This window comes from Lipophrys pholis, assembly GCF_963383615.2.
Source record: "Lipophrys pholis genome assembly, chromosome: 4".
Lineage (NCBI taxonomy): Eukaryota > Metazoa > Chordata > Actinopteri > Blenniiformes > Blenniidae > Lipophrys > Lipophrys pholis.
Genome location: NC_137637.1, coordinates 33,265,454 through 33,409,632, shown reverse-complemented (window position 1 = coordinate 33,409,632; position 144,179 = coordinate 33,265,454). Strand labels below are relative to the sequence as shown.

The window sequence follows — 144,179 nt, the reverse complement described above, 5'->3', positions numbered from 1 at the left end:
TTTAGAGAGAAATGTGCAGCCATTTAAACCTCACATCCTTCTCTGAATACATTTACTTGGCTGCCGAATGAAGAAACTTTCTCAGAAAAGTGTTTCCAGGAAGTTTTCTTGCAGCGGCAACGTGACACGACAACAAAAGGAGATTTACTTCACATCATCTACCGGATCAAGTCAAGATGTCACCTCCAAATGAAACCGACTAAAGCTGATTTATGGAGTGTAACAGTCTGATGTGTGTGCTGCATATACACACACACACACACACACACACACACACACACACACACACACACACACACACACACACACACACACACACACACACACACACACACACACCCATAAAGAGGCTCACGAACATCGTCTGCCCTCTGTTGGTATGAAATGCCCCGGAACAAATTGTAGATCACAGATAGAAAAAAAAAAAAGGAGCAGATGTTTGGTGATGTATTCATTTCCCGTCTTTTTTTTTCCTGATAATAAGGTTGACCCTGCTCTCCTGAAGGTGGTAAAGTTTTTCAAGCCCCTCTAGTGGAAGATGAGTGTAGAGAGCTGTTTATACTCCTGAAGTTCAAGATGAACTAATCGGCCACAATGATCACAGAACATCCACTGTTTTTCATTAAAAGTCCAGTTTGTCAAACATAATAATAATAATAATAATGAGGGGTTTATGGAAAAGCAAGTCTGAACAGGTGAATTTTGAGGAGTGTTTTATAATGAGTCTGTGTTCCTGACAGGTGGAGGAGGGGGGGAGGGGGGGGGTTCCAGAGGGTTGGGGCGGCAAAGGTTCGGTCCCTCGAGGTGCGGAGCTTCGTGCGGGTGGTGGGTGTGAGGAGAGGTTGATGTCGGCAGAGCGAAGATGGCAGGTGGGACGGTGTTGTTGCAGGAGGTTGGAAAGGTAGGGAGAGACTTGTAGGTGAGGAAGAGGAGGAGGAGGAGGAGGAGGAGGAGGAGCTTGTCCTGAATGCACAGCGAGCCAGTGGAGCTGTTGGAGGGTGGGGGTGAGGTGTTCTCTGGACCGGGTGTGAGTGAGGAGGCAGGCAGCGGAGTTCTGAAGGTGATGAAGGCATGGATGATCATTTCAGCCGTGGAAGTGATTGTCCATCCATGTTTTCATGTCTGATAGCATAAAGCCTGTGGACCAAAACCACCTCACGGTAGTAATTGTTTGTTATTTAGAATAGAACGGAATACTAATAAATATAGACATTTCCATCCAGTTTACCCTGCGCCACAGCAAAGATAAAGTTGAATGTTTTAATTTAAAGGTTATTATAGGACTATTTGTGCCCTCTGAACTAAAATGTGTTTGACACCGCTGCTCTAGAGTCTCCTGCTTTCAGAAAACTGTCTGTATTTGTTCTTTAGGAGAATATAAACATCCCATATTGAAATCTTAGAATGTGTGTAAAACTATTGTCACACTCAAAACACTGGACAGTCATTGGAGGGTTTTAAAGGGGCCTCTTCCTTCATTACACATCACCCCTATTTGTGATCCTCATGCATCAAACGCAATGGAGGAAGTCACCTAAAAAGCAATAAAAAATAATAGTTAATCCAATAGACACGAGGCAAAAACTAACGAAAAGGTATTTCCTTAAAATACCAAAATCTTATCATTACTAACAGTGAACGTTCACATCTTCAACGTTAGATCATTTTAATGATTTTTATAGTATTTATATTGGTTACCTCTTAGCTTGCTTATTGATTTTTAAATAATTTTCCTAGTTTGTGAAGCATTACATGGTCTGGGACCAGACTACCGGACTGTGATATTCAGAGTTTATGAACCTGGTTAATTCATTTTAAATTCAGTTTCATTCAGTAACTTTGAAGTTTATTCTAATCTCACATTTTCATCAACATTTTAGTAGTTTATTTTGATCAGGTCGTATATAGAGAGAGATATTTCATACTACTTTTTTTATCCCTTTATTTTCCATTTTACCTCAATCTACTGGACGTTATTGTCTGAAAAATGCTGTAAGATTTATTAGTTTGATTGATTGATCATGTTTTCAGGCATCTCAAAAAAGAAGAAAATGGAGTTCTACAACAGCAAAACACTTTTCTTCATCATATTTATTCTTAAAAATGAGTAAGCAGACAGTTCATGTGTCCTGTGAATACCAAAATGTGTGTGGGACAGTACAGCACAGTGAAACACCTTTTCATTATATTTCTATAACAAGATCTTTTGAGCATATCAAAAGTCAAAACAAAGACGTATTTCTTTTTATTACAACAAACATTTTTTTTTTTTTAAACATTTTCATCTCAAGAAACAGACCACCGATTTCTAAAACGAGATGTAAAAATATACACTGACATGAACGTTGTTAAACAGCAGGCTAACAATCCTCCGATGCACACAACTATCAACTTGCAACGAACATCAGTGGGGAGGTGATAATGTCGTAATGCGACCACACCGGAGGGACCAATCACATGTTTGAGAGAACACCACAGCTTAGACAGGAGGAGCCCCGGTCTCTGAAAACTTCCTCGATTTCCCTCGATTACTGACTCAACCGCACACTTCCTCAGCTCATCAATTCCTTATTTCTTCCCCTGCTTTCTTTGCCTCCTCCTGAAAAGCTGTAAGAGAGTTTTTCATTCCCTCAGATGCTCTCCTCCGATTGCATTTTCATCAGGAAACAAGGACCATGAGAAAGAAAGGAAGGGAAGTGAAAGACTTGGGGAAAGCGAGGGACGAGTGGACAGTGATGATCTTAACAATGAGACCAGCTCATCGTCGTCCCAACACAGAACCGGACTGCTTTCACCCCTGCAGGAGCTCAGACTGTAAAATGAATTACGAAGTTTTCAGAAGGAGATGAAAGGTCGCAGAAAGGTTGTAAATATGGGGGGGGGGGGCTTTTTGCTGCTGCATCTCTGTGTGACGAAATCCAAAACCTCACAGCTTCATGCAATGCCTGCGTCATCGCTCGAGCCCTCCGTGTGATGAAAGGAATCACCAAATATGGCGGGGAAAACACTGAAAGAGGTGGACAACCGGCGGTTGAAGACGAGGGGAAAGGACAGCTGGAGGGGAGGAAAAAAAGAAGGGGAGAAGACAAGGCAGGAGAATAAAATACGAAAGAGGATAAGGAAGCAGATGAGGTTTGAAATGCTCATCTGATGGACGTCCGTCTTCTCCTTTACAAGCGGAGCAGGAAATAAAACTGCAGGGTTGGAAGCACATCTATCTGTCACTCTGTGTTAGGCTCAGGATAATTACTGTGAAATGACAGATATCCATGACTTATAGGAGGGCTGCTGGAGGAGAGAGAGAGAGGTGTGTTTTCAGACCCGGCCTGCGAGTCACACACTGCTGTTTGCAGCCGAGTGAAGATTAGGTCGGTATTAAAGTCTTTTGACCTTGGACATTTCTTATTTTATTATTTTTTTAAATTGCCCTATATTTTCTCTGTCAACCCCCAACACGTGCGATTAGAAAAATTTGTGCCATAGAATTCTGCAAAATTTGGGAAAAATGTAACATCGCCCAACATCCTAATCAAAACGACGTCGCCTTCTGTTTTAGCAATAACGTAAGCCACTATATGGCGGCTCCCTTTTACCGGGGTCACCGTCAAGTCATTGCACCTCAGTACATGCAATTGCTGCCACAAACAGTCAAGTTCAGGACTTTTACCAACGCACCACCGGAACAGTACAGTTTGGAAAAACTCAATTCTGTTCCGCAAGTATTCAATATTTCATTCGCCAAACTCTTTGTACAGGATTTTGGGGTTTCGGGCTGCCCTCCTTCAGCCTCACTACTTAGACACGCTGCAGTCTCCTTTTCTTTAAAAACTATGTAGAATGGTCCCCAAGCTGCTACGTCTTAGATAGTCTCATTTGGGTACCTAGTACCTAATATAGAGGCACAACACTTTGCCAATAAATGTACAGTGGAAGCCTTACTACAACACGACACACTGGTCTTGTTTTAAAGGCAAAGACACAAGTGTGACCAGTACTGACAAAGGTCCCAGGACAGATTTCAACCATACATACTGTGTCATCAAACAGGTGTTTTCTTTTTTTTTCTTTTTTTTTAAACATTAATGATAATAAAAAGAGATAAATTTAGAGATTTAGTCACAATGTTAATCGAAACAACAAACGTGTTATTTAAAGTTTGTGCAAAACAAGCAGACTACATAACCATGTGATAACATTTCCACATGTTTTTTTTCTCCATTTTTTTTGTACAAAACAAAAATAACACTCCGAGTCATTTGTCTTCTGTTTCGTGTGGCGGCGGACGATGTTGTCGTGGTGGTCTTCTCTCGTCGGGCGGCAGGCAGCTTGGTGGGCCATCCGGGTGATCGGTTAGAAATGCGTCTCCTTCTCTGAGATGGTGGATATTTTCCCATCAACCTTGAGTTTGGCATCATTGGCAGCGTATGGACTGAGGGCGGCGTGTTTCCCTCTCATCTTTAGGTCTGGGCTGGGAGTGGTCAACTTTTTCATTCTCTGCAGAGAGGAGAACGACAGATGAGAACCATGCAATAGAAGAAGCCTTGTAGTTTAACCAATCAGCATAGACTCCTCCCACTATTACGCATTTCCTGGGAGACGCAGTCGATTTGCTATATTCACGAAGGCGAAACAGACCCTGTTTGTTTCTCACTTATCTGTCAGACGCATTATTCAGTACGCCACGTTAGGAAATCAGCTTCCATGTGTGAATGTCATGTGATAACATGCACTGCTTTATATGTGCGCAAAGATTTAACAGATCTTTGTAATAAAAAAATTTGTGATATATCAAATAAATGAGACTTTATTTGATATATAAAAGTAAAAAAAAAAAAAAAAAGTCAAAGTATAAAGTTTCTTTCACTCAGGCAATCAACATACAACCTTTCATTATATCTTCTATGTTCCAAAAACATAATATAAGAAAATCAATCTGTATTCCTAAAGCTGCTTTAATCCATTATTTGGATAGGAAGTCGTTCCTTTTGTCAGTTATACTAGATTTTCTTTTACCAGGAAAATGGCTCATGTGTCACGTTGATTCTATTCTGTTTGTCTACTCTTCATCATGTTGGAGGTCTGCCAGAGGAGACTACTGTTCCTCTCATGTCAAAAAAAACAAAACTGCAATATGTTTATGTGATCCGTCCTCAGGCAATGACGGCAGATCATCCGACTGTCACAATCCATGTGAGAAAGTCCAACGAGAGAGAAAGAACTGCAGCTCACTGAAGCTTATTCAAAGCAATACTTTTAACAACTGTGCCCTTTCCAACATTCCCATTAAGGTTAATTCTTATCAATGAAAGTCTTACTGTCCAATATCTGCAAAGCAATTCTTTTATCAGAATAACGTAAACTGATGTTTTTAGTTGAGATGCCTGATATTTAGTGAGCTATAGGAAATTATTCGTAAATCCGATAAACCGATATTCAATTCACAATAGAAAACAGACAACATGCTTAACCTCATGAATGTATCAAAAACAAATGTCCATTGTCTATTTGATTCCAATATTTGTTTTAAGCAAAATATAAATAAAAAATAGGGACAAAGGTAACAAAACAAATTGGGGATGTGAGTGAGGCTAATATAAAAAAATATTTATTGAACCAGTTGAAGGAATTGTAAACAAGTTATTCACACGACGGCATAGAAAAGAAGCATTTTATAAAAGTAAAAGTTCGACTGAATGCAATTTAAACAAAGCCACTGTTTAAAATTGACTAAGCAAGAAAGCGTCATATATACCAGTCGGACAAAGCTACGCCACAAACTGCATCTAAATGTAGTTTGGTGAGATTTGCGACTTCCTGCATGCTGTTTTATGCAGATGTTTGTGAAGAGATGTTACCTCAGAAAAGGTTCCGGGGGTCTGCCAAATCTTCCAGATCATCCCCAGAGGGATGCAGACCATGGAGGACATGGCCATGAACCAGCCGATGCCGTAGCCCCAGTCCGGGTAGGTGTACGCGTTGTTGTACTTCAGCGGTTTGTATTTAATCAAGAAGAACAAGAAAATCCCCTGCAGCAGAAACGCAGAGTTAATTTGTGAACGCGGTTCAGATTGAGAAGCTGATCATTAAAGAAGACTGCAGCTCATTTCATTTTCTCTTATTGCCATGCTAATAATATCCCTTCAATTCGAGACTCAATTAAATGTTTCTGCTTTTACCAACAACACTGAAAACCTAAACTGCAGGATGGTGAAAGAAAAATCTGTTCAGCTGCACATCACAAACCATGGTAACACATGAAGATCTATTAAATAATGCATTCATTGGGAATTACAATCCATTCATAAGGTTATGTTCTAGAAATTGGTGCATAGAATGTGTTTAAAGTTTATCCGTCATAATGTTTTACAGCTTTATGCACTGAATTTAACTGAATTCACTGACAGCAAAGGAACTCAGTTCATAGCTTCTTGTAATTGTTTTAGAGCGTCGCACTATGTACCTTCTGAAAATATCAATATTTATCGAAATATGTTGACAAACTCTGAACAAGTTGAGTTTTCAAAGAAATACGTTATTAGCACCTTGTAGCAACCAATAATGTCATAATGCCCCAAAACATAATACCTGATAATGACGTAATGAAATAGTGAAAAACAAAGTGCAGCCATAATGAAGAGAGGGTGATCTATTGTGTTTTCCATGATTGAATATGACCACTATGAACCCATTATACCTATTGTTGATAAGAAAACTGCAAAACATCAAAGAAAGAGTCTTAATAATCTATAATTACATTTGAGGCTGTGAGTTTGTCTGTTGATAATGATAATATGATAAGCTTACGACACATCCACTACCTATAACCCATGATGAACCTCGTTATAGCTTATTTTACCTTGTCATATACTATTATGAGCATTTACAGCTTTTTTTTATTAAAATGTTTTTCTAAAACAAATTTAGCAAAATTATCCTAATTCATCTGTCGGTTACACAAACCATCAAATCTCCTTAGAATGACCCCACAAAGAAAGCCAGTTTGACTTGTGATCATTTCATAAGCCACTAATTCACAAAATTAGAATTGCACTCAGCGTAAGACATAAATGCAGATGTTTGTCTGACATGACATTCAGACTCGTGCACACGTGTTCCTCGGGTTGAAGGTTCTGCTGCTTTGGATTCGTGTGGAACTGAGACTCACAGCGCAGATGCCCGGGGTCAGGATCATCCAGCACCACTTGATGAAGAAGACGGGCTTGTAGCCAATCATGTCCTCAATATTCATATAGAATCTGTCACTACCTGAAACACACACGAGAGTCACTCTTGAGCTTTTGCTTGCATGGACAAAATAATGATGTGATTGATGCCCGCTGACAGTTTGTGGAAGTCTAAAGAAAAACTGTTGACTGACGTGGACGAAATGTGTTCTGATGGTTTGGACCACGATGGATGAGGCCTTTCTGTAGTAGTCCAAGTCGCAGTCATTGTGGGTATATTTTGGGATATTTATGTATATTTTGGTTGTATTATCTATTGGAAGTAAATGGTATTTAATGACCTGAATCCCACAATGAAACAAAACTCATTATGTTTGTCCAACAGTCACGTTCCACATCAAAAGAGCTGATATAAAAAATAAAAAAAAACAGCTGTTTTGTAAAGAAGACAGCTTTTGTGTGACAGTTGTGTTCAATAACACTTCGATAACTGTATTTTAAATCTTATAGGGTACTAAGAGACTGCTGCATGCATGTGGGACCATTCTCCAGCAGAGGGCAGAGAAGAAATGTCGTTCCACAAAGGAGGGTGACTCCAAGAACACAAGGCGCTGCTTCGATGAATAAAGTGATATCGTTCAGAAACCATTGACGAGGCTTTAATGCAGTTTAAGTGGAAACCAGTGTCTAATCTTACCGTACACCCAGCCGATGCATATGGACTCAAAAATGGCCACAAACAGCAAACACATCCCGCTGGCAGCGTAGGCGTCAAACAGCTGGAAGACGTACATCCCTCCCTGACGGGACCAAAGCAGACTGGAGTCACTGATTCTGTTACACATCAACTTCAAACACAGAGCGGATAGGGGTGTACTTAATATGACCTGATGAGGATTTATTGCAATTATACACCGCAACCGTTCAATGCTGGTGTTTAGTGACTAAAACTTGGTGAACTTCCAAAGATCAGCACTTAATATGTACGGTACAAGAGCGTCTAAAAATGTAGTGGAAGATCAAAACTCATAGCATGTCAACTGAAAACGTCAAACATTCATAAATCGAAGTGAATACATCGTGAATCTAGCTTTTTTTTTTCTTATAAACTTATGAACAAGTGTCGTTATGATGTTTCAACTTCATGTTAAATGGAACACAAGTGGGTTTCGCACTGCAAAAACAGGATTTTTAAGTAAAAACAAAAGGCTGATTTTAAGATGTAAACATTTATAGACATGGTTTTATTTATGAGAAGAGATATTTAAGCTTGAATTGAGGTAAAATTGCCACTTAAAAGTCGCAAAAAATTAATCGACAAACGGTTTCTCAGTCTCCCATTATTGAAAAGTATTTCTTTAATTGTTTATTGATCTAATTGCGTCACTCAGAAAACATTTTAAAGGGATAAATGACACGTTTGTGAGTAAAGCTGTGAGATGTAAAAAGCCCACATTCAGCACTCAAAAGATAGAGAATTTGCATCTATTTCTTGTCAAGGATCTGTATCTATTGAACACCTAATTGCTTTATTAATGACTAAATATGCTCTCATTTATTGTAGAACAAGTATCTCATGTTATTTCATTGCTTATTCCTGATGCAAGTGGTAATACAGACAAATTTCACAATATGACAACACTTCAATGTGCATAATGGATGACTTGCAGATGGCGTTATGCTTAATTCTTTAAAGGTTTATTGTTTGAGAAAGATGAATTCAATTTTGATGATGATCCTTAATGTGGTTATATACACGGGTGAAAACACCCTAATCTATCTGAGTACAGCTCCTTTTGATTAGACTTTAAGAAAGAAAATCTCCAATACTAACATTCTCCTAGAGAGGATTGATTGATTATCTTTTAGTATCAGTTGTAATCTTGCATATTACCGCCTCCTCCCTCTGGTTTACCTCCACTCAGGATGCCTCATCTGTTCTTTCTTCCTCCACTAAAAGGGTCAGCATGAATAAAACCTCACATGAATCTGAGAGCGGGGTTGGTTACGTCACAGCTGAGGGTTTCAATAAACTGTCTTCAGATGAGTATTGAACCACGCTCTCAGGAGACATTTGATTGGAAATGGAGAGTGGGCCGGGTGGTGAGGGATGGGAAGACGATGACAAACAGAGGCAAAGCCACCGAACAGCCAAATGTATTTTACTGTACATGAGAATCTAATTAAATCCTTCTCTGCTTATTAAGGGGCAATTATGGCTCAGCAGATACAGTATGATGCATTTACAAAACTCTATACAAAAGATGCAAAGAAGCATGAAATGAGATTTACCTTGAAAAAAAAGATCCACACCAGAAATCAAAAGAAGTATGTTATTATTTACATTTTAGATCAGTTTATTGTGTGACAACCATCACAGCCACAATAATGGTGATAGATTTAGCCAAAGAGAAGCAATTCTACCTGAGCCAGTTGGAGCAGTCATTAAGCTTTATTCCATGGATATTTTATCTCAAATGTATATTTTAGATTCACATGTTATTCTTAGTTTTACATATATGTATATATTTCACATTTGAGACACACTGTTGCACAATATTTCACTCCATTCCTCCTCCACTGTTTAGTCGAATGTATTTGTCAAGTTGATGGATACGTATTTCGAGCTCATGCATATTTTTAATTTACTGTTTTGGGTTAGTGGAAGCGGATTAATTTCCATGACGACATCTAATGCCGCCTCATATGATGACAATAAAGGCCTTTATCATTCATCCATTCATCCATCAGATAAAACGTGCCTGGATTTTATTGCAAACTGATGATGACGCCAACGGTGACGATGAAGACAGTGAAATGATGGTGACAGTGATGATGAGGACGATGATCGCAGCAATGGTCATGAAGATGCAATTCGAAATATGTCATAGTGAATAACTGATTTCTCTCAAAAGTGTTATATTTTCTCTACTAAAGCTGATCCACAATGTAAGGCCACTTAAGACAAATGGAGGTATAAATATTCCAACATAACAGATTATGTATTTTCATTTAAATAGTAGAAAAAACTCTCGACACATCACGTTGAGGTGATTATCTGAGACTTACCTCCATACACATGATGAGTCCTATGAAGAAGGACACTATAGACATGCCCAGAATCAGATACTCTCTGCGGTAGCCCCTCCGGAATGTCTCGGGGTACATGTCCACCACAGCCGTCACTAAACTCTCCACACACACAAACTAGTAAAAGATAAAAAAAAACAAACAAAGTCATTTTCTTGTACAGGAAGCATTAATCCATCCACCTTCGTCTCTGCTCGGTCCAGCTGGAGTCACACAGACAACATGGAGGACAAAGAATCCCGGGCATTTTAATGACATGCACAGATGAGCTCAACAGGCTGCTCTCATACAGACTGATTTATAATATATTGTCATATCAGATCATCTTCTTTCAATCCTCTTTTCAATTTTGCACACAACTGCGTCTCTCATGTAATCTGTTGCACGATCTCAAAACTGCCCTCCATCTTGAATGTGAAAAAACTAAAATACCTGTGCTCCTGTCAATGTAAGTGGTATCTCACCTGACTGTCCAGGCCGAGGAAGATGAGCATCATGAAGAAGAGACAAGCCCAGAGTGGAGACAGAGGCATCATAGTGACGGCCTTGGGGTATGCAATGAATGCAAGACCAGGGCCTGCGGGACGAGAACAATACAAATATAGGTTTGCTATTAACCTTTTACTAATAATTGGGCATAAATCTAAAAGGGCATTAAACTGTGTACTAATGATATAAAAGTGTAGTGATGTTACGCAGAAAATTCAACAGGGGAAACTCAACTACAAGATTAAATGACTCATTTATACATGCTCCAAATGCACATCTAACACCAGTTACTAAATACCAAAACCCATGTGGCATCATTTCATCAACCTACATTTTGGACAAAACACAAAAGTCTTTCATTCATTTTCACAACAAAATTATTCAAATTGACCTTGTGGCTATAGAATTACAGTATACTCTTTATTTTGGCGGGTGCGTTGTTCTTTAATAGAATCCGAGGGAATAGGATCAGTCTTCTTGATCACGATGAGGGTTTAACACTTTATCGTTATCTTTACTCGTTAGGCCCGCTCAAGTTTAAATGGTTCTTGTATGTGGCCCCTGAAATAAATGTTTGACACCCTTGATCTAAACAAATGTGTAAAAAGTGAAGAGTCAGAGTGTTTCTCAATCTACTGTAGGTATGACTAATTAGCAGCGATCGCATTATTTACTACCCCAACGTGGTGATAGTCCCCTAGAAATGCATTACTGAAAGCATTAAGCTGTGTCCTCACTCTGCTCCAAGACAAACATTTCAAATCTCTCACTCTGTCGAGTTCACTGAATCATTCATGCGAAGTTGAATTAATCATAATGCAGCGCTCTAAGAGTGTGGAGTTATATAACTATACATGTTTATCCATTTTTGGGGCGATGTGACGGGTGAGTGCATGAAGACTTAGAGACGCTGCTTCTATCTGCTATTTGGATTTTTCTGATTCTGGTTCAGAGAAGATACGTGTCCACCAGTCTCTCACCAGATTCCGCCACAGCCTCGATGGGAACGTTTTGCTCATAGGCCATGAAGCCCAACACGGAGAAGATGGCGAAACCAGCCACGAAACTGGTGCCGCTGTTCAAACAACACAGCATGAGGCAGTCCCTAACAAGACAGGAGACGGATTATATTAACCATAAGAGCGAGAGCAACATGGAGTGACCAGAAATCACTAAGAGAAACAAAAAACACACTTTGGGGACAAATCTATTCATTCTAACACGTTTTACCTGCAGGGATTTACCATGGATCTTTTACAACGTATGTAAATATGTACGTTTTTAAGATTTTTAGACAGATTTTAATGTTGTTGTTTTTTTTTTTGCATCCGCATCTGTACCTGTAGCAATTGTTGTCGTAAGCATTGTAACTTCCGAGCGCGGTGAGACAACCCAGGCAGATGGCATAAGAGAAGAAAATCTGTGTTCCTGCGTCCACCCATACCTAATATGAACATGGGAACAAAATTAATGTGCATACAGAGAAACAGACAAATACACCCTTAAATCAAAACAAGAATTTAGAATCGAATAGAATAGAATCATTATATCAGCAATAATGATATTGCAGGTGGTGCACCCTTTGGCATCAAATACATACAAGTGTGCAAAATACATTTAAAATTGATATATACTGTATATTACAGGGAAAAAAAAAAAGCACTCATAATATAGATTAGAAAATATAAAGTCTAAAAATGATTAAACACATAAACACTTTTTCAAAGCCTCTCACGAGCAAGAAAACGCCAGTGTCCAGGTCAACTGTTATTAAGGCTCTGATGGCCAAAGGATAAAAACTAAAAAAATAAGTCATTTATTTTTCTACAAGATGCTCACACACAGCAAAAAAACCAACAACTGTCCACTGGATATGCTTAATGTATACTCCATACCTGTTTGCCTTCTCCTGCCTACTTATTTGCAGAGGTGGAAAAGAGTACTAAAACATTCTGCTCAAGTAAAAGTACCAGGCGAAGGTCTTCCCAGTTGCTTGATAAATAACTATACAGAGAGCAAATCTCTTAATTCATTAATTTATTGATTACATTTGTCCTCAGAGACGGTTGAAACTGTACCGCAGTACACAAAGAAAATACTCAATTACAGTCATGTCAGTAAATGTACTTCATTACTTTCCACCTCTGCTTATTTGCATTATTAACTTAAAGTTTTGACTTTCACAAAATAAATAAATGTTTGTATTTGCAACAGAAGTCTCCTGTGAGAGAGTGGGAAGCAATATTAGCGATATTACAACCCCAACATTAAAATTTGGTCTCAAGTCCAGTTTAGGCATTTCTGTACCATTTTCTCTAGATGGACTTTCTGCAGGTTTTCCTCCCATATTTACAAAAACACGTGTTTGAGGGTAACAAGCAAGTCCACATTTCCAGTCTCTGTGTGTATTTGGACGGATGGAAAAGTGTAATTCTCAATGACATTGGGTTGAAGGTGGTTGCGTCTTCACAGGAAGTCTAATAGCAATAGGTCTATAGATGCACAACAATAACAAAAAGGCCCAATTTAGACTCTTAAAACATTGCTTGACGAATTATTTGATCCATCTCACTTTAATAAACAAGCCATTTTGTGGTATTTTTAATTTAACAAATTGAAAAGCCTTTATCTTTTCCAGTGAAACTCCTCTACTTCTTTCTTTTTTTTTAGCCTTCGTCCATTTTTTTTTTTTCATCCTCTCATGTGAGTTCATAATGAAATTATGGCTCAGCTCCGCTGTCCTTTCTCCCCTCTGAGAGCCACACAGTGAAGCAGCATGAATCATGGATTAAAATCCTAAAAGTAGCTGCAAAGTCTTCCACTGGCTAAATATTCACATTATGCTTCACTAACCCCCCACTGAAACTGCTTTGTGGGATTAAAGTGGAGCACAACATTGTAATAAAAGGTTTAAATAAATGCTTTTTTTTTTATGTGTATTTTTAATCTTTCTAACATACAGCAGAGTGTCAAAGCCAATGGAACGGTGAATGGCCAGATTGTGTTGAAGGTGGGAGCCACCTTGAGTCAGGGTCATTAAGTCATTACCCCCGTTGCACATTAGGTGGCAGTGTTGATTTGGTTTGGTGCCAGTCTTCCCTGACTTTCAGAGTTTTGGCTTTACTTATTTTAAGTTATGAGTTTTGGTCGTGTACCTTCCTGTCACGCTAATGTCGGCAAGCGTTTGTGGCGTTGTTTACGAGTGAAAAGGGAAAAGTCTTGTTGCATGTTTGGCGTCCATTTCACACGGCAACAGTGCTTGGAGCCGCAGAAAACTTTTTTAAGACGGATCTCAAGGGGAAACTTTTCAAAAAAGCTTCCTAATCCGTGGAAACGGGGAGAAAATTCAACTTCTTGGACTTAATCCGACTCCGTCTCTAAGGAAACGGAAGAAAACACAACTTTTCTGAAATGCTGCTTCTGTGCATGGGTACCCTGTCCACAGTAAATTGTTCTTCTGTACATGCACGAGGACAAAACCAGTCGTAACTTCGTCATCTGTCCATATGAATGTCTGTGTACTCACCATTGCTAATGTTAACTGCAAAAACGATGCGTTTTCACATGAAACATTGTGTAAATGGGTAATTCGACACTACTTTCGGCTGAATCAGGACACCACCTTGTGGTGCGAACTTGTACTCCAAGACTGCACAGGCTGAAGCAAGAAGCAAAACTAGTTTTGGAAAGTACACCAGCAGCGCGTGATAAAACCTAAACTATTTGTAAGACAGTAGGACACCAGGGTAAAATGTTCAAGCCAATCCAAAGCTGTGACTCTAATGATGACTGGCGCAGTCAATCCGATGTTCTGTCCACCACTTTAGTCCGGATAAAACATGCGTTACCACTGGCCGCACCAAAGATGTTCATTTCCAGTTCACACTGAGTAAATCTCATCTAAATCTGATCTATTGACTTTTTCCTACTGACAGTTCTAATTTCCTGAGCAAAAATGAATGAACACTAACTTTAAGCTGACACAAACTTTGCGCAGAAATCCACAGTCATACATGTTCATAGATACCAGACATCAAAACACAACATTGTTCAGGATTAATCAAACACAGACTGGATTACAATGATACAATATTTATAATATTTATAGCTTTTGGATAAAAGGACAGTTCTGTCTTTATGTGATTACTTTAAACTTTGACTTTTCATTTGGCACTTTCATCATACATGTTAAAAAAATACTAGAGCAAAAATGTGGGGAAAAAAAAAAGTAAGGTTAGCATTGGTATGTTGAACATGCACGCATCTGTATAAAGTAGTTATCCATATAGTTTCCTTTCATATTTGGGGATTATTTAGACTTTGTGAGACTCTTTCAAATCCTATTTGTCATTTATATGTAAAGTGTTGTTTGTGTGTATTCAAGTAAAAATTGGATGGTTTTGTTTGTTCCATTGTTGAGATTTCTTCCATAACTGATGTCAGAAAATACTTGTCCCTCACATTTTCACCCAATATTCAGTTTTTTAGTTACACACTGAATTTAGGTGCAATATTCTGGAAATCCTTTCAGTGGTTATAATGATAGGTATATGTAAAGCACAGCTCTTTATGTCCCACTAAATAGTTTTATTACATAACTATTAGGTTGGTGGACGACATGGGGATTTACACATGTTGGATTCTTCACCAGGAAAGCTTTGAAATGTGCATTATGAAACCAGTTTGTAGTGCAACAACGGCCTCCAGAGCCCACAGGATAGCATGGGGTGCTCGCGGATTCAAACTTAATGCAGCATGGCTCTTTGAAAACTCTCTCACATCACCATTCAGCCACTAATCTCATTTCCCCACCGAAAAACAATTAACAAACGCAAGGTCTTCGCTCCCTCCTGGGAGTAACCACGGTAACTTCTGTGACCTCACAAACGCAGGACTGTTCCTGGGGAAGAACAGGCCTTTCTCTCCTAATGTTCATTAATGTTCCCTTTAGTTCCCTCTCGGCTGATGGCCGCACAGCTCGGGGAAACCTTAAAGGCCCAGGCTCGGAGAGAATCACTTGTTGATGTTGTGCCTAATTTGGCCGGCTTGTGTTTGGTTATGTTGGGACTGTGGCTCCAGGAAACTTTTCTACTGTGTGAAAGCTGGATGACATTGGCTGTAAGATAGTGTTCTTGTAATGTAAATGTACAACTGTCGCTACTCCTCACGTCCCCGACCCCCACCCCCACTCTTTTTTTTTCAAATGGAAACGATCCCTAATTTTTGTATTTGAAGTTATGACTCGCAGCATTATAACACTAAGCTGATATGAGTCAAGTCATTTGGGTTTTTGCTTTTGAGCCACACATAACTTGATGTATTCTTGTCTTATCTACAGTTGCAAGCATGCATATGACTGCTATCAACCACACGTTCTTATTAAATAACTCCATGTGAAGAGTTAAACTTGTAGGGCCTGAGCTACTGAAGCTTTGTGCATCTAAAAATGGGACAGATGTGATATTGCATGCACACACATGTTGACTTACTAACAAGATGCAGTGACGGTGACCTCTCACAGGAGAGTAAAATAACCCACACTATCCAGATTGTCCAAAATACCACAATAACTTCAAGCTACCAGAATAATTGTACAACACTTGAGATATCTTGCATTAGTTTTAATGCATTTGAAATGGTAGGACAAACGAGCTCAGCCTTCAGCAGAGAGCCTGCCGTTACTGAAGTGAGAGACATTTCCTCAGCCCTCTCCCCACTACTCCTATTTGTGGACTTTATATTTTAAATATATAAGAAGTGGTGCACATCACACATTGCATTTTTCTGTCTTTCAGAAAACCTAATTTGAATATTCCTGTTTGTGCATGGGTTTCCTCCAGGTACTCCGGTTTCTTCCCACAGTCTAAAAACATTGGTGAATTGGTGACGCTAAATTGATCCGAGGTGTGAATGTGAGTGTGTGTGTGTGTGTGTGTGTGTGTGTGTGTGTGTGTGTGTGTGTGTGTGTGTGTGTGTGTGTGTGTGTGTGTGTGTGTGTGTGTGTGTGTGTGTGTGTGTGTGTGTGTGTGTGTGTGTGTGTGTGTGTGTGTGTGTGTGTGTTTGTCTGTGTGTGCCCAGTGATCGGCTATAAAACCCACACTGACCCACACACTCCATTGGTGTGAGCATGCAAGTTAACATGCTTCATGCAGATCTTCCTAAATCAGACCCTTACATGTGGTTCCTGAAACGTGGATGACAGGAATTTGTCCTTCTAATATCGTTTGTAAAAAATGATTAAACGCAAAATACATCTGTCATGGTTTATGTTTTCTTTTGATTATTATTATATCAGCTGGTTAAGAGGTGTGATGGACGGCTGGATGGATAGATGGATGGCTGGATGGCTGGGTGGCTGGATGGCTGGATGGCTGGATGGATGGATGGATGGCTGGATGGCTGGATGGCTGGATGGGTGGATGAGGTCCAGTATTTGACCTCCTTGGGAATCAGTCACCCAATCTTTTGTTGTTGCGTTTCAACACTTTCTGCTTTATTTCTTTTGGTTGTATGCCGCCACAGCGTGTAAAAGAAGTCATGTACGGTGCAATGTTGTGAGATAGCAGCCGTTATAGTTCTGACCTTGCCAGAACATTATCCCAGGTAATCTTTAGTCACGAAACCAGACAACGTCCACTCATTAACTACTCTGACCCTTTTCAATGCACGACATAAGACTACTGTTTGTCTGCCACGACAAAAGACATCATGATTGGTCATGAGTCACCTGAGGCTGAATCCCAAATCCAGGTGTGACGGAGCAATGCAGGAGAAGAATCCTCCACAACTCTGTTTTATATGGTTATTATTGTAATTATCAGGAAGGCAGGACATAAGGAAGAATTTTGGAAGATCAGTATAAGTATAAGAGAGTAGGCCTTTTTTTGTGAGGAGTTAAAATGTTCTTTCATTGCATTTCTCAGGCGCTTCTAAATTGCGCATTAATGTGAATGTGTCATGCAGTCATAAAAAATCAGCTGGAATCACTGATTGTGACAATGGGAGTCAGAATTAAGACTTAATTTATGTCATTTCACCATATGAAATACATGTGATATAGCTGGCACCGTGTGCACAACATAATTGAACTAAATCAATCCAAGCTGTGACTTTTTCACAACCTCCACCATAAATTTACAATTGTTGCTGTCCAGAAACTTTATAGAATCATTTATCTCTCCCAATGCAACATGTATTGAAGCTTAAATACAACAGAAGCAAAGATCTATTGTGATTGATTAACCTGTTGCTGAAAAACAGCGACTTATAAATGACCTCAGTTTGCTTGTGGGAACTTTTTGATCTGGTGCAGTGGAGGTGTTGGATGCTGGTCCGAGGCCACATTCCTGTACTATTAGTCTCTGAGCAGCTTGTCAACGGGTTTTCTATACAGGGGGGCATGTGATGTACCTTGAAGTACATGTACATACATGTACAAATGTGTTAAAATATTCCCCCTCTGGCTTGACCAATTGCAAAATCTACACCGCCAGTATCACCAAGTAAATATATTTCAGAGTGAGAGTGTCTCTTCTCTCGCACTGAGAAAGAAACTCAGAATGAACTCTTAACCCGCACATCAATTCTGTCTGATGTGCCTCATTGCATTTATTGTTCCTGCTCTGTTTGGTGCTATTATCAGAAACAGCACCCTGCATATAACATGACATTCTCAGAACCAGTATTAATTGCCTGACGGACTTGAATGCCTGACGTGAACATCCACACACACACACACACACACACACACACACACACACACACACACACACACACACACACACACACACACACACGTTCAGCTGTACTGCAAAGAGAAAACTGTGTGTGAGAAGTGTAAAGAGACGGTGGGCAGGGAGACGGCCCGGAGGAGAAAAGAAGAGGGAAAGAAAAGAATAGTGAAGGCATGATAAAGTTCAGTGGTGTAAAAAGAGAGGCCAACACCCTGCCACACACGCTCGGCGCAGCCCGGCAGAACCGAACAGAGCCCCGATTGTCCCCGAGGGAAGCCAATTTAACATCGGTGTCAGAAGTAATGTCCTCTGCCAAGCAGCGGCGCTTCTTTATCGCCCTCCTCCACAGAGCCCCTATGCCACTGTTTGTGTCTTTGTCAGACCCCGTTTCCCACTCTGTCACCGTTTATCTGCATCACCATTCCTCTCTTTTCCGGAGGAACTGCAGATGCCTCTGTCACCTTTACTGTAAAACACCCGTCGAGCCTCAATGATACAGATAATCTGTCCATTCAAATACTGTTATACACGGCGAATCTAATGAATGAGACGAAGTCCAACCAAACAAATTCGGCATTTGTAAAGTCAAATTATAATCATGTATTGTAATATCTCTTATCTTTCCACAAGAAAGTTGTGAGAAACAGCCGGTCCGCACTGTATTTCTATTCAGTTCGGCCACAAGCTTTCAATCACGCTCGTCGAATCTCACTCCTGTAATACAGTCTGGAAAAGAATAAGATGATAAATTACAGCCTGTACGGAAAATGCTTGTGAATTGTTGACAAATATGGAAGAAAGAGATGTAACACTGAGACGTAATGTATTCATATTCTGAAAGGAGATTTTCTTTGCTGTGAAGCTTTTTCTATTTCCGAGCAGAATTAGAGCAGTTTGAAAAAAAAAAGATAGAATTTTAAGACAAAAAGCAGACAATGACGTTAATTGAATTTGTAATGTGAAATAAAAAGAACTCAAAAGCCACATGCAGACACACACTCTGAATCAGCAATACTTTTAATACAGTATGTAAATGTCTAGTTACCACTCACTCACTCACTCACTCACTCACTCACTCACTCACTCACTCACTCACTCACTCACTCACTCACTCACTCACTCACTCACACACTCACTCACTCACTCACTCACTCGTCATGACATCTCATCCGCTGACATTTTCAGCGGCTGCTGTTGCCTAGCGACCTGAGCTGTCTGCCTTTTCCAGACGAGGTCAAGGAGTCTCGGTGTGTGTGTGTGTGTGTGTGTGTGTGTGTGTGTGTGTGTGTGTGTGTGTGTGTGTGTGTGTGTGTGTGTGTGTGTGTGTGTGTGTGTGTGTGTGTGTGTGTGTGTGTGTGTGTGTGTACGCATGCATTACTACAGCACCTCTCTCGGCTTTAAATGATCTGTCATCTCCTCTGATTCACAAAAATATACGTGTGTTTGACTAAAAGAAGAACTTATTTACTATCAGGTAAGCACTTCTTGACAAGGGTGAAAATACACAACCATGTTTTTGGTGCACAATAATATATGAATGGCATTGGATGTAAATAGAAAGCCCGATGGCCTTCACACATACTCACAGCGCCACCTGTCCATCTGGACACCACCCAGCTTTAAACAGGTGGGTGTGATGGGGAGGAATAAATGCAACCTCATGAGTCTACGCTCTTTAGCTGTCAGGCTTAACCTGGGTCAAGCTTTCATCAAAACACACACACAAAAAACACACTAAACACAAATCCAATCACTCTAATCCCCATTAAACATTGAGTCAAACACAGAAAATATGATACAAGTATATTTAAATGACAATTAAGTCGATATTTATAGCTGTAGTTCACTGATAGAACCCAGACTGATGACGTTGTCCATTGTTCGTAGTACTTTTTAAAAGCAGATGTGATTTGAGTCATTCATGCAGGTCAAACTTACTGAATCGTCTCTAAATCTCATAAATATGAGATACATAGCAGAGGCTGTTACTTTACTGATAAGATTCAGAGAAAAAGTAGGAGGATTTTTTTTCCTGGTGAACAAGCATGAGGTCGTAGGCCTACCTGAGGGTCGGAGAGACGGGAAATGTCTGGGTAGAGGTAGAACTTGATGCCGTCGTACGCTCCGGGCAGCGTCACTCCTCTGACCAGCAGGACCAACAACATGACATAAGGAAAGGTAGCTGTCACGTACACAACCTGCAGACACAACAATGCACACGTGTTAATATATACACATGGATTATCAAATAATATTATTGAAAACTTCTTTTCCCATAACCTCACAGAAAACTTGAACCTTGACCTGACGCTGTGCAGTACTGCACGATAATGTTACTACGTGGTTGTTTGTGTTGATTTATGGTTTATAAAGTAACACAAATATGAAAGAACTTTAAGATTTGAGGACAAGACAAGAAATCAAGCTGCACGTGTCTACTCCACACAGATCAGGAGGACAGGGTGACACAGTAAGTGGAAGACAGATCAGTTAGAGTGGAGTTAATAGTACTATACAAAGTAATTGTGAATAATGACCAAAGCAGCTCGTGGTGAAAGTTTTTCCCACTGAAGCTGCAAAAGTTGGAAGAATTGAAAGGAAAACTTTTGGATTTAGAGTTTCATATTCATCCAAGTTAAATAATGATTTGTGTCATTAGTAATGATTAAACAAACTTTACAATAACAATAGTTATAATGTATATCTCTGTTCGCATGTACATATACGCATACACATATGATCTAAGGAAAAATACCAAATGCACTCAGAAAAGGTTGTAAAGTTACAAATCATTTTTACATTTGAACTTTTACTATATGTCCCTTTACATTTTTACTTTAACTGAGTTGAAAAAGTAGAATTGGTGCTTTTCCTTCTTTTTTTAAACAAGTACCTGAACTTGTACAGAAACTGGTTTTAACATATTGTTTCTAACTGATATCCTAAAATCGTTCTGTCGTCAACAAAGTTGAGCAAAAAAATGCTTGTACCAGGAATGAATGAGTCATGATATAAGTAATCTTTTATCATTTTCATTTTCTGGTGAAAATATGAAATAAAATAATAGAAAAATATATCTATAATTATCACTCTGTAACTGTTAGCATGCATTAAGTTTACCCCTGCTTGTCTAATGTATGACTTTCAGGTTGATTAACAACGGAAAGCATTCAAACTAATTTCACCACATCAAAAATAATCAGATCAGCTTCTCTCATAAAATGCATTTTCACACTTTTCAAGCAGTATTAAAACACTTAATAGTGTGAACCATACCCATCCATTAACATACAGGCGTTCATGAGGACTCGAACCAACAACCTGCTGCATGACCTCAACCCGCCTCAGCTCATTAATGGCGACTTCTGTCAATACATCTGGCTTTATAATGTGAACTTTGTTTTTGCAATTGAAGCCAACTCAAACTCAAAACATCCTGCATAAAAGTCAAATGAAAATGGAAACAGTTTGGTCGGATCGCATACAAGGCAGATAATCACTTCCTGTATTCGATAGTGTTATTAGGAATCAATGGCTCAATCACGTTTGCAATAAGTAACAGTAAAACAAATTAATTATAATAATTTAGTGAATAAATGCTATTTATTTTTGCATTTTTTCATATAAAAGAGCATTAAATGAATTCAGATTGTATGAGAATAATTCATCCTAATTAAGATTAGAGATTCTAATACTGTTGCATGTGAATACATTAAAAAGTGGAGCTAAAAATAAGTCATAATATTGAATTCAACTTTAGGAGGATTATGGGGATTTTTACATTTGACTGTACAATAATTTTTAATAATATGATTTTGCTATTTACATTTAGAAAACCTGTTTTTGTGGTTTTAAAAAAAACCTGTTACCATAAATTTCTTTTTGAAAACTGTATAAGCATCATCTACATCGCCTCTGTTATGCTTTATAATATCTGTTATATAACATGAAAAGTAGCACCATATTCCAAGCTAACAAGTACTGCTGTCACTACCAAAGCTACCTTTCAATATGTGTTCATTGCATGTCTTTGTTTTCCTTTCTTTCTTTGTGATTATATTGGGAATACTTAAAATTTTTTGATGGGATGTCTTTATCTTTGGAACATCAGTGGCACCTAGTGGCCAAAGCTTGTATTATTTTTCTCACATGGTTGATTGCCAATATTAGTGACAAAGCTTTTTCTTACTGGAAGTAATTCACACGCACAAGACTTCTGACACTGAGGAGCATTGACGACTCATAAAAACTCCTGAATGTCTGGAAAGCACAGACATTATGTTTTAACAGCAGAGCATGTCTTTTCGTTTCTTTAGGAGTGGCTGCACTACGTTTTGTAATGATATAAGTTACAGGGATCCATACATTCAGTTGCTCCTTCTATACAGTATCTCTCTCCTGCCCACCGTCCAACCAACACCGTTTTTTATTGAACTATTCAGGTTTTGCAGCATCGCGGTCGACATCTCAAGACTCTTAGAAACCCGCTGAACAAAGACTCTAGGCCTCTTGGAAGGCAGAGGCGGGCAACATACATCCCCTGCCTTTCTGGCACACAGTCAAAGTCCAATTGAGGACAGAGCAGGACAGAACAGAGCCGGGCCAGGAGAGAGAGAAAAGAAAAGAAGGCTCCTCTGGCCCCGTCTCCTAAACAGGAGAAGCCCAGAGGAGTGATGCTGGCAGTGTGGGAAAATGTGCTTCTCTTTGAAGCACGCACAAGAGTGCATGAGTACACACACACACACACATAAACACACAACTTCATTCACAACATAGAAATGGGTGTGCACGTACTACTGTCGCAAGTACACACACGTACGAACCAATTACACTACAACCCGCTCACATTACTTTACTGCTGCAAGCCGCATCTTCGTCAATGAAATGAATGGATGCTTCTTATTTGCGGGCATATATGTGTGTGTGTGTGTGTGAGTGTGTCCGTGTGTACTCTTGCACTTTTGGGAAATCTTAATCAAACTACATCCGAGTTCGGATCACTGGTGAGGTAAGACAGTGTGACACTGACTGATTTGCCAACCAGACACTTTAAACCTTGAAAACATTAATTCCAGCTTTATAAATAGATCAAATCCAAGCTAAAGTGCAGTTTAAAGTATCTGTGACGCTGAGCGAATCTGTTAATCCTAACACAGCTTACATGGGAAAGTGTGGGCACATCCCTTCCTTAATTTGTCAAATAAAAACGATTACAAATCCTAAACCTTCCCGCTCTCTTTCTTCCCATCTCTCTGGAGATGAAAAGGACAATATTCGATCTCGCCGTGAACTTTGTGACGCTCCGCAGGCTCGTTCCCGCTCGCCACGGGTAAACATTCAAGTCACCACAAATCTGCTGGTCAAACTTGCCCCTGCCTCGCCGTAAATCTAACAGGAGGGCTTAAATGTGGGACAAACACCGTCGACAAAAGCAAACAGCTTCGCAGAGTCGGGAACTGAATGGGCTCTCCAGTCTGTGGAAAAGAAAGCGCCTCTCTCTCTCTCTCTCTCTCTCTCTCTCTCTCTCTCTCTCTCTCTCTCTCTCTCTCTCTCTCTCTCTCGCAGCGAGCAAGTTGTGGTTAATTTCTCAAAGAGAGGGAGAGCGAGAGAGGGAGAGCGAGAGAGGCAGGAGAGGCGGAGGCCGAGGATATACTCTGCATGCTCCTCATGAACGCTCTCCTTTCCTCCAGTGAATACAGGAATCAATCTTGGACCGGCTGCTAAAGCTCAGCCATGAAGAAGCATTCTCCCCTCTTACTTCACAGACAAACAAAAGACACTTCATGGAGATATAGGCATTGCTGCCTGGTTTGGGTTGGTTGTTCCCCCCCCCCCCCCCGTCATGTAGAATGTGGGCCCATTAATTTTTCCTCACACACCTCTCCTCTTTTCTTCTTTACTCTCTTTCTTTCCTCACTCCATCTCTATCGCTCCACTCATTCTGGCTCATTGAATCTGTGAGGAGGTTTTTTTCAGGGGCTGGCCGAGCTCCCAAAGCAAGGTGCAGATCCTAACTGTCCTTCTCAAGGCGGCTCCAAGAGGTCCGGGAGAACAATTTAAATGGAGCGAGGAACTGGAGGAAAGGTAGAAGTAGGCGGCGCCCACAGCTTTTCTCTTGAGTTTGTGGGTCTTTTCTGCGAGAGAGTTGCTTTGAGGACAAGGGTGGAGAGTGCTTCACCTTGTGTGCTTTGAAATAAAACATAATCCTGGCATGCAAACACGAGTCCTACGTTAATTACATGAACCTGTACAATTCAAAAAGATGTCGTTTTAACAGTGCCGACATCCAAACAACGGTAAACATGCACTGCGCAGCCTCACCTTGCCAGTTGACTTGGGTCCCTTCCAGATGCAGAAGTAGCAGATGAACCAGGCCAGGGCCAGACACAAGGCCAGCTCCCAGCGCATCCCCCCCATGTGCTCAATACCATCTGATATCTTCAGCACTCTCCGTCTGATTTGGCCCACAGAACACAAACAAGTACACACTTCGGTTTGTCATCTCGTATTCACACGCAAGGTAAAGCAGCAACGGAGATAAATGCACAAGTCTTTGGAATCAGACATTGAGCTGTGGCTCTCAACCTAAGTGAACGGTACTAAATAAGTTAAAACGTGGTGTGAGAACGATAAGAGGTCCTTGAGTATAAATAGTAACGTCGTATCCGCTGTTGGTTTCACGATATTAGCGAGGAGAGTCGGTGAATGCATCCTCTTTCAATGCCAAGCTCACGCTCAGGTTCACTAACTCATGGTTAAAAGCTTAGAAAGCAACTTCATCGATATGTCTACAAAATAAAATGGGAAAAGAAGCAATTATGTCAAACACTAGTAATTTACTGAAGAAAAGCACAGATATTATCAATTCATTATATAACCTCAAAACATCCATTTATCATAATAGAAGATTTCTCTTGTACAAAGTTAATCAGTATATTAAAACTGATTATATCACAGCCACTCCTTTTCTTAAGTCATACAAAGTCTGAAATACAGAGGAAACAAGTAGGACATATACCTGTGAAGACCTCATCATCAATCCACTGAAGATACTGACCACCAGGACTCATAAATATATATTAATTAAAGTACTGGCTACTATTTTAAACCTTTATAGGTCACTCATTGAAATATTTGGAAATAGAAAGCTTCACTACTCTGGTTTTGTTAATGATTACTTTGATGGCCAGTTTGTTTTTGTTTGTTTTAACATTTGTCTTAAAAATACAACTTATTTGTAATAAAAATCTGTTGGAAAGTTTAAAACTGATCAAAATGTCACCATAATAAACAATTTATCATTAAAACTAAATCCACAAATAAATAATCTCTGAAATTCTCGCTGGATAACTTCAAAAAGCTTTAACAAACCTATCGTCTCGTCCTAATTACCACATATTACCAGTGTCCTGCAAAAACATTAGTTTATTTAAAAGACACTTCATTAAAATAAAAAAGTTCAAACCTGGAAGTGATGGTACACAGCTACTTCATCACATGTTAAAACTAGAACAGTGTGACTCGGGTAATAAATATACCACTGAGTATTTCCTGTCACCTTCCATCTAAATGATTAAAAAAAAAAAAACACCTGGGAGTGAAGTATCCTTCAACCTGAGACCTCGTTCCTCCGGTTTTCTCTACTCGGCTCGTCAGAGTTCCCATTATGATCATTAAAACCTGTAGCGGATCAGAAACGCCTCGTCCTGGGGTGAACCTGGTGATGGCGCTACTGAGTCATGTGAGGTAAAGCGAAGGAGGACATGTTGAATGAGATGTCGCCTCGACGGATGTCCTCTGATGTAAGCAGTACGTAGACTGTGGGGTATATGTATATGTTGGATTAGCCGGATGTGCTGGTGGGGATGAAGTCAATGCAGGCCACAAGAACAGATGAGAAGAAATCTTCATCCCATAGTGACCAACACTGCATGGAATCCAGCTGCTGGGTGAATTTAGTGACTGAATGATTGGAGTCTTTGCTAATGATTAACTTTGCTGACAAACATAGTATATTCAGTATAATCACTTGGTTTTAAAGAGTAACGGTAACAGTGAAATATTTTGGTATTTTAGCACCTTGGGGTCGCTCTCTGGAGAAATGCACTGTGGTAATAAAGGTGACCGTCATTATCGGCGATGATGACATCACGGCTTGACGCGATTGGTGAATGAACAGTGCACTTCCTGTTGTGTAAAGCACAGCCAGGAAACGGCATTGAGGGAGGATGAGAAGCGGGAGTCGGACCCATTGAGCCACACGGCGCTGCCAAATCTTTGCCACCGAGTTCACCCCCGGGGCTCCTGACCAGCCATTGATCATACTGACATGTTCTTGGTGGTCAGCCACAGGCGAGGTCCAAACCCCCCCCCCCCCCCCCCCACACACTTCCCTGGTCAGCTGCAAGGCCACGATGTGAACACTAATGTGTGTAAATATACTTGTAGGACTTTTAAATTGAAGATGAACATGTTAATAATGGGTTCTTAGTGGGGGAAATGTAACTTGTGTGCATATTACATAGTTTTAATTAAGCATATACAAAGTTGATGTATGACCATTGGCCTCACTGCCACTCCATTTGGCCTTCATGAAGACCCCCAACTGCTGAAACTCCCTCCCACACAACATCTGACATAGTCAATCCCCGGAAAATCCCTCAAAACCTTTTTTAACAAGCCTACTGATGTTGCAAACTCCTGAATGTTAAATTGGATATAATCTTGCTTTGTTTTAACCCATCTTTTCTCATTTCAATGTAAATGAAATGTTTTAGTATTACTATTAAAGAGGTAGGACTAAATAAGTTTAACTTCTTCCTACTCCCTTTCAATCATGTAGATGTTGTTTCTGCTACATTTCTCTTATTTAATATTCATTTAAATGTTATTTTTCTATATGTTCGAAAAAATAATCAATGATTAAAAGAAATTATCATTATTCTGATCCTTATTCTCATTGGAGACAAAAACTGTTTGAACGTATCTGTTCTAGTTTTGTACATGTCATTAATCTTGCAATATGATAATCTGTTTAATGTTGTCACATCTATAAAACAAACTTTTAATTAATGATCTTCTTAAAATCTTTTTCCAGATCTGAAAAAAGGAAAATACACAACCAGATTTAATATTTCTAAAAACACAAGTTGAATTTGAAAACTTTCCTTGTATTATTTGTAGTATAAAAAAAGAATCGGATCATAAAATGCCCTGTCCTGGAGCTCTGATGTTTGTTTATCCTGTACATACAGTACCGTCCTCTCTACCTTGGCTTGGACTGACCGGAGCGTGCTTAGTTTCTATTTTTGCCAACAACATGGTGGTTGGCTCTCTCGCCATGTCTTTCCCCGGGGTCGGCTTTTTCTTTGCGGTTTCCGATCTGTCGATGCAACGTCAGTCCAAATTAAAACCCCCCAAAAAAAAAGAAAAGAGAAACACCTAATAGTTTAATATTCAGCTCCTGGCATTTAAGCGTGTCGGGTTTTTTTTTTTTCTCCAAAGATTCATATGTTGGTAGCGAGTGAGATTGAGCCCAGCAGTGTAAACACAGCTCCTGGCAGCGGGACAGAAGTGTGGTCAGCATTACACACTGACAAGCCCTGATCCGCTGCCACACACATGGCTCTAGCTGGGAGGCAGCCGGCCTACCAGGGCCTGCTGACACACAAATATGAAAAGAGCTGACTAATTATTGGGGGTTCAGGTTAGCGGGGGTCAAGGAAGCAGTCTGGAGCCGTCAATAGCTCAGCTTCGCACAATATGGCAGATTAGGACCTTTGATGAAGAGGTGACGTGTGGAAGGCTGCCGCGAACGCAACACAAATCTCTTAGGATTTTACAGCTCACAGTCCAAGACTGAACACACGGAAGATGTGACACGGACAGAAGTAAAACGGATACTCACTCCCAGAACTCAATGACTGGTGAGGATGCATTGGGGTTTGTGATGTTGGTGGCATTTTCTCCATAATAGTCGACACAATATTCTGTGAAGACACAACAACAGGTCAGTCTGCCAGTTGGTTCCTGCAAGATACGACGTTGCGCATCGAAATCTTTCCTGTCTTCTCTTATCCATTCCCCCCTCCTACCTGTGTTCCAGTAGTGTCCGCAGCCGGCCCATGGCAGCTCAGTCGTGAAGCAGTTAAAGAGGTAGAAAATGGCCCAGGCGAGGATGACTACATAGTACACGTTTAGATGAGCTTCGATCACCTGTGTCGCATAGCCAATACCTAAAAAGACAAGAGAGTTAATGATAAACAAAAGAAAACTGTAAAAAAGGAAATGGTTATAATACTATTGTAGGATCCATCACAGTTAAATAAACAACATCAGTTATACTGCAGGATCTCATCAGCCCTCTGACGTTGACGATTTCCACTTCAATTATTCAAGTCCTGAGCAACATCTAAAAGAAGACGAGAGCGAAAGTTTCCTCACCCTCGAACAGCGGGCAGATTTTCCTCCAGCAGGTGATGCCTCCCTCGCTGGTGAACTGACCCAGGGCAGTCTCCAGGAAAAACACCGGAATGCCGCAGCACACGAAGAAGATGACGTACGGAACGAAGAACGCACCTGCAGGGAGAGAAATTCAGGCCGTGACACACGGGAAGCGAAACAGGGTACAAGTGTGACAGTAGCTCAAAAGTTAACATCTGCTCATGCTCTCACGCAATCAGTAAAGTAAAGAAAGCATTCATTCTGAGGCCGTGGCGCTCACACTGCAGGATGACCTTTTCAGATGGGAAGACGGATCCATACTGTGCCGTCTGACGGAGCGTAATGAGCTAACCTGCCTTTTACTGACTTCAATATGCATAATGGATGAAGAACTGAAGGACAGCCTTTTGAAACTTGCTGTGTCATTTTGAAATAGTGAATCTTCTCCTTTAACACCGGGAAAATAAATTGGACAGGTGTCTTTTTGCTCGTGAGCATGTCTGTTTGGGAGATGACGGTGGCGAGGTTAGTAGAGCGGGTCGTCTCCAGTGGAACTGGAAGTTTGTAGCCCGAGCCTCCGGCCCCCGGCCGTCTACAGCGAGAGGATTTATGTCTGTTTGCCTGTTGCTCTCTGTCTTATCCCTCTTTTCTCTCCTTCCCTCCCCTCACCCCGAGCGGGGCAGGAAAGCCTCCAGCTCTGAGCCTGGTTCTGCAGGTTTCTCCTTTCCACCGACTCTTCTTGCTCATGTGGAATTGTTTTGGTTTTTCTCTGAAAAAAGCGCCTTGAAATAACTGTGTTCTATTTGACGCTATAGAAATAAACCTCGATTGGTGGTTCGATTCCCCGATTTCACCCTGTTGATGTGTTATTGAGCAAGACACTGTCGGTTGTAGTGCGAGCACCTGGCAGGGCACCTGTCCAAAATAATGTGTATGACTGGATAAATGTGCCTCATCGTGAGCAGTGAAAGTCCATGTTCACCTCCACTTCTAACCAAGATGCTTCTGTTCCTGCAGGGGAACTGGGTCAACAGGTAACCTTCGGGATCATCGCCGACTTCCCTAAAAATCACTTTCTAAAGGAAAACTTTCTTGCCTCCTCCATTCTTGTAGCAGAGGTAAGGAAACCTCCAGACGTTTCCCAGCCCGATGATCTCTCCGGCCACAGACAGGACGAACTCGATCTTGTTGTTCCAGTGCCCCCTCTCATTGTACACCCTGTTTTCAAGGCTGGAGCTGGACCCCTCCGGGTCCTTGCCATCCTCCGGTTTGCCGTTTATAACGGGGCCACTCTTCTCAGCTGTCATGGCGCTCCAGCAGCCCGCTGAGAGGGGAGAAAGGAAAACAAAACAAAACAAGAGAAACACAGAGAAAAGGTTGACTTCATAAACTCAACTTCAGTCAGTTCACTTTTCTTCCTGTTTTTTTTTTTTCTTTCTTTCTTTCTATAGGAGACATCTGAATGCCGGGCCAATTAATGCAAAACCACGCCCATCAAACAGCTCACACTAAAAGTCAAGTGAAAGCAGTCTAATTAATTTTTCAATTACCCAGCTATGTTTCCGTTTAATTCTTAAGAAGATCACTTTTAATGAACATTTTCTTTTATAAAATAGAAAGAAAAATGAATGGACTGTAATTTTAATAAGCAAAACCAACTGTAACGTCACTGTAAGACAATCATAAACTATTTAAATTGCGCAAACACAAGCATAAAAATAGATTACACTGTCTACGTGTAACTCCAAATGCAAGTTCTGTACTCACCAGTGTCCTATGAAACAGTGGCGAACCTCCTTTTGGCTCCCGAGACGCTGCGCACTAACAATTACCTTTACAATCGCGCAGGGTGGTTAAGCCTGATCAAGGGGGTGACAAGAGGAGAGAGGGGGCAAAAAAACGTGGAATGAAGAAAAAAAAAAACCCCAATGTGGATCCGCGCTGAGTGAACTGAGTTCGTTTGAGTCTGTCGTCTATATAAAGGAAGATCCCAGTCGTGGCGGAGTGACGGTAGATCTTGCACCAGGCGTTGGATAACCTGCGACTGCGCTCCCACTCTCCAAGCGGTCCACTCTCAAGCGCCTCTACACTTGGATAGAAGCCATGTGGTAACCAATCTAGCGCGCGCAGCGGCGTTACCACGGCGCAGGGCGCGCAGGATGGCACGGAGAGGCGCGCAAAACACCACCAGCAGCAAAGATGGACAGAACCAATGTCAACTAGACCAGGATTAGAACTGTAACGATTAAAAACAACACTTGAACAAGTTATATTTTTTTAATCCACAGGTGATATTTGGAGCATCAGTTTATTTTTGTGGTACCATGTTGCTGTTCTTTGACTCAGAGTTCCAACTTGCTGCAAACAAGTTGTGAAATTCTATATAATCACTGTTATTAATTGAAGTTTTAATGCAAGAAAAAGTAGCAGGAATAGTGATCAAATGCATCTTTCACTAGAATTTTGAAATTTTGGCCGAGAATTTTCATCAAATGTATGTTCTTTTGGGTCAACATGAATATATTGGACATTTCCCAGTTTGAAATGAACTCCTTCATACAGAAATGTACTTGAATTTATGAACTGACGCCTGGTCCATATGCAGAGCCGGTTCTACCAGATTGTGGTGCCCTGGGTGAGATTTTATATGGTTCCCCCCTCCATCACTGATTCACACATACTTACAAAAGAAGTCGAGCAGCAGTGTTTATAACATTGTATTTCAATCAGATAACGTGTCACTCATATCACATGCTTATATAAAATAAAAACATCAACATAAAAATTGGGATTCCAAAAAACAAACAAACAAAAAAAAGATAGATGCCTGGTGTCTATTATATCTATATATATAATACACAATGGGATTTTTTTCTGATATACATATTAGATACAACTTTCCTGCTTCTTTGCATCTGCTCATCCACATTTCAATGTAATGACAATAAACTGCAGTTTAACATAGCACGTAGGGATACGAAGTATTAATAATAATGTGTACATTAACACTGATATAAAGGTCAACAAAACTTAACATGTTCAAACAATATGAACTGTGACACAACGAACGAATTGGACTTTACATTGGAATCAATGAGAGCTTTTATGAGTTAATAGTAGAAAATAGTTTTAATATAACTATAAAGGAAGTGATTCTTTCTCCCAATTTAGTAGAGCCCCCTGCGGCCACTGCCCCATTAGCATTTGCCTTTATTGCCCAATTGGCCAACTGGCTATGTTTGTGTTCAAAATGACCCCCTTTTTCTGACATTTCCTGTGAAACCAATAATTCAAAAATTTGGGGAAATTGGCTTGTGGGCTGCAACATCTGTTGTTGTGGGGATTGTATAGACAAGTTCCCTTGGTCTTTAAGTGAAAGTGAGACTTGATTGAGACAACTGAGTTGGTCTTTAAAGTAAGTTGTCTCATATCAACAACAGAGCAACTACAGAAAGTTTTCTTTCAATGGATTTCTTCGTGTCAGTATAACAAAATCAACCAGTAAAAGATTTCAGAGGCTGTAGCTTGCTGAATAATGGACAAATAATTCTAATTAAATTTTTGGTGGACCTTATCACACACGCACGCACGCACGCACGCACGCACACACACACACACGCGCGCACACACAAACACACAAAATGGATTCACATGTTGTTTAGTGTTAGTTGTTGCGGTTATTTTGGTGTTTTTTTTTAGGAATCGGACTCCAGTTAGTAGGAACATCGACATAATCACATGAATACTGAAATTGTATGTGTTGTTTCTGTACATTGCAAAATGGCTAAACACTGTCTTTTACCAGGGGGGGGGTTGTTGGTTCAAGTCTTGTGGGAAGTCGAGTCCTAATCTTCAAAGAGGCAGTGACCCCATTTGATTTATGAATTGATGTCAACAGTCTGGTTCCCTTTGTCAGTGTAGTTGCTCCTGAGGCTTTGCACCCGGAATACCAACTCACACATCTTTGTGTCCTCAGAAAGTCATTCTGCGCCCCAGCATACAATACCAATGGACTTCCCCAGTCAAAAACACACTCAAAAAACACTAGATTTTTGCTGTCAGCTGCTCGTGATGAATGATCAGTCCATCATAAATGTGTTAATAACCCATGCTGCGTCAGAAACAATTGTTTCCTTCTGGGCCTGGAAAAAGGGGAAGATTGTAAGATTTGTTCATACACAAGTTGACTGCCTGGTTTCCAGGCGTGATCGACTCAGTGCACTAGGAACTCCCCTGACTCTAAAAGCCTGACCTAGTATCTAAGAGTCCCTTCACGCAAGGGTCACTCGTCATTAGAAGCTTAAAGGAAGTGCCCTGCATAAAAAGTATGACCACCCAAAGCGGCTGGCAAACACTGGCTGAGCTTTTCAGGCAGAGTCAAGTCTTTTATTTATGTTGCCCGGCACAACATTATCAGAAGTTGAATTCTCAGTAGTACATCAAAAATGTTTGCAGGCTGCGGAGTTTTTGATTTGCGTTGTTTCTTGCAGGTTAAAGGCTGCAGTCGGATAACTGTAATGATAATAAACTTGGAAAAAAAATATTTTGGACCCTTGAAATACAGAGCAAGCCGTGTTTGTGATCGATTTCTGCTCAGATCAGTTGAAAAGATGACTACAGGTCGTACTACTCAACCATACTCCTTCTGGCCTACTGACTCGAACACAAGTGAGATGCTGCGGATTCATTGGTCGTCTCACTCCAAAAGAAACACAAAGTTTTTTTCATTGGTTGTTGAAGTCGGGCAGGACAGAGTCACTCTGCTGTCTGGTTGGGACAGCGGGACAAAAGCTTGCTGCTAGGAAACCCATCAGCCTTTTACAAGGTGAAAGAAGGGAAAAAATAAGCACAGAAAGTAGATTGAGCAGATGACCATATATTAGCAAATGGAGTACTTAAAAGGAGATTAAAAAGGAATGGAAAGGTAAAGGAAGTCAAATTAAGAATTGAAAAATGAGAGAAGAGGAGTGGATGAAGCTGTCCTTCTCTTATCTCTCTCACTTCTCTCACGTGACGTTACGCAACACCACTTTTTACTTCTTTTGTGACCAGCGTCACGGTTGTACTGGGAGTTTTTGTCCCTAATTTCACAACAAATTTAGCTGTGTATATTTTTGTAACGATGACTTATTGGAGCTGCTGATCAGTGCTCAGTCCATAATAGCAAAGATGCATAGAGGAAAAAAAAAGTTGCATGCAGCCACAATGACTTTTTTAACAAATAGTGAAAATAGATATAGTTCTGCAAACTTTAAAGTGTCGGCTGAAGACCGAACAGGGGCATACATTAAAATCAATGTGTTGGTGGAGTTGACGTTCAACATGTCAGGAATTGGACCATCAACCTTTGGACTGAAAGACACTGTGCTGTGTCAGCAGTCCACACTCACCTCAGTATGAACTATTTTAATTACATTTACAAGAGCAAGACGTTTTTTTTTTTTTTTTTAATTTAATTTTATAATATTTTAAATTTTATTTTATTTTATTTTGTTTTGTTTTGTTTTGTTTTGTTTTGTTTCGTTTTGTTTTATTTTTATTTTATTCTTATTTTTATTTTTATTTTTATCTATTTTTTTTTTTTTTTTTTTTTTTTTTTTTTTTTTTTTTTTTTATTTTACCAGAAAAAACCTTGTTGAGATTAAAAATCGCTTTTTAAAGAGTGTCCTGGCCAAGACAGTTTCAGACAGAACAGGCACACATAAAACATCTGAGAAAAATGTCATTACATTAAAAGACATGTCTCAAACAAAAGACAGATGCATCCATCTCTTGGTCACTAAACAACCTTTTAAAAGAGTTCAGTGAAGCCACGTTTTTGACTTACAGGTTTTTTTCAGGTTTTGAATTAACTTTATGGACAATATGGCTACACAACTAATAAAGAATGGCTTTGAAGGAAGATTATAACTAAAATGTGCTTTATATTGATTATAAAGGTTTGATAGATATTAGGAGTCTTTTGTTGGATAGTCTCCTTGTGGATGCAGGGGTTTTCTCCAGGTATTAAATTTAACTGTCTGTTTATCTGGGTTCTGTCCTCTGATGGACTGGTGAATGATCCTATGGGTTGTACCTTTGCTACAATATGGAAATGAATTTAACACGTGCTGCTTTAGTGTTTTGATTAAATATCCAGAATCAGATGTAAAAGTTACCAGTGAAATCATTGATATAGTTTTTCTGATTTAAACTTGTTTTATATGAGACTGTAGATTACATTGTTGTATGTTTGATATGTTTAGATGCGAGCTCAAAGGTTGAACCAAAGCTGACCGACAGAAGGCGAGGTCATAACTGCAGCCAGATCGACCATTCAGCGCGCTGAAATACTGACGGGCTCGCCAAGTGTATAAGCCTCCACCTCAATAGAGACACCACCCCACATCTTCATATCAACAGCAATTTGTTTGAGACGCCCCCAGAACATTTAAACACGGGTCACTTCACTGAGAAAGCTTCAGACCGCATTCATGCACAATTTTCACCAACAAAGAGAATCTGCAAGGGAAAGTGAAGAGAAAAGGAGCGAGGGGAAATGCAAGACAAAGAGCCCAGTGCAACAGATCCCAAACTCAGGTTCAACAAACTGGCTGCAGCCAATCCGCTGCACGCATTCAGTCCACGTTCCTCTCATCCCCGTCGAACAATTAGTCTGGTCCCGACAAAAGGTGATATTTACACTCAACAACCAGGTGGGCGACGTCGGCAGCAGCGCGACAGACAGACAGTGTAACGACGTAGCCAGTGCCACTGACATACTGTATGTGTGGAGGACACACACACACACACACACACACCAGCGCATTCAATCTGACCCCATCCTAACGCTTTCTTTGGGGAGACCAATCATTTTTATGCATGGCAAGAGGGCAGTGTTGAGTAGCGACCAACCAGGCCACCCAGTAGTGAGCAAAACCTGCCAACGGCAGCTCCGAGCACATGCCAACAGAGCTGAGAGAACTGTTATACGTATGCACACGTCACACCAAACACCAGACTCTACAAGTCCAAGCCGTCCAAGAATATGTTCACATGGAGAGAGTCTTTTATCAATGAAAAAACAAAATAAAAATCAGTGCAGAAACAAGTTGGACTGTGTGGTGTGTGTGTGAGCCTTCGATGTCTTCTCATTGTGACTGAGGGACAACCAACTGTCCTCCCTGGGTCCAAGTCACCCCAGGTTCTATTTTGTCTCCCAGTGTGTGTGTGTGGGTTTTCTCCTAATACCCCAGCTTCTTCCTAAAGCCCGGTGTTGAGGCTCAGTGTGAATGTGTGTGTTACTGTGTGTCTCTCTGTGCTCTGTGATGGACTGGTGACCCAGGCGGAGGTGAATCCTGCCTTCACACTGCTGGATAACACTCAACACAGAGGAAAGTCTCTGGTAAAAGCAGGATAATGTCTCTCAGGCGAGGATAACACATGGTCCACAAGCCAATGTGCAGATGTTCAAACATTATTGGCTTCACGGGTAATTGTAGGATGATGGGCGTTTATGCAGGTTTGCAGCAGGTGTCTATATACATTTCTCCAGTGTATTTCAGATCTTCTGTGGGTGTTAAATTGAAATGGAGGGAAACAGTAACTAATTTTCCTTAAATTACCTTCAATGATTTACATAAGTTCTCGTGCTGCAACAAAACCACTGAGAAAAACTCTCAACATGCAGATCGCTGCAAACAGGTCCTTTACTGGTCACCGAATGCTGAGTGAGTCTGTGCACGCCACGATCATAGATACACACTGACTTTATCACACTTATAGTTGGACATCCATCATGTCAGGAAAACTCCGTTAGTTTAGGATTTAAAAGTTGTTCCTCCTCCAGTAAACAAGAGTGGCGACAACACTGCGAGAGTTTTGTTTTGGGGGGGTGGGCTTCAGTAATCAGTTACTTTCTAATGAGTAAACAACACATCTGTTCACTCAGAAAAATAGCTTTAGCAGTGGTTTTCAATTGAAGTAGCTTCTTATAAACACATTACTTTCTTATTAAAAAAACAAAAAAACTAACCGATGTGATTACTGGCTGTACGATTCCGGTCCTCTGTGATGATTCAAGGTCAAATAAAACCATCTGGTAAAAATTGCAATAAAACAAACACAGAGTGAAGATAATTTCAGTCCATTACTGCCTTAACAAACCTTCACTCCCTTGAGAAAAGGTCTTATCACAGAAGGTAATTGAAATGGTATTTGAAATGGAAATCTATTTACCTACACTGATTTAAAAGAAATTCTACTTGATCAACATAAAAAAGCCAATTTTTTACACAATTTATATACGTTGATGTAGAAAGATTAATTTTTTTTTTTGCTGACTTCATGAATTCAAAGTTACTTGTCTGATCATTTATTCTATTGTATTTCTTCCCAGGCTATCTATCTATCTATCTATCTATCTATCTATAAGGCCTCCAAGCCTGGGCTCAAACCAGGGATGATTCCACTGTGAGGCGAGAACACTAACCACTGAACCGTGATGTGAAGTCTTGTATCTTGAGTCTTTTTTACACAATTATTACAAAAATCTCAAATGTGGACCAAAAGTGTCATTGTTGATGACGTCAATCTTCACCGAGTTTCTCTGGTTTTATTAAAACCAGCGTGAAAGTTAGAGTGAATCCTTCCACCCTGCAGAGTTCTCGTGGGGGACGGACGATATTAAACCTGATGTGCAATTATACATCCCGCTCTTCCTGGTGCCATCTGTCTCCACGCTCACCTGCCAGACAAGCTCTTGATGCATGAGCTGTTGCCACATCCCACAATGCACTGGACCATAGGTAATGAAGACAAACTGGTAATATCATACAGATGATGGCTGCCGGTGGTCTCTTTCTCTCAATTCTCTCTTTCACGTCCATCCATCACCCCTCTCCAGCTCACACTCATATCAAGATGAAATGTTGATCAGTTGGGGAAATATGACACTCCCGGATCCTCCTCTGAATTTGTCATTTCACTTATCGCCGCCTGACATCTCGGTATCGACACAATGAACGTGGGAATGATGCAATTATACCGGTGAGGTTTAGAGGTGGAGCGGTAATCACAGGCCCGTCTATCTGATGTCATCGGAGAATTGAGTGTCATTGTGTCTCGGTGAGAGACGCCAGGAGAGTGTGTTGTTCCAGAAGCAGGTTAGGGTAAGGACTCTCTCTGGAGTCCTGAAGCTTCACCAAAGAGTGCATAGAAAAACCTTTTTTTTTTTTGTATAATTTTCCAAGATACAATTCACAAATCCATCAAGAGGTTTTCATTCAATCGTTTCAGCTCTTCTCCTATAATGAAGTCCTCCTCTCTCTGACTGCGCACTCTCCTGCTCTCTGAGCTGTTTTCTTCACATGATGGATACAGAGACAATGAACATTGAGTTTTTCAAGTAGATAATAGCGCCCGAGCAGACTATTGATAAACTGGGAGAAAAATAAATCTTACACATCATGTTTGATTTATTTTTTTTTTTTCAAACAAGCAAAATATCCCTTCAAGTCATTTCTACCCGTTTCTGATATTGACTATCTTGTGTTTTATATTATATCTTCTTTGTAAAGTTTGAGTGAGGCACAAACATCACACACCCCCTTGAAACAGTATATATATAAAATATAGAAAACAAATCATTTCAAAAAGTCATTATACAGAGTTCCATTGAATGTTCTCCCTGAACATGTGAGTTTTAGTTTTTTCCTGGGCCTCTCCTTTTCCTACTCAATCCCCCCCAGAGAACATGCGTTTGCGTTTGCACGCAGGTGTGGATATGAGTGTGTGTGTGTGTGTGTGTGTGTGTGTGTGTGTGTGTGTGTGTGTGTGTGTGTGTGTGTGTGTGTGTGCGATTGTCCTCTGAGGAATGGCGACTCGTTTTGGCGCACCGAAACCCCAAGTTGGATAAGGCAGTAAAGGAGATTGATATTACTGAAACACAACTTCCTACATCCACAAGTGTTACACTGGCTCATAAATCTTGTGCATCACAAGTTGTTATGTGTTTTTTTTTTTTTCTATTATAACACATTTTTATTATAACGCATTAGTTAAGAGTAGTGGACACGACACAACTCTGAGACTGGAGCTGAGATAACCGTGACGCTCCAATGAAAGATAGCAAACTAGCGTTAGCCTCAAAGCCATGCTGTCAGATTGTATAAACACACGTAGAATTAAATAGTTCAACAAGTTTTGGGAAAATTTCACTGTATTTTTTGTCACCAGAACGTTTCATTGAAATGATCATTTTCAGTAGAAATTGTTTGATTTTGTGAAATATAATCACTCTTTGCCGCAAGAAAGAAACATTTTAAAATGAAATGTAAAAGTTATTATGGCAGCATTTAACCAGTCCAACCCACTCAAGATGAAATTGGGATGTATGTGTATGTGGCCCCTGAACTAAAATGTGTTTGACACCCCTGGTCTAGAGCGCAGATTTAACGTTATGCCACAGATGACCCCTACTGGTCACAATACGCCATCGCAACCCGCTCGGTAACTGCAGCCATGGGTAGTGCCACTACTCTCATTGGATTAAAGTCACCTTCAGGTTTGCAGAGTGTGAAATATCACCTTCAACAAGGTGATCCAACACTTCCAGACAGCAATGCACTCAAACACCGACACATGAGTCATTGCAGTGTTGGATTATTTTTGTTTGGCAAAAGAAGATAGAGGTTTCTACTTCCTGTCAAAAGATGTGTCATATAATTTTTTTGGGGAGCCAGCGTGCAGACTACTTACCTCCCTGAGGTGTGTTTGGGAGATAATGAGCTGCAACAGATCACCTTTGCTTTGAATCAACCGACAACATCGCTGTTAGTGCAATGAATGCAACGTGTGTGTTTTCCCATGTCATTCCCACAGTCCCATCCCCCCCCAACAGGAACCATAGTCTCCCCTTATCCCATTAAGACAATTGCCAAGACTGGCATTCAAGCATGTGTGCACACGTGTTTGTGTGTGTGTGTGTGTGTGTGTGTGTGTGTGTGTGCGCGTGTGTGTGTGCGTGTGTGTGTGTGTTCATGCACGGAAGCACACTCACAAACACACATATACGGACCAATGCACACAAATATACCGGCCCATACACAAACTGGGCAGAGAAAGAGTAATTTCAAAATCAATCCTTTTGGAGAAAAAGAGTGGAAAAAAAAAAAAAAAGAAGAATGAGAGCCCCCAAACCTCCACCAGTGTTGGCTGATTGTAAAGGACTGTCAGTTACTGCAGCCTTCTATTGGGCCAAAGGGAAGCAGCAGGATTCAACTTGGGGCCCAATAAAGGGCTATTCTTCCTGGAAATCGGCCCTTGCACATGGACTTGAATGCACTCCGACGCTAATCTTCTGAGCTGTGGGAGCCCACTCTATATTCACGGGCTGTGCCACCCCAGCAGGCACAGCCGCGCAAGCTGATGCTACTACGCGCTCCACTAGGCTATTGGGCAAACACCGGGTTAATGCTAATGTACCGAAGTACTTAGGTTTGTCTGTCTGTGACACATGTTCTATAATTAGTTAAAATGGAGACAAATCCACCTCAAATGAATGCATTTCCAACCGTTTGATGCTCAAAAACCTCAAACACACACAGGGGTCAGGTTCATTGTTACTGACGTTTGAAGGGGGGTTAATCCTGTGAAGGCTGACCACCATCTATTGACCTGCAGAAAGCAGCATTCATCATCGTTACAAACCGACGCCACTATTATGGCCCGGTTATTAATGTTTTCAGTCTGCATCAGACTAACAGTGTGATTAAGCAGCAAAGTAATAATCCACATAATATTTTTGCACTGATGGCTGAGCTGAGCCAATTGCGTTCTTGTTAAAGATGACCTTTGCTTCTGAAGCGTCCACACTTTTCACACGAAATCTTATTACGATTAGTGGTTAAAGTGACCCTGAACTGGATGAGCGGGATAGAAGACGGGATGGATGCTTACATGTGTTATTATATTATTGACCTTAGTTTCTTGTTTTGTGCGATGTGACAGTGTTTTAGTGGTTAGCGCTCTCAAATCATAGCGATTCGAGTTTGCATGTTTTTTCTTTCCTCTTCTAATTTTACGGTTTGAGTTCACACTTCAACACTCCGACCGGCCAGATCTTCACAAACAGCAGCAGCTGTGTTGACGGGAAAAAAAAAAGGGTTTTGGCAAACTTTATGACCCTCATGTGTCCAGCAGAAAGTAAGAAGTTACCGAGAAGATCAGCTAATGAGCCGCATGTTTTCTTCAGGAGTTGGTGAGGAGCCCAGAAGAGAAATTACAGTTGTAATTTGCATGGATGCGTCTCTAAATACTGATGCTGCTCTGCGAATGCGTTCTGTCTGAATAAGCTAATATGGACGTATTTCTGAAAGCATTGTTTTGCTGAAAGTGCCCCCAAAAGTTTACTCATGCGTGGTTTATCATTCTAAATAGTCTATATTTGTTCACAATGACAGAATAATGAAGGGAAAATATCCTATTTTGCATTTTGAATGCAGTTTTCCAACTTGCCAAACAATAATCTCAGAAAGACATCGATGCAATGATTCCAATAGGGAGGGTTTCCTATTTATCGCCACGTGCAGATAAACAACTGTCAGATACATTAAATCCTTCAGAAAGAGACACATTCACAGCATTCACAATGTTTTATAAGCACAATTAGACCACTCAGAAGAATCTCAATATTATCCATCACTTTTTAACCTGAAAAATAACACTGATGTTTAACTAACAGTTCGGATGAATGGCTCTATGTAAGGAATCATTTGCTGAGATTTTCCCACAATATCATGGATGTTCAAACCAGGGAGGCCCAGGTGAGCTGCATGAGCTGACGACACATCAGTTCCTCCCATTCACCTCGTACCTGAGGTCACAGGAGGTTGTTGCAGGTTACACCATGGGCAGGTCCCTGATCCATCACAGCAAACACACACTCACCCACACCTTAACATGAACAACCAAACCTGTGTTTCCAACCACAAGAAGAAACCAGAGGAGGGGAAAAACCCTGCATTTGTGCACAGAGAACTTGCAAACTCCACAAATGCTTTGACTTGAAGTGAAAGCATTGTTCATGAGGAGAGTGGTAACCACTGTGTGATCCCATGTTGGCTACCCCCCCCCCCCCAGGGTAAAACTGTCTTAAAGACAGTAAGAGCGGGACTCTCTGGTGAATACTGCCCTCCAGTGGCTGCAGCTCAGCATCATCCTTGACCTTCCTATAACACAGCAGATAACCAGCAGTCATGTTCACTGACTGTTCACTGCTGGTGCGGCTGATTAATTAAAAATCAAACTGTGCTGCTGTTGAACGCCAGCGTGCCTCTTTGAACGCCTCTCCCGCCCTCTTCTGGAAACCGTTTGGGTCTGTCATTCATGCTTACATTTCAAATTAAACGGGGGGAAAAAAAAGATTAAGTCAAAGCTGTGATGTTCTTCAAACACACCATCAACCCCCTCCCATCAACACTCTGCTGCACGAAGCCACTTCCACATGCTGCAGGCGGCGTTTGAGGTTTGTCACTCTCCCATGGCTCTGATCAATAAAATGAGCAGGCTGAAGTATAAAAGAACTTTGCATGTGAAATGAGTGAATCGTTCCAACATAGTTTAGACAGACTGTGTGTTTTCAGTTCATCTTTCTCTCTTAACACCTGCAGAAGTGCCCTTGAGCAATGCATCGACGATCTCAAGAAAAAGGAGCAGACTGTGATCATAATGCTCATCTTGTTACACATTAATCTGGATTGTATAGCGGTTTGCACTCCTGCCTCACAGCAAAAATGTCCCTGGTTCGATTCTGATTGGGGCCATTTCTGTTTGCTTGTTTTCCAGTTTCCTAACCAAAGATTGCATGAACTACATCTGCTGACGCGTCAGTGTCACTGGAGTCTGCAGTTATTTTAGACTTTAATTAGACTCCATCAAGTGGATAGGACTCTTTGGTCATAATGTTATTCTCATGCTTTAATTGTGTACAAAAGTAGAGTTTAGTGAAGATGTGCAAACATGAAGATTCAGTTCTGAGCTCTGATTAGAAAACATTGATCGTCTTTGGCTTCAGGCAGCACACACTCTGGACAGGTCAGCAGGACACCGCCGGGTTGAAATGCAGGTTTCTGGACAGTGGGACAAAACCTAGAACCGCACAGGGAGAACATGGAAACCTCAGAGAGCGCCGACCACCCGACTAGTTATCTCAATGTTAATCACAGTTTTTCAACCTGGGTCTCTGGAACTCTTCACAGTACATCCGTGGGAGGCTGGTGGCAAAAACAAATCACATAACTGCACGGTACAGCAGACAGAAAGCCAAAGAATTTTGTGTCGGTACTTTCTCTCTGTGACACCAAGATAGTCGGAATAATCCCGCTGACATGCTCTCCACATGCGTCTGTGACTGAGCAGAGCTGCTGTGGTGGCGAGGATCTGCTCCCGTCACTGCTGGCAGCTGCCAATCACCGTCAACTAAACTGACCCAACAAATGAAACCTCGCTCAATCGTCTCTATCTGGAATATACTCGCAGTGTGTGCAAGTCAGTCAGACTCTGTTTTGGGGAAATTAAATGAATCAGATATTTGTTATATTGACAAAATAGTACAAACCCTAGAATAGACATGCAGATAACATCAGATTCATACTTGAAATAAGTATTATCTTCTTGGCCTCAGTGCCAGCATGGTGATCCCACTGAGACATGATTGGTTGAAGTTGCATAGTGTTACTGTGGCCGGCAACAATTGGTGATAAATAATAGTAAATGATCTATTGATAATCGGATGGTCTATGTTTGAGAATGTAATGTGGAAGTGGAGACCACCTTTGTTTTAAAAGAGAAATACTTGAGAGTTTTTGTTTGGATCAGGGGCGGCCGGGGTTTCTAATCATTCGGAGGAGCTGTTTCTTCAAGCCATTTTCTGATCCAGTTTGTGAGCGTTGACCGTGTGAACACAGACATACGTTTTAGGAACACCTGAAAGAAATTCTCCCATCCCATCAAACAACGTGAGGTTCTGCTCAACAAATCCCTCCAACCTACAGAGTAAACATGACGAGTACTTCTGCTGGATACTCTTCCTGCTGCGTCTTGATTTGCTCCAACGTCCCCCACACTCAAGGTTAAGAGTTAACCTGTTTCTGTACCAAAGGAGGGACTTCTACTTTGTCATAAAATGTCCACAAAAACCAAAAGGAAATATGAGTCGGAGTGCAGTAACTCTAATGACACAGTCTATTATTTAGGTTTTTAAAAATGGAGTACGAGTCTTGGAAGAAAGGGTGTGCCACTTTAACTGTGTTAAGACCTGAAGCGTTTTCAAACACTGACAAAGTTTACGTGGAACAATTTCTGTTTTGGACACAACTGGTTTTCCATTTTGTTACCTGATGAAAAACTACCGAGTCCCTGACGGCAGTGGTCCCCAATCTTTTTTTTGACGGACACAAATATTTCCTATCGTAAACTTAGACGACCCCTCCCTCACCACAGCCTGTACAAGTACATACAAAGTTGAAGGAACTTCATAACTATGATTTTTTATTTTTTTTTTGCTATATTCTGACACGGTGATGAACTCTTTGGATTCACACTTCGTCTCAGGGTGTTGGGTAGTCTGGTGCTGCTTCAGCTTGCAGTTTCAAACTTTCATTCTTTAGTTTTTCACCACAAACGATGCACTCAGCTCTCGTTCTCTCCATTACTGCAACAAAGTCGTAGTCTACGTAACTATCTTAGCACACTGGTTTTATTCTTTTTGACCAAGTCATGTTTCTATTGAACCCGACACGCCGTCATTTTTTTCTCCCATTGCTTACAATTTTAATGTAAACATTTAAACTTAGTAGTTTTGTGACATAAATGACTTAAATGCTGACTCATGTATTTCTAAAACAGGAAAAAAAAAGTGACACACCTTCAAATTAAAAGGGCTCCGTAACTTCTTATGAATCTCTGGCATAGAACTATCTAACAAAAACAATTTTTAAAAAGAATATGCTGAATACAGAACAGAGTAAAGTGTGTTTTTTTTTTTTTTTAAGTTCTCTTTGTACATGTAAAATGTATTTATCGCTGTGAATAAGCTTAAGTTGACATATTTTACAGTGTTATCAGCAGAAGAGAAGGAGAAACAACCCCCCCCCCCCCCCCCCCAGATATTTTCCATGGTCAGAAGAATCTCATGAGGCAAATCAACAGAAAACACAACAGAACAAACACTGACAGTCATGGAGGACATGAAACAACAACGAATCAGAACAGGACATGTCACACGGGGCCAGGACACACCATGCTGGGTCATGCTGCTCTGGGAGATTTATTTAGTGATTTTCCTTTTTTTTTTTTTTTCCTTCGTTTTTTTTTTTTTTTTTGTCTTGTTTTTATTACGTTATTCACTTGCGCTCCTGTCAGGAGAATGGTAAATGGGACAGTCAAGCAGCAAGAGTCACAGTTCATCAAAAACATCATCATCATCATCATCATCATCATCATCACCACCGTCACCACCATTGTTATCATCATCTTCCTCTTCATGGTATCATAATAATAGTAATAATAATTTTCATTATCATTTAACTTTTTTTCCTCAAGCTAGAAAATAATTTACATCACATTGTTTTTACTGACTTTTGGGACCACAAACATTCCAGCAACACACTCTAGGATTAAGGGTGGGTAACAATCGGAAAAGCATGACTTTTTGCATAGTATTAAATGAACAAAGACATTGAGTTCTTTATTTACAGTTATTGTATAGATAAAAAAAATATCATAAAAACAAGATGAACACTTAAATCACTTACCCATAAATGGCTAAGTATGCCAGAAAGTTATCTGTTGGCATTTCTCTTTTTCTTTGTTCCACAAACTGCATGCTGCTAAATACAGTACATCGAGGCAGGTGAGATTATATTGCAAGAAGTATCATTGATATCATCATCATCATCATTGTCATCATCATCGTCATCATCATCATCATCATCGTCGTCGTCGTCATCAACATAATTATTAGTTGTTACAGCACGAGTTATGATTTGGATGTTTTTGGACAGGAGCAGTGATTGGCTGCGTCGGCAGTATGACTGGTAGTGTTGCATGATGGGACACGTATTCAGGTCCAGTCCACATTGGGAGTCTCTATCGTCCTCGCTGGACTCATTGCTGTTTTATTTACAGGAATCGGTTGTTTCTTTGCATCCTCTTTAAAGCTGAATGTCCTCCCGGATGTAAAAGTGTTGTGTTGAATGTTGGCTTAAGTCTTTTCTTGTATTGAAAATGCTGTTGTGTTTTTTTTTTTTGTTTTTGTGTATTTTTTTGTGTTTATTATAATTTATATATTTTTTTAATACAGACGGATAAACAAACTGTCAGGTTTAAAACATCAGAAAAGAAACAAACTAAATCAACAACTTCTAAGCAGAATATCAGAATCCAGACTTTTTGTTTTTCAAATTAAATGAGACAGCTTTTTATTTCAAATGGTCCATGTTACTTTTTCAACACGCCTGAGCTGACTGGTAAAGCTTGTGCACCCTCTCCAGATGGACAGATAGGCTGGGAAATGACAGAGGAGGAGAAGATTAAAACCAAAAGAAAGGGGGGAAAAAATAATAAAACTGCTCTAATAAATGAGTGTATATACAGTAGTAGTGTATAAGTTACTTTTAAGTAGAAAGAAATTGTGTTTTCTTTTAACTTCAAGTTGCATAATGAGCCTATAACATCATGCGTCCCAATGACTTCGGTTAGTAATAGAAATAAGAATAATACGGGCTTCGTTAGGTGGCCTCGTCCTTCTGAGTGCAATAACAGTGGGTAAATGTGCCTTCTGTAGGTAACTTCTCTCCGGTAATGTCTGATTGGTCGAAGCACAATAAATAGTTTACAACTAGTGAGTACGGTTGAGATGCTAGAGTACTGTATATCCTGTGACGGCAGGAAGACAAGCTTGGTTAAAACACACAAAAGCACATCTAGAATTACACCACAGAAGTTTTCATTCATAACCAGATAGTGCAGAGAATCTTTTTTGTTGTTTTTATATATATATATATGTATATAGAAAAAGAGTCAGAGCAACATTCCATTTTTGTTGTAATTTGGTATTTTTTTTTGTTAGTTTTTCCTTTTTTTGGATGTTAAAAATGCTTGGCGAGGCTGTGCATGTGTCCCTCTAACGGGAGGAAAATAATCTGACAAAAACAAATGAAAACGGAAAGAAAACACAATATCCCAACAAAAATAAGGTCTGATTTCTCGTGCATTAAAGATAGGCCAAATATAACTTCGCAGATTGCTAATTATGACTCAGTTGCAGCCTTATGATGGTCAAACTTTTTTTTTTTAAACACAATTCCTTTGAAGAAGCAGGTTTTTTTGAAGATAGATCACTATAAAGGTCCTGATATCAGCCTTTGACTCGAGCCCTGACCCCAGGCCAGCGCTGAAGCACAGAAAAGAACAGAAAACATAAATTCAAGGGAGAAAAAAAAAAGAAGTCATGGAAAAAAAGGAATTAAATATCCCCCTCTGTCACAAAAAGGAGGCCTTCATTTAAAAAAAGGCAAGCCACTCCAACTTGATTCCAACAATCATACAGAGTAATACTAAGATTCCACATTTACTATGTATCCCGTTATATTTTGGTTTCTTTTCGTTTGTTAATCCTCTAAAAGTATCTACATTATTTGACAAGATAGCAGGCAAATTCCAGCACATGGTTTTTCAGTAATAACACACCAACGCAGCTCTGGTCCGTCTTGAGCTTCAACTTCAACGCCTCCCCTCCGTCTAGACCCCAGGAAGTTTATCTCTACAAGGTTGTAAACAAATTACATTCTCTTTAAGACATAAATAAGTCAAAGTAATTTGAGCCATTGAAGCAGGAACAAGGCAACATGCCAACAAACAAAGATAAACTCTCTCTAAATATATTTATATGTATTTATATTTATAGAATATATCCCATAAATGCTATCATCATTATTATTTTGCGTTCCTCTTTTTCTGACAGGTGCAAAACTACTGTGCAAGTTGAGCCCTACCACTTCAGTACACGCTTCTGTTTATGGATGAAATAAATCTTTACAGGTTGGGTATATGTTCATGCCACACAGAAGAGGGAACATTGCAGGCCAGGAACTCCGTGACGCTGTCTTTAAAACATCAGTCCGCTGCAAGGCCCAGCCCATCAGAACCAAAGAACTCCAATAAAATTAAAAACCCTTTTAAATAAAACTTGGGAAATGTACATTCATGCAGGAGCAATAATAATAATAATAATAATAATAATAATAATAATAATAATGATAATAATAATAATAATAATTAGAATCAGAATTAGAATAATAACAATGTTTTTCGATTTAATTTAAACTATCATCAGTATTAACAATGTTATTGTCAAGGAGAAGGGAGTGTAAGGGGATATTAGAGTCTGTTCCGGTGTGTGATTTTCACTCCTCAGCAGGATCTCCCTCCTCATCGTCCTCCTCCCGGTGCCACTGAAGACACAGTTCATACAGATGTGCAGTCAGCCGCACGCTTATACAGTACATGCTAACCAGTACAAGCATATAGTCATACACACCACCACGGCTGCCACCATACACATACAACCACAAAAGCAGGATGGCTGTGCAGGTTTTGTGGCTTTGTTGCGCTTTTTTGATTGTATGTTAAGTTTGTACTTCTTTTCACGTTGCCATATTACTTAGATTTTCTCCACTGTGAACGGAGCACAGCACTATGAGGGGCGGGTGGAGATGGGTGTTTCCCCCACAGGACCTGCCCTGTGTTGGCGGTGGAGGTTTGGTTATTTGGGGAAGGCGGGGGTTACTTGGGTGGAAAAGGTAGGGAGAGTTACGGGGTTGTCAAGGTGCATGGCTGCAGTTAAAGGTCTGGAGGAATCGGGGAGGAGGCGCTCCTCGGGACATTAAAGAGGGCTAGAGCTGAGTTCGGGATCAGGGTTAGAGGCTGGTCTCCAGGCTGTGCAGGGGGCTGGCGGGGCTGGAGGAAGCGGCGGATTTACTGGTGTCGATGGTGAGGTTGATGCCACTGTCGATGGCGTTGTTGTTCTTGTTGGGGGACGACGGCTGGCTGGAGTACTTCCTCCTCTTCCGGGCGGAGTCATCGTCCATGTTGTCGATGAGGGGGATGTTGGGCGTGGAGTCTTCTATCCTAAACTCGGGGTGTGTCATGAAGTTGTGGATGGATGATCTGGAGTCTGGTTTTTCCAGGCCTTCATAGAGGGAGCTACGGAATGCATTGACAACTCGGATCTGTCGTGAAAAAGGAGGGGAAGACAAGAAAAAAAAAAAGCATGAGAGGCGACATGGGAGAGGAAATGGACGGGTTGGAGGGACCCCCGGGATGAGAGAAAAGTTGGAAGTCGGAGAGAGAAGGGACATAGAGGAGGGAGGGATCCTCTAGTTTGAGGAGGAGGAGGAGTTGAAGAAGGAGAAAAAGGATGAAGGGAGCAGCAAGAGGCAACTGCAGCCTGTGTTCTGCTTTCACAAGATGACTACTGTTCACAAGTCACTCAACTTTTTTGGCGTGCACTAAGGAAAACTGTGAGGAACACAATCGTAAAAAAAAACCAAAAACACAACAAAATCATACATTTCCAGAAAAAACAAAGCAACACAAACGCTCGTTGTAAGTATACGCTTTAGTCCAATGTGCTGTATACCTAGAAACAAGCCACGTTAATAAATGGAATGCTCAAAGGAAAAATTTAAAGGAGAATATCACATGCAAGTTTGAAGAAATCTGGTGGACGAGGTCAGTAAAAAAAGGAAGGAGGTTAGATCTCAGAGATCCAATCAGGTGGTTTAAAAAACCTCTGGAGGTACCAGAACACTGTCTGGGACAATATCCACACAGACTCTGAATGGGACACGTAAACACACAGATATAGCACAGGGTGGGTAAAGCGTGGGTCCAAACGGGGCGATGGAGAGAGTCAAGTCTGCATGAGGGTGGCTCAACACAAGCATTACATTGTGAAGAAAGTCACAACAAAAACACATCCAGAAAAAAATTAAATAAATCATAAAAATCGAAATCAAAACCCGGTGGCATTTAAGACAACAGGCAAACACGGCAAGTTAAGATATTATGAACACGGGTAGACACAAACTACATGCAACAAGACAACGGGACAGTGAGGACTGGACACCGAACGCTGACACAGAACTTGTGGAGGTGAAGAATAAAATTGAATTTCATTGTCAGGTGTCTGACGGTCGAAGTTCTCAACTCCATGCATGTCTGAGTAAACACTCAAGTATAAGCCCCAAACAGGAAAACTAACTGTGAACTTACTAGACGGTTTCCTTTCAGTCTCAGTGAGTGTTGTTCTTGTAGAATCTTCAGATTTTTGACACTTTCTTTGTGAGTGAGTGAATCATGTCAGGACTAAAGGGAAGGTGAACAAAATTCTAAATGCCATGTGTTTGTACCTAAATCACAATCGGGACGTTACCTACTGCTGTTCTTTGTTTTTATGAAGTGAAAGACCTCATGAAACTGCACGACTACCTATCAACCTCAGTGTCTGTTACTGTACATGTCACTGACTAAAGAATTTCATATGCAGTACATTACAGCTGTGGAATACCATGTGATCTAATCTGAATAATTTACCTTTTCAAAAAGTGGAAAGAGGGAAAGCTCTATAAAATGTCCTTATTGTAACCTCAGTGTGCCTTTTCACTTGAGTTGGGCCATTTTAAGATAATGTGCTTCTACTTTTTACACTTAGGTCACCGTTTGTCTTGGTCATATATGATAATTATATATATATTTATTTATATATTTATTTATATTATATTTATATAATTTATTTATATAGGTTATTTAGAAACAGTTTGTATATTATATTTGTGTCTGTATTTAGTTTTTTTTGTCTGGAATTTATTAATAATAATAATAATAAAAAAAAGAAATAAGCGAATAATTCATTGTTTCACCTCGTGTTTAAGAATTTGATGTTGCAGGTTTGTGAAGCTTAAAATACTTAAAAACAACAAATCTTAACCGTACAGTAAAATTGTTAAAGACGTCAGGAATCAAGGCGTGTAACAGTGTTTTATATGTGCGTATAAAACATATTTCAACTGCAGTAAGTGTGGTAGAGCAGATATAAGAAGATATAAGAAGACAAGACAGATAGAAAAATAATAATAAGAGGAGCCTGTCTAGATGAGTGCATGTGACAGGATGTCTGACAAGTAACACTGATGGGGTGTCAGAAACGGGTGGAAGAGGGGGTTGATTTTTACGTCGTTGCTGCTGCAGAGGTTCGGTGCCTGTAACTATGGCAACATGACAGTCGACTACACCATACCAACAGTATGAAGCGACAAGATGGGATGAATTATTGGTACAGCACTGTCCTGCATCCTCCCCCCCTTTCTCTCCATCCCACTCCACACATCCAGAGCACGGCGTTTAGTTTGGCTTTCGTCAAGTGGTTGAGATTAAATCCAGACAGTGAAACAGTGGAAGTATCTGCACGCACGTATATGCGTGATATACCAAAAAGATATACAAAAGATAGAGGCCGACAATATATAAAAGTACTGTAGTTGATGATACTAAAATTGTCCTTGTGAGTTGTTTTGTCTTCTTTTAGTTTCACCTTCTGGGGTATGGGTGGACTGAAAGTTTCAAAAGCAGCAAAACCTTTGTAAGTTGTCCTTATCAAAATTCTTCAGATAAAGTACCACTCGGAAAATACATAAAATAGCAGGTAAAGTCTGAACTCAAGTCATCGTTAAACAGAGAAACAAATAAAAACAAAAAAACATTGTAACTTATACTTGAATGTTCACTCAGTCTGTTGTTGAGTTGATTGGGATTAGTTTGACGATAATGTCCGCCAGGGTGTAAAAATGAAATGGATCGAAGGGTGGGATGACGGGTGGGGGATGGTGGATGAGCAGAGGGAGACAAACTCACAACCTGAAATGTCACGCCGTGGGTATCACCCTTAGTCCTGCGCTCCTAGCACTCTGGGGAAACAAACACACATTGACCAATGAGAGGACAGTTACACCCAACCATGGGAGGAGATATCAAGATGAATTTGAAATCCAGTATGAACAGCAAAAAGACAGAAAGAAGAGAGAAAATGAAACAAAATAAAAAGTAGAGAGCAAGAAAGAAAAAAAAAAGACAAATCTTCAGAGGTGCCAGCCTCAAATTTCTAATTTGTTTCTAAAATGGTCGTTGGGACAAAAATCAATGTTTGTTTTTTGTGATAGCAGGATGGCGCCCCTGAAGCAGAGAGAGCAGAGAAGCAGACTGACAGAGTTCTGACTCACGGCCAGTAGTGGGAGGAGCAGTAGCAGCAGTAGTGCTTGTAGGAGAGGAAAGGGCATTGGACAAGGACACGTGACTAGGACTAGAAACATTGGTTACATCCTGGGTCTGGCTGGTGGTGGATGATTGGCGTCTCAGAGCCCCCGCCCCCTGAAAGGACGTGCCGCTCTTGAAGGTGTTGACTACTTCAATCTGCGGGAGGAGAGAGCGGGACAGGAGAGGACAAATGGCTGCTCAGAGTGACAAAGACCAAATGGTAACACAACTGGCCGGGTGACCTCGGTGGCAAACGGAGTACAGTGTCTCAGTCATGGTACGATGGACGGGTGACAACTCGAGGCCAGGGTGGAGTGTCCCAACAGCGCCCCAACAAAACGAGGACTGAGACTTGAAGGGCTGGTTCATCCAAATTAAAGAGAAGCACTGACGTGGAGCAGGACTTCTGTTGCACATCATCAGTAGATCAAAACTAACCTGCCTCAAAACGGTGTACGCCCAGCATACGTTCCCTATTAGTTAGTGATTTCTGCTTCACAGTGACAGGAAGAGCCGACATCGAATGATCAAAGAGCGACGTTGCTATGACCGCCACAAGCCAGTTCTCCCTGCGGTAAAGCTGCTGCCCATCTGCTCTACTGGTAACCATGTGCATAGGTTGTAGTTTGAGGGCAGAGGTAACGTAGAGTTACCAAAGGGGTCAGGGTTAGGGTTTTCATAGTCCTACCTTCACACATGTGAGCATTGGTTTGGAGCACAACATGTCTATGAAAACGTTTTGGGGAGCGGGAATAAACAATTTAGCTAAAAAAAACCAAAATCATATCTGATGTTTTATCTCTGTTTAGAGTGACAGTAAAAACCATTAGGAATATAATGATAGGTATTTACTGCACACTTGCCTTTTATACAGCATTTAATATCTAACCGGGCAACGGTTGAGTTACAGTAAAGGTGTCTCTTTAGGCACCGAAGAAATCTAATAAGTCCATCCATCTTGTGCACTATCCACTTAAGCTTGGCCCCAAGCCAAGCTGATGATGGGCAAAGGCTGAGGACAGATGACCAGACAACCATCCACACTCAGATTTACACCTACAGGCAATTTTGAGCCACCAAATAATCTCAAATGGGGGAATATGCAAACTTGGAAACATAAGGTCTATAGTATGTTGTTGGAATGAAGCACACAATTGCAGCTGTCAACATTTTCCTCAAATGCAATATTTCCCTTTGGATCAACAGATTTTCATTGCAAGTAATTGAAAGCGGATTAACCTGCTCTAATCATCCTCGAGTACGGTGAGAACTGAGGTGTCAGAAATCATGAGAAAATCTACATGGCTGAATGCTGTCAAGGATAATCAGGTTTTTCCTTTGGCCATTTGAATGGTCCAACCCTCGAAAACCTGAAAGTAGCTGAGCGTACACACAAATGTTTTTGGACTGACTGCATCTGTCCATGAGAGCACGCGGTGGGATAACTCCACCCAGTACCATGAGTGACACGTAAATGAGATGAAACCAAAAAAAACAAAACAGGCAAGACTAACAGGAATATCACAGTGATACCGGTCTGCTGAGGTCATCACAGCAACAATAATTCACAGACTATTTCCTTTTGTATTTGACTCTGGAGTGTGACTGCCGATCTTCTGCAGATCCAGACTGATGATGATTACCACGGTCCAGTGAGGGAGGGCGTCCTCTTCGTGCTCCTAAATGAGTCGTCTTGAGATGAAATGATTTAAAAGCTCCAACAAGCAACACATGATATTATCTCAGAGTAACAAAAGCACATGCCAAGTTTGAATCTTAAACACTCCACGCGCGTGTTATTTCTTTGAGGATAAACCAAACTGTGCACATCCTCACCTGAGTCTGAATGCGATTGAGCCCTCTGAACCAGAGAATCTGTCCTCTTCTGAGCTCCCTCTCCGCGTGGTCGATCTCCTCATTATCCTCATTAACGTCCTCCTCTGGCAGCTCATCTTTCCGCGTTAACTGGCCCGCCCGCCGCAGGAAACGCAACCTGCTGTTGGGAATGCTGGCTATCACCTAACCCGGGGAAGAGACGGAGCACCGAGTCACGCATAAAAGTGACACTTGTGAAAGTGGTGAGCTTAAACTTAAGCCACAAAAAAAAAACCAAACACAAGAAGAGGGGTAGAATGAGCAAAGCACTAAGAAAATAAGAGGTGTTGGGTGTTGTTACCTGTCCCCAAACGAGTTCTCCGAGCCCCAGGAAAACACACCACATCCACTTTTCCAGGTCCAGGGGTTGACAGCTGAACGGTTTTCCTCCAAACTGCACAATCACAATCTGTAGCAGACAAAACACGACACAAGAAAGCACAAAGTCGATTTCACTTTTGAAATTTCTACGTGGACATTTTCACCCAGTTCATAACATCATCGCATAATTCTCATCTGTTTACCTGTACAGCAAAAGTGCCGAAAACAATGGAGCAGAAGATGGGATTCTTGAAGATCCCATCAAAGACATTCCTCTCTCCGTGGATTTTGCGGGCATTTATCTCATTAAACAGCTGCATCATGACGAAGGTGTTGAAGATGATGGTGTAGTGCTCAGAAGGAGGAGAGTGCAGGGGAGCGTTGCGCCCGCTGTCAATGTCAAAGATTTTTTCACCTAGAAGAGGAAGAACAAAAAGAGGCAGTCAGCGTGTTTCTGTTCAGTCTGAACCCGGTTCCGGTCGGCTCGTAACTACACGTACCAACAAAGAGCAGAGTGAAGATGATAATGAGCTGATAGACTCCGTGTCCGAGGATGTTCTTTGTCATGGTGCTGGAGATAAGAGGCTTATTGCGACCGTATGGCTTCCTTTTTAGCAGAGACTCTGTGGGAGGCTCAGTCGCCAGAGCCAGGGATGCAAACGTATCCATGATGAGGTTCACCCACAGCATCTGCACGGCTTTCAGGGGAGAGTCCTGGAGAAAATGAGCACAAAGAACAATTAGGAACTAATAACCTACATCTTGTAATGAATCATTCGGCTTTTAAATCACAAAATAGACATGACGTTTGGTGTAAAACCATATTTCTTGGGTGTCAATGAATTCCATAGGAAGCAATGACTGTAAAACCATTTCTTTTGAACGCCTCGGACCTGTGTGATGCAGGCGCCAGTGAAAGCCACGATGACAGCCACGACGTTGACGGTGAGCTGGAACTGAAGGAACTTGGAGATGCTGTCGTAGACGTTTCGGCCCCACATGACTGCCTTCACGATGCTGCTGAAGTTGTCATCGGTCAGAATGATGTCTGACGCCTCCTTGGCCACATCTGTACCGGCAATACCCTGTAGATCAGGCGAGAGAGACGCCATCAGACACCGACTGACACGCAGCCACTGTGTTTCCAATTTATTTTCTTACTAATGTCGTTTTCTTCCGCTTGCTGTGTCAAAATAAAAAAACTGAATGTGTGTCAACTCGATTGACAATGATGAAGACAAATGACGGGTCAGTGTGTGTGTTATTGGCTTGATGACAGCAGGCTTCTTTACTGGGGGAGGAGGAATCTGCACACATAGTTCATGAGACGTCGGCTAGTTTACAGGTGAAATCCTGAGAAGAACAACTCTGTGAGTTTTCCATTTATTTGAAATATCATTATGAGGCGAGGTCTTCTCAAGTGGGTCTACGTTTTGCAGAAAATATTCTTTAAAGAGTACAATTTATTTAAATATGGTCACCATGGCGGTTCACACTGTGGGATTTTTCTCAGACAGAAAATGAGAAACGTCCGTTTTCAGCATCGTGCCACCACAGACAGCCAGAGATAATCTTCTGATGGTGTTGGAAATGTCACAACCTCCATCTCAAAATATTGCACAGTGTCACTGCTGCTATGGGCTACAGCTCCATGAAAGACACGGTGATGAAAGCGACACAGATGCTGTACAAAAACTATAGTTTGCACATTTCAGGAAAGAGTAACATGTTAGACTATGTGTGTATTCCCTTTTTACCAAGCTTTTTCTGTGTACATAGATTCTACAACAATTGATTTTTGTTTGATTTTGGCATCAGAGTTAGATGAAATAATGTCCTCACTCGAGCATTAACATATTTTCACTGTAGATGTAGAAGTTGGAATAAAATGATCCTTTTTTTTGTCCCACGATGGGGGGATTTGCATTGTTGCAGCAGCAAGTGGACAGTAATAGGAGTAGCAAATGAATATGAACAATAATAATTAGTATTGAAAACTATAACGACAGTAACAAGAAATACAAGATATTAACTGTGACACTGTTTTACATCCTCGCAGAAAATGTTGGTAGTGATTGGAAATAAATCAGAGATTATATTATCATTGCACAGAATATAAGGTTCCTGCATAATGAATTATGTTGTAACAGTTGTCAGTCAAACTCCTGACTTGAATTGAAAATCAGTGCAGCAGGTAATAAACGTATAATAAAAACAGTAGCACCATCTTAAAAGCCTACAAGAAGTAATATTTGAAAAAGGTTCACAAAACTAAATCAGTAGTAAAAACACACACTGTGACTGAGAGTGTGAGAAAAACAGTTTTGCATGAGTGCAGAGGCCAAGATACAGAGTAATGGAAGAGAAAGTTTGGGTTGAACCATATTATTAAAATACAAAGTAAAAATGTAAAAAGCGAAGTGTGATTAATAAATAGAGCAGGCAGTACTTTGCTTGGTTTTGTTCACTTTTTTTTTTTTTAATAACCCACAGACTGATTTGTCATACGACAGCATAACTGCGTGACTACAGAAACCCACTAGGGGGAGCCCCTTATCAGCACAGCCAGAGGCAGAGTGCCTGAGATAAAACCCTAAATACTGCGGAGGTAAAGAAGACATCTGCAGATGTTGACAGAGACGTCTCACCAGGAGGCCGAAGAGCAAGAGAAAGACATGAACAAATGAGGAGAGACGGCAGGGCAGCTTACCATGGCAAACCCGACATCAGCTTTCTTTAGAGCAGGTCCGTCATTGGTCCCGTCTCCCGTCACAGCAACCACCTGCCTCTGATCGGCCATAGTGCTGTCAATAATACCTGTCAGAGACACAGACACACATGAGCACAGCAGTGCATGCACAGGTGAACGGCATAACGAAATGAGGAGACTGTGTGATCACTGTGTGGATGACAGTAATTATAAAATGTTATTTTTAGCAAACCTCATATAGGAAATACCTTTGACAAGTGTGTGTTTGTCGGTGGGGGACGATCTGGCCAAGACTCGAAGTTTGGGCCAAACCTTGTCAATACGCTCCTGTTCCACCTGGACACACAGACACAGACAGAGAGACAGACAGAGGGACAAGTGGTTGCAGTTCGGGTGTTTTTCTTTCTGATTTGGAGTAACAGCTCTCTTTCCCCGCTCAGTCTCGGTGTCACAGTGGTTCCTGTACCTCTCCTTTCTCGTTGCGGATCCGCCTGTTGAACTCCTTCCCGTCAATGCAGAGGAAGTCCTCACCGGGGTGGATGATACCACACTTGATGGCTATGGCCCTGGCTGTGTTTATGTTGTCTCCTGTCACCATGCGCACTGTGATGCCGGCACGCTGGCACCTCTGAATGGCATCTGGCACCTGAACAACACACAAGAACACGTACAGTATGAATACGCAAAAAGAAAGCTCTTTTCAAAGTAATTAATAATCCTCTTCTGGCATTAGACATAAGAACTTCTTTTATATTGTTGTCCTGTTAAATCTCAGTGCTGCGTTTGATACCATTGAACGTTGATTTCAATTATATTTGGAATCCAGAGAATTTCCACTTTGTTTGTATAATTGAGAACCATGGAGTTCCACAGGGCTCTCTGTTAAGACCCTTACTTTTCACATTGCACATGCTTCTCTTTTAGAAATGTCAGGAAATACTCGATTGACTTCGATTGTTATACAAATGATACACAAAGACAAAAGACAAAAAGGCTGAAAATGTCTGCTTTTATTTCACTCCTAAAAAAATAGAAACAAATTATTTGAAGATGTAGTAAAGCTCGGCAGTATTACTTTGACCTCCAGTACCACTGTGAGGTATTTGGGAGTTATCCATGACCAGGACTGATACTTTCACTCTGACATTTAACAGGCCTGCAGGATTCCCTTCTCTCACCTGTGTATGTAATATAAGTAAAATCAGGACTGATTTCCTTTTTGTAAATCCAACTAGTTAATATATTACTAAGTAATTAGTAGAACACACAAAGCAGGCACACAATACACCAGTGATACTCCACATGCTCAACCTGTGGACCACATTGGCTAAATGTAAAGACGCGAGGGCCCACATATAAAGCTTCAAAACTATTAGCTCTAATAAAAGTAAGTGTTTTTCTTGCTTTAGATTTTTACTTTATTGTCACAACAAATGGGAAAGTTGCAAGTGCTAAATATCACCATCTTATCAACCTTTGCAGCCACTTTAACATTTGTTGGTATATATTCTACAGCACTTGTTGTAAAATGACAGCGGGGCCTTTATTCCTTTTGATTTTTGCACATTAATTAAAATATTGACTCGTGGAAGCTCTTGATTCTGTAACTTGATTTTTTACAGTAACTGGCAGTTTTAGATGCTCATTGTACATTTGCAGCTTGGTAATCCAAAACAAGTTACATACACAATACAAGCACCTCTAGAAATACTTTATTTCCTATTACAAGTAGTATATGATACTTTTTTGAGTATATAACGAAAATAAAGAAATTCATGCACAAAAAGCATCCTGTAATACCTTAACTGAGAACAATACTATGCCGCTGTAGTGTTTTTGTATTAAGAAGTGTTGCTATGAAAGTTCTTTTCCCACAGGTGTTAATCAAGTGGATTAGCTGAGAGATATTAGCATAAGAAAATTGATCCGAGGAAGAAACAGAATCTCAAAGAAGAGCATTAATTCAGGAACGTGTCTTGTTCCTGGTAAAGGTCAGCGTGGGCGAGAGCTGCTCTTCAAGCCCACACGTAAACAAATGGGCTCACATGCCATAAGTGCACCTCCATGTCGATATACTCATACTGTATATTGCAAGCCTGCAACTCTTCCTGTGCCGTACTCTTTCACATTACACTTTCACTTCCCGCGCGGAGAGCCTCAGGCTTGGACTCACAAACACACATAAAATGGAAAACCAAATAAATCCATCACTGCGACGTGCAAATGAGCTGTACCTTAAATGGGGCTGTGCATGCAAACAGGAATTAGATTATTACTTAATTTAACAAACACATATTACAAGGAAAAATCTATATTGTGAAGGAGTGGAGCCCTTTAATGAGCTGGAGGTCAAACAGAAATGCACATATATTCTCATGTATTATGTAACATTGCCCTCAATACTAACACCTACCAAACTTATCTCATTCAGTGGATTAGATGAAGACCACCGAACAGCAGCAATCATTCAAATAAACACTAAATAATAGAATAATAAATAATAAAAACTAACACTGGTACTATTTATTAACCGACTAATGCTGAGAGTTTGGTTGAATATTAAAAGTGTTGATACACTGGATGCTGGTGGGAATGGAAAAGGCGACCCTACTTATGGTTTACACATACATCCCACCTTCTAATTCTAATTCTCACTTCAGCTCACCTGAATGATGATAAAAGCTAATTCAGCACTGGATCGGACAAAACAAATCAAGTAAATTAAAAGTAAACCAGATCTGTCTGAAACTCTCAGGATTAACTTTAAACTCATGCAGTTTTTCTCAAAACGTGTTAAAGCTTTACACAAACTGCTGAGTGATACATGATACATGTATTTTTTTTTTTAACCCAGTAATTCTCACACTTTTACCCATTAAGTCGTTCAGCTGGAGTTTCTTCTTGTTCACTCTGTTTTTAACCCGCAGCAAACTGAACCAGACAACTTTCTGCTCGTACCTTTATCATTATTATTATAAAGACTTTGTATGAAATTACTATCTCTTTTTTAATTTTAGATTCTGTCTTGTTTAGTTGGCTGGTCATCTGAAAGAGGAGGTGAAGGGAAGAGTGGAGGCTTATTAAAAATACAATCTGGCCCGACCGAGTGAGACTGAAAAACAAGCCTCTCGGGTCTCTCCTATGGATCTGGTTACACTCTCGTTTTCCTCCATTTCTCTCCTTACCCGTCTTCCTCCTTCTGCATTTTCTCCCCCTCTCACATGAATCAGATTTTGAAGCTGTTTATCTTTCTCAGTGTCGGTCACCCTTTTATTCCTCTCCTCTCCCGACCCCTCCTCTCTTCTCTCTTTCCTCTCTGGAGGGGGGGGGGGGGGCGACCCTACAGTGCACCCAGTTATTAAAAGAACATTGTTTTCTCGGGGAAGAAATTATAGATGGATAAACAAACTAAAAACATGTTTACCGCACTGTGTGACCTTTTTAGTCGAGGGGAAAGTCATCTAATTTCCAACATTAGCCATTCTGAGCAGGACTGGAAAGATGCTGGAGTGCAGCGGCGTTATGTGCACAGTGTTCCTGCATTAGTTTTGAACTAAGAAAGAATTCTTAAATGCTGAGTGGTTTCTGGGGTGGAATAAAAATATGTTTCTATAAAGTTTCAGCATTTATAACATCTGCTTCTGCAGAAATACAATGGCTGGTCTAATGAATGTTAAACATGCTGTAGTTGGCTCTCTAATTTTCTCAAAATATCAAAACATGGTGAATATCATCTTCAAAAGCCTGACTTTTCCCTGTTAGGCCTTCCCATGGTTCTATAGTTGTACTTGAGATAGAGGAGAGAAAGAAGCACCGTAAGAAATAGAAGAAAAAAAAGAGAGAGCAGCCACTGAGAGGTGGATGTGAACCTTTGCAACATCGAGAGGGGTGAAAGCAGAAAACATGTTGGGAAATGGTTGAATGAGGAGGGGGATGGAGGGGGACAAGGGATAAAAGGAAGAATCTGAATAATGCAGCAGTCCGTCAGTTTCCTGCTTCTCCCCACCTGCACCAGAGCTGTCATGTAAGGTCAGCTTCCTTACTGTATGGAGAAATCGCTTTCTTCCAATGATACCTTTCTCCATGTCTCCATGTGAAATTCAACAGAAAAGATCCTTCATCACTTCATCACATTACCAGTTTTCTTGGATTGGTTCTTTCCCCTTCTTTACAAAGATAAATAAAAAACAAAGGCGCTAAAATTAAATACTGAAACAACTGAAACAATTATTTTTAAATATACTAATTTGAAATTGGTGGAATATTTTCTATCCTTCTGGACAATAAAATACAAACCATTGGAAACCCTACATTTATATCTCGCATTTGTGGGATGAGGAGGAGAGTAAGTAGCTTGTCCCCATGAAAAAGTGGACTTCTTATTGAATTCTGACGAAACAAGGCATTTGGGCAATTTATCACTTCATTCATATAACAAACAATATGAAAATGTGCTATTTCTTATTGAAATAAACAGGCTTTCCAATAGTATTAATGCTTGCTGAGTTATTTTTTGAATGCAGGAATGCAGGAGTGAGCTGAGCATGGTGGAGGAGTCGCCTGACGTGCTGCTGGAGAAAGAAGCCAAAGCGTGTTTGCTTCAGTGCGTGGAAGCTTTCAGAAGAGCCATCGGTGTGAGATTTATTTGGTGATTCCATTTATAAGCTTAAGTTTGGCTTAAGCAACACGCTTAATGCTCTGAACTGACTCGTTCTTTGATTTAATATGATTTCCTCACATTTTGGAGTTTGAAATTGACATTCAAATGTGTTTTGTATGTTTTCATATGAGGTTTACAAGTAATGGAACGCTAATTATTCAACAACAAATTAAAAAACAACAAAACAAAACTACAAAAGGAGTGAAGTTGTCCAACGTCCTCTGTTGTCATATTAAGCAAAAACACAAGTAAGAACTCGACAATGCAAAAAATACAACAAATAAAAAAAACAAAATAAACCACCTTACATTTTTATTTTGTTCCATTTACAGTAATATCAAGTTTTCACTATTTCCGTGCTTTTGAAACTTAAATAATGTGAAATGTTTTTTTCTGATCTGGTGATCTGTAGGATTTTAAGACTTTCCGAAGATGGCTCGAATTTACACTTTATTAATCGACCCAGTACCATAAAAAAGAAGAGGCCAATATCACCAGTGGAGTTACATAACACTATGTTAACTCAACAACTGTACAGTAAAGCACCAACAAATTTACTAATGTTGTAGTAATAGAGTGTAATGGAAAGACCTAGAGGTTAGAGGTTAAAGAAGCGAGTTTGTGCTTGAAGGATTTGAATCCCCCTGCTGAGAGGTTACAACTGCCTCCCGGAACCCGACCTTCCTCCCCCGGGTGCTGAACTAGCGCAACCCACCGCTCCGAGTATGTGTAGTTAAGGTTAACTATGAATAGGACGGGTTGAATGCAGGGAGGTGATCGATAAAATATGCTTTCCGCTTCCCTCCCTCCTTCCCAATGCACTGCATATTCTCATTCACATGTTTCCCATTTCAGAGAAACAATTGCAACTGAATATAAATCTGCAGAGTGATTCTCTGACACTGATTCAAGATATTGCTTAAAATCGAAATGTCATCAATACAACACAGTGGTGCAGAAAAGCATCGCTGCATGGTAACAGCGATACAGCACGCGGAGGTCAGAAAGACAAGCCAGCTGATTGGTGAACTGTGCATTTTATATAAATCAATAAGCATTTAGTGAATCTATCAGCAAAGCAACCAGTCACATGCACGCTCGAACGTCAAGTCCTTGGAATGACAGCCGATCCATTTCTGTCGGCAGAACCGCTCAGCCTTGTTTTGGGTCACATTCTTACTACTTTGCAGACTTTGTGTACCTCGGCTCTGTTTACCACAGATGTGCCGGTGTCACGTTCAAGGCAGGTTAAGTAAGAAGCCACACCGAGACAGAAGGCGCATGTCTCGATGAGAAAATTCATGTTTAAAATTATCTACCACCCCCCCCCCCCCCCCCCCCCCCCCCCCCAAAAAAATGCACTTTTGAGGGAAAATATTGCTCGATTTAGTTTATGTAAAGATGCTTCTTAATAATTCCTCTTTCAGAAAATAGCAGGCGTTAAGAAAATTGCAAAACAGAAGTAGATTAATTGAAAAACTTCAAGAAAAACACAACAACCTTCAGTGATCAAGCTAACAAATCCATTTTTTATTATTGGCAAACCTCCACTTAAAGCCGGATGTGGGATTTTGTGCACATGTCACTAACAGCCAAAGTTGCAGCAAAAAGCATTTTGGGATTGAGCCACCGCATCAGATGATGTTCTTGGTTCAGTCAATCTGATTACTATAACCAGGGTCCATGTAAATGAGACAATCTGATTTGTCATTCAGAAGAAAAAGACAGTGATCATCCAATGAAGGCATTTTGAATTTTGAACATTGTGCACAGTGGTGAATTGAAGAGCGAGTGAAGACTCTGAACTGAGACACGTGTGTGAATCACATCTCTGCAGTCGACAACAGGTAAAAACGTCGACTGCAAAACTGAAATTAAATTGCAGCACGACAAGATTTCACGTGTGCTTTTTAAAAGAAAATTTGTAAGGAGACGACAGCTCAATTTATTGTCCATTGTCCACAGAGTAGAACTTCCTGTTTCTGATGTGGTGAAAAACTACAAAAGTGTAAAAAAAATGTTTTTTGTTTTTGTTTTTTTTGGATTAACGGAGAGTTCTAGTGGACAAAGTTGAATTGTACTCACTTGAAAGCATGTTCAAGACACTAACGAAGCCTTTTTGGTTGCAAAACTTTGGATGCTGGTGTCATCTGTGTAGAGTGAAACTTTTTTCTAATATTATAAAATAGGAGAAGTGGCCAAGTGTGTCTGTGACAAGAGGGTCCAGATTGTATCCGGGGCACCAGTGCAGGTCAGTGAACACGGTCTCTCACTGTAAAATGCAGTGTCCTCTGCGTTAAAGCCAGAAGACAAATTATACTGTGACAAATAAAGGAATCTACTAACATCTTGGATATCTGGAACGTCCTGGTCAAAACAAAGTGTTAAATGAATTCAAGGAAAATACCTCTTTTCCTCAACTTCATAAATAGCTTGAATATTTCAGGACAGAGATTCTGCTTCACAGTTACAGCGAGGGCAAGCAGAGGACACGGGTGCTGACAGCTGCTGATATCCCAAACATTTTTCCCCCATCATGTCCTCATCTCAGTAAATGACCAAAATGTCCTACCTCTGGTCTGACCGGGTCCTCTATCCCGACGACGCAGATGGCTGTGAGGTCAGTGAGGATGTTGTTCTCATCATCCCAGTTGGGCTCGGGATCGCCGAGAAAGTCACGGTACGCCACGCAGATGGTCCTCAGGCCGTCGCACGCCATGGGCTCTATCACCTTTTTCACCATCTCATCCTTGTCTCGAGGACGGAAAACCCTGGACTCGCCCACTTCGCTCAGGACGTGGTTGCATCTGCAAAAGAGACGTGTGATATTACGACACACCAATAAATACACGATCTCTAGTCAAGCCCTTTAGCCACGCATCGTTTTTATGTTAAATCACTATTTCAAGATATTTTCCACTTAATCTGACTGCTTGTTAATATATTGGAATAGTAAGACGAAGAGGATAGATAGAGCTAAAAAAGGAAGATAAAACTTGAAGTGCATTGGTCTAAAAGCATCACATGTACAGACTGGATGACCCGAGGCTCCAATGAGCACGAGGTACGGTGGCTTCATCTTTCAGGAAAAAGCTTCAACAAGTTCGCTGCAAATGTTTACAGACACTGTGATTCATTTACATTTCAGTCGAAGGTCGTACGGTGGAAAGATGCAGCACGCCCACGAAAACCGACCTTAATGAGCGTTTCTTCGCTCAGCTGCTTCTTTGAAGGTTGAGAATGAACTTTGTATACCCACATGTGTTGGGGGGGGGGGGGGGGGGGGGGGGGTCAGACCTACAGAGTGTGAAGCTGCGATATCTTATCTACTGATCACACCACAGCGAATGCAACCGAATAACTAATAGTCGCTGCATTTTGACCAGAATACCTAGAACCATTAGTTGCTACTTCTCCTCAAGAAACTAAAACAGTTCCTTTACTTATTAATGCCGGCATTTTCACCACGGCCTGAAGTCCAGTGGGTATTATGCAAATCAGGCTAATGATGGATTTAAAAGCAATAAATGTAAATACTCCACATCTCCAAGAAGACCAACGTCGAATAATGCCAATGCCATGAAAAACAAGAAAAGCTGTAAACATGGAGGATGTTCAAGCTGCGCTGTCTTTGTTTTGGGTTTATTGAAAGTGTAGTCGCAAGGCAGATCTGAAGGTCCAGAAATGCTTTAGTCATTTGATCACAGCACAATGGCAATAAATGAAGAGAAGCAGCTGGCAGGCAGCATATAGCAAGTCGTCGTCCAATCCGATCCTGTACATTCAGCAAAGCAGAGCCCAACCGCTGCGTTTCTTAACCTTTCAACAGGAAGATTTTTTGGGAAACAAAAAATATTAATACAAACTAAATTGACATCCTTGGTCGAGCAGTCAGAACACACAAAGTTCCTGTGATGGTTCCCAGAACTTTGCAATTCATAGTCAACAAAAAACTTCAAATGTACGTTTTTGGACAGTGGGAGATAAATCACAGAAAACCCACGTGCACATAAATTAAGAACACGCAAACTCCCCAAAGCCCGTATGGAACCAGGAAAATTCTCGCTCAGAGACAAGTGTGCCAAACACAACCACACCTCGTGGTCCATAACAGAAACTTTTAAGTGAATTCTGTTAGATAATATTTGTTATCACACGAGCATTAAAAGCCGTGTTTATGACATGTTTTTTTTATGACACCACAGTGACTGTTGCACCACAGAGATAGGTCAGGCGGTCCCCAGGGGCACTAATGCAACAGGCTCACAGTGTGTGTGAGAAACAAGTTATCAATAACTCATTTGAACTTTGCTGTTTACACTCAACCTGTGATATTTAAACTGAATAATAATGCTACGACACAATAAAACCCAAAAGGCCATTCACCTCGTGGCTTTATATCAATCCACAAAGAGACAGGCTCATTTCTACTTGTGTTTCTTTGTGCATGTTTACGTGCTGGAGTTGTCGTTATTGCATGACTCAATACTATTACATATCATACTGTATGTAAACCTATGGGGTGTCTTTACTTCAGGGGGTTTACTTCTCTCTCACCTTCATTGTGTTGACTTCAACACTCATTTCATTTGGTTGCACCTGAATGAATATATTTATGAAGGCCTCCCTAATGATCTGTACTTACTGAAGTATTGTTGATGGATTTTTGGAATGGTTCATGCGGAAATTTCGACATAAATACAGGTTGACAAATTAGGATTTGTTGAATGTGTAGTGCAGCAATCACCAGGCGACTCTTTTCGCATGAGGTTTTGCGACGAGAATCTGACCTCTTTGTCCTTGGGTGAACAGCTGTCAAATTCCCGCAGATTCTGCATTCATAAAAACCAGCAGGTCACAGGGACCTTCGCCTTCAGCCACGAAAAATCAAATCACCCTCAAGTGAGAGCGATCGTGTGGCAAACCTGAAGAAAATCCTCAAGGCATCCCCGAAGACTCACGCTAATGAGAAGGGGATGGACAACCCGAAAACATTATGCCTCTGCCCTTCGGCGGTCGCCGAGGTGAAAGCATAACAACACAACCGGCACCTGCCTGAAAAGCCTCACTGAAGGACTCAGAATCTTTTAGTTTTAAAAGCAGAAAACACTGACTTTTTCAGGACGATCTCGGAGGCTCCCTTGCTGTACATGCGGAAGCTGCCGTCGGGAAGTTTGATGACGGTGCTCATGGACTTCCTGACGGAGTTGAAGGTGTAGACTTTGTAAAGCTTCTCCTCGGGAATCTGGTTTCTAATTGGCTGGTAATCCCGCTTCAGGTCCAGCACCAATCCCAGCAGGCCGCATTCCGTCTTGTTGCCCACTTGCTTCGGCAGACCTCCTTCCTTATCCGGTGGCTGAAAGGAGGCAGAAGATTTTTGTCACGATCAAACATTTCGAGCAAACGAGTAGAAATCGTAAACAGAAACAGTCCGGTCGTCCCGTAATCTCTTGGATAAACGACAACTCTCTTTCCTTCCGGACAATACGACCACCAGTGCATGAAATAGCAGTCCGTGATAATTAACCCACGAGCAGGTGAAGGGGTCACCCTGTGTGGTAGGACAGCAGCTGGAATCAGATGTGGTTGTTCTTATTTCAGACGTGCGCCTCGACCATCTACAGTCTGTAACTGTACGTTTAGAAAATAGGGATTCCTCTGGGTCAATTAAACGTCGCTGGATGAGAAGAGACAGAAACGGCAAGTGATTTTGGATTTAGTTACATGACACACAAACATGTTTCAGCTAGGGTTTATCCTTTATAGGTCACTCACTGAAACATGGGTCCATTTTTTAAACCTATAAGGTGTCAGATCCATTGACATTTTAACATTTTGGAGTCAAAATAAAGATACACCATTGAAATTACACATTACATTTCTTGCAGAATGGGACCAAATTGGGATTAAACAGCCATTTTTTTGTTTTCTCTAAATGGGCTTTAACCCACCTTGAACATTTCCTACATGTTATCTGGGAGGATTGCGGATGTTTAGAGAAATATAGTGTCTCTTGTAGTAGTTTTCTGTGTACGATGCAAATGCTGTGAGAAGGAGATGCTTCAATAAAGACATGGAATCTTTCTTACTTAACACTGTGTTTGTGTCTTTATAAGAGCAACTACAAAAATAACACTTTCTAGACCCCAGGAAGAATAGTTGTCAAAACTGTGGCAACTAACGGGGATCTTGAAATAACAAACAATATACACATATAAATAATTAGCTGAACAGTTTATTCATATGTTGTAGTATTTACTTCAATTTGCCGTTGTGGGTTTGGAATAAAACACACACAAGACACACATACAACTGAAGATTGCAATCGCACTGCATTTCCATTCTGAGAAAACTGTAAAACAATAATGGCTGCGACAGTTTCCAAGTGTTCAAATCGACATGATTGAATTACTTCTTTTCACAAAATACCAATTCAAACTGTAATAACATCACAGAGAATTGCGGCAGGCATTTAATTCTTGCTTCTGCAAATGGTAAATTACCGATCACCTAAAAACAATCACTTATTAAAATTGTTTTAATTATGTTTGCTTCCAAGAGGCAGAAATTGTCATACAGCAACACACAACAACACCAAGGGAACAATTTCTCTGCATCTCAGAGCAGAAATGTGATTATTATCAGGCAACAGGAGAGACTTCTTTTAACATGGGGTGTGTGTGTGTGTGTGTGTGTGTGTGTGTGTGTGTGTGTGTGTGTGTGTGTGTGTGTGTGTGTGTGTGTGTGTGTGTGTGTAGCTGGACAGGTGCTACAGTACATGTGCGCTGTGTACACACTTACTGTACATGCAAGTATGTGTGTGTGTGTGTGTGCACACACAAAGTGGTCAGCTTGTCAAAGACACAGTTACCATGGTAACACTGGGCAAAGCACACTTGGATGAGAAGACTTGGGAGAAGACGGTGCATGCTCCACCACTCTGGGATTTTTACTCTCTGGCTCCGATTCTCTTACAGAATTCGCACTCGTCCCACTTCACACAACACGTCCTCCAAGCTTTTTGTGTTTCCCCTCTTCAGCCTGCGCTCTGGTCTTATTAATTCATATTGGCTGAGCCTGACTTCATTTGTGAACTCTGCTTTAAGGACCACCACACAGATGATACAAGCAACGCAGCGCACAGAGAGAAAAATCTCGTTATTGTTTCACACACACACACGCGCACGCACACACACACACACACACACACACACACACACACACACACACACACACACACACACACACACACACACACGGACACACACACTCAAAAAATGAGGACCAACATCAAGAAACTCTTGAGTGTTTTGTTTCAAGTAGAGACGTAGTCAGTGCTTGCCACACATGTTTTTATGTCTCCAGGAGACATTGCATTAAATTTCATACATACTACAGACTTACACTCACCTTCATTTTCAACTATTCTCAATATTTACATGTTTGTGCAAACATGAAGATGTGTGGGTTTGAGTCACGTAATATCATCTGAAATGTGCTGTGAAAATGCGGACAGATCGACTGTTTTAACACGAGGATTTAATCATTATCATTAATATAATTAGTTTTTTGGCTTAAAAGAAATGACAAGTCTCCAGATTAAATAGATCCCAGCTCCCACAACAGTGATAAATAAAACACACACACACACACACACACAGACGCACGCACACACACACGCACACACACGCTCGGATACGAACACACACTGACCACTGTACTGACACTGACGCTCATATGTGCAGACACATCGAAAGAGTGTGGAGTCCTCACTGTCATTTCTCATAACCTACCTCTTCACACAATCACACTTCTCAAGCTGATTTTACTTTTAGCCCAATCAAAGACACAGGGTTAATACATAAATAATATCCTTCTGATAAATTGTTTACACAGAAAATATAACAATAAATAAAGCATGACTCCTTCTGATTTTGTCTTAAGAATTTTAACAAACAATGACTGTCAGTGATGAGAAAAGTAGCCAAATCACTTCCTACAGTTTGACTAATTACTGTATTTGACTCTGAAAAGACATAATCTCAATTTGGGCGATACAAATTACCCATAAAACGCTGAACAATTGCTGGTAAGAGCTGATTAATGTTGTTGTTAATGAATAATATGAAACATAACAGTGTTTGATTGTACAGCATGTTACATTTGCTTCATTTGGATCCCCATTAGCCGGCACTGAGGTGACAGGCAGGCTCCCTGAGGGCTCTGCTGCATAGTACCTACAGTACACCCGACACCTACACTCACATCTGCACAACAGTTTGTCAGGTACACTCTCTCTCTCTCTCCCTCCCTCTTTCTCTCTCTCTCTCTCGCACTCTTCCACACATACACCGAACATAATTCTTCCACCTTGCTGCTCAGCAGACACCTTCAGTCTGCGCTATTTACCCCAAAATAGACTCACTGTTCTGCAAGTACACGGGCCTGCGAGCAGGGATGGATTTAAAAAGGAGAGCTGGACATTTTGACGTTTGGTATTGTACTTTATTGCTGTTCTCTTCCTTCTACACTCGTCACGGTGTGTTGAGAAAGGTTCTGTCGGCGGTATTGTTAATCGCATTGATGTCCTGTCGGAACTGATGCAGTCGCATTTTCCTTATGAAGCCGCCTTTTATCCACCTGCTGACAAGACTTTAATCGTGCTAATTTGCATTAATAAGGTGGCTGAGATATCAGAATAAATGTTTCCATGCGGTGGATAAAAGAATATCCACCGCAATAATAGGACTTTAGATTTGGTCAGTGTGAAGTGTGTTTCTATTGAGCGTGTGAAATACTTATAGCAGACCTGGGCATTGTAAAGCTATAGACAGACCTTTAGATTTTCTTAAATTAGTGCTGTTAAGACAGATTAAATCATGAAACAGACATGTTTGACTTGTTTTGGCTGACGCCAAGGGGGTCCAGCTGACAAAGACACGTCTACATTCACATTCATCCTTAAAACCAAATCAGAGCATTGGCCCATCTTCACCTAGTAATTGGGCATCTCTGGTTATTGTCCAGCCGTGTGTCTCGCAGACAGGAGTATAAATACTTTACAAGGAGCACGCAGAGAAGAGTTTGCAGTAAATAACAGAATTAATGCCTTTTCCTAATGACCAATGATTGCATCAGGAGGACACTGCCTGTCATTGGCTAATGAGGGGACGAAACAAATCGTCTCATCTGTGGGGTTGGGGGTTGGGGGTTGGGGGTGGTGGGGGTGAGCTACTGGCAAGAGCACAACATCAAGTTAAACCATCTATTCATCCATCTTCTGTTGATCTTCATCCAACTTAGGGTGGCAAAAGCTGTGGATTTGATCCCAGCTGACTGCGGGGGTGGGCGGTATAAGCATTTCTGCCGTCCACATGGAGCGTTTTCAAAAAGTTGCGTTTTCAGTGACTCCGAGCACCAACGTGGTGCAAACGGAGGCTCATAATGCAACTAAAGTTTGTCGGAGAAAATTGGAGCACCCACAGAAAACGTTCAAATTCTGCAGAGGAAGGCCAGGAATCCCAACCTGTAGAGTTTGACAGGGGTTTGTACACCTGTCAACTTGTAAAGCAGGCGTCCTAATGTGTTCTCAGGGAGGAAAGAAGCTTCACATAGACCGGAAGGGAAAAGGCTCACTTGATCTTGAGTTTCAGAACAAATCCACAAAGCTGGACCTCACAATCCTTCTGATATTTTTGGGGGTTAAGCAGGAGGTGTCAGAAAAGTTACTGCAGGGATAACTGGCTTTTAGCAACTACGTGTTGATAGAACACTACTAATCTGCTCACCACTGTGAGGCCACACCACTGAAGCATGTGGTGTAGGAATACTGGTATCAGGAAATGTGATGGTGGATTGTTTTATATATGAATCTATAAACGGACAGAACGATACTAAGATGGAGTTTAAAATGTTTGTTGTTTAAAAGAAATGTCTATGAATAAATCCTGCAGTGCATCAAAGTTCCTAAACTGCTCTGTGAGCAAAGACAAAATGAGGCAATTCACAGATACTAGAAAAGGGGGAAATGCAAACAACACTGCCTTTTATTTTCAGAGATTCCGCAGAGGTTTCGCTTGACGTGAGTTTCTACGCACAAAGAGAGTTGCTGGCATGGGACACCCAGTGTTGGCATGACCAGACGACTGTTGGCATGTCCTGTCCTGGACGTGGCCTCGGACCAGCTGCCCTCTCCCTGGTTTTTGGGTGTTCCTGCAGGCAAGGACATATGCCAGAGGGAGAGCTGGCAACTTCACTTCCTATTCCACCTGGGGCTCTCCTTAATCCAGCCCTCCTGTTCCTTCCTTCTCCCTTTTTTTCATGATTTATTCCCCCCTCGTCACATCCCCCTCCTCGCTGTCTTATTCTGCTCTGACTTTGATGTTTGCATATTTTTTGTCTTCCTTCCATTGCCTTCAGTTTCTATTCGTCTTCCTTGCTTCGGATGACTTTCTCTCCTGCATTTCATCACAGTCTCTCACAAGGTCCTCCACCTTCCCTGCCTCCGCCTTCCCTCTCGTTCTCTCTTCGCATGTAGGAGTAGATGATATACAGTAGCTCTCCACATGACTACAACAGCCAACTGGGCTGAGGCCTGGAGGCGTGCTGCAGGGCAGTAATACAGTCCGTGAGGAGGACACTTGTCACGCAAGTGTGCTTTCACTCGCATATTCTCTTCTTCTCTATTCTTCAATCACATATCCTATTAGTGACTCTGCTACATCTTAATCACATATTTCGCCTCTTCTTTCTGGTTCCTATAGTCATTTGTTTCGATATCACATTATGATATATTTAAATTTGTTCAAAGGTTTAATCGAATACTAAATCAAACATTCGACCATCCCTTGGTAATGCTGCTTGGTTTAATCTAAAGTTGAATGGGGGGGTGTTAAGGCTGGGTGCATCATGGACATTTTGGCAGTCCATCACAGCGCAAACATGAACACGCACACACACGGCCGCACACCTACAGTCCACTTTACACGACGACGACAGAGTAAAAAATGCATAGTTTCCACGTTTTTATTTTAGAAAAGAATTTGTGTTTAAATGGCAGAAATCTTTATCGTCTTCTTGAAGCACTTTGTGACCATTGTCTGCGAAAAGTGCTATATAAATAAAGTTTACTTACTTGTTAAAGAAGAAAACGTTTTTTTTGAAAAATTGAAAAATTCAAATAAATAAATGAATAGAAAATAAACGGCAGAAACGCTGAAAAGGATGTCGGTTTCAGCATTTCTGGGCCACTCTATAAACATTAACAATGGTGAGATGGACCAGGAGTCATGACACTCATACCACAACTATTTATTATGACCATGATGGCACAGTAACGGCATTTCAAACAATTTGCATTTTCCACCGTTTCCATGGAGACGGAGTCGGTGTGTTTTCGTTAGAGAGCCGTTTTCAGAAAGTTGAATTTCCAGTGGCTCCGAGCACCATTGTCGTGTAAACAGACACCCAAAACGCAACGAGATCAAGTTTTGCGTTTTTATTCGAAAACGTTGTGTGAATCAGCGTCGTCCATTTATCTAATATGCATGTCTTTGGACTTGCAGAAGACCAAAACACGCACAGCAGAACATTTTAAGTTCATACAGAAAGGCCCCCAACACACCTTTGAATGACTGTTTGTATGGACATGTATTTTCCCTCTAGCTGTACTTGAAAAAATGTTAATTCAATACTTGAGTTCATCCATTTTAGCTGTGTTGAAACTCCTTTCATCATTTCTGCTCTTCCCTCTTTCCCACTACTTACGGCTCAAAGTCTATTGTCCTGGATGTTAGTTTTGATGCCTGACTGACAGGGTAGTAATTAACTTGTTTGAATTGATAATTTTTTTGTCAAGATCCAGTGGCAAATGCTAATTACTGCTCTGAATAGAATGAGATGTGTGCCTTAACATGCTGGCTTTTGGAAAACAAACTACAGTCATCCGCTAAACAGTCTGCAAAAAATCCCTGCATACATGCAGCAGTGTCACGGTTAGGTTACTTATCTCACCAATTATCAGTTTTATTACTACTTATGTAGCAATCAGCTCATTTATTAATTTTTTTTTTTTTATACTAGATCCCCTAATCAGCTAAAACAGGGTCAATGAAAGCATGAAATTGCATCAAATGAGATGGAAATGCAGAGAAACCATTAAGCTTTGTACCTCCGGAAGATCAAAGCCCCGGGATGACAACTTTTCTCAGCACTCAGTCAAGAAGAAGAGAAGAGAAGAGAAGAGAAGAGAAGAGAAGAGAAGAGAAGAGAAGAGAAGAGAAGAGAAGAGAAGAGAAGAGAAGAGAAGAGAAGAGAAGAGAAGTGAAGAGAAGAGAGCCGTCTTTTGGACATGCTTCTGTATATCTGTCTTCTCAGTCTCCAAAAATATCCCGAAATATGGGGACACTGGGTGCTTCAAGCTAAAAACATCCAAGAGACTCTCATCTCGCCTCCATGTTAAGCAAACAAGCACGCCGTGTCCAGATGACACAATCACTGTAAGCAAGGAACTAATTATTATCAAGGCCTCGCTCCTTATGACTGAACAAAGTAAATTTTTTCAGGCAGTTCATTTTATTTATTTACTATAATTTGCTCGCTGGAGACTGATGAGTGGTGTTTCTTTTCTGTTTGTTTTTTTTTCTCTCTCTCCAGTATAACATGAACTGAATGGTTTTTTTTTTTTCTGCTCTCTGGGATCCAACAGCCCCACTTTTTCACCCACATCATGAGCTCCTCCGCGTTGACTACTTTCCAAAAACCACATACAGCACATTTCAGAACTCATGCCATGTATTTGTGTGTGCAGCAGTGTTCTCCACCTCTCTCATCCCTGACCGGAATAATGACCCGAGCAGGTGGTGGAAACTACATGAAACTGAGCTTCCAGGACACTGACACAGCCCTGCTGAACACACACACACACACACACACACACACACACACACACACACACACACACACACACGGTCCGAACACGTCCTAAAGTGTCAGGATGCCCCCAAAAGCAGATGTACAAATGAGCAATGCGTGCATAGACACACACACACGGGTCTCAAAAGAAAGTGTGTATCTGTGCTGGTGATGTTTTATCTGAATGACGTCAGTATATAGTAACGTCACTAAAGCCCTGTACAGAAATCGCCCCGTGTTATGCTTGAATTGTCTGCTGACAAGCGTGCCAAGCAACTACTCGTATTCCCGTTTGTATGTATGCATGCATGCACGCATCCTTTTCAGAATGCGAGAATAGGAGTGCACGTGCGCCCGGGTACAGCATCAATGAGCCCCTTGCATGTACAGTATGTGTGCGTGGATTCATTGTGTAAATATGTGTGTGAATTCCTCCCTGGAGGATGAGGCTCCTCCACTTTGTACTGTAGTCTGTATGCGCTGACAGAGGAAGCAGAGCTGCACCACTGAGTGTATTATGAAGCCAGAGAGGCAGTGGGGGGACTGATATGGGTATCAAAGCCTGCTTCTTTGCCTTTGTGCCTTTGTGTGGTGGCCATCAAAGACTTCCATAGCCATCCTGGCATCCCACAGGACCGGCCTCTTATATAAGAACAAACCATCCAGCATACTGCGGGGCTGGAGTGACGCTGAGGGAATGGGGGAGGCGGGGGACAGAATAGAGGCAGGCACTAAATATTTCTCAGGAATTTCCCTCCTGCAAAAGTGCTTGCTGAATTCTCTTCATGCCTTAATTTCATCCGTCCATCTCCATCAGACTTTGTAATTGCGCTTCTCATCCATTCTCCATAATTAGAGCTCTGGGTAGTTTAGCACACACACCGTACGATATGCTATTTATGCACCTCCATCCCCAAGGTCAGCTGGGCTAATCTTCATTAATATAATATTGTCCATTGTTAGCAGATGGTCTTGTCCGACTAGGAGCAGTGATATAATGAGATAATTCTGACATGGGTCATGGGGCGGTCGAAGCTCTCGCCTCAAAGCGAGAGGATTCCCAGCTCGAGTTCACTCGAGAGACTTTCTAAGTTACTTAGTTCCCCGTGCAAAATATAGGCAGCACTTTTATCTTCATTCACCAAGAGACTTCATCTTTTTTCATTTCCATTTTACTGAGATTTGTCGATTCTTGCAAGAACTAAATAAAAGAAAGAAGTCTATGCTCTGATTTATTTGGAACTATGTGGTTACGTGCAGCAGTCGGAAACTGGGAGTCCTGGAAGTTCTGGGAAATTTCCAATCATCGTTCTCTCAAAGCAGCTGAATCGCCCGACTTGATCTAATTGCCTCGAGATGCCTCCGTCCTACCTGGACATTTGAGAATATGCACAAGTTGTGATTGTAATTACTTTTACCACACATACAAGGAGAACACAGAGAATCCTAATAGCAAGCCAACTAACCACTAGAATAAATCTTTATATTGTATTTGTTTCAATAGAAAGTTATATCAACATGGGTGATCTGAGCAGGATGTAACCTGCCTTCACCCACAGTCAGCTAAGATCTGCCACCCCGTATTGGATAAAGCAGTTTGAAGGTGTTTCACTTGGCTGGCCTTACTGGTACAGTTATTGCAGGATGAATCCCCCGAGTTATATCAGCTGGATTTATTTCGATTTTCTGACAGAATTGTCATAAAGAATTTGTCCCTTTCTCATGATGAATTCAACTTTCAATACCTGGCAGTTCTTCAATATTGCTGAACGTTTTGAGACTGAAGGGATGGATGTACATTTTAATTACATTCATTAGCAAACCATATATTTAAAAAGCAGGAAAGCATGAAGAATGTAAAGCTTTAGTTCACTGAAGCGCACTCCTGCGCTGCACTCAGCTCCTTTTAAATCATAGAGGAAAAAGTTCACACCTATCATTACATTGCACTCTGAAGCTCTTCATATAAAATTGATGGTGCAAGTTTTGTAGTAAATAAGAGGTATACGCTGTGCATGCTGCAGGTAATTATTGCAGATGCAGGTTTGCAAACAGTGAAGACATGAGCGGTGACAATTCACATTTAATCTTTACTTAACTTGCACTTCGATACATATACATGAATTAAACTCCTTTAGGAATGGAGCGCTGAGTTGTGCCCTGATGCTGCTCCGTTCCAATGAGATAAGAGAATACTAATGTACCGATGTAATACTGAAAATTATATTTCATCAATGTAGAAATACCATAAATGTTGACTTTAGAAAATTGCCTGCAGATTGATGGATATATAGTAATGAAGTAATGATTTAAAAGCAATGTCATTACTGTAATTAAGTAGTATTTTGATGTCCCAGATATTTTGTGAATACTTAAGTACAATTTACACAATGTAAACTATATTGCTACTTCTCCACTGTCTCTACTGAGTACGTCTCAGTAGTTTAATCTTTAATCTTGTTTAACTGTAGAGTCGCGTATAAATATTAGTAGTCATTGTTTGCAGTTTTATGAAATATGTTTGATTATTTGGGCTTGTCATCATCTCCACAATTTGTCAGATATTTTAAATAGATTTCTGAATCTTCCACATCCTCCCTGTTCCTTGTGTACACATAGAACAAGCAAGCCAGAGGCTGAGTATTACCCAAAAAAATAAAAGATTTTTTAGACGATTGCACTTGGGACCTTTTGTCATTTGTTTGTAGCAGGAGTCACTCCTGATGCCGCAGACTAAGATTATCTGTCATTATTCCTGTTTTAAGTTTCCTCTAATTATATTCACATATTATGGCCATTGTGCTTTTTTTCATTTCATTTTATATGTGTATTGATTTATTTAACTTTGAGATAAATGTACTTGCTTTATGAAGTGTGGTTGCGTGTTTCTCTGGTGAGATCTGTCCACGCTGCTACATGTGAGTATACGTATACTTTGTCAATGTTGACTGACTACGTCCTGATTAGTGTAGTATAACCTTTTTCAATACTTCTCCAAGTGATTTATGACGGAAATATTGTCTCAGATGAGTGCCCTAAACAGATTTCCATGCAAACAGGTCTGAGATTGTGTGATTAAACGTCTGCTGTGTGCATGTCCAAAGATCAATCTATCTCTTCCTTACTTCTCGCAGGTCTAATTGGCTTAGAGAATCTCTCTCTCCGCCACATTCACTGTAAACGAGAGAGCATCTCCAGCACTTAGACGGATTGGATTCAATTACAGTCGGCTACGCTCTGAATATCAGATAAGACAAAATTACACAACCATTCTCAAGGTGGCAAGTTGAGTGAAAGCCTGATGAATGTAAAGCAGCAGCCAAGGACACCGACTAAACAAAGTACTGCAGAGACCTGTCTCACTCTTTTCTGGACTGCTGGACTTACAGGTCACATAGAACCTTCAGCGAAGTCAAGACATTCAGGCGTTATGACAGTAGAAAATATCTTACATACTGTGATATATATATATATATATATATATATATATCGGTGTCATATATATATATATATATATATATATATATATATATATATATATATATATATATATATATATATATATATATATAAGTAGTATATATACTACATATATATATGTAGTATATATATATATATATATATATATATATATATATATATATATATATATATACCGATATATATATCGGTGTCATATATATATATCGGTGTCATATATATATATATGTAATAAAGAACACGAGAAAATGTTATATCACATTTAAACAATATAAAAACTATTGGTAAAGTAACAACCGCGGGACAGACTGATGGACCCTAAACAGCTGAACTGTATTTCCGTGTAGAGAAACAAAATTGTATTATTTCGAGCAATTAGCGTCATGTCTAATTCACATCAAATAAGTGTGCACACTTCATCCAAAATGTGTGAAAAGGCTCATATTGCTGGACAAGAATAGAAGAAATTCATAAGTCATTATTCTCTTGTGACTATGTGGTGGCAAATGGTCACGTATTATTTGTACTAATTATGGATAAATAAGACATTTTGCAGATAATTGGGTCCTGGTGCCGAAGTCTGGTGATGCATTAGAAAAGAGCATGCATTTGTGGCACGAGTATATTTCCTGTTTCAGTGGCAAACATGCTTCTCTTTGCTGTTGTATCTGACTCACCAGTATCTTGGTGGTGTAGGCGCTGTTGATCGAGATGGCGTTGACCAATATGTCCAGTGATTTGGGCGGCAAAGCTCCGGGATCTGGGATCTCCTTGTAGTGCATATCCCCGATGTAACACTGCACGGCCGTCATGCGGTTGGTGGTGAGCGTGCCTGTCTTGTCGGAGCAGATGGCAGTAGCGTTGCCCATGGTTTCACAGGCGTCCAGGTGACGCACCAGGTTGTTGTCTTTCATCATTTTCTGGAGGAGACAAAGCATGACCGCTCAGAACACTTTAAAGCAGCTGGACGGACGAGTTAACTCCTCAACAAACAATGATGAGTTGATGACCGTTACAGACGAGGTGAAAAAATATGTGTGCGGCACAATGACATGACAGGTATACTTTATACTTCTTGTATTATTTCACAAACATTGATGTGTTTTCATTCCGAGCTTTGAAAAAAAAAAAAAAGCTCTAAAAATGTAAAACTTAGTGTGCAAGGTCACCTGATTGATGCTTTTACTTTTAAAGTGTAATAGAGAATAGAACATTATGAGTGACAATAAAAATATTGTATGAAGTAAGAAAAAACTATTTTATAACTGATTACAGAAATCCAGTGAGGAATAGATGTGATTTAAACATATCTTTAAGATAAAAATCTGAAATAGAATTGATTTTGGTCAGTTTTCCCACCGATGTTATTATGGATAAATGGCACATAATGGAATCAGTGATTAACGTTTGTGCCTTTAAACAGTCTCAGGTCCTAATTGATCATTAAAATACCATTCAGAAGGGGTTTATTAGCCTCTAATGTGCTTGGTTCTCCTAAATTTTACAGTGACAAAAGTTCCTGAGACAAGCACGCGTGTAATACATGTAATACTCTAACCCTGCGGTGTCAAACGTAAAGGCCCACAGGCCAGAACCGGCTCCAATCCGCCCCGAATAACCACCGAGCGTTTCGAAGTTTCAAAATGCCAAAGAGCACATCTTTTCATTTTGCACCAGAAGGTTTAATTAAAATAGGTTTTACAGTGAGATTGTTGAAATTTCTGGTAGTAATTGTTTGGATATCAACATTTTCATCACGTATACTCTGCACTACAACAGAGAAAAAAAATAGAAGTTTAAATTTAAAGGTTATTATGTTACTACTTTATCGGTCTGGTCCACTCAGGATGAAACTGGGCTTCATGTGCTCCCCTGAAGTAACGTGTGTTTTCCCCCTCTGCTCCAAGCTAAAATGTTTACAGTTTTTTATTATTCAACCAATAAATTCAACCAGATAAATGTATTTGTACGAGACAGCATAACTGAAGTCAATTAAAAATATATATTAGTAATCTAAATAAAGAATTGGACTACTTCTCCTCTTTTAAAAACTCAATAGATTTGTGTATTTTAAGTTTACCGAGTACAAGATCAAAACCTGGTTTATCTAACTCTGACTGTAACTCCAATCTCTCTACAGCTGTTTCAAGGCGTGCGCCGTACGTGTCTCTTCTTACCTTGACAGAATACGCCAGGGAGATGGTGACGGCCAGCGGCAGCCCCTCGGGGACCGCCACCACCAGCACAGTCACACCGATGATGAAGAACTTGACAAAGTACTGGACGTAAATGGGAGTGCACTCTGTCATCCAAGGGCGCTTCTGCATCACAAAGTTGTCGATGGCGAAGTAGAGGACGAGGATGATGACTGTGACGGCCGACATGAGCAAACCTGGAAGAGGCACAGAGGGCATCAAGTCAGGAGGGGGACGACGCCAACGATTGGTGAAACAAGGAGGGAAACAAAGCTACGAAGATACGCAAGATAAGCAGATAATTGTACTTAACGTTGTAGTGAAAACGGGGGAAAATGTGACAAGTAACTCAAGGACTTCTCCAGTTTCTATCAGACATAATATGTATATATTCTCCAGTTTCTGTATTTACAAAACTGAAGATTAGAAGTCTTCAATAACACATTTCAATATCTCCTATTTGTTCTGTTATGTTTTAATCAAGAAAAATGTATTATTTGGATTGAGGCAGAAGTTCAATACAATACTTATAATTCAATACTTTAAAAATGTTTTAAATCTCCAGTGTACTTATATAAAGTTAAATTTTTCTCCTGCTAATCAGTTTTCACTGACATTGTCTAGTTTAATACATCCCCACAATAGAAGTAAATGAGTTTCACTTCTCATTGGTTCTCAGCATCAAATCGATTAACGCTGGCGTCTGTGGCTGTTTAACAAAGGACACAATTAATTTTCATTGTTGCTTCTCATCAAACTGCAGGTTATATTTTCGAACGAAACACCGTCACAGGCTGTACTTTCTGTTTCTGCTTTGACGTTAAATAACACAAGTCTCACACAAGACTCATCACACAAGTCTCCCTTTAATGCAAAGGTGTCAAACACATTTGAGTCCCGCCTAATTTTAATGAGAACTTTTAAAATGTTGATAGTTTCACAAATATCAAAGAATTACGAGCGGAAATTACTACAATCTCAACATGAAGTCAATTTTAATGAAATCTTCTGGCGCTAAATACAGTGAAATGTCCCATAAACTTCTCCTCTACCCGTTGCATGCGAGAACTTGTCAACTTTTTCATTTTAATCTATGTTTTCTTGACACTTTTACCATTTGCTTGCTGGTTTGTCAGGCCCAACTGGAGCATCTTGTGGACTGGATTTGGCCCACGGGCCTTATGTTTTACACCCCTACTTTAATGAGTACTGGATGAGACAGACCCAGAGCAAGGCCACTCAGCCACTCGTGCATAAACTCCAGCAAGTTTGGTGAAAAAAAAAGAAGCAGAGCTGGCAAAATAAATCAGAAAGTGTCTGAAGAGTGTTATGTCCAAACTCATGATCTTTTGCTGCTGCTTGTCTACTAATACATCCACACTCTTTTATTCTTCTGATGTCCTGTCCTCATTCCATCCCTCAGACCAACAGGTTCTCTCTTCTTCCAAAATCAATTACGGAGACTTATCGACGCTCCTCGAAGAAGGAACACATGAGGAATACATTTCTGCAGTCCAGTTGGGTTTTTCTGTTATTTTTCACGAGGCTGCTGGGAGGACTCCCACAGTGTGGAATAACAGTGTCCTTTTCAAAGACACGATTGCAAGTGCCTTCAAGTTAAAGTGATCTCAACAACAACTTGTCAGCGCTGTAATTTCATTCAGATTAAATTACAAACTGTGCAGTTACAACACTCGCTGCAATATTGCCAAAAGTGAACGTGCTGCGTAACACAAGCCCACTAAAATGATTCAAAAAGTTAAATCATCCAGATATATGAGCTTTCGTCTGAACTGCTTTGAGGTGGGTCTGATCAGTGTAACAACTTTCCTGGATGGACAGGATGATGGTTCAGTAGCTTCTGATTTCCCTCATTTCTCCGTGTGACTGAGTGATGGACCTGTAATTCACTGTACCTGCTTTGCCGATCTGGACGGCCAGTTTGGTCAGCTTCCCCTGCAGGACGGACTTCTCTTTCTTGGAAACGGACACCTTCTTTTTCTCCTTTTCGTCAGATTCTCCGCCTTCAGCGCTCTTTAGAGGCTGCATCTCCATGGCGGCTGCACCATCCTGCTTCTTCACTGTAAACACCACAATAAAAAAAAAAAAAAAAAACATACAGTGCCACTGTTAGAAAAGAAGATCAGGCGCAGGAAAATAGGAGGAAGAGGGACACCCTTCAACACCCAGGTATGCTCAGCATTGGCATACGGTTCAGATTTACAACCAAAGGAGAGACGACTGTGATGTCCCACCAAACTAAACGGTGTGTATTGAGCTTTCTCACACCCAGATAACAACTGATTGTCGGTCCCTTCGTTGTCTTCTCGGTAAGATCAATCAGGATTTGAACCTCCTGTGAGAACTACAGCAGTGTGCACATCTATTGCAGTTGTAAAGGGAAACGCCTCAGATTCCATCACTGCCATTATCTTTCCTTACAAACAGTTAATCGTTCGTAACTCAGTAGCCTTAAGTCTAATAGAAAGATCATGTTCACATAGTATTTCTAGGTCTGCTGCACATTCGCAAAACTAAAGAAAGTAACTCATATATGGTCAAAAAAACTGAATCGAAATGAAAAGAATATAAAAGATTGAAGATGGAAAATGCTGCAAATATAAAAGCCTCAAGGCTTCTGCAGGTTCACTTCAAAGAGTAAATATGATAAATAATCATTGTTTCTCATTGCAAAGCTTCTGTGTTATGCAGGAAACGCTGCTGAGCAATGAGGTAAAAGCCAAAACATGCTCCCCCAATTCCAAACGTTTTGGGAAACCACAAGAAATCCAAAGAAAAACAGAATGTGGTGACTTGAAAATCTTCAAAACCCAGATTTTATTACCATTAACTTATTTCAGCAAAAAATCTAAGCTCATTTTGAATTTGATGAAGCGGGAAGAAGAACAACAAAAAGCTTTAAAAGTGATTATAACAAATCAAAAACTACTGATTAGGTTAACCAGGTAAGTTACATGATTTTGTACAAAAGGAATATTTTAGAGAGGAACAACCTCTAATGTAAAGATGGGCAGAGGTTCACTAAACTGTCTAAATAAAGAGAAGAAATGCTTTTAAAGACTTTGCAGATCATATAATCCATACTTCATGATATCATCCAAAGATTTGGACAATCGGGAGAAATCTCTGCACACAACGCACACGGCTGACAGTCAAGCTCAAACGCCTCAGGCATGGATACCACTGCATGGGCTCAGGAGTCACTGTCTGGGAACACGCATCAATGTGCAACCCACAAATGCAGTTTAAAGCTCTGTCATCAGAAGAAGAAGAAGCTAAATGTGGTCATAGTCCAGAAACACAGGGACCTTCTCTGGGCCAAAGCTCATCTGAAATGTTTTCAGGATAAATGAAAAACTGTACTGAGCTCAGGTGATGTTGGATGCTGTGTCCTGCAGACTAATAAGTACTAACTAGAAAATCTCACATGATATTTTGAGCGTGCCCGCCGGTCGCTGCCAACATAAAGTAACAGTAAAAGTTATTTTTATTTTCACCCAAAACCCATCGGCTTTGAATGGGAAATTTTATGCTGTTTTATTTTTGCCATTTTCTTCAGAAACGGTTTTCTGAATCATTAAAAAAAAAAAAAAAAAAAAAGTCATAGCACACTATTCCCAAATATACATATATTTTCATGTTCTTTTTGTGTATGTACTCACAACTGGGTACACCGAAAAGATTAATAAGATTCAATATAAACCGGCACCTGGGAAAGTAATCTTTCAACCTCTCCTCTTAAAGAGACAGGCACATAGAATAAGTACTTGTATCGGTACTTGGTAACTGGCAAGTCGCTCTTTAAAAAAATACACTTTAAAAAAATCTATACAGATCTAAAGCTGGCTGCAGTGATTAAACCAAGCATACACATATCTCAGCAGAAAACTGTCCAGTTTACATTCTGATGAACCATCAGCTAACTTGATGAGAAATTTTCAACAATTTAATGGAGGCTCCACATTGATTAACTCCTATGTCTTATAATCAGATAACATACTGAATTAAATCACACATTTCACTGAAATCATCATATTTGGACGTAGATTGGCACAAAAAGCAGCGGATAAAAATGAAAAGAAAAATCCACATCAAAGCCATTTCCAATACCATTTACGGACGCATATTTCAATTCGTGTACATTACATATACACAATAACTAATACCACTTAAAGTGTGATTGTAATTCTGTCTGCTCAACGCCGTGGGGACGGTTTTATGACGTGACATAAACCGAGGTCTTACTGTTCAGGCAGTAACACCAGATCTTCAATTACCTCAGCCTCCCTCCATCTCGTCCACCTCCGATACGCACTCACACATCCAGTGCTGCTCTGGTAATGTAACCCATTACCAAGAATCACTTCAGCCCCGTCCCCCAATCACAGCCAGACAGTCAGGAAAAACCTTTTAATGCCGAACATTTGTCATCCTCTTCTGCATGTGGGTATTGTTTTTTTTCCCCCCATGTGATGTGCATTCAGCTGTACGTAGCAATACTTCAGGTTGTATGCAGTAAATCGAGGAAGGCTGATCTTGATTGTAATTACCGTGCTGAACACTGTAGTTTTCGAAATGTTAAATCTGGTTCAGAGCCTTATATAATGACAAAGAAGGTGTAGAGAGGCTTATTTGATGATGAATGCTTCAACTAAAACTTTCTTTTGCATGCACACGCAGTAAAAGAGAAACGTAGGACATAGCAGTACATAGTAGTACATAGTACATGGTCAGTTGTAGTTGAATAGTGTATTTCAAATACCGTCCTAAATGTGTATTCTGGGTGAGCTGGTATTTGTGAATAGATTTTTGGCATGATGTTGGTGTTATTGTTTTGTACTTGGTCTTGTCTTATGTCTTCCACGTTATTTTAACAGCAAGTTTCCCTTTTGTTTTATCCCCCTCGTGGTTTCATGTTCATGTTTTAGCTATTTCTTCCATGGACATTTAATGTTGTTGCAATGCCCATGTGCCTTTTGCAATTCAAGCCGTCTCAGACGACAGATGAGCAATCATGATATCTCAGATTAAAATCTTTGGCTTTATGTCATGCGACCACAGGTTATTTCCTGGCGGTCACACTCCACCACATGGTGTGAGTCCTGCTGCAACCTACAATAGAAATGCAGCAGAAGACGGCATGAGGATCAAAGTCAGTGAAGCATGGCAACTCATCGATAGATTATAGATTCCCAAGGAGTTGCTGGACCGTATCCACATCTTCAATTAATTTAATAACAAAACTATTTCCCCAGTGGAGCATGTTGGAGATGTCGGCGCTCTCTGCTTGTAGCAAGAAGGTTGTGGGTTCAAATCTGGGTGGAGTTTAGTGTGTTGTTGATCCATCATTCATATTCCTCACCATAATTACCTTGTTTGTTTCCCCACTCCGTGTGTCCGTGTGTGTGTGTGTGTGTGTGTGTGTGTGTGTGTGTGTGTGTGTGTGTGTTCATTGTAAAGCCTCTTGCGTGTAACATTGTCTGTTTTTATGTGCTTCCGTTTTTTTTCCTTGCTATTCATGTTTTCTTTATATCTATTCTCTATTCTTTCTATACTTCTGTACCTGTTTGAGCTGACGGTTATTTACTCTGCCTATCTGACTACGTCTGCAAATAAAACTGCCACAACCAAGTCGGCAATCTTCTGCTTCTTCAGTTTCTACCTGTATTCCCGACACGTTGAATGTAAAACATCTCGTAGATAACCTGGATTCAGTTGTTGTTTTTCTTTCAAATATATAAAAGAACAATATGGGGAAACAATTTTACACACACCTTGCAGAAAACCAAAAGAAATACGCCATGGTATCCTTTAAATCCCTTTAAATTGTGTAAAGAAAAGTTCATGAGACAGTGGGAAGCGTGTACATAACTGGAGGAGAGAATCGAGAGGACACGTCCGGGTGGTTCTGAAGAAAATGCCAACACAGGCTAGCCAAGGGACGGACTGCTATTCTATCCAAAACAATAAGACAACGAAACAAGAACAACAACAGAACAACAGACCAGGGACGACACGTCAGTGACAGACAGTGAGGAGGTGAAAAAGAGAGGGGGGGGGGTACTAACCTAATGTGACTGTGGGTAAAACCTGGGTCAGAAACAGTTCAAACATACATTAAATCTGGAGCTGACTGAGTCACAGGCAGTTTTGTATTATTGCACAATCCTGTTGAGGATCAGGTGTGGTATTGGGAATAAATGCTGCAGGATTTTCCACTTGCACATGACCCAGAGCTTACGCCGCATGCCTTAAAAGGGAGGAAGAGGAAGGAGGAGGAGGAGGAGGAGGAGGAGGAGGAGGGAAAGAGTGAAATACATGGTTTGGTTACCTTTAATCTGGTTGCTCTCCATATTGCCATCTTGCATTTTACCTATGATGGAAGACATACAAGACAGTAACAACAAAAATAACCAAGGCAGACAAGTCAACAGATTATCAGCACACAGACGACACAAACAGCGAGAACCAAAAAACCACAAACAGGGAGACAGGAAAATGACTTTTAATACAACATCTCTGACAGTCACATAGAAAGGATTCTAAGCGATGCTATGTGACCAAAAGCTGCGTCCACTGTCAAAGTGTTCAAAAAAAAAAAAAAAAAAAGAACTAAAATGAATATTACACTAAGAGTAACTATACTTCTAGTGTGGCGTGCAGATTTCCTTATGATGGAGAATAAAATGGGCCTTTGTGAAATAAAATATTTTGACAGGGAATACACTGAATAAGACATCAAATCATGGCTAATGTTAAAAAAAAATAATAATAAATGCACACGTTGTGCTGACTTCCATTAGCTCGGGTGACATACTGGCACCATGAACACGGGCAATTCCACACGCATCATCAACAACGAGAGTCAAATCGTCAGCTCATAAAATGAGGAACAAGACAAACAGCAGATAGAGCATTAGACCCAACAAACAGTGTACGCAGAGGGAAATCACACCAGCAACACACGCACACGCACACACACACACACACACACACACAACAGCATGCAGAAGAGGGGAGTTCAGAGAGCGCATGCAAGATCACACACTTTTAAGAGGGAGGCAGACTGGAAATATGAACAAGGGAGACAGAGAGGGGAGCGGGTGAGCAAGAGAGAGAGAGAGAGACAGAGAGAGAGAGAGACAGAGAGAGACAGAGAGAGAGACAGAGAGAGAGAGACAGAGAGAGACAGAGAGAGAGAGAGAGAGAGAGCCTGAAGGAAAAGCCTCCTACATGTAGTTACATAAGAACAATTGAAGGGAAAATCGAAACCTAAGTTCAGGGACAATGAATTTATGATGCTGCTGGATTCCGCTCGGAGGTAGTGAACTCATTTCAAATGTACATTTAAGTCACACGGCACTGTTTGTTTAAAATGATACTCTCAACTTTTGGGAAGTCCAGAGGAGCTGCTGAATAACTTTGGAAGAAGCATGAAATACCGGTCAATCTGCAAACTGATAAAATGTCCAATGAACCAAATGTACCCACAGTGATTCCAAAGATATGAACTAAACTGCAGCAACACGGCGAGCGCCAGCATCTCAAAGTTACTATTCTATTGTGTCTAACATTTGCATAGGGCAGAGTGTAGATAGACGTTACGCACTGTTCTGTGCTGTAGACGCAGCAATATACTGGAGTGTTCAAAGCTGTTGGACGTACACGAAGCATCGAAGCATGTGCACATGGAGAATTAATTAGGCGTATTGGCATTTAATAAATAAATACTTATATCGGTACTTTGTTATATTCGGCAAGCAGCTAAAGGTTAGTACTCGTACTTGTCCTTTATAAAAGTGGTATCATTGCATCCCTACTTCTTAACGATAACCAGGCTCCCCAAAGGTACAACACAAATGTACTTACTTTTTGTGTATGGTTTATTAGGAACGTGTGCTTACATTGTGATGATCCCATTATTTGATCTCACTATAATTAGAGTTGCACTTCACCGTTTCAGTGGAAGGCAGTCTAAAGAAACTCTCTCATTGCTTTCTTCCGTAGAAAAATAATCATTGGGGAGATTATTCAGATGGAGCTGGAAGACCAGCGGGTCCAGAGCTGGCTCATTCCACCTCCACTTCCACGCCGCCGAGAGTCACAATAAATGCCGAAGATGACAAATCGCTGCGTTCCAGCGCGGGGCGGCACAAGGTCACCATTACAGCGCAAATCAAGCCCCCCCCCACCCTGAATGCAAACACATCGGGGCTGCTCTCCAAGGAGCCGGAGATAAGAGAGAATCCAGTGCAACAAAGGCTGGAGTTAATCTTTTTACATCTTGTCCAGCTCCTGCAGAAATACAAGATTTGCGGTAAAGTGATCTCAGAGGTCACCTAAATGAAACGACAGAAGGATTTTACTTGCAGTCATCATGAATCTTAGTTGATGACGACAATGAGGTTTGTTAATCATAGCTACTTTAATCTCAACATTTAATTAACTCAATAGCACTATTTGAAGTAAAATCTTGTGTCAGTAAACGCTGAGGGAAGAGCAGGTGAATAATCCAATAGTCACAATATTAATCATCCCAATTTAGCAGATCAAATGCTTCATTCAAAGTAGAATAGAATACACGAGTGGTGTACATATCAAGTATATCTTATTCTATACTACGTTTTGTCTGCATATATTCGAAAAGAAATGGATCAAATGGCACGTCTATTTTTTTTAAGACTATCGTGACTTTGAGCAAAATACAGACTATAATTTGGACGAATTCACAGATGAGAGGCCCTATCGAATTAAAAACATTTTCAATTCATTAATGTTGAGTTTCATTGTTTTGACAGTCTCAAGTCTCTGCATTAAAGGCACGACAAGACAGACAGCAGCCGGCAGCATCAGGAGAAAACACAGGAAACACAAGACCAATTTCTACAACTGAAGATGGCATGCACTGACAGCACGAGAGGTACGAAACAACTGAGAGAGAGAGAGAGAGAGAGAGGAGGTGGAACACAGCACCCACGGTCGGAGGCAGTGAGAGAATGGAGAAGATAGGAGGAGTCAAAGGTCACAACAAGAGAGAGGTCAGAGATCAGAGGTTTTGGTAACCTACCATTAATTAGGCTGGCACTGCCAGGGGCATTAATGCCTGCAGCCCCATCCGTGGCTATTGTTGCGATGGGGTGGATAGGGGGATGGGAGCAGTCTAGCCAGTAAAAAATGAGGGCCGAACATGAATGAAAAAAAACACACATCCGCCCACACACACACACACACACACATACACACACGCAAGTGCACACACAGGACAGTGAACAGAAATAACATGGTTATAGCACGGATAAAGAAATTCAGCATATGCAGACTGCATGTGTGTGTTAATCAAGAGTGTGTATGTCAATTAGTTACAATATTTTGTTCTACTCGATGTACGTAAGTTTAAACAAACAAGTGGACAGACGCGAAACATGAAATCTGAACAGAACATGTAAACAAAGAATATAATAATGAGTGAAACAGAGCTACAATCAAATATTAACCAACTGTATTTTTACTGAAGCGATATTGTTTTTACCATCAGATCACAGTTTGGCCTCATTTTCTTTGTATGCAGTGAATTTAAACCATGTTATTCATGTAATACTTTGAGCATCACAAAATCATAATTTAAGCCAAGAATCAGAAACAAATCAGCTAAAAGATGGAACACAACCAATCTCAAAAGAACCCCCCCCCCTTGTGCAAAACAGATCAAACATACGAGGAAACCATTTATTAGCGAAGGAGAGAATACATATGTACAAACCAGTTAAATGAGATGAAAAATTATTACATTTTAGTCCTTCTTGAAGCAAAAGTTATTGTTTTAAAATCTCAAAAACATTTCCTTTAATCCTTTAATAGCAGTGACATAAACGTTGCTTAGTGGGAAAGTGAAGTTCAGTGGGAATCATTCGGTATTTTTTAGCGTGTGAAAGTTAACATGGGCACTCTGAGCGGAAAATATGTGGAAGATTTAAAATTTCATTTGAAATAACCCTGTTTTATTTAATGACGAGTTTTAACAAACCAGATTCAAAAGGCATATAAAAACTCCTATTTCAGCTTTAGAAAAGTAGTGTACCATTGTAACAACCAATAATATAATAATGTGGGGATTTTACATGTAATAAAGCACAAAACCTAATAACTTGCTAATAGTGTAATACAATATTTGATCCAGTATTGTAATAACTTTTTTTCTAATAATGTAATAAGACATTAAACTGCAGCCAATAATGTAATAATAAAACAAGGATGCATTTCTTGGGAATTAAAAACAGTTTTATTGTGGGTTTTGTGCAGTTTGTGTCTCAAAAATAGGTCTAGTGTCATATTAATATATTGAAAATACAAACTCTTCAACACTTTTTGTCAATCACGGTTTTATTATTAAGTGATTGAAAAAATATTGAGTTAAACTCTTCTGGATTCTGATAATGGGTTTTGTTTTCTCCCGAAACGTTTCCTGAGATATGAACTAAGTAGCCTGTCTCTTTAAAAAAGACCCTGTTGGTATATTACTTCAGTTGTCTCTGTACTGTCTTGGTAGTACATGTCGACACTTTCCTGCAAGCAAAACTTAAACTCGACCTCAGAACTTGTTTCTGTTCATCAGTCTTAAGTGAAAATTCTTCTGAAAGCAACTTAATACATTATCAGCTTTATTACATTCAGAATGGCCAAATATATCACGTTATTATGTTATTGGTGTTTCCATACGTACAACTGTAGGTGATTTAAATCAGCCTCAGTTAAAGTTCTTGCAGTTTGTAACAATTAAACGCTGAACAAATCATCCATCATCAACAGCTAACACTTTGTTCATTTGAATCTGGATACATCCTATAATGTACAGTTTGTCGTTTAAATGATTAAACACTGAGAATAATGCAATTTGCCACCGGGGTACCGCTGAGAAACATTGCACTCATGGTGCAGGTAACCCCAAGGAGACATACAGTATCTGGAAGATGACATGTTTTACTGTTACCTTGTGCAATGTGACGAGTCTGACGCGGCATTGAATAAGAAGCTTCAAAAACATACAGTGTGTTTTTCCATGCAAGCTACTGAGTCATGTGCTTACTGATCCTACAAAACCAAAACATTGCTAAAGGTGAAATATGTAGGCGGGAAAAAAAAATAATACATATGTAAGATGTAAACATCTTAAAAAGGCTTGCACTGTGTGCTCTCTACATGCGCTGTACACCCGCAGACTGTCGCGCTCATGTCATTGTTCTGCACTGCAGCAATAACATGAGTCGGAGAGCCTATTTCCTCTTAAGGCGTTCAGCAGGTATATGAAAAGAGTAGTGATGCCGAGTGCCAGCGAGTTAGTTTGATGAGTGCAGTGCCTGTTAAAGGGGGAGAAGATTATGCGCCGTGAAATGTGTCATCTGTCAACACTTAAAAAGATGCAGTGTCGTGATCATGAGGCTTCTCTTTTTAAGTGTAACTGGAGCAAAGATGCTGGGCTACGGGGAGGGGAAAGAAGGGGGTCTACTGGGAATCGCTATGGGGTTGAAAGGTCAAGAGGATCAAATACCACTCCCAGGGGTCAGAGAAAGGTGATACTCTACCTGTATTCTGGTGTCCGTCTTCCACTGCCCCTCCTTCGAGGCGAATTTGGAACGATAAGAGAGTAAGGACAATGATGCACCCGAACCCACAGAATCTGCATACTGCAGCTCACAACTGTACCACCAATACTCATCTCACACAGTAAATACACACAGGCTCTGTTACACAAATACCTACAAAGGGTTCATACAGATGAACCCATTTTATTTTACTATTCAGAACCCTTCTCATAACGGTTAAAAACCAACAAAAAAATAAAAACATTACGCAGGCTTTCAGCACATAAAGGAAACAGGCTTGTTTTAAAAGGTACGTTGCTGGGCAACACTGACAAAAACAAAAACAAAACAAAAAAGCAAAAAAATTACCTCAATACTTCTGAAACGACGATTGTTTGTGTAAATAATGATGGTTACCTTTCTTTTCTTTCTTCTCCTCCTCCTCCACACTGGCCCCCAGCAGGGTGAAGATGATTCCAGTCTGAGAGTTGACACCGACAGCCGTCACCACCATGCGCCCTGACCCCTCCATTACGTGGGTCCCTGAGGAGAGCGTGTCACATTGAAATAGTCTCCCTCTAGATTTCACCCGAGAGTGGCTTTCAAGCATGTTTTAGGACATTGTTTTCACTTTTAAGATTTAAATTAGTAATGGTCGCTCCCTGTCATTTGTATGCACAAAAATATGTTGGAAAATGTGAAATTTACCAAAATCACACAGAATTCTGCATTTTTAGCCAAAAGGTGGGATATCTAAACAGGATCAACAGGTCACTGGTTTTCTGTACGGGAAAAAAAAAACTGACAATACAGGAGCTCCTTTTAATTCTTCGTAAAGCAAAGTGAATTGCCCGGTGTTTGAATGGTGCTTGCCTTGCCTTGCCTTGCCATATGATTTACTGTAAAGTACATTACATTTGGAAAGATAACTTGCACTAGACAGAACAAAATGTGTCTAGAAGTTAACAAATGTGGTAATTTGTCCTATAATTCAAAGAAATTCCCTCTGAGATTCTTAAAGATTTTGCATTCTATTCTATTGTATTCTATTGTATTCTAGACAGTCCATGAAATCCGACCTGAACAGTGATATTAACCCTAATTTGCCACCACCATCTCAATAGGCTTCAATTTGACAAGGAAAACAGCATCCAGTTATATACATAATACCAAGGAAGAAATAAAGCCGAACAGTTATCTGATTTATTACAACATGAGCATGTTGACAGCAGAACTCAATCTACAGCACGACACAGAGGCGGCGTCCATTTAAACGTGGACATGCATTAGACGCATGCAGCTCATTTCTAATGCAGCCACGCCTGCGATCTGGTCCGGGGACCTACTTTCTCTTTAATTTGTTCTGTCACATGCAGAACCACATATCATGTTGGATCAAATGTGGCCAACAATGAGGTCAGGTTGCATGTTTAATTAACTCCTTCTGAAGGAGAAAGCTTCAGCTTTAATATGTTTTAAATGCTCCACGAGGACTTAGTTTGCACAGGCTGATGTCAGCGGGTTACAGACAGATGAACATGCGGCGATAATAAGCAAGATGCGAAATTACTAGATATCGATGTTCATCACAGATAAATTGTTTTTTTTTAAATACATTATTAATGAATAGGCTGCAAAGATACTTGTGAATCATGAAACCCTCTTTAATAACACAATCTTATTTATTTATTTTTTTACAAATGTGAAAATGTTCAGGTTTCCTTAATCTTGCCTGAAAGTATTTTCTTCAACTGTTAATCTGCTAATTTATGAGATTGTAGCTTGCAGTTGTTCGACTGATAATTGTTCCAAAGATTCACAACTCTGTAACCACCTCTTAAACAAATAAATGTATAGTTTGATGAAAAACTCTGAACATCTTTACTTTTAAAAGAACAGAGCAATTGATAATGTTAAACTGTAGTAGTTTACTTAAAGCTGTTGACTATACTGATAACCAATCGGAGGGTAGAAGCACGCATTAGAAGTGATATGATTTGAAATCAGTGAAGCGAAAACCTCAAACATTAAAGTTACAAGTCTAAATTTAATTGAATATAACCTCTCTTTGAATCTGATGTCCAAATAGGGAAGTAAAAAATGTGTCACTGTACAAATTAGAAGAAGACTGCTTTCGACTAGTGCATTTCTATATGCACACCCACACACACACACACACACACACGCACACACACGGAAAATCATTAACCTTTGCGAGAGTAAGTCAATGCGGGTGAATATGAAGCTAATTAAGAAAGGCAAGAAAAAGGCACCCAGCTAATTATCCAGAGGAAAAAAACATTAAGATGTGGGATGAGATTAACCCACATTTCTGTTATCACTGATATTCTGCATTTCTAAGAATCCCACAGATTCTGGCAATCTCTGCAGGAACAAACGCAGAAACCAGTGAAGGGGAACACAAGATGTAAAAACGTGTTTTAAACTGTCAAGAAGGTTTATTGTCACAGATTTTACTATTTCATAAAATACTCTCTGGTAAATGATGGAAATGCTTCATCAAATGTAAGAGCTTCGATATTTCTCTGAAGCGTTCAAGTTAACATTAGCATTACTTTACATCAGGCGGGTCAAACATAAATATAAAACCCATCCCAAACAAACTGTAGAAAAAATCAGAGAGGACATTGATTTTTGGACGTTGGATTGTGTTTTTTAAACATTTCACTGTATTTTGCAATAGAAGGTTTCATTAAATCTGGCTTCATGTTCAGATTGTTGTATAGTTTAGAAGTAATTGTTAGTTTTTTTTGTGAAAATCTAGATATTTTCAACACCTATAGCTGGCTCCACAACAAAACAAGCTTCAAATTATAGATTACTATTGCACTATTTTAACTGTCCAATGCAATTGAGCTGTGTGTGACCTCTGAACTAAAATGTGTTTTGACAACCTGCTTTAAACTATAACACAAAGTCATCATCAATAACAGTTTTAGAGGAAGTAGCGTTGTTTTGCTCCCTAAATATACAAATTAGCATTTGTATATATTCATTTGAAGGGTTCACAATTAATTTAGCGCAAAGTACTGGTGCAGGATGAAAAGTCTGCCTCAGCTGGTTGTAAATTAAGGAAATCAGAAAATCGTAAAAATACACTAAGCACGTGCAGGGAGCATGGACGTACCGGACAACAGCATGGGGTCTTTGTCTGCAGCCTTCTTGACGTGGTCGGACTCTCCAGTCAGTGAGGACTCATCAATCTTCAGGTCGTTACCCTGAATCAACACGCCGTCAGCGGGAAGCAGATCACCTGAAACAGTACAGACGGATGATGAGCTGCAGGGCTAAAGAAGAAAACTGGTACGATGGCTCCAGATGTGTTCGACAGCTGTCCAGTAATCTTGGTAAGGGCATGTATATACAGTATATCTGAAAATTACTTTTATTATTATAGGCTTTATTACATCTGAAATGTTCAATTTCTTCTCGTTATTGGTCATTGTTACATTATTGGTTGGGTTTATCAATTGTTACCTCACAAAACGTAGTGTTTCACAGTGGGGGGAAAAAAGTGGTTGAAGAGAAAATATAGTCTTTATTTACTTATTCACTGAACTCAGACTTTAGAGAAACCTAATCAGATTTAATCACGACTGAGAAAAACTCAGAGGAACAGTAGCTCATAAAGATCACGTTAAAAATGGCTTTTTTATCATGAGATAATTCTTATTAAGCAAAATTCAAGTCAACTTCAATCTCATTCCTCGATAGTAGTGTTATATTTTTATGGTACCCTTTGGGAAAACTTGTTTTCCACCTCTGGCTTAAGTTGTTTAAGGTGGGCTTTATAACTTCAGTCTTCTGAAAATGAGAGGAGTTTTCCAATTGCACCTTAGGAACCATGAATATAGTGTACATCCAACAAAATCAATAACAATAAATCATAACTCTATTTATAGGGCAAATTTCTTTACATAAAATGCAGCTCAATGTTATTAAAAAAAGAGATGAAGAATTAAAAGAGATAAACGTTAAAAGTAGACTAAAACACATGTCATTATGAAAGAAGACAATCACATGCAGAAAGGAAGATCCCAATTTAAAATCAAGTTCAAAATATAAACAATAAAACTAAATATGGGGGAATATAAAAAGACAAGTTAACGGTTCAAATAGAAAAGGTTTTAAACTGCTTCTTAAAGCTTCATAACAGATAGCAAATATAAAATGGTGGATAAAACAGATTCATCTTTCTTTATGTGTTTCATGATGGAAACTTTGAAAGTAGTTTGTAGAATGTTTTTGTCTGGTAGTCAGAAATGTATGACTGTGCTTTATAAACAAAATAGTAAAACAGGTGATATATGTATGTGAGATGCAAAATTGTAGTTTCCACAGTGGCTTTAGGTAATCCATTGAACTAACCAAGGTTGGGAGATCTTATCGATCTTCCTGCACCCACCATATTTGATCTGTGCGATGTCCCCCACCAGTATGTCGGACACGGGAAGCTGTATGACCTGGCTGCCGCGCACCACCTGGAACTTCTGCTCCTGCTCAATGCGGCTCTGCAGCCCACGGAACTGCTTCTCCTTGGACCAGTCGTTGAAGGCCGTCACCAGCACCACGCAGACTACAGACAACAAGATGGCGGCGCCCTCAATCCAGCCGGCGTCGGCCTCGCCTTCGTCCTCCACTCCGCCCGCCGCCGAGCCACAAGCTGCAGGAAGGAGAGACAAGATTAGAATATGTGCTCTGTACTCTGTTTCCTCGAACTGTACATGAAGACAGACACTTTTACACCGAGTGGAAATGTCATCATAAATCTGGTACAAAGAGATGCCATCGAGGCTCACGCTCACACTGAAAAGCTGAAGACAGCTGTGACCGTGATTTTACTCGATGTAAATAAACCACAGCCGATATGAGAAAGTTCAAGCTGCTGACTCTACTTATCGCCTTAATAATATAAAATATGAACCATTTGTATCGTATTTTGAAATACAGGTACTTCAAAAGCTCTGCTTCAGCATTCGCTCAAAGAAAAAAGCAATGAAAAATGTATTAATCAGAAGCCAGAGCGAAACGCTTTGAAGCAGGCGGCTGTTTGGACGAGACACTGAATACTTTCACAAAACTAGAGCTACACTCGGTAGAGCAAACCTTTGCCAACGCCACATTTCTTTGTGGAACCAAGTTAGCATTACATACATACACACACACACATACAAACCAAAAGCAGGGCGACATGGCTTGGTTTTTAGCGCAGTTGTCTCCCATTCAGAAGGTTGCAGGTTCGATTCCCATCTCTGCCTGCCTACATGCCAAAGTGTCCTTGGGCAAGACACTGAACCCCAAACTGCCTGGGTGAATGCAGTATGGGACTGAGTGGTTGGAGGTGGACGGAGGGGCCGATGGCACTGATTGGCAGCCTCACTTCCGTGAGTCTGCCCCAGGGCAGCTGTGGCTACATACGTAGTTTACCACCACCAAATATGGAGTGAATGAATAAAGTAATGTAAAGCGCTTTGAGTCTCCTAGTAAAAATAAAGAAACAGGCTGGACTGACCAGCTCACCTGCATTTTACTGACTGTGCACCGTCAGACCAGAGTACATTTAGGAATAAAACGAGGTCTACTCTCAGTCTTGCATGTGCTGCCTCATGTAATACTCTGGGAGCCATTTTGCTCCTCCTACACTCCCACACTCTTGGCCAGCTACCTTCGAAAGCCCACTGAGGAGTGATTTGCTCTCAGCTGAGGAGCTTTTGCAGCTCACGCAGGAACCAGCACACAAAGCGTAACATGAGGTGTTTTTGGGGACGGACAGTTTGAGGTATTTTCAAAAGAGCAGGTTTCCTCTCCTCCTCAGAGAGTGTTGCTCCTTTTATGTGTTTGCATCATCAAAGGGAAATTTAAAATGACGTAACACAACACAAGCAGAGCTTAAAATTATTCACAGGCTTGTATGTTGCTTTCTGATGATCTGAAGTCAATTGACTTGGATGTGTAAAGGCAAATCAAAGATTAGAGTTTGATTTGATTATAGTAGTTTTAGTATTTAGTGCAAGCATTAGTGCTTTTCACAATGGTGCTTTTCAGATTAAAGACATGGGCATATTAGCAGGCCTTTTTATGTGAAGACTGCAGAAAAATACAACAGAAACCTTATAAATACAAATGAGAAGTTAATGTCTCAGTGTTCAAAAAGATCCTGAATATAGTGATACAGCATCCACAATCTACATTTTAAGGCATGCAAGAGGGACAGTAAAAAAAAAAAAGGGACTTAAAAAGATAAATGGCCAATTGTATAACATAGACCCACTTCAAAAGTTTTTAGAATTACATAAATGTCCACTTTTATGATCTAATTAAACTAAGAGCTACAGTTTAATGAGATTGACTGGAACATGAATAAGTGTTTCAATTATGGATCATTGCAATTTTTATTATATAAATCCAGAAAAGAAACATACCAACCCAAGTCTACAAAAAATTGCGCACATCCAGTGTAAACTGCATTTACCAAATCGAATATGACCAAAATAAGAATATATCTTTTGAACATTCAGAAATCGAAATCAAATTTTTCAGAGGACATGAGTTTTCAGTCTTCTGTGTGTCATACTCAGTGTCATGCAAAATGCAACTGAGAAGTAGGATTTTAAACCTTTGAGAAGCTTGTAATACAGTCGAAATTCATGGTGCCCACCCGATATATTGGATTACTGAGGTTGGAGGATTTGATTGGAGGAGGACTGCTGATTGGCTTAGCTCCGCCCACAATCTGAGGCCATTTAAACAGCTCCAGCAGACTCCTCATGGCAGCTAAGGTGGAAGGTGTCTGCTCAGTCTGCCTTGAGAACCTTGGTGTGGGTTTGGACTTGTTAAAGTGATCTTTTGAACTTGGCTCCACTAGTATCTTTGAGAGTGTGAATTTTAGTTAAACGTTAGTCCAACAGTTTGGTGAAGGTACCAGCTGTTTCGTTCTGAGTTAATTAGGTATTTTGTTTGTTTCCATTTTGCCACGTGTGTGTATAGCAAATTTGTGTTGTTTGAACCTTTAGTTAACGGCCTTCTGGTGAAGAAACTGCCTTTTTGTTATACTGTATGAAATCAATCCTTCTACAGTTAGTATTGGGCATTACCTGTCCTTGGTTATGTTATTGTGTCTTGGGTCACTGTTTGATTATTTTAAACCTGAGAACTACTAATAAAGCCCTCACTTCACCCAAACTCACCAGGTGAATGTTACTTCCCACACCTACACCTTCTCCTAGCAGAGCCGGGTCGTAGCATGCTTAAAGAATTTGCAACCGTATACACAGGCTGGCATGACTGTCAGATCCTGCCGAATACAGTAAGCTTCTCAACTTCAAAAAAGCACTTTTTTCCCTCTAAAGCAGGGGTGGGCACTCCTGGTCCTCGAGGGCCGCAGTCCTGCATGTTTTCCATGTCTCCCTGCTCAAACCAACTGAGTTGTCATGATGAGGCTCTGCAGAAAGCTTGATAACGAGCCAATAATTGCTATCAGCTGTCTAGATGTGAGGACACATAGAAACCGTGCAGGACTGCGGCCCTCGAGGACCAGGAATGCCCACCCCTGCTCTAAAGTCTAACCTGATGAGTTCAGTCTGTTCCACTTTGCTGCTGCAGCATCAGAAGTAACAGAGTGTGGTAGCTGTCCGTGGTGCTGAATGCACTGCTCTGTATTCAGACATGACCTTTTTTTTTTCTCTCCATGTGCACGAGTGTGTGTTTTCCTCTCCTCCTCAGAGATGCACACGCCATCATGAGGCACATCTGGAACTGTCCGTGGTGCTGAAAAGCCCTCGGAACCGGCTGAGTACATCAGAAACAAAACTTTCACAACCAGATAACATTAAATTGGAAAGATGAACATCGAAAACTCTGTGTGTGTGTGTGTGTGTGTGTGTGTGTGTGTGTGTGTGTGTGTGTGTGTGTGTGTGTGTGTGTGTGTGTGTGTGTGTGTGTGTGTGTGTGTGAATAGCGTCCTCATTCAACTGCAGTCAGGCCGTTTCATATGTAAATGAGAATTAAGTCGCCCCACCAGCTTCTATTTATGGACCACTGAGCTTTTTTTGACCTACTACAATGAACAAAACCAACAATGAGAGATGTGTGCTTGTCTATGCATTGGGTGTTTGTTTGTGTGCATGGGGGGGGGGGGGGGGGGGTTCATTGGTTCCGTGTGTTGTCTGTTTTTGGCACTCTGGGAAAATGCTGGACCACAACATCAAAAAACAGGATTTTAAACCAATATGTTTTTATATGCCAATATCAGCTCCTCACAGATATTTAAGTTGTGTTTCAGTGTGTTTTTTATTTCTCTTGCATGGAGTTTGAAAACATTTTGCTTATCAAAGATGTCATTTATGAAGCAATAAGCTTTGAATTCACTGTTATTTTATATGCAGAATTCCTGTTTTGAGATAGAAAACTGAATATATTGTGTATATAATATATGCAGTGCTTATAAAGTAAACTTGAGACAGTAAATTCAGTTGTATATATTTTTGTAAGAAATCTCACATGTTCAAGTTGCCAGATATTCAGATCATTTAGTGTCAGCTAATGTGTTCTCTTATATGCAGTACAATTAGACAGCGTTCATTGATCTGAGTATTTTGACTACACCACATTCATATCTGTCTAATTCACTCCAGTAGCCATATGCATTCATATCTGTACGAGCTGATATTCTGATTTGCATTCAAATGTATTCATATCATTCAAATGTGAGGAGGAATCTCGCATACTGGCACTCTTCTTGTGCCTGAAGTTCGGAGGAAGCTTTATTATGTATCTGCAGATGGACACACTTATTAGCTTCATGATGCCTCTGGCGTCTCTCGGCTTTATTCGGATTTGGTGATGCGGAGAGCTCATTCATAAAGCCGAGCAGATCAAACAACTCGGGGGGGCGTAGGTAGGAATGCTTCTGCGATCAACAAATCTGAATTAACCGGAAACTTTACAAAGGAACCATTTGGCTGATTGAGTGAATCGCACATTTAGTCCTCCATGGCATCTAGTCCACGTTAATCAACAAAAGAAAATATATTACTTTACATATTTATTGAATCTAGAATGCAAATATGAAAACTGTGGGTATGTCTCGCTTCAGTTTTTCACTCTTATATTGATAATCGGTGGCGCTTGCAGGAAAAGTGAATTCCATCACCGTGATAGCACTGGGAGCAATGACTGATGTTGCTGACTCAGCACCTCGTTATGATCTCTGTCTTCATTTCCTGTTTCACAGCTCACAGAGCTGATGTATGGGCCCTTGGAGCTCAAGGTTATTTCTCTGCTCAACACCTCATTAACCTTCTCGGTACCTTTCATGCACACATTTGACACGCTCAAAACGGGCACACTGTTGCGTGAACGCACACACAGGAATTTGCCCATGCGCTCATTATAAGTCACTTGGCTTCTTGAGGCGGGTCGTAAACAAAAGCGCGACCTGCCTCACCAATTTAAAAAGTGTGCATGCACGCAGGTGTGCAATGTCAGAGGAAGTGCAATTGTGAAGCTCAGACGTCTCATGTGTTTGTGCAAGTGTGTGTGTGTGAGTCGTTATCGCAAATGACGGTGAGTAAATTTTACAAGATGTCCCGTCACCGGAGCTGCTTTACTCACACTCTCCGTTGCTCTGTCCAGGCGGGTGATAGAAAGAGAGGCCAAGGGAGATCAGGGCAGCGATCTCCAGGATGATGAGGGTGACATCCTGCAGGGCCTCCCATACCAGCTGCAGAAAGGTTTTTGGCTTTTTTGGAGGTATGAGGTTTCTACCATACAGTTCTTTTCTCTTGTCAAGGTCTGGTTGGGCGCCTGCGAGACCTGAGGAGGAAGGAGGGAGAAAACGTGAGTGCGGCAAGCCAAGGGCATCGCCATGAAATGATCATACGCATCCACCTAGCTGTATCATTTTCTCTATCAGACTTACGGCTGCACAGAGCTCGAGTCAATTCCAGGTAGCAATGAGTAAAGGCAGGGTGCAGCCCGGCCAGAGAGACAGACACACACACTCACATTCATAGATATGAACACTTTTAGAGTCATAAATTTACTTCAAATGCATGTTTTTGGACTGTGGGAGGAAAAAGGAGTATCAGAAAACAAACCCTGCACATATGCTAATGACAAACAGAAGAATTTAATATGATTATCTACACTGATAGTCTGCAACCTGCAGTAGAAATCAAATAGAAAAGCAAATTGTATATATACGTATATTTTTATTATTTCTTGCAGAGCAGCCAGTTTTCCTTATCTTGACACACATAAGAATGGTTTGGTATTTTGTCACTTAATAAATAAAATATGTGTCACATCCTTTTAAATAACCTGCCTTGTTTCCAGAAGTATTTTTTTTATTGGAATAAAAAATAATCGACTGTATGTGGGCATGTTCATTTTCTTTTACTTCCAAAAACACTGGCATGTTGGAAAGAAATTCCAAATAGCTAAAACTGTGGTGACAGCTGGAAACATCCATTCGTCCATACTCTATACAGCTTTAACCAATTAAGGGTTGCACAACACACCCTGGTGGGGTCGCTAATCCACCGCAGGGCAAAAACAGAGAGACCGACTGTCACTTACAGTGGCGTTTATGGGCATCAGTTAACCTCACACGCATGTTTTTGAGTACCCTGAGAAAACCCAATATTCACTTTTTTGGCTGTGTAGTTTGCAGAAAACTTATGCTTGCAGCCTGTTTTCATACTATCAGCTGTAATATACCCTAGAACTAAGTCACTTTCACTCAGAGCAACGTGGTATAGATATTTTGAAATGAGGTTGTAGGGATGTAACCCCAATCTTGCAAGTCATTTGTCAATATCCATCTGCATCATCTTTCCATCTTTACTGCGAGTGGCCCAGTTGTTCCATTGGGTCATATTCCAAACCCAAGGTTGGTGGTTCAATCCCTCATTGATCCATTGTTGGTTCTTCCTATCACTGTGAATCATAATCTACTAAACGTTGAATTGTTCACCCACTAACACAGAGCGTGAGCTGGGTTTAGACCAGGGGGCTGTAATCTGTGGCTCTGGACCCACATGGAGCCCTTCGGCATGTAGTAGCTCAATAAACAATTTACCTTAATTTTTTATTGTTTTGACACAACAAAGTCACTCTTGCCTAACAAGGGCTCTCGAAAAATGGCACAATAACTAAAAAAACAACAACAACAAAATGCTAAACCCACAAGAGATGTAAAAACTCAGTTTGAAATTACTTGAATTTCTAAAACAAAAAAAACTAAGAAATTGGAGAAAAAAATTCTAAACTGTTTTAAAAAAGAGCCAAAATGGTTTAAATACCTAAAATGTAAAAATAAATTGTCACAAAAATGCAGAAAAACGTGGGTGAAACCACTAAAATCCATTACAAAACAGCTGAAATGTACTTAAATGTTTACCATCATGTTTACATAATTAAAAAGTTCAAATGCAATATAAGATACAGTTTTTGTATGTAAATCAATGTATGAAATGTTATAAGCAGCTCCTAAATTTAAAGGTTGGACAAGTTTTGTGACACTTAAATTTGATTTGGTGGCAAAAAAACGGTTCTATTGGTCACAAAGGTTGTAGACCTCTGATTTAGACTGTCATGAGACCTTATGAGCAAAACGTCGAACCCTAAGTTGCTCCCAATCGGGGTTGAGCATGTTGCATGGTGTTTGCGTATGAGCATGAGCGAATGTGACCAACACTTTGAGGAGCATTGGGAAGTGAGAACACATTTAACATAACAGTTAAGTCTATGTAAGAGCCTGTGGGTAGTCATCATCCCAACAAATAAGAGGCACTAAACGCTCTGCAGAACAAACAAAGTGAAACTGAAATGTTTTCACAGCTTCTCAGACACTTATTGTTCACAGCACGTATCTTTATAATCAATCCTTTTCTCGAATTCCTCTTCTGGTGCAGTGTCTTTTTCCTCACTCTCAAACCAGATATAAACCGACTCTAATTACCAGTTGGAGCCCTGGTGGGCCACAGCTCTGTGTTCCTTATATAACTCTGAAAAGAGAAACGAGTGCCCAATGCTTTGACCTCATCCACCTCCTCATACACAATGAACCGTTGTACATAAATATCTTTGGCTCTTTTATGTGAAGAACTTTTTTCTGGCTCGAGGCTCCACTTAATTTTAGAATACTGTTCAGAAAATTATTTTCGTACAGGAGGTCAGATTCCATGCAAAGAAAGTGGAGGATTTAGAATAACCTAACAGCCTATATATAGAGGGTCATGTTCAACAGTACATTGAGTATAGATTCAGATGAGATCCCTCGATACGGTGGTGGTTCTCTATTTTCTGTAACAGTACATGCTTTATTTAAACATGATTTTATTTGTGACTGAAAGAGTTCCAGATAGTACAAGTACATGAGCGGGACTGCTTATAAGAGACAGTTTGGTAGAGAAGTGAAAGAGATGAAGTTGAGATCATTTAGTAAGTGGAAGACTGTAGATATGTGGTGAGAATGAAGCTGCCAGACAAGAGGAGAAGAGGAAGGCCAGTGAGGAGGTTGATGGAGGCAGTGAAGGAGGAATCAGGAGACAAACAGCCTGTTAAACAACTGACTGAATTATGCGTTTCTAATATATTTTAAAAATATAAAGACAAGTGTGAACAGGCACCAAAAGGCTTTCACTCAAACCAGTTCGTGAAGTGGTTACGGTTGCATCTGATCACATCGGATTCATAATGTGAACAGCAGGCGTTGCAAATGTGCTCCGGGATAGTGGCATTGATTGAAAGTATGTCACACATAAACGTCAACAGTGCACATAGTGTTTTCGTTTAAGACAATGAGCCGGTCTGCTTTATACAATCTTTCCAACTCTCCAAAGAAACTATGGAAAAGAGCATTGATGTCCAGACTAGGGGTCTGCAGAGACACAATGCCTTATAGCGACCTGGGCAGAGGGAACCGTCCAGGCCCAGCTGGATGGCTCATATCGCAACTGGGCCGAAGTGACGTAGACGTAATGATACAATCCAAACTCAATTATAGACGGTCTCACCACATGTGATCAGATCACCCAAATCGCATGTTACTGCCAGGTGTGAACAGGACTAATAGGGGTTGGAAGATGTTGATGGTTTTGGAGATGTAGTGATTAGTACTCTTGGCTCATAGTGCGATTCCTCCAGAATGAGCTAAAAACTCTCTCATTCTCATGACCTGCCATTGTCATAGCTCATCAGTGACTGCAGAGCCATCAACCCACAACCCTGAGTTGGATTAAGTGGTGTAGAAGATGGATGGATAACTGGGTTTGAGTTTCTATTAAATGGGATTAATCTTAAACCGAACCCTCCGATGTCAGCTTGTTTAATGTGGTTTATTCATGGTGACTTTCAAGATAATAAAATGCCTGTTTTGGTTATAAACCGTTGGTAGGAATCGGAGTGCAACTGTCTGTTGAATTGTTTTTATGTCTTGGACAGATGAATGTATTGTCCCCTTATTATGAATAAAGCAACTTCACCAGCAGACTGGACAAGTATTATGCATCTCGAGTAAAATATATGCAAATGTGTGAGTTCACTCTCAAGTATGAATGGAACAACACAAAAACAATCCTTTCAAAACAAGAGCAACATTTTCATGAAGGACCGAGATCAACTAATAAAGCTATGTGGTTGTGTTCATCCTGAAATCACTTCCAACCACTTTTCTCTTTTTTTGTATTTCAGTGAACAAAGCGAGCTGAGGGCCTCCATGCAGTGTAACCTCCACACGGCGGTTATTCAAAAGACACGTGCGGTGTGAACAGACCCGCAGCAGGCTCGGTCTGAATGAGGTGTGAGTTTTGCACGTGTTGTGGTCATAATAAAGTTCTCCCGGTGTCAGCCTGCCTTTCAAAAGCGAACTCTAATGAAATGCAAAAGCTGACAGACGACGACTGGTGCGCTGCCAACGTGGTCCAGGTGGAGCTCACTCCCCACAATTTACAGTCGGGGAGTGTGAGTACGGAGACACAAATAGCTTCTCAGTGTCACTGCGTGGATCAAAGTCTCACGCTGCACCAAATGTTGTGTACTGAGCAGTTAAGGACAAATATGTCGACTGTTACATGCAGTCAGTGGCTTGTTTCTGCACCGCAGTCAGACTTGACTTGACAGGTGTTTGGATTTGACTCTGTTTTTGTAAAGCCACTGATGAATTAATGAGTGACTAAGCTGCAAAACTGCATTGACTTGATTTCACTGAATAGATTCAGTCAGTATCTGTTGGTTTTATCGTCCACCACAGCGATGAGTGATCTTCAGGTACATAAATTAATTTAAAACATAAACTTCTTGGAGAAAGGATATAGTATGCGTGATCAAACCAGTAAAAAAATAAGTGAATGTGACTTTTGAGCAAAGAGAATTCATAATTTTATTTTTTTTTCCAAGTGTTTTGACCAATATTTGTTTTTGTGACTTAAAAAAGTGCAGTGGGGTTGGGATGTAGTTATTTATATATGTCATATTTCCTGTAGGTTTTCACAAGAAATATTTCTAATAGAAGGATGAATTAAGAATAAAACTAAGTTATGCGATTGTATATGATAGAAATAATATAATCATGAATAAAATAACACATTTTTAGAACTAAAGGTCTTGAAAACATCATGAAAACAAAGTAAAATGAAAAGAAATGGGGAATAACCATAAACATGGAAGGTATGACAATTTCAGGCATATTTAAGAAAATATTTAACTCACTCTTCTTATAATGCTTTTGAATCCCTATAGCCTTTAATGGGAAATTGCACTGGAGGTCAAACCTGAACTAAACTTTGCTGCGTAGCATGTTTTGGTTAAAGTCGCTCAAATGGCAGTGAGAGGGACATTATATCTCCAAGTGATGAAAACCTTTCAGCAGATCAGTGGATACTGACCAGAGGCAATGGATCCTTCTGAAAAGTCATGACCTGCTTACTGCTCCCGTGTTTGGAGTTTTATTGCGTCTTCCACGCTCCTTTTTATTAATCAGGAATGCTAAATGTTATTTCATTGCTGCCATAATTGAAACTCAGTTGAGACAATTGGGCAATTCTGAGGTTTAGAAAAACGGAATGAATTTTGAAACACAAATCTTTCAAACCACAGTCTGAATTTTGAGAGTAGTCATTCTTGCCGGAACGATGCTCTGACAATAGGTGACCAATTATGAAGTCAGGGTAACATAACTAAACATTTAAGATTCATTTTATTTATTAATGCTAAGCACAGCATATTAATGGAAGTAATGGAGACAAAACGGCTTGTTGTATGTTTACCGCGTTGCTTATCTTACATAAGAAACACTGAATTTCAATATAAAACACCAAGTGAGTAAATCAAATCAAGCTTGCTGTGGTTGCATTGTGAAGTCTGCATCACTGATGTGTCTGACTCTGCTGCGGTCTGATCTATATTTACATCAAAAACCAGGAGGTGACTTTAACTTCTATGCAAATTTATGCTCCCGATGTGCAGTGGGAAGATAAAGATAAAAAAAGCCTGAGCTTCATTATTCTATCAGGCTGCTTTTTAGTGCAGTACCATTTTGTGTTTGCTGAAAGAACAGTGTGTGTGTGTGTGTGTGTGTGTGTGTGTGTGTGTGTGTGTGTGTGTGTGTGTGTGTGTGTGTGTGTGTGTGTGTGTGTGTGTGTGTGTGTGTGTGTGTGTGTGTGTGTGTGTGTGTGTGTGTGTGTGTGTGTGTGTCTTTCTCTCTTCCTCACAACCACAGACATTACCACAGCATTATGTCATGCATGGTGCGTCACTGGGTCTCCCAGGAGTGTCCCTGGATTTCACCTGATAACGCTGCTGCAGCATGACAATGCTGCGTTTCCCAAAGTGTACCGCGCTCAGATCAATTATTAATGTTGGCAGGAAAATATCTAATGATCCATCAAAACAGAAGAAAGACGAATAATAAGACGGCAGCCATTGCGTGAAGGGCTGTTTAGGACGGCATCATGAAATAAATATGAAAGCTGAAATATTGAGAGAGAGAGAGAGAGAGAGAGAGAGAGAAAGAGAGAGAGAAGGGGATGGTAAGGACAAAAAGAGGGCAGGCAGAAAAGAGAACAATTCCCAGCTCATACGATGGAGAATGCCCTGGTTACAAATAGATCAGGCTATAAATAGCCTCATTATCCATTCTCTTTTAATTGTCTCAGCGAGAAGAAGAAGCAGGCTCGCCCATTGATCGGCACGGCACCCTGCCTTACATCACACACCACCGTGTGTGTGTGTGTGTGTGTGTGTACGTGTGTGAACACATGCTCACCGGTTTCTGCGTCGTGACTGTCTAGTGTGTGTGTGTGTGTGTGTGTGTGTGTGTGTGTGTGTGTGTGTGTGATGATTGGTTGCACTATCACCTATCACAAAATAAAGCAAAGCTCATAAAAACAGGTTTTAGCCCGTTCTTGCACGTTTTGCTGCTGTTCTAATCGATAGGTGATCGGTATGTTGGTTTTTTCACATTTTCAGCTGCTCTCCCCCAAAATACCGTTGACACGTGCTCTGGTGCAGTCTTTGATCTTCCTCATCATTAAATAACCTTCATCTCCTGATTTCTGGATGATGTGAAGAAGAAAAGACTCTGCCGTGTTTCTTCCTGGTTCACTGCTCGTGATTAATGCTCACTGAAAAAGATCAATTTTCCAGATTATGAAATATTGTAGTCTAAATACTGTCAGCCCACCTAACTGCTCTGGCAGTGGATTTAGAGGAGGCAGTGAGAGGGCAGAAAAGCCGTGGAGATACACAGATGAGTCACAACATGCTCAGTGAGGATTAAACTGATCGCAAATAAGACTGTTTGAGAGCTCACAGCCAGGTAGTGATGCCTGGATTCACTAAATGACTTCAGTCAAGATGTAAAAGCCTTGTGAGTACAAACTTTCACTTCTATCCATACTACTCCATATTTAGCACCTGATTTACAAGCTCATTGAAATAGATTGCACTTTTGGTTTCCTTCCTATCGCCTCAGAATAACACCATGAGTGACAGCATGTGCAAACAGGAGTATTGAAATGACTGTTTTAGCTGAATTAAGATTATGTGATTAAGTGATATTGTTTCTGCGTTTGTTTGTTTGTTCCCATATGGAATGATTGGATGGAGCGCTGAGCCCCCACAAGCACAAAATGACTAACTAACATGTTATGTTAGTGTTATGTTATGTTGGCGGAGAAAGTTTTAAAAAAAATCTGGATATTTAAAGGAGATTTATAGGAGATCATTGGTCACAAAGTCAAAGAAGAAGAGCAGCAGAAGCGATTCAGAGAAGAGGGAGAAAACGTAGTACAATAAAGTCTGCAGATAAAAGTTGTGGGGAGCCAGCAGAGGAAAAGCCTCTAACAAATAACAGCGGCCACTCTGGGAAACACTCGGCTGATATGCACATCCTTGTCAATCCCCCCAAAACAGAGTATTTTGCGTGATTGCGCACTTGAATTTCAATATCCAGGCAAATGCAATAAATTCATAGTGTGTGTTATTTGTGCATCTGTCAGATGCGATCCGTAGGTCACCTTGTTAACTGTCCGTGCATGTATATCAAGTTTACACCAACATTTTTAAATATGCTTCAGTAGATCAGTCTCTACTTTACGGAAGAGTTTTAGGGCCACTGAAGAAAAAAACAAATTCGGAGGCTAAAAAAAAAAAAAACCTTCGCGGCCCCAGAAAAAGTCGAAAATCAAAGTCGAGATTTTTTTTTTTTCACGGAGAGACGTCTATCCATCCCTCATCATTTGCCCGTAGATGTGAATTCACATTAAATCCCTTAATTCTGACTATATCGGGTTGCTTACTGCTTATGGACATGTGATTTTACACAGGATTTCCATGATTAATAAGAACATTTAAATAAGCAGCCCGGGACCCGTGTCTTTGTCCTTCGTACTCGACGAACTTCCGCGGAACAAGGCAGCAGGCTGCTCCGTCTCTTCTGGTCCTGATACTGATGATAACTGCACCGTGTTTATGAGCTAGAGTCTGTTCTGAAGCATCTTTTCATCACTTCATTAAACCGCCTGATATCCATTTTGAGGAAGCAGTGACGCGGCTGGCATGTGGATGGACGGACGTTTTTTTCCACCGTGAAAAAAAAATCTCGACTTTGATTTTCGACTTTTTTTTTAGCCTCCGAATTTTTTTTTCGTCAGTGGCCCTAAAACTCTTCCATACTACTTCTTAGCCCTTTATGATTTGATCTTTTTTTATCCTACTAACACTCTTAGGTCCTGTTTACACCACGGGGATTTCAAGTGAAAACTGAAAAGCCATCTTGTGTTTTGGGTGTCTCTGAAAATCCTGCAGTAAATTGTTCTTCTGCACATGTGCAAGTAGATGGACAGTAAGAACAATGTTTGCCTCCAGAGTGTCATGACTCCCAGTCCATGTTCTCCTGGGACTTGGTTTTATTTTTGAGTCACCATATGAATAATATAACTTGGATTGTTTGCTGCACGCATGTGTGTGGTTTCACAACAAACACAAACAACAGCACCCACTAGTGGCCCTACATAAATACTACATTTTAATATAATACAATACTACATTTTTACTGTTTTCAAAACATCTCTGTGTGAATGCAAAATGCTGCTGAAATGAAACAACAAAAATTGTGCATTTTTACCTGAAACGTTGATGTGGACTTGGAGCCTTAATGCTTGTTACTTTTGATTTTCACAGAAGGAGTTAAAGAGGGGCAAAGCCGATTAAACTTGTGTTTTTTGGAAGAGAAGAACTTTAAGAATCATTTACAAACTTGTCTCGTGACAAACACCACATTTCCAAGTGACCTTAACAACACACGTCTGCTATCTTCAGCACCTTTTGTAGTTGATTTCAGCTTCTTTTTTTTTCTCTTCTCATTCGCCAGTGATCCATTTCTTTCAAAAACTACCATCAGGATTAAAATAAAACTTTGTGTTTCTGTGCCTGTCCTTGACCTTCCTAATCCATTTTGACACCTGTGCCCACGTAACATTCTGTTTCTGAACAGATAAGAAAAAAAAGAAAACCCAAAGAGAAACAACTTCTTCTCGGCGATAAAATATGATTTGTTTCACTCAGAGGGAACATGATGGCATATTTTAACAGTTGCCTTTTTTATGTCAGTGGCTAAAAATAGATCTCCATGGAAACACTATGCATCCCACTCATTGAGTGGAAATACCCGCACGTCTAAACCTTGGAGAATGTGTGAATATATGAGCGCATGTGTGTGTGTGTGTGTGTGTGTGTGTGTGTGTGTGTGTGTGTGTGTGTGTGTGTGTGTGTGTGTGTGCGTGTGCGTGTGTGTGTGTGCAAAAGCAAATGTCCCAACACAGAGAAGACAGACTTGTTGTAATGACCTCTAAATGTCCTTGTGAAATAAACACGTCATACTCTCCACATTTAGGATATAACCTGGTCTTATTAAAACAAATGAACTTTAAAATCAAAACTCATTGATTTTGCTCATTTGTACTCATTTGTACTGGATCACTGTGAGTCATTTTTGTCAGGAATAAATCATAAATGTCTCTCCCGCCTCCAGCTTGTGTAGATCGCAGCAGCTCGGCTTCTCACTGGTTTCAACAGATGACATCACATTACCCCAATTTAAGCATCCCTCTATTGGCTCCTGGCATGATGTTAAGATTTTAGGCATCACGTTTGACTTATATTCCTATTATGCTGCAGCTAAAAGGAGTTTGTATGCATAGTTTATGCATGCAGGAAGAGAAGTAGAGCTTTGGACTCATATAGTAGTGGTCACAGTCGCCCCTGGTATGTCTGCAGTGTGGCTGTTCAATAAGTAACTAGATTCACCAGCGTGCCACATTTGCACTGTCAAAAATTCACTGTAACATTAAAGAACTGTGAGATTTTAAATAATAAAGTTGTCTTGAATAAAAAGTAGAAGCACTTGTTCACTGCATGTTTTCTTGACAATTCTACAGCCACAAAATATAATGGCAGGGAGCCTGATTATAATTATAGTCATAGAATGGTGAAAAAGCCTCCCAGGGTTCAGCTCTTTCACTCATTTCAGAAAATGTTGACCAAATATGAGCCTGTGAAAAGTCAAGAGGTGACTGAGCTGCTTGCAATTAGAGGTACTGCTTGAAGGGACCGAGCTTGAATTCTTTAAAGGCATTTCTAAAGATGCATTTTTAGTAAGCAAATTCTTCTTTTCATTATTTTTGATTAAATGTGGTTTTTTTTTTGCCCTTTCAATCCATTATATAATTAGTCTTTTCTTATGGTGGTGACATCCTATTTTCTTTTGCCATTTCATTAACCCCCCCCCCATATGTTTTGTTTTACTGGTACATGTTGCTTGTCCGGGACAACATGTTGGTGGAATAGAGAATAAAGAAAAAAAAAAGATCTATTAATCACTGAGGGAAATTCTTTGGCTGGTTTAGAATTTAGTTAATTCATGGAGAAAAAATGAAAAACCTTGGCCACACTGTAGTGTAGTGGTTAGGACTGTTACCTCACAGTACAATATCTTTAGTTCGAGTCTCGGCTTGGGGATCTGTCTGTGTGGAGTTTGCATGTTATCCAGGCTTATTGCTGCCTCCAGGTGTAATCCTCAACCCCTAACCAAACCGGGGTTTGGATTTCTCCCCAAAATCTGTCTGTCCAATCCTTTTTCTCCTGTAACCACAACAGGAACACCAGACAGTCTCCACCTCTGAGTCTGGTTCTGCAGGTTTCTTCCTGTTGAAATGGAATTTTTCATTTCCACCAACTCCTGCTTGTTGCTGTGTGTGTGTGTGTGTGTGTGTGTGTGTGTGTGTGTGTGTGTGTGTGTGTGTGTGTGTGTGCGTGCGTGCGTGCGTGTGTGTGTGCGTGCGTGCGTGCGTGTGATGGATTAGTGACATGTCCAGGGTGTACCCCGTCCTAACTTATCATCACCTTGGACCCGCTCCAGCTGGAAGGATGTCTGATTGCTTTTTTTTTTTTTTTTTTTTGTGTGTGAAAGCACTGCACAAACTTTAATATTAAAGGTAAATAAACATATATAATATCATCATCACATTTTATTAAAAAGGTGCATCAGCAGCTCTTTGATATAAAACCTGCCTGTCTCAACTTTGTTTTCTTTCTTCTTTTTTTTCCTCTCTCTCCACTTCACATTAGTGCACACAATAGTGTCCAAAACACATCACCATGGCAACAGGGTTCTACGTTGATGACGATCATCGTTCTAACGACGTGAAATATCAACGCCTTTTCTTTTCTTTTTTTTTCCCCCGCAGCAAATCAATAGCTCCAATGTGTATTCTCAGCTTTCACCATTTTGAAGAGTGAGGGAGGGAGAGGGATTTGAAGAGGGAAGACAGAGCGGGGTTGAAGCGTGAGTCACAGAGGGAGCGGGAAGAAGAGAGATGGAAAGAGAGAGAGATGGGATTGAGAAGCAGAGAATGAGAGTAGGCTGGATGTAGAGTAACTCTGTGAGTAATAACCCATCAGTGGATAAAAGGTGGGTAATTATCATGCTCTTATTAGAAGAGGGATTGATGGAGAAATGTGTCACAGTGTCCTTGAGAATGACCTCCATAATACTGACACCATTTTAGGCCGTAGAAGAAATGATGTTCATTAATGTATGCATAACGAATGGAATTGAAAACCCAAAGAGGTTAAAATGAGCAGATATAACAATGCGATAAGCACTGTAGGAAACAAAGTGAACAGGATGTGATGCCATCAAACAGAGGAAGATTCACACGGAGGTAATAAACGAAAGGAGGTTTAAAGGGAAAAAAATGATTTAAAATGACAAATATTCGACTTGTTTTTTTTTTGCTATAGCTGTGAACTGATTCTTGTGTTTACCTGCAGTCTGACTGGACATGAAGCAATAAATGAAGCCAATATGGCAGCAACTGGTGTGCAGCATTTTCGTTTGTTCAGCCATTCGTCTGTGGTGATTGTTTAGTTGTCTTTGGCGCTTTTTGCCCATTTATCCCTCCATTCATTCATTTTATATACTGCTTGATGAAATTTAGGATTTGTTACTGAGTAATGGAGCCGATCCCAGCAGACAATGGGGGGAAGCAAGGTTCCATCTGGTTAGCTCACCAGTTCATCAAAAGGGAGAGCGAGACACACTTTTTAAGTCACTGATTTAACCTAAAAATCATGTTTGGGACTGTGGTAACCACTGGATCCACTGGATCCACTACTTAAAAACGTTATTTCATCACATTACGTTTTTTCAACTTAGTCCAGAGCGTGGAGAAGCCAAATACAGATGGGAAAAAACCCCTAAAAAAACAACTCTGGCATATCGGGCCACGTCTGGACTTTGAGTTTGGGGAAACTGGGTTGATATAGGAAATGGTTTATAAAGAGGGTTACAATGACTTCCTGTAGTGACCTCTGTAAAAAGGAACAGCCTCAAAAAGACAATTATGGTTTGACACATTAGTCTTTTCTTTTTTTGAGAGGGATGACTCACTTTCATGTTTGGTATCATTTCTTGTCCACGGCCATACGAGGCGTAACACTATGTGGGCGTATAAAACTCTTTAGGGACGTTAAGTGGTAGTTTTATCAAAAGTCAACTTTCCTGTGATACATGCGTACAAACAATGATTCGGATGATTCATGGTTTTGACACCATTCAATACTTATTCCCTCTAAATTGTGTTTCTTTATCCAGAAAGAAAGTTTAAAAAAAACTAATGAGGAGAAAGAGGTGTGAAAGAGAAAACATGATTCAGATCTGATGACCCGTGTCACACATGACGCTCCCACACTCTCTTTGCTTCGAGCAAAGACAACGCAGTTGGATTCACCTAAAGATGGCAGATACTAAGCAGATGTGTCTACATTTGTCATCCTCGATGGTAATCTACTCTGGACGTGCGTGGGTCTTCTTAGCCTCACCGGCCGGCCTCTGCGCTCGGCTCGCGATGTGCTTTTGCGTGCATCAAAGAGCGTCACGTCAAGATTCCGAGGTCAGAGGGCACGGTGGGGAGCCAGCTCGCTCGTGGGGCAGCCGATGTGACATGTCTTCAGTGTGCAAACACACTGCTCCGTTCAGATCACTGAGCATTCGCATTCAAAGCAGGGCAAACATGCAAGCAGATGTATCCTACTGTATGCAAACAAACAACCGAGGTGGGTTTCTCATTTCACAAAGAGCCACAGGGTAGCACGGGCACAGATACATGCTGACATGCACAGACACACACACATGGATCTATCATTTATTCCCCTGCGGACAGCCCCGTCTGACAGTTAATGGACTGGAAAGCGACACTGTGCAATTTCTTGACACCATGAATTTCCCATCATGGCTGTACTGTATGTATCAGTGCATTTGCTCACATACGCATGACACTGTTCGACAGGAGCTTTTTGCAATAAATATAGACCTATATTTTATGCACATTACAAGATCTTAGCTGTCAAAAGTGAGATGTTTTACATTTTGAGGAAAAATATCAGCCCATTTGAAATTAGACGGCCCTACTCATCCCAAAAAAGATAGAACTGTCCTGCTTAGCTTTCCATCTCGCAACAACAGTCTATTAACATCCAGGAGCAGTAAGAGGTACCGATTCATCCATCCAACCATCCATCCAACTATCTTCTATACTGCTTCATAAAATTAATAGTCAATTAGAGCTTCAACAATCCGTGAACCAGCAAAAATACTGAGGTACATTTTTCAGTAAAATGCTCTCCTCAATGTGAAATAGCAAACACTTTGAAGCTCCCACCATCCAGTACATCAAACAATTAAGTGAATCAGGAGAAATCTCTGTCCACAATGGACAAAGCTGACAGTCAATAATAAATGCCTCTGATGTTTAGGCCCTCAGGCGGCTCTGCATTAAAAAAAACAACAAAAAAAAAACATGTTTCTCCACATGATCCACAAATGCAAATTGAATAATGCAAAGAAGAAGACATGGAACACAAACCAGACATGTTATCATGTTGTTTGAACCGACGCTCGAGGTCTGAGACCAACCGGAGAACTGTTCTGTTGTCTGATAAATCAGAAATATACATTTGTTTTATACACTATGGACAGTGTGTCCCGTGGAGTAAGATTCAAGAGATCATGAAGCTTGTTATTAAACCTTGCATATTTGATAGTATAGGGTTGCATTAGTGCCGAAGGCTGTAAACAACAAACTGCATCCATCACAACAACACACTGTAGAATCCAGGTGCTGAATCAGCATGCCTGCAGTTCAAACCTTTCACCAGTCGTGAACTATTTACTGTATTAAAATATCCAGGAAAAAGTGCCCAGCTGCTCTGCATCAAACAAGAATGTGACAACGATCCTTTTCAAAACCTCCACAAAACTGATCTGCTCACTTCTGGGTGGATTCCAAACTTTTGAGCCGACGCCAAACCTTATAAACATGGTCCTTTTTGAAAATGTGTTGCTGCAATTAATGGCTTCTTAATAGAATAGTCTGGATCCTGGACTTGCTCCTCTGCAGCCTAAGCAACGAAGACCCAAGACTGTTGGGTAACCCAATGGCTGTACCACACAGAGCTTCATCTCCAGCAATTTCTTCCCCTTCCTGACCTTTACACACGGTTAAAATAAGATGGAGTGCAACAACATGGTAATCAAAGCCCCTCTACTTGTATTTCATCAAATTAAGAAAAAAACAGCTGATATCTTTCATTTATAATGGAGACTATCTCCTGTGCTGTATGTTCTATCATAATTCAAATGTATTGCATTATGTTTCAGTGACAAATTATTTTCTCAAACAATGTTGGATTTTACATCTGGTCATCATAGAAACCCTTACATGCGCATAATTTGTTTTGTTTCCCAAGTGGAATTACAACAAACAGGGCTTCTAGTTTCCTCAGTATATTAGCATTCCCAGAATGGTCCTAAATGATCCAAAGGAAAATGGGAAATACGTCTGGAGCTAGTAGCCATGTGGTTCTGCCTCCAGGAACATTTATTCAATCAGGAATACATTTCCTGGTTTGACAACTGTCAACTGTCACTTTACAAAGTTATGGACCTCCATTATTCTTTATGTACCCAATAAATCAGAGGTATCAAACATTAGAACTACATCCTGAGTGGGCCAGACCAGTAAAATAGTGTCATAAAAACATCTCAATTTTAAACATAAAGCCTTAAACTCACTGAAAAATATGATTATACAATGATTATACAATGTTTATATGTCCATCTGTTAAAAAATAAATAAATAAATGAAAAGGTTTATTCATTTTTTAAGTGATTATTGGTTGCCGGTTTGCATCGATGCTGAAATAAACTGAGGGATGTGGATGTTTGTGTTGCTTCTTCTTAACAATCCCCCCGTTGCTGAAGCCTCTCAAGACCGTTAAAATAGGGCAGTCAGTCTTAATATGAATACTTCCTGTGGGTTTTCATTCAGGATGTTTCAAAGTGTTGCAGGATGAGCCCTCCTCTGAGAGTTTCAACCAATTAATGTTTGAATGTACTCGTGTTTTTCACATTACAAAATGATATTGCAGATGCTGTATACGTCAAAGTGTTTGGCTAATCTTTATATATAGTGTGTGTCTCATCCAAACTTTAAAACACACCGTATGATTACACAATCATAAAAGAAAAAACACCGATTCAGTATTTCACCAACAAATGCGTCCGACGATTTCAGGGCCTCGTTGCCATGCAACTAATGGACACGCAACAGACTTTGTGTTTTTCCTCAAATGTCAAACCATCAATTTCAGACCTCTTCAGGACTTTAATGTACATTTTATAAAGCTGACTCGAGTGTGACTTGGACAACGGGAGAAAAATTGACCACACGTGATTTTCTGTTGCAGGTCTTCCATCCAGCCAGCGAGAGGCTGAAGATGATCACATTATGTCTCTTCAGCTCAAAAGGTTTAAATGTTGAACGAGCTTTTACAGTCTCCCAACAACCAAAATGAAATGTATGTTCCAAGCCCAGAGATAAAATATGCAAGTGTGTGTGTGTGTGTGTGTGTGTGTGTGTGTGTGTGTGTGTGTGTGTGTGTGTGTGTGTGTGTGTGTGTGTGTGTGTGTGTGTGTGTGAGTCTGTGGAGGCAGCTGTACAAGTGGGTGAGTTTTGCTGTCAGGCATTGTGCTCTGTGAGTCTGACTCATGCGAGAAATGGCAGAGTGGAGTGAGACAACACAACTCACAGCTCTCACACTCTCTCTCTCTCTCTCTCACACACACACACACACACACACACACACACACACACACACACACACACACACACACACACACACACACACACACACACACACACACACACACACACACACTCTCTACAGGGTAACAGATAATTAGTTTTCATACGTTCATATCAGAATACATATCAGCAAAAGTGTAAATTGCATGGTGACATAAGATGGAAGAAAATCTTCAGGGTTCAGCTGTGGATATTGCACAGAAAAGTTCCTTATCCAATTGTCTTTATGTTATGGAACTTTAGCAGTTTCTTTCTTTTATATTTCCAACGGGGAGAAAAAAAAAAATGTAATATCCAATAAAAAACGACCTTTTCTTACGATTAAAACACAAAACCTTGAACGGTTTCTTTGGTTCGTGCAGATTATATCACAGAATATAAATACCTAAGGGTTTATTTACACCTGCAGGGAAACGTTTTTGGCTGGTGGTATATCAAGAAGGGGAGAAAAAGACAAGCAACTGGTGAAGGATGAAAACTTCTTTTGCATAAAATCCAGCATGAATATGGCAGAGGCTGGTTGGAGCAGCACTGGGGACTGAAACAGACAAGTTGGGGGCTATTTTCCATTAAATGTAGGAATAAAAATGATTTGCAAAATGGATTATATTTATCAAGTAGGCATGTCACCAATGCACAAAGATAAAAGCTAAAGCCAAACTCATTTTAGTTCAGGGGTCACGTACACCCCAACTTCATTTTGAGCGGGCCGGACCGGTGAAATAGTGTTATAATAACCTCTAAATCTAAACTCGTGTATTGAATATGCCTTAGCAATACAAAAGTGTATTAGTTTATTAGGAGGTAGTGTTATGAACTGTGTGGAGGCAGAAAGAGAAGAGGTTCTCAGGAGACTCAGCACTAACCTAACAGAGGTCCCTCTCTCCATGGCGGAGGAGCAGGTTCCCACTTTGTCGAAGGTCACATGATCTTTACCGCTGATATTTCTGAGCATGAATGAGCTGCGGCACAAACTTTAGGGTCAGCGTCCCACAGGCTCCACAGACATACGCTTAGCATATAAACCACTTTTTCACTGTATATACTTTTCACTCTCTGGTTTAATACTTGACCCAGGCACTTTTGAATTGCATTTTTTCTTCTTCTCTGTTGTTCAGTTGATGAATAACAATTTTGTGGCTCTTGTATATTTTAAACTCAATGTTTGATGGAAGCTGATTCATTTTCATTGACTTATATTTTAGATAATTTCAGAACATCTGTAATTTTGTTCAAATACACTATTAATGCTTTTCTTTACTGACAGCGAATATGGGTATGTTACAGTACCGTACAGTACAGTGTCCATATTTTATACATATTTAATAATACAAATACTAATTTCTTGCATGCGTTGAAAATTTAATTTATGATGGCTAAAGTTGTTTTGAATAAATTATTCATATTTATTGTCTGGTATTAATATGATAATAGAATCTAAAATAAATTATGTTAAATGTAACAATAGCCAATTAAGAATCTTTTCAAAAGTTGATGATCAACTAAAGTTTTTTGTTCCAGCGTTAATGAATTTCCTTTAGAGATTAATTAGTTGCATTATATCACTTCATTTCATCGATCTACGATGCAGTGAGATTGCACATACAGTACCTGTGATCCACACAGAAATGATGGGATGCATCACGGTTAGAGCAACGACCTCTGATATGCCGGTCAGATATTTAAGAATATCCCATGATATTCTGCCGGTGAATGAAAAGCAGTCCATATTACTTTATGAGCCTGGATATGAAATGCAGAGAATAAGTCTGGAATAGTGCAAATATCATATATGACATGATGTTTTATAAATAAATAAATAAATAAATGAATAAATAAATAAATAAATAAATAAATAAATAAATAAATAAATAAATAAATAAATAAGGATAATTGAAAAACGAAAAAAGAGAAATGTATCTCTGTCCTGTAAGTAGTTGGATTGTCTTCTAATCTCATGGTTTGTAGTTCGATTTCCCCCTCATCTTGTCCTGTACATGAGTGGTAATATCCTTGGACAAGACACCTAAAACCCAAATTGCTCAAAATGTGCTTTCCCAATAAAAAAAAACAAAAACAAAAAAAAACAATGTCATTATGAGTCTCTGACTGAATTTATTAGTCACTTAGTGTATCTGCTCCACCATCTGAGCCTCAAACACTGTAACGTTAGCTGGAGTGACTGCACTCCAAGTGGACACAACATTAATGAGACATCTGTTTACAGCCTCTGTGTGTGTGTGTGTGTGTGTGTGTGTGTGTGTGTGTGTGTGTGTGTGTGTGTGTGTGTGTGTGTGTGTGTGTGTGTGTGTGTGTGTGTGTGTGTGTGTGTGTGTGAGAGGGAGTCAGAAAGAGATGCTGCATGTGTGCAAGCCAGTTTAGACACAACTGCTCACTGACAAGAGCAAAGTTTAACGGGTTCAGTAACTTTATCCTGTAATTTCAGACTATTCAACCATTCATTCATTTACCCAGTCAAACATTTGATCTGCCTGTCCACGCCCTCCCTCCATCATTAATCCGTCTTTCATCATTCTATCCAGACATGTTATTAATACCTAATAACCAATACAGCTTCCAGTCCGTGTTCCTAGTTATTGATAGAAACATGTTCTCATTTATATTGCTAATAAACAACTGCTTTCTGTTGGGTCTTGTTTCCTTCTACATGGAAGAAACACATCTGTTCCCCACTCCTCCCCGCATGTGAGCGGACTGTGAATCCATTTATTGAAGGCTGTTTGATGTGCGAGTGCAGCCATGTAAGAAGATTTTGACAGCTACTTTTAGTGCTAAAGACTATCCGCTTATAAATTAGCATATGGCACATTCCCATTTCCTAATCCTAGTTGCAATCATAACTTACTTCAGCGTTTTAAACATGTTCGTTGCAATCTAATGCCTTCTGACAAAGGAAATGTGAATTTGAAGAATGCTGCGTAAAATTGTCGAGCATTTCTGTGGCTTTAGCCAGGCGCGCACAGAGTACATACACACACACACACCCACACACACACACACACACCCACACACACACACACACACACACACACACACACACACACACACACACACACACACACACACACACACACACACACACACACACACACACACACACACACACACACACACTCGTCGGTAACCCTTCCTCTCCCCGGGGAGTGAAAAGAGAGAGTATCCAGGGCCGAGAGGCTGAAAGGGAGAGTGACAGTGGTCTATCTGCTGTCTCCCATCTGGGTGTCAGGCTCTGGTTTCGCCCGGGGGCTCAGATAAGCTCCGGACACAATAGGGACAGCTATTAAAATTCAAACTACCAGAGACAGTCATGAAATAGTCATGACAGGTGAGGGAAATCAACACACTGTACTGAGGAACCTTGTTATCTGAACTGTGGAAGAAAATGCAGTGTTTAGGTCAAAGCTGAGCGAGGAGGAGGAGTCAACAGCTGTTTGAAATTCAAGGTAGAACAATGCTGGACGATATTAGATATGTAGATATATAGATATTGATCGATAGATAGATCGATAGATCGATAGATAGATAGATAGATAGATAGATAGATAGATAGATAGATAGATAGATAGATAGGCAGAGTGGTATGAACAGAGGCTTACTGTCACTGCATCTGAGCAAGCTGGGAGAGTATTGATCCTCCCTTCGCGCTCCACAGTTACAATTTGATTGAACTGTTCTGTGGCCGAGCCCCGTGAAACTCCATCCAAAATGCTCCATCTGCCTCACAAATGGATGACTCCACTGTAATGTTTGTGACATTAAACAGATGCGCTGTATTCAACGTAATTGATTTTTCCACTCTGGACTGCTCATATAAGGCCAGTGGCCGAGGGCAGAGCTCTTTCATGCACTGCAACAAAATGTTTGCCAGAGAGCAAAGACCTGCAACTGCATGTGGCTTTATTAAGCATTTTTCTACATTTTCTTTTACATATCTGAGAATTTATTATGCATCTTATTGTTCTCTTTTAACCTTCTATGTCCTTTTATGTATTTTTTACTGTGGCACATGCACGCACGGCACTTACAATTTTATTGTTTTTACCAATGACAATAAAGACGATTTTTACATAGGTAGCCAGAATTTCAATCTAAAAAGATATAATCACATTAAAAGCCATTGGGACACTTGCTTTGATAAAGACCTTTAATTGACTAAAGTCCAATATTATTAATTAATTTTAATACATATTATCTCACATATACATTTATAAAAGGTAAATAAATAAATAAAAATATTATAAATAAAATGTATAATGTTTTATAAAATGATCATGTATAATTTTAACAAAAAGGAAAGTCATACACTGGTTTGAAATGGTTGCTTCATGTCTCTTAAGGACTTACTGGATTAAACAGTTGGAGCTAATTGACGCCGTCACAAGAGAAGAGGGGAATATTATGAAAAGCTGAAATAATGTGTTTGCCCATCAGGAAGCGTTTGATTTCTGTGCTCTGATCTGATGCCCGTTGGGTAAGTGTGGCTATCTCTGTATCCCCATCCCCTCAGGCAGGAATAAATGCCTCTGCTTCCTTTATGCCACTGAGCAAGGCACAGAGGGGTTAACTTTAAAGGTTGAGAGAAGGAAAAACTCCAACTTTCCATCTTCATGCGTTTGTTCATCTCGTCCATCGTGGCTGGATTGTCATGGATTATTATTCCACACGATATTCAAAGTTGAGATGCAGCTGCTCTGTGCCCTTGAGCAAGGCAGGGCTGGATGTGGTTCAAGACTGGATCTGTTTATGTGCCCTTGAGAAGGAAACGCTGTCTGTCTGCATTGGCAGCGGCAGCAGCAACACGCTCGTTCTGCCTCACAGCGGGAGAAGAAAAAGAGAGGAGAAGAGGTCAGCTCAGGAAAAAAAGAGCTGACATGGAGAGAAACAAGACGGTTATAGGCCCGGACTCTGCATATCCAGCTAAATTCACTGTCGTGTCTGTCAGCTCGCGATCCATATCCCCGGCTTCCACCAGCCGCTTTAGGTTCGGGACATTTCCCAGGACAAGAGGTGAATGTAGATAAACGACAGCGACCTCGGACGGAGGAGTGCTCTGGCACTGAATTTTTAAGCAAATCACTAATCTGAGGACACGTTTTCGGACAGTCTTCGACATTAGGAAGGTTGTTCAACTGGAGGTGAAAAGGCCCTTTTTTCACCTCTAAACAGGCTGGAGGTGGACGGTTGCAATCACTTGTCACGTTTGGTTGGCTTTAAACAAACCCTGGTATGTTTCCTGCATTAGAGCATTTCAGTCAAATGTGAATCATGAAACAGACTTTTTTTTTGGAGTGATTTCTTAGCGGGTAAATCCCCTCCACAATTATCCCAAATGCATTGATTTACCATAAGCTCAGCACACAGCGGAAGGTGTACGTCACAGTATTTGTCCAACATACATGCAGTTGACATCTTTTAGAGAATGTCAGTGTGAGGCACCAAGCAAACCGGACCGGAGTGCCAAATCCAAACTACACCAGGAATTATGAACACATAATGTGAGGCTGGTGCCAAATTCAGAAAAGAATATAAAATGCCAGGGAAGAAAGAGAAAAAGATTTAACTTCTATTTTTAATAATGTAAGTACAACTCTATTAAATCCAAACTAAACATCTTTATGAATATAAGATTATGTGGTCTCGCAATATTTGTGGAATAAAACTATAGAAATTGTGAACAAAAAACCTGAGATCTAAGGCTTTTTCCTGTAACTGTTGAGATAGATTTTGGATACACCAAATGCATCAAATCAAGACAGAAAAAGTGGCTCAGCAGTGCTAAAATTTGACATTCAACTGTTAAGTATTGTTTTCTTCGGCAAAACTGTTTTTTCCTGTGTTATAAAATGATGTGTCTCCTTAGAAACCAGTGTTGAAAAATAAAAACCAAAAACTGTTTCTCAGCTTATGAAAGGTTTCACTCAGGATTAATCATCCATTTATTAATGTCAGATTGACAACTCATATGTTCTAAATAGATCTGTTGCTACGATGAGGTTAACATTAGCTCAGGTCAAAAGTGACCTGGTCATTGTAGAATTAACAGTATATAAGGGGTTAACTATGTTTTTTCAGCACTGGGTTGATTTATAGTCCGTTTCCGATGTGGAGTCATCATTTCTGTACACTATGTGATGCACTCACACAGATATACTGTAAACTAAAGTGAGTCAGCAGGCTCCAAGGGGGGGCAGGCCAGCAGACTCTGGTTTATTTTTTATTTTTTTGGCATCTCCTCACTTAATTTAGTCAGGCATCTCTTGGGACGGTTGACTTCACTGCTGGCCATGTCCAGCATCTGCACACTCATATCAGTCTGTCTGAGAGGTTTCCTCAAGCTCGGGTTTCCTGCTTCACAACTAAGACAGAAATAAATCCATTCAAATAGTTTGTTGCCTAACTCAGGTCTCCCGATATTAAATCACACTGGTTTGTCATCATTTAATCAGACAAAAGTATTTACATGACACGATTTTAACCCGATTGGAGTTTAAATCAGATCACTTATTGTTGATGTAACAGTGACTGTCTGCATATTTGTGTTAAAACTAATACAATTGCTTTTCATTTGATGTGTACTGCGTTGTTTTTTTTTTTGGACACAGCATCCTCTTAACTTACACACCCCGAGCCAATTTACAAACTTCCACCCCAAAAAATCCCCATCAAATTATAGAGGGGGGATGTTTCTCAGTAGATATCTAATGGGTGTAAAAATGCAGTTTTAGTCCAAGACCATGTTTAATCACTGTCTGGGAAAACAGCCCACAGTGTACATCTCCAGAGACGGTAATCAAACCGTGATATGAAAAGCCTCCGCATCTGATGAGTGATTACACTTCACTATAAAACCCACAGGAAACATTCACCCATTATTATTTTTTTTTTCTGCATTTCATCATCTTCTGGTAATGCAGTGAATTACAACGTTTACACAAATTTGTAATGTCAGCGCTTACAAAGAACTTCACAAGAACAATAAAGCTATTTGAAGTTTTTGAAACTGGAACTTTTGCCTGTTGAAGCTGTCCACTTTGTCGTTTAGGTCCATGTTTGTGTATTGGTCGAAATGGTATTTGTGTTTTTTGCCATCAGTTAGCACATATGCAATGTACAGACAGGACTCGCAATAAGAGAATGTGATGCTTACAGCTTAATATTATATGTTCACTGAATATTTTGTGTTCTAGGTATCTATCTTGCATCTTGAAGTAACAACGTGAAAATAAATCCTTGAAAGGATATCCTCAATGTTCTTAAAAGGAAATGATTTAGGTGGACATCACTGATAATCTAAAGGAAGTATCACACTTTACTTTAATCTGATATCTTGAAATACACAATTGTACTGTATAGGCTGTAGAGATCGTACATCAATCCGTACCCGAAACTGCTTTATCCGATTTAGAGATGCAGAGTGCTGGAGCCCGATCTCAGCTGACTATGGCTGAAGGCAGGTTACACACACACACACACACACACACACACACACACACACACACACACACACACACACACACACACACACACACACACACACACACACACACACTCAACGCTATGAGCAATTTGGAGTCATAAATTAGCTTCAAAAGCATGCTTTTGTTTTGGAAAGATGTGCCTGAAACCCATACAAACATTGTGCATGTAAGACATTGTGTATTGTTAAAGATAGATAGATGGATAGATAGATAGATAGATAGATAGATAGATAGATAGATAGATAGATAGATCTCTCATTGGCTAAACCAATAATGAAAACTTATTTTAGACATGCTTTCATGCACCACTATTTAAAACAGCACATTCCCTCCCTGGTAAATCTTCCTAATGTTGCATATTGAGTACGATTGCAGTGATTCACTCCGAGCTGCTGCCTCAAGGTCATTGCTACTACACTGCAGAAGAAGAACACCTGTGTGAGTAGCTGTGTGCATAAAGGTGTGCGTGTGAGTGTGTGCGTGGGTGTGCGTGCACGCACAGTGTGGTTTCGCCTCCTCAAAGAGCAAAATGGCTGTGTATCATTTATAATCTGTCCTCTGAGAGCCATCACTCTCCCTCTCGCCCTTCTTTCGCTGCCTCCTATTTCATTCTCTCTCCCTTTTCTACCTCTTCCAGCCTTTTTACAGAGCCACAAGGGGAAGGCAGGAGAGGGGGAGGGCAGATATAAGAGGAGGGGAGGAGGTGCAGAGGACTTGCAGAGCAGGAGAAATTGTCCTTATTAAAGCGACGGCAGCTCCATGTGAGAGATCCCTTGTGGGACAGAGATTAAATAGACTGCGTCAGAGGGGAACGCGCTCGTGGTGCTGCGACTGGAAGACGTGATTAGTATGATCATCAGGGAGGGAGGGTGGGATGGAGGGAGATAGAGAGAAATAGAGAGAGAGAGGGGGGGGGGGGGGCGAGACAGGCGAGAAGAATGGTGGAGAAGGTAAAAAAATGGGGTTAAAGAAAGAAGAGAAAAAATGTGCACGTGTGTGTGGGAATGCAGACTGTTTCACAGACGGGATAAAAACAGATTAGTAAGGGGAGAAAAAAAAACAGAACCAAGATGGGTGTGAATGAGGAAGAACGAGAAAGAAAGGAGATAAAATGGAAGAGCAGGTAGAGCGATTGAGCGAACTGAAGTGTGCAGTCTGGGAAAGGAGAGAAAATGGAGCGAAGGTGAGAAAACTGGTGGATGGCAGATGAGTGGGCCAAATACTTTTCTTATGCTCAGGATTCAGAAAGGTTTGATCAAGATGACAGTGCTAAATATAGACGGTGGGATTATACTGTGGAGGAAATAAAAGAGAAACAGCGGCATAGTACAGTGTTTATGTGATCGCACGTCGACTCCATAGGATTATTTTATAGGCATTTTATGGCAGGCAAACATCCTTCCTCTATCTAATCTTATTCTTTTCTACAGTGGCAAGTCAATCTTTCTCGTGTCTCCGGTTTCTGTCAGCCAGACGCTTCCCTCTCTGTGTCCTTGACATCAGGGGCAATGTCACTGAAACAAAATGGATGCAAACATGCCAGTCATTTTTTATTTTTTTTTCCTTCGCAATCAAACACATGAGTGCAAGGCAGGATGACGCCTGCACCCGTGTGTGGAGGCATTCAGAGTCTGCTGATGATGTGTACATGGTCTATAAACACATTCTGGTGTATAAGTCAAGGTTGCACTCACTTCGACGCAAGTGTTTACTCAAGAACCACGAGCAGGCTTCTCTCCTGGGGAATCTGGCCACCATCCACCACTGTCACTACTGTCACGAAGACGGTGCAGGAGCGCTCCCCCTCTGGGATCCGTCCTTAACTGATAGTCACCTGCATTTCTGCAAAGCCACATTTCTCCACTGTTCAAAGAGTATAAAGTGCCGCAGTCATGACGTACTTTAGTAGGCCACCTGGATATTTAGCCGAGCTCTGGTTCTTTTGGCAAAAAGCCACTTGAGCTTTTTTTTTTTTTTTTCTTTTACCGGATTCTCCGATTGCAAACTCAGATCTTACCCATTTTGTCAAACAATCCTACACAATTGATTTCCAGTTTTAAATGGGAGAGAAAGTAGTGTAACTATTAGCCCCTCAGAGTAGTTTGAGGGGCCTCCTGGTGTGGAGTTTGCATGTTCTCGCTGTGCACGAGTGGATTTTCCCAAACCATTTGCTAAAGCAGGGGTGCCAAACATATATTAGTCGAGGAGCCACATACAGCCCAGTTTTATCTTGAGAGGTAAAACACTATCATGACCTTTATATTTAGACTTTTTTCTTTGTTGTGGTGTAGCGTATATGTGAAGAAAATGGTGCAAAACCAAACAGTGGAAATTACTATAATCTCAACGTCAACACACTTTGAATGGTGCTAAACACAGTGAAAAAGCAGATTCTCCTACAGCTGTTGCATTATGCATGTTTTTGAAAACTCATTCTAACAACATGGCTTTGAGTCTAATGCAAGTTTGCTCGCTTTTTCATAGCAGCTTCACCGATATCTCAGCTTGAGTCAGTGTTGGGTTGTGTTGTGTCTGCTAGTCTTTAGAAATGTGTTTAAAACAAAAAAATAAATAAATCTGTTTTCTTTGAAATTTGAACCATTTGTTTGGTGGGTTGGCGGATTTGAAACCCCTGCATGAAATAATCCCATTCCAAAGAATCTCTAAACTTTATTATGAGGACACTAGAAAAAGTAAAACTGTTTTTTAAGGACTGAGTCGTGAATCTAGCTTTTGCGCTCTAGAAATCTTAGAGCTTCCCTCAATTGTCGCTGTAAGCTTTTTTTTTTTTAAATAATACTGAAATAAGTAAGTCACAAGTTGCTGCAAATGGACTTTACTAACTTATAGAGTCTCAATGAAACTTAACACAACCCGTCACTTCCACCTATTGGCTCATACACTCACACACCAATGGTGACCATGAAGGGTAATTGTTGTATCCTGCTGTCACACGCAGACAGCTGGAGTCGCGCTCCAGTGCCCTGCGACCTTTGGTTGGATAACAGTAGAGAAGACGGATGGAACAGGACAAGTCAAAACTCGAATCAGAACTGCAACGTTTAGAAACTCTACAGATTAATGCTACATCGTTGTTGGCTGAATAAAGGAAATGAGTGTAAAAGAGAAACATGATGAAGGTTATCGATGTGGAGCAGGTCTATTTAGGCTACGCTGTACACTGGCCCACTGGGATACCCGCAACCAACCAGTTTACTTAAATAGAAATGGGAACAGAAGCGAGCAAGAGAGAGAGAGAGAGAGAGAGAGAGAGAGAGAGAGAGAGAGAGAGAGAGAGAGAGAGAGATGAAGGGCAGGCGGCTGGGTTGATGAGGGGCAGGCCTGGAGGGGATAGCAACGAGAAAATGGGAGGTACAAAATCTGGCAGGAAGTGAGAAGATTCAAACAAGACGATGTGAGCAACAGGTGCAGAAAGAGAAAGAAACAGGATTTATATTAAAGTCGCTGTAATCGATGTTAATGTCAATTTTTAGCAAATAGCCAAGAGCCAGTTTAAATAAACAGAAATTACATTATTTGTCTTTTTCAAATGATCCAACGTCTCGTCATTGCCACAAAATAAAACATAGAAAAAAAAGAGTCTAAAACCTGTTTGGAGAGGCTGAAGACAGCTGAGTGTAACACAGAAACTGAAATAAGGTGCCGAGGGAACAGAAAAGAAAAGTTAACGGAAAGCTGGAGTCAACATAAAACTGTCAATTCTCACCGGTTTTATGATATTAAAGGAGAAAAACTTCAGCGTTTCAGTTTTACTGCTTTATCTATTTGTATTTAGAGTTATCTCGCTTTACCCTGAAAAAAACATAAAGTAAAGATTTTGCTTTTTTTTCCCCTAAACACCTATTTTTTTTATTTGTATTTTACAGCTCAGTTGGCTGAGAGGCTCTGACACCTTTCAGGTTATACAACAGCTTTATATCGATATTGCATCTCACTGTGTGTGCAGATCTTATTGTATTTCCTGAGTATTTACCTTTGGCATTAAGACTGTTCTGCGAGATCTCACTGAAGAAGGGCGAGCGAGTACGTCTGATTATCAGTTTTTTTCCAGTTTTGTTGGGATTTTTTCTTTCATTGTTTTTTTCCCGCTCTTCCTGTTTCTTGTATTGTCTTTAGTGATTCAGATCTTCGGAATAAAATAAAGGCAATAAATCGATTTTCTAGCTGAATATTGGATGCTTAAATAAATACAAAATCACTTTCACTGCCAAAATTATTTATTGATAATTTCTTTATTTCTATGTTATAGCAGCATAAAATATTGCAATATTTTGGTGTATTGATATTGTTATACACCCCTACAACATTTTTAGAGCTACAGCTGGGTGGTTTGTTTGTTTTGTTGTTGTTTTTTTTTTGCAGGGGGTATCACAAGAGAGTAGCTACCTATCTGGTAACTGATCATATGATCCATCAAACTACGGAACTGAAAATAGCAAAGCATTGTGTCACTTTTAATGAATTTGATGGTGCTTAGGTGCAATATCCTGCCCAAGTTTATTCTATTTAATTGAATGAATTGAATTGAATTTCATTCCCTCCCACACTGTACTGTACATACAGTATCTTGCCTCTTACTGCATATGTTTGAAATTTTTAACATTCATTATTCATTGTTTTTAAATCGGGCTTATCAATACACTGTCCAGTCGCGGCTATTTATGTTTCCGTCATGCCCCCATGTATGATGACAATAAAGCCATCGTATTCTAGTCCATATAAATGTTAGCGTGAACATGCGGTGATGTGTTCCAGCTGCCCATCAGTGCCGTCACCACGTCATCTCCTTCATCTCCCTCCATACCGTGCGTCACTCCACTGTTATATGTAAAATCTCCATGTCCTTCTCCTTTTCAAATTGGCCTCACGTACCGACATCCACCTTTAGTCTTCTGTGAAGCTACGCTCCATTCCTCAAAGACCACCCACACCATGAGCACCTCTTCATCCTCTCAGCCCTCGAGGAAAGGCTGAAGGCCATTTCACATGTTCCTGCTACCTCGGTCGGAGGTCCCATTGATGTGCTGCAGCTTTCTACCGTCTCCTGGGAGAATCAAGGTGTATCGTCAACACCCGCCCTTTGTCATTTCGTTCACCCTGAGAGCAGCAGGTGACATCCTGAGCTTCCCTGCTCTGAAACTGTAAGCTGCAGTCTGACAGCCGATCTGGCCCCTGCGTGGCTCGTGCCATTCAGAAAGGCTAGCTGGTCACCCCACGGTCACCTACAAGGCAACGCACATGTAACTACATCCCCGGGGTGCAGGCATGGTGCAAGAAACCGTTGCCATCGAGAGCGACAAGAAACAGAGAATCCCATTATGTTACATTCAATTCAGAACAATCCCCAAAAACATTCTTTAAACGGGCATAGTTTGAATGCAGTGTTTGCAGTTTATACTTTTATAGTCTTTAATCTGTTATTACTCTTCCAAATCTTCTTGAACTTCCTCGTCTTACAGTTGTTTATGTGTGCAGTGCAGCAAAAAAGTGTGTTGACGTACATGTTGTGTGGAGTAACATTTCTTCACTGGTAATGCCTAGCGAGCCGATATGCGTTTATGCTGCAAGATGCACGATAGCGTTTCATGAACTGTTAGTATCATGTGAAACAAATTGGTATAGGCAACCGTATACAAGGGTAATAGGTCAACCATGCCCAGGGCCTCCCACCATCAAACACAGGCCCCTGGGACCCATACATATTACACAAGCTACACATGATGACAGCAAGCTCTGCAGAATACCTTAAAGGATGATTACCATGATCACATTTCTGAGGTAACATATGTTCTGTGGAAGAACCACACGGCACGGGGGGGCCCACACGGCATAAACACAGAAACCGCAGGGATCATTGATGCAAACGGTACAAGATACCGTTACTCAGGGCCAATTTAGTCACTGTCCCACCGAGGGAAAAATGATTAATTTACCTAAATTAATCATTAGAACCATGAGATGAGAGGATACGTCAGCTGCACCTTCGATAAATAAAATTATGTAATGAAACTAGCAATTAAATATTTTAAGATATGTAAACGCCTTAGGTTCAACAAAGGACTAAACAAGAAATGGGGTAAAAAAAAATAAAAAATCCAATAAAAGGGTACTCACATAAAATAACAATTCACATTTGAGATTGTAGTATTTGGAGTATTGCAGTCATCAGAACATTTAATTTACATTTTATGTACATTCTTTACTGCTCCTCAGAGGAGCTTTTTCATTCCTTCTGCTCTTTTTCTTATTGTTACATCATCCAGCAGGAACTATAATTTTACACAATGATCCTATTTAATATCAGTATGAACAGCCAAGAAAGGATGAACAAGCTGCAGATGTTCCTTTAATTTATCCTTTCAAAGGTTTAATCAGATGTATTGTGTATTATGTAATAATAACATTTCAACTTAAAGTTTAAAGTTTTTCTTTGTTGTGGCGCAGAGTATACATGATGAAAATGTCTATATTGTCACAAAACCTTAACAATTACTACAAAAAATGACTACAATCTCAACATAAATCCAATTTTAATGAAACCTTCTGGTGTAAAATACAGTGAAATGTAAAAAAAAAAAAAAAACTTCTCCTGTCGCTGTTGCATTATGCGTGTTTATACAAACTCACCCTGACACCATGGCTTTGAGGCTGATGTTAGTTTACTATCTTTCATAACAGCACCACTATTGTGTCCACTATTGAAGGATTGACGTCTCTTTTGCAGGCCGGTTTTGGTCCACGGACCTCTTGTTTGACACCCCTGTCCTAGAATATATAATAACGATTAAAAGCTTTTAGATAATCAAGCTTACATAGGAGATACTGTGCAAACAATATTAGCAAAATGTTCTGTAAAATTAGATTTCCTGCGTCCGAAAACATGACTTTAATTAATACATTTGTTGTTGTTGTTTTTTTAATACACAAGTTTAATTACTTTAATAGTAGTTTTACGGCACGTCTGTAGGCTGTGATTGTGGATTAGTAATTAGAGTGCTAATAAAATGTGATTCTTCTAATTATGAAAGGCATGAGACAGGAAAATGAAATTCTAATATTAGGGCTGTTGTTTTATCGCTAGTTTGAGTTCCGTTTCATTCCAGTGTTCGAGTAACATTGCAGACATTATTTCAGAAACAGCGAAGGACAACGCTCACTGTTTTGTAATGAATATATTGATTTATGTTTTACTGATGCAGAGGTTGACGCAGTGGTGGAGTTCCGTTGTGTCACAGAAAGAAAGGTTCTGGTTTAAATTCGTTGGTGTCTTTTGATGAAAATGTGTTTCCTCAGGTTTCTTCACAATCCAAAGATGAATGGATGGATGGTTGGACGGACGGTTGTTTTTTAATCTCTTTATCCAACTTTACAGAAATTACTAACCCAACCCGAACGCTTGGCACAGTTATGTTGTGTGTTTTCTTCTCCTCTCGAACAGAGTTCTGACTAAGTACCTTCCCACTCTCTCTTTCTCATGGCATCAAAGACGAGCAGAGCCCCGAGCACCTCTCCAACCTCTCGACCCTGGAGGAACGGCTGCGCTCTGGGCGCTGTTTTGCAATTCCTTGCTCCCCACTCAGAAGGACTCTCTGATGTGCTGCAGCTCTCCACCGTCTCTTGAGTAAAGAGTTGTACTGTCAGCATCCAACAACAACGGTCTTGTTTCCCATCTCAAGAAGAGCGGGTCATACGCCAAGCTGCTTATTGCTGCTCCCTCTTGGAAATAAAGTCTTAGGCTGACAACCCATCTGGCCTCTGAATGACTCATGATATTCACCTGCTGGCTGCCTGAGGGAAACGCTAGCTCTTCACCGCTCAGTCACCTACAAGACAACATGGGGGTAAACGACTTTCTTGGTGCGTATGCATGGTAGAGAACCGATTCCCAGTGCACTTTCTTTTCCCCAATCCTATTTTTTATTCTCCAATCAATCATTTTTGCTCACCATTTGGTGAAAAATGCACTAATTGTATTGAGTCTACTTGTTTTGCCGGTGGCATCGCCATAACCTGGCCTGGAAACAGTATCTCCTCTAACGATCAGCCTATAGGGTTACAGGGTTCCTCTGATGTCACAGAGGTCACACAGCATTAATACTGATCAGTGACCCCAACGTCAGCCGAGTAAGAAGATTTCAGCGCCGTGATAAATATTCAATACGCAGGTGTAGTTGCTAGAAGGGAGATCCAGTTTGTGTGCTTGTTGTCGATGTAGCAACAAAACTCCTTCCTTAATGAAATGTGGAGACAGGAAATGCATCACATATTTGAACAATACGTTTGTGTTATTTGAATGTGCTAAAGGGGGTATCATGACAAAGCGAACGTAGGTGTGTTTTTAATATGTACATGAGAGTAATTTTAAGTAGGAGCCTGGGCTGACATCTTCATAACCTATGGAGGGTTTTTTTTTTAACATCATCTTTGTCGAAAATCTTTTGGTTGAAGAATATAGCGCATGCAACCCTATACCAGATAATCATCTTTCTTGCAAATGAAGCAAATATGTTTATCCAAATGGTTGAATTGAAACTGATTCAAATGAAAAAATTATGAATATGTGGTTTGATTCGGTCCACATTTGCAGATGCCACCACTCATCCCACGTGGCCCAAAAACCTGTCCTGCGACCTGCTGCTTAATGAGGCTCCAGCTGATTGGCTGAACTAAAAGATGACAGGGCAGGGTGGGGGACGGCGGGGGACCGCGGGGAGGGGGGAGCCAGAGAGAGAGGGAAAGAGAGAGAGAGAGCGAGCGAGAGAGAGAGAGAGAGAGAGAGAGAGAGAGAGAGAGAGAGAGAGGGGGGCGGGCTAAACTGTCCAGAGAGATTGCTGTTCATACTAAACAGGTCTAACACTAGCTGGCTGAGGAGAATTTTCATTAGTGCCCCTCAAACGGGACTCCCTCCCCTGCGAACTGTTCTGATGCTGTGCTTACGCATTTCTCCAGATTTACAGGCTTCCCGCACGTCTCTGCTTCTCTCACTGACATTACAGCCAAAGAAGCCGGTGTATCATGTGCATTCTTTTTTTACAAAGAGAGAGAGAGAGAGAAAAAAAGGATAGAGAGGGTGTTTCATACAGCACACAGCAGGACACGGATCTTCACTTACACCCCCCCACCACCGCACACACACACACACACACACACACACACACACACACACACACACACACACACACACACACACACACACACACACACACACCCGACACACACACATACGCAGACAAGCACGGGGACTTACCTTCTGTAGGTGAGGTTCTCAGTCGTTTGCACAGTCCCTCGACTCCCCCGTAGTCCTCCTGGAGCTTGACCACCGCCTCTGAGCCACGCAGCTCCATCAACGAGCGCAGCTCCATGACCGAGCAGCCGAAGCCCGCCGCATGGTTGTCCTCGTTTCTTTGGTTCTTGGCATAAAAATCGCTGTTCGTCATGTCCCCCATGATGGCAGCTTGTAAAGTCAGTTAGATTAGTGTTTGTTATTGCTTATAGATCAAAAAAAGAAGAAAAAAAGCTCAAAAACAGAGCTCAGTCTCGTCCAAAGGAGAAAAAAAAAAATCCAAAATAGGTATCAAGCAGGCAACAGCAACCAAAAATGAGAGAGGGGAGGGGAGAAGAAAACCTCTCGCAGGTGAGTAGACTGATCAAAAAGGAGAAAAAATCCAAGAAGATAAATTGATGAGCTGCTTCTCTGCTTCAGGACAGACAGACTTCGGCCATCAAAGAGGAGAAACAGAAGAAGAGCATAGAGAGCAGCAGAGAAGGAGGAGAGGAGAGGATGACAGAACAGAAGTGGGGAGCATCCAGGTAAGCGTTGGACAGCCCCAGTGGTCAGCTCCTGAGTAGGGCAATGATGGTGGGTGCAAGTCCCGGCGGTCTCAGGCTCACCACGGCTGCAGTCCAGACCCGCTCCATGTGTGGCTTCCCATTGCTGCTTTTCTGCTGTTGCCTCCGCTGCCACTCTGTCTCTACATGGTGGTCTTCCCCATCACTGCTACAGAGAGAGAGAGAGGGAGAGAGAGAGAGAGAGAGAGAGAGAGAGAGAGTGAGAGAGAGAGAGAGAGAGAGCGAGCGAGCAAGAGAGAGAGAGAGCGAGAGAGAGAGAGAGAGAGAGAGAGAGAGAGAGAGAGAGAGAGGGGCGAATTCAAGAGATGAATTCAGAGAGGACAGAAGGTGAGGGAGGAGCAGGGAGGGAGAGACACAGAAGGAGAGCACCGGGATCAGCAATGCCTTCTCAGGACAGGGGTGAATGCAGCTGTAGATGGTGCACGGCTGAAGGACAGCCTCTCCGGGCTGCTGCAGTAACTCTGCCTCTGCTGTCTCTATCTTCTCCTGCTGCTGCTGCTAACCTCATTCTGAGGACACACGGACTGACAGAAAGAGAGAAAGAGAGGAGGGGGGGTACGAAAGAGACAGAGCAGAGAACGGTCCTTTCTGGTGCAGAGCGGAGAGGAGGTGTGTGCGGGTGGGAGGCTGGGGCTGCTCTGACGACAGAACGGAGAGGCAGAATGCAACGCTGCGCTGTCACGGGGAGGATGGGCTGAGCCGCTCTCTCACCACCACTCCTTCCTTCTCATTCTACAGTAAGTGACATCCCCTATGCAGTCGCTCCATCTCTCTTATGCATTCCTCCGCGCCTGCCGTCCTGAAAAGCTTTGCTTTGAAATTAATTCCCGTCGCCTCAACTTTCACAGGTACGCTTGGCTGCAGTGCCAGCTGCAGGGGGAGACTGCCATTTGCTGAATCAAGGTCATAGGACGTTTGACGGCAGCGAACAGCTCATACATGTTGATAGTCAGACAAGAAAACGTGGGTATTAAGGCTAAAAGCCAGAAGAAACTACAACTGGAAATCTAGATATTTAGCATCAGATCACACATATGGTGTAGCTTCATTCAAACAGTTAACCCACAAAGAGCAAAGGCAAGATTTGTATGTTGTTTATATTAAAAGGAGAACCTTCAAACACTAAACGCTTCTGTATCCATTCTGTCAACTACACACCAATTCTCTCTATTTAAGGCACCTCTTGTTTGACCGCAATGTGTAATTTGACATCACCTCATGCAACTTGAGCTCTCACAACAATCAATCCATCCATGTCATATCCACCAAGTCTAGCCAATTGTGGGTCATGTGGGTCTGATCCAAGCTGACTTTAGGACAAGGCGGGTTGCACCCTCAAGAGTTCAACAGTACATCAAAACGCAACCTCAGAACTCTACAAAAATCAAACCCAACCTGGACTCGAACCGGGGAACCTCACCTGCAGGAGTGACAATCACCACAACACCGTGCAGCTAAATGAAAATCATCTTTAGCTTAAATACTCTCATGGAAGCAGCTGACCTCAATTTCTAACACATTTAATATGAACATTCAAGATTAAAATGTCATTCATGTGACAGGAGATTGGGAAAAAAATATATATCATACGTTACATATTAGTGATTTGCTGAAGCACAAGGTGCTACAATCATCAGCATGTTCAGAGGCAACATACAACCCAGATTCACCTTTAAGTTTAAACTTCAAAGTTTTTCTTTGTTGTAGCTACAACAAAGATCTCAACATTAAGCCGATTTTAATTAAACCTTCAGGTGTACAATACAGTGAAATCTCAGGTCTCAGTGTGTCCACTACTCTCAATGAATATGTTGAATAAAATCAATGTTTTTGTTGAAATATTTACAATTCCCGTGGTGTTTGGTGGCCAGATTGCAGCCTCTTGCGGGCCAGTTTTGGCCCAATGGGCCTCATGTTTGCCAACCCTGAGTTAATGAATTACGTAAACATAATATACAACAACTGTCCAGGAAACCAACAACATTGTGTTGCTTTTAGTTTCTGATTACAACACCGGTAAAAGGATCCACACCAGCAGCATTCACTAACAAAATGTCTTTCTACATGGGATTTGTGAACAGCAGAAGAAATACTGCCCGCATTATTCTTTAAGTCTCTGGTTTCTCACAATCCACCCACTTCTCGCACAAGTGTGTGGTATCAAAACAAAGTGAACAAAACACTATTGATCTGTGCCCGGTGATTTACATGCGTGCCCTCAGTATTAATCAGTGACCGGGCATGTCACACATTGATCAGCTCATCACTGGATGAGTCTAAATAAGGTTCATTGCTAACGTTATTATCCAAAGCAAAACCTTTGCTTCACAGCTGCCCTTTATCACCGCCCACGCGCTCAGGGGGAGACCTGGAATCAAAGCGCCGTAGTTTTGTATTCAGCTGAACGCTGCAGTGACTTTACTGCCTCTCCATCATCCGGACCGCACAATATTAACACGGCAGATAATTCCTCTATGAGACCTTCAAGAAGCCATGATGCAGCAGCACCTGCAGACACTTGGCATATTCATATAATAAAATCAAACTAAAGAGCAAAGTCAGCCAAAGCTGAAACCCTGATTGCGTAGCAAATCGCAAAGTTTTCAGATCATCATACAACATAAGGCTTCATCTACGAGCCTAAATACAAGATCTACGTATGTTCAATGGCCAATTTGTACAATGGAAGGTGATACGACATAACAGCTTAAATTCTGCTTTTACAAGAATATAATCCTGCTAAATTTAGCTTAACATCATCCGAGAACTGTTAAATTAAAATGTATGTATGTGTTTTTCAGTTATCAATATTAGAAGAGCTTCTGATTATAAGGTAGTACAACTGAACACTACTGCAAACTACAGCCCTTATACATGAAAAACTAGTTAAATTACACCCTTATTATCTAAAGCAAAAAACATTATTACACGCCAACAGGCAGAATTCATAAAGCAAACTATAGTGTAAACATACCACAAGATATGCTGTCGGTTTATGCTGCTAAAATGCAAAACTGTGAAACACAGACAGAAAGATTGTCTTTGTTTAGCTTCTTATTTGAATGTCGTAATGTGAATTTACAGAGAGTTTACCCATCAGCAGACCCCGGCGTGGCTGATGATGCTGGCCTGCGTCGCCCGAACCGGCCAGACCATCAGGAAGAAGTCCAGTGTGAAACATCAAGTGTGCGGATACAGATGAGACGAGTACCAGACACAACTGTGTGCCGGAGAGCAGGGCGACGACCTTGTCGCAGCGGGATGGTGAGAGCGCCCGCCAACATGCGAATACACAACTGTAGGCTTTAGACAGCGTGTAACTCCACGGGATCCAGTCCTTTCTGTTAATGAGCACCAGCGAGCGCTTTCTGAAGAGACTCAGTTAGACAGCACTGGCAACACCACCAGGATGAAAAAACTCCAGCAATGTTAAAGTGCTGGGGTTCTGTATATATATCTTAGATGGTTTCTCAATAACTTGAGAGGCTTGAAAAAAAAAGCTGTGGCATGCGGTAGGATTTACTCCTTCAACCTTTCAGACCCCCCCCCCCCCCCCCCCCTGCCCTCTTTCGCCTGCTGATCAGGTCCAATCAATGCTGTTGGGATTCTCTCGATGCCGAGGCAGACATCTGTGCCGGCCAGATTTTTCCAAAACCATCAAATAAAAGCAAACAAACGCTCTCCCAGGAAATGCTGTGCGTGTGAGTATGTGTGTGTGTGTCTGTGTGGATTTTCACTTTGGCAGCAGAGGGAAACTTCATCACACAGGTAACTCTGTCTTTCGCACCAGATGGAGGAAGTGAGAAGGACACGCCAACATTCCCCACTTCCACTATCATACCTGTACTGTACCATAGACTATACTGTTTAGGGCACTAATGCATTCTGTTAAACACTCTTGAGGAGGTTGGATTTATGTCAGAAATGGGTATTGTATGATGTTGTGAACAAGAACAGACGAATCAAACAAAAAACTCACAATCACGGTGAATGCATCTGATTTGCAACTTTGTATTATTCACTGTTCATAGTTTGTACTCTTGGTACACCTTCACCCATCATCCTTAAAGAAATGTATGCTGTGTGCATATTTTCTAAGGTATAAAATGTTAAATATGAGTGAATTTAGGTATTAAGCACTTGAAACTTTCAATTCCTTCGTATTTCAATGAGTGCTCATACAGGATTAAAGATGCAACCTTCCTATTTCTTCTCAGGGACGCTTTACAGAAGAAAGCTCTTCTTTCTTGTGGAAATACAATTTAGAATGCAGTACCAGATGACTAATATGTCCCAGAATATCAGTGCAGCTTACACCCCAACGTCCATGAAGGTGTGTACCGAGCTTCACATTATCGTGGTGATATAAGTGAGCGATGGCGGTGCTGCATGCTGCTGGCTCCGAGCTGCCCGTCTTTAAATCACAACGTGTGCAACAGTGGCAGCAGCAGAGATGTGAGAGGGAGGGGAAAGGTACAGTTTGGTGCAACCAACGCTGAGATGTGGAGAAAAATAAATAGAAAAGAAAATGCATGAAAAAGGGACGACGCAGAATCACACGATGCAGAGAGGAGAGCGTCGACGGAGCCAGGCGGGAGGTGAGATAGAGGTGATTGCAATGCAAATGCCCGAGTAACTTCAAAGCAACCGATGCTCTACTTTCATGGAGTGTAAACACACGGACAATTACACCACCGTGCATATATGTGAGCGCAATTGATTTCTCCATTCTTTCGAAAAGCAGGGCAGCTGCATGTGAAGATATGTTTTACTTCCCATATACAATCACAGCTAAAATACAGATGGGTCTTTCTCATGGGTCAGTGCAGCTTCTTGTTAAATGTCTTAAATCAGACCTATGGGTATAAAAGATGGAGGCTGTATAATGTTTTCTTTTATTTATTTTTTTTATTAGTGTATGAAGTTTGTGGTTGTGGCCAGCAGAGCTACTCAGCAAAATAGTGAACAAGCTCATTGTAGAACATGGAGTATTTTCACCAACATGTGACCATCAAAGCATTCATTTACTGAATACCAGTGTTCAAATATAAGTAGCAGTCACAGTAGTTTATGCAGATAAATATTCATATTGAGCAAAACTGAAGTCATTTGTATCCGAAGCTGCTCCAGTTTCTCATGCGGCGCGTCTGGAAAATGAATTGCCTCACCCCGTCTTAAATGCTAAAGATGTTAGGCCTTATTGATTTACCACCGATGTTTAAATCAATTTCACTGCCAATCATTTCTCCATCCTTGCCTACACACTGTCCAATCAATCTCTTTGTTGCCCTGTTGCTCACTTGTCTATCCGCTCCTCCTTTGTGCCGTTCTCCCGTCTATCTCCCTGCTCATGTGCCAGTTCATCTGCATAATTGCTGGCCTGCTTCCCTCGACTTGACAGTGAGTAATGAGCAACATCTGATCAAACACTCAAAGAGAAAGTTTTTTTTTTTGGTGCAATATTTAACAGCTTTTTACCTAAAGAGTAAGACACACTTCATGGGGCTTCATGAACTTGAGCAGCATATGGGTTCCACGTTAATGTGTGAAGCTCCAAAGCCAGATGCTCACACCATCTGACCACCGCAATGCATTGTGTTTGCCATATGACAAAGTCAAGAAAGAAAGAAAGAAAGAAACCAGAGGAATCTACTGGAGCTGAAATACAAAGACTCCCATTCCCATAAAGTCTGTGAAGCATTTCCAAAATGTTGTTTGAAGTTTACAAAGCAGTTATCACGCTGGGGCACAACGTGTTGTTTCACACTCAAAAATGACCAAGATTTTTTTTTCCTTGCAAACTATAGCTGCTTTTTAGAGATGAGATGAGATGAGATGAGATGAGATGAGATGAGATAAGATGAGATGAGATGATGAGGAAATCCCAGTGTTCCAACAGAGATAGATTAACCAAAATAATCAATAATAAGTTGAAAACAGAGTAAATATGAAACGATATACACAAGCATGAGAGTAATATAATATTATTAATTTTACAGTTTATACATTGCGTTTTCAGTTCATTACCGTTGCACAAATTTAACCGAATCAATAAGACTGAGTTACTGAGTTAAAGTTATTCTGTTATGGTTTTGTTATGCAATCACGTTGGCTACCCAGGTGATAATTCCTGAGTTCGTATATACGTACACTCAATTGATGTATTGCTGACTTATTAATATTTTCTGAGGGCATCAGATGCTTTGAAGGTTGTAAGGTTTTTGTTTAAAGGCATTCCCTTGCAAGTTTACCACATCAGTAAGTGATGCAACTGTTTGCCCTGATGCTATTAAGGGTTTCTTCATTTCCATCATCTGTTTTGGCTGAAAACTGCATGTGAAGGAAGAGCCATGCATTCTAATTTAGGGTTGAATTTACCTTTAATTTTCGATTGTCTGTGCACTGGTGGTTTGCCTGCTGGGTCATTGTGTTGTGCTCTGTGATTATTAAGAACAAGCGTTAATGATGAAACAGTGCTCTGATAATTGCTGCCTCCTCTTTTCAGATGTGAGGCTCCCAGTCTGACAAGCAGCGGGTAGTTTGCTGCCCTCCACACAATCTCTGTGCGGCTGTCTCCAAACGTCCTTGAGCACAGCGATGCAGAGCTGAGGAGGTCTGAGTCTGAGCTGTGCCCACTGCATCATCACCAGCAGCAGCAGCAGCATCACTGGCATGCAGCGCCCCCTGCCTGCTGCAAAATGTAGTGCAGGTGAATTCACTGCACACCTGCAGGCTCTTCAAAAATGGCATGTAATGTCAGATGACAGGTAGCAAGTGAAGTCAAGCTTGTGGAGACATTACAATGCTCAAAAGCACTGATGCTCTTCTTTCTACAGCACTGTGTTTGTGTGGTAGGGATCAAGTGGCACAACAAAGGGCCGACTCAACATATGGCTCACAAGTGAAACATCATATAGTCCTAGTGTGACACGATGGAGTGTGTCTTCACAAATGCAGGGAGACACTGATCCTGTAGGTTTTCTGTCTTGATAAACCGTCATCTGATGCGTGCACGACTAAGATCCCACTATGTCGAGTCAAAAAAAAAACTCCAAAAAACATGACCTGCACTGCCCGGCTGCGTTGTCCTGAGAAACAAATTCAACTTGTCTGATCATGCAAATACATGCAACAATGAAATAATGAATATCAAGCAAGCAGCAGACGCAATAAAGCACAACGTTCAGGGAATCCCCGAGTTCATGGTGCATTCAATAGCAGCTGCGTCGCAATACTGCACTGAAATATATCACACACACACACACACACACACACACACACACACACACACACACACACACACACACACACACACACACACACACACACACACACACACACACACACACACACACACACACACCAGCAGAAAGCCAGAAAGACACATTAACTGACATTGTCTCTGAGGTGAACTGTTATATAACAACAACACGGAGAGTCTCTAATTGGGTTGAAACCAGCTGTCACGCTAACTAAGCACAGCAGACAGAGTCTGACGAAGGAAAAGAGTATTTTGGTAACCGATGCAGGAGCTCCACAAATGCTCCGACTCACATCAGGCAGAGAGAGATAAAATGGAGAAGAAAAACTGAGACAAATGAGTCAGAGAAACACAGCGGAGACATTTAGCCCGCACGTACTTCTATGTGCTTAGCCGATGTGGCTGCAGGCACTGCTGTGTGTCACTGCAGAGTCAGATTAAGAAGCCACGACGTGAGAGCTGGTGGTGATATGCTGCATGCTGCAGCTGCGAGACGGCGGGGTTATACGATAGCGAACAATGAGCCAGCGGTCGAAATGGAGAAGCATCCAAAATATCTGCACTGAGGAGGACAGGTAGCGTCTCTGTGGATGCAATGATGTGCAACAGCGGACAACCTAATCTCTCTATCGTCACTTTTTTTTTTTGCTTTTCTACATTTCTGTCTGATGTGCAGATTCTACTCATCCTCCTGTTTTGTCCATACATACAATTTCAGTTTGCTTCATCTAGCGCAAAAACTCATTATTTTTATTCTTGGTCCTGATGTAACTCAATTTATTATATATATATATATCTTTGCTTATTTGTACTTGGTGAGCTATTGGAATGAAACTACGTCCCTAGTAATGTAAGGCAGAGGCAGAGATGTACCGTGTAATTCTGCCTGGAGCTGCAGTGTGAATGTACATTTACAAACCGTGACCAAATCGATGCTGACATTTTCTATCTGGGCTAATTGGAATGCAATATATATACTTTATTTTATTACATTGTATATATCATTAATATTGGAAAACTCAAAATGTTGTCCGAACATTAGAATCTCACAATAATTGTTTCTGTAATGTCGGTTTCAGGGGCTGTAAAGTACTGTTGTGTTCTGATGGGCACTTTGATTGTGTTCCAGGAGGGGAGTTTACATCTTCTCCTTATGCATGAATGGGTTTTCTCCAGGTACTCCAACTCAGCACCTGGAAACAGTCCAAAAACATGTTTTAAGGATTGATGACTGACTCCAAATTGCCTCTGCATGTGAATGTGAGTGTCCCTCTCCT

General features: G+C 40.7%; 2 protein-coding genes across 8 annotated transcripts; both read right to left on the bottom strand.

Moving 5' to 3' along the window:
- Nucleotides 1–4,350: 4,350 nt before the first annotated feature.
- Nucleotides 4,351–30,246, bottom strand: slc6a11b (solute carrier family 6 member 11b; the record flags this gene model as incomplete). The annotated part of the gene is made up of 14 exons (XM_080460620.1): nt 4,351–4,494; nt 5,856–6,026; nt 7,166–7,266; nt 7,882–7,984; nt 10,254–10,391; nt 10,739–10,851; nt 11,744–11,868; nt 12,104–12,207; nt 20,560–20,694; nt 24,818–24,950; nt 28,404–28,485; nt 28,591–28,731; nt 28,940–29,074; nt 30,036–30,246. The coding sequence occupies 14 exons, from the start codon at nt 30,244–30,246 to the stop codon at nt 4,351–4,353; spliced, it is 1,836 nt and encodes a 611-aa protein (XP_080316746.1).
- An 18,651-nt stretch (nt 30,247–48,897) lies between these two features.
- On the bottom strand, nt 48,898–135,788 carry atp2b2 (ATPase plasma membrane Ca2+ transporting 2; the record flags this gene model as incomplete). 7 transcript variants are annotated; one of them, XM_080461181.1, is made up of 23 exons in its annotated part: nt 135,040–135,788; nt 101,678–101,878; nt 96,471–96,728; nt 95,193–95,318; nt 92,462–92,587; nt 92,045–92,077; nt 89,533–89,625; nt 86,797–86,838; nt 82,361–82,525; nt 80,427–80,641; nt 78,927–79,169; nt 66,972–67,213; nt 64,430–64,664; nt 57,664–57,843; nt 57,446–57,533; nt 57,198–57,304; nt 55,381–55,572; nt 54,988–55,201; nt 54,691–54,902; nt 54,468–54,575; nt 54,128–54,310; nt 52,355–52,447; nt 48,898–49,209 (listed from the first exon to the last, which is right to left on the bottom strand). In XM_080461181.1, exons 1-23 carry the CDS (start codon nt 135,236–135,238, stop codon nt 48,898–48,900), a joined length of 3,867 nt encoding a protein of 1,288 aa, XP_080317307.1. In that variant the 5' UTR covers nt 135,239–135,788. The 7 variants fall into 7 exon arrangements, with proteins under 7 accessions (XP_080317307.1, XP_080317308.1, XP_080317309.1 ...); XM_080461182.1 differs by lacking the exon at nt 52,355–52,447; XM_080461183.1 differs by lacking the exon at nt 52,355–52,447 and having other exon boundaries at nt 92,045–92,068; nt 135,040–135,785.
- Nucleotides 135,789–144,179: the final 8,391 nt, after the last annotated feature.